At 41.8% G+C, this 121,896-nt stretch overlaps 3 protein-coding genes and 1 long non-coding RNA gene across 12 annotated transcripts; 3 read left to right on the top strand and 1 right to left on the bottom strand.

Annotated features, from left to right (window-relative positions):
* Window positions 1-1,353: 1,353 nt before the first annotated feature.
* NAXD (NAD(P)HX dehydratase) lies at window positions 1,354-52,518 on the top strand. Of its 3 annotated transcripts, none has more exons than XM_068927350.1 (12): window positions 1,354-1,483; window positions 3,108-3,673; window positions 4,687-5,058; window positions 8,492-8,642; window positions 9,947-9,992; window positions 11,594-11,682; window positions 24,687-24,795; window positions 38,462-38,512; window positions 38,593-38,697; window positions 39,068-39,188; window positions 48,038-48,158; window positions 52,107-52,518. In XM_068927350.1, exons 2-12 carry the CDS (start codon window positions 3,127-3,129, stop codon window positions 52,255-52,257), a joined length of 1,863 nt encoding a protein of 620 aa, XP_068783451.1. In that variant the 5' UTR covers window positions 1,354-1,483; window positions 3,108-3,126; the 3' UTR covers window positions 52,258-52,518. The 3 variants fall into 3 exon arrangements, with proteins under 3 accessions (XP_068783451.1, XP_068783458.1, XP_068783443.1); XM_068927357.1 differs by lacking the exon at window positions 1,354-1,483 and adding an exon at window positions 1,514-1,653; XM_068927342.1 differs by lacking the exon at window positions 1,354-1,483 and adding an exon at window positions 1,887-2,477.
* A 3,298-nt stretch (window positions 52,519-55,816) lies between these two features.
* CARS2 (cysteinyl-tRNA synthetase 2, mitochondrial) lies at window positions 55,817-99,472 on the bottom strand. 7 transcript variants are annotated; one of them, XM_068927406.1, is made up of 15 exons: window positions 99,361-99,472; window positions 98,945-98,995; window positions 93,570-93,687; window positions 90,756-90,827; window positions 89,956-90,061; window positions 89,139-89,222; window positions 85,471-85,600; window positions 82,300-82,433; window positions 76,074-76,141; window positions 73,076-73,142; window positions 68,000-68,138; window positions 65,852-65,975; window positions 63,673-63,771; window positions 59,423-59,683; window positions 55,817-55,983 (listed from the first exon to the last, which is right to left on the bottom strand). In XM_068927406.1, the coding sequence occupies exons 3-15, from the start codon at window positions 93,651-93,653 to the stop codon at window positions 55,909-55,911; spliced, it is 1,443 nt and encodes a 480-aa protein (XP_068783507.1). In that variant the 5' UTR covers window positions 93,654-93,687; window positions 98,945-98,995; window positions 99,361-99,472; the 3' UTR covers window positions 55,817-55,908. The 7 variants fall into 7 exon arrangements, with proteins under 7 accessions (XP_068783507.1, XP_068783479.1, XP_009664693.2 ...); XM_068927378.1 differs by lacking the exon at window positions 99,361-99,472 and adding an exon at window positions 99,096-99,273; XM_009666398.2 differs by lacking the exons at window positions 98,945-98,995; window positions 99,361-99,472 and adding an exon at window positions 95,619-95,770.
* Window positions 99,473-99,597: 125 nt separating this feature from the next.
* LOC138064513 (uncharacterized) lies at window positions 99,598-102,960 on the top strand. The gene is made up of 2 exons (XR_011137778.1): window positions 99,598-99,719; window positions 100,173-102,960. It is a non-coding gene; the product is annotated as an uncharacterized lncRNA (long non-coding RNA).
* Window positions 102,961-110,621: 7,661 nt separating this feature from the next.
* ING1 (inhibitor of growth family member 1) lies at window positions 110,622-118,152 on the top strand. The gene is made up of 2 exons (XM_009666385.2): window positions 110,622-111,520; window positions 116,518-118,152. Exons 1-2 carry the CDS (start codon window positions 111,379-111,381, stop codon window positions 117,219-117,221), a joined length of 846 nt encoding a protein of 281 aa, XP_009664680.1. The 5' UTR covers window positions 110,622-111,378; the 3' UTR covers window positions 117,222-118,152.
* Window positions 118,153-121,896: the final 3,744 nt, after the last annotated feature.

The following is a 121,896-nucleotide window of genomic DNA, read 5'->3' as shown; positions in this document are numbered from 1 at the left end:
GATGTGATCAAAAAAAAAAAATTTGCATTATTCTTTTCTCCCTCTCTTCCAGACAGTAAATCAGTGCTAGGGTTACAGGAAATCCATACTGTCTTCAGCCTTCCAGGTGGAATCAAAAAATGACTGTAAGAAACGCAGCGTTCAACAACCCGATAACTCATTTTCCTGGGCTAAAACTCCTGTACAAGTGAAATGTGATTAGCAGTTGAATCTAGCCTTTGGGCTGCTGCACAGTCAGGTCCAAAAGCCTTACTTGTACTGCATGAATACAAGGCAAATTTCATTGACCTGGTATTGCCTTTAAAATCATACCAGATTACCAGGACCTATAAAAACGAGCTTTTCAAGAAGTGAGTTAATGCTTGACAGTAAACTCGCCAGGCTTCCAAGTTTCTGCTCGCTACCTGGGTTACTGATCAACCTGGATTATTAAAAGCACAGGTTGTCTGTCTTCAAGTTTGCAGACAGCATGGCTTTTTAAGGTGATGCCTCCAAAGCTGAAGGGCACAAATCAGTACTGCTTGGGTCCAGGTGAATCTGGCAGGTCTGTTTGGCAGTTTTTCATTGAATATAGGACGCTAAAGGAAAATGTTGTCTTTCTTCACCCCATCAAAATATCAATTGATGAAAACATTGAAATTTTGCTTCTATAATTAGATCAGCAGTTTTCAAGAGCTGAGATTAATAGTACTGTTGCTTGAATGATCCATGAGTCTAGGGCGGAAATGAAAACAGTTTTGAGCCTTAATGTTACAGATTTCTCATGCATCCAATCTCATTAGTCTTTCTGGGATAGCCTGGCATTTCGATTTATCGTGCCGATTAAACAGGTACTGTAGGAGCAGGGGTGAGCATTAGCTGGTATTTCCACCACCACACATTTCTGGTGTGTCTGAGAGTAAGAAGGAAACAGTGGGAGCATACTGCTCTGAAAATGACGTATCTGAGATGTCAAGAGCAGCTCAGAAGCGAATCACACTCATAAACCAGAGGTTTGCTCAAAAAAGCCGGGTGGCGTGAGGGATGTGGAGAGCATTTAAACGTGCCGGGGGGGGGGGGGGAGAGACAATAAATAAATAAAAAAACCAGCTAATTCCTACGTGTTTTTAATAGGCCTCAATTAAAGGAGCTGGAAAGGCTTCTTCAACGCGTCCTGGCTCCCAGCCCCCCCCCCCCCAAAAGAGGCCGCCGGTGCCACAGAATCGGTGGCCGCGCCGGGCGCCGCGGCGACCGTTAGTTACCTCAGCGCGGCCCGCGCGCCGCCATTGGCCGCCGCGAGGCAGGTGGGGGGGGGGAGGCCGCGCGGCGCCGCGGGGAGGCGCGGAGCCGGCGGGCGGCCCTGGCGCGCCCGCGCAGGCCTCTGCCCTGCCCTGCTCTGCCCCGCCGCCGAGCCGAGCCGAGCCGGAAGCCGCGCCGATGCGGTGTGTGCGCCGCCTGGCTGCGCGCTGGGCGGGCGGTGGCCCGAGCCCCGCGCTGTGGCTAGGTAAGCGGCGAGGGCGGTACGGCGGCGGCGGCAGTAGTGGCGGGGTCTGGTCCGGTCCGGCCCGGCGCCTCCTGCCGGGAGCATGTGGGGACGGGGCGCTGTCACCGCCGGCGCCCTGGGGGCGCTGGCCGCGGCCGCAGCCTTGGCCTTCTGGCTGCGGGGTGATGCAGGTATAACCCCCTCGGCCGCCGGACTGCGGAGTGGGTGGGTGGGTGTGGGGGCGGCGGATGCGGGGAGCAGCGGGCAGGGCTGGGCCGGACCCGGCGGAGAAACGTGCGCCGCTTGGCCCGGCGCTGAGGGCTCCCCTCCGCGGGGGCTGCGGAAAGCGCAGGAACAAAAGCGCGGGTGGGTGTCTCGGCGGAAGGCAAGGCCGCTGTGGGGGGCGGGGGGGGAAGGGGCAGCGCCAGGGGCGGGGGCCGGGCCTCGGCCGGGCGGAGGAGAGGGGGTGGTCGTCGGCGTGGGGCCGCTGCTGGCGGGCGGGTGGGTCTGTGCCGCCCGCGCGGCGCAGTTTCGGTTTGAGCCGGGTGTTGTACAGCACAGGCACACACGCACAGCAAGGAGCCGGGCCAGCAGGCTGCGTCGCAGAGCAGTGCCGGCCCCCCGGGCCGCGCTGCCACCCCCCTCGCTCTCACCTGCCTGCCCCGGGGGAGGGGGGGGCATACACACCAAACAAACCGCCAGCAACTTCGCAAGGGCCGGGGGCTGCCTAATAAACCGGGGAAGGGGGTGGGGGGAGCGGGGGTTCTCCACTCGCCCGAGGGAAACCGCAGCGCGGGGCTTTTGTTGCGGCCTGCCGCTGCTCGCCCTCCTCCCCCCCACCCACCACGCCGCGCGTGTGCGTGTCTGTCTGTCTGTGTGCGTGCGTGCGTGCGGGAGCCTGGCTGCCTGCCCCGGGTTGAGTGACACGGCGGCCCTGGGGAGAGGAGGGAGGAGAAGGGGGAAGGGGGGTGCGCTGGATGGTTTTGCCCGGGCGAGCGGCGCGGCGGTGTGCGAGGTAGGGCCGTGCGCCGCGGAGCCCCCGCCGGGGCTGCAGTGTGTGTTTGGGGGGGGGGGGGGAATCGCGCTCCACTGCGGCGGGCAGGCAGGCAGGCAGGCAGAGGCAGGGAGGCGCAGTGTGATGAGCCAGGGCCTCCAAGTCCAGCCGGCGCTGCCGTCCTGCCGCTCCCGGAGGAGCCCGGGGCGGGGGAGCGGCCGCGCACGGATGGCTGCCTGAGCGGGGTGGAAGGGGCCGCCGCTCCCTCTTTATTTATTTGTCTTTATTATTATTTTTCCGAAGCGTGGGGGGGAGGGAAGGTTTGGGTTTTTTTTTCCTCTCTCTCTTTTTTTTTTGTTTTGTGCGCAGGTGACCGCATTGCAAAGCGGCGCCTGGAAAGTTTTGTTTGTTGGCGTGCGAGCGGCGGCGGCCCGGGCTGGGATGCGGGGCCCGGGGCCCGTTTGCCCTGCGCTCGCCGCTGCACCGCGGCTGCTGCGGCCGGGGCTGGTGTAGGCGCCCCCTGGGAGAGCCGAGTGCGGGCATTAAACCCCCCCCCTCCCTCCCTCCCTCCCTGCCGCTCCCCCGCCGCCCTCCCTCCTTCCCGCTCCGTCCCTCCCTCCCCTCCCTCTCCCCGGTGCGCGGCCATTGCAGTGACCCCGGCCGGCCAAGGATGATCACGAACACGCGGGGCTTCCTGTGGTCGGACCTGGAGACGCGGGCGCTGCTGGAGATCTGGGGCGAGGCGGACGTGCAGTCGGCGCTGGACGGCAACTTTCGCAACAGCCATGTGTACCGGGACGTGGCCTGCCGCCTGGCCGAGCTGGGCTTCGAGCGCACCCCGGAGCAATGCCGCATCCGCATCAAGGGCCTCAAGCGCCAGTACTACCAGGCCCGGGACGGGCTGAAGAAAAACGGGCACGCCCGCAAGATCTGCAAGTACTACGACGAGATGGACCGGATCCTCAGCTGCCGCGGGGGGCCCGACGGCGCCCCCGAGCCGCTGGCGGCGCCCGCCGACGGCGCGCCGCCCGCCGGGCCGCCCACGCCGGGCACGCCGCACAACAGCCGCGAGGCCGACACCGAGCTGGACGAGGACGCCGAGCTCGAGTCCCCCCGCGACAACTTCACCGAGGACTCCGGCGAGTGCTCCTCCTATGCCGACCACCCCATCAAGGTGGAGTGCCCCCCCTTCGCCATCCCGGTGCCGCCAGCCGACGGTGAGTAGCTCCCGCCCCTCTCCCCCCGCCCCCCCCCCCCCGCGCACCTTGCGCGGCCCCGGCTTCGCTCCCTCTGCGCGCGGGGGAGGCAGACGGGGGGGACGCGGCTGGGGCTGGAGGCTAGCGGCAGTTTTCACTGGTGTCCGTCAGTGGGAAACCAATTGCAAGCTGGCGCAGAGATAGCGTCAGGTAGCGCCCTTGCAGAAAATCAGCGCCCTTCTGGCCGAAGGATTTTTTCCGTCCCCTTTAGATTACGTGCCGTATTGCTAATCGGTATGATGCTCGTGATAATACCTTAAAAATCTGCTGCTTGATGGGGATGGACCGGAAAGCTAGCGGATAGCTTTTATGCAATTAATTGCTCGAGTTGTTTCAAAAACAGTGTTTCTAACTTTAGCAGGCTTGCAGACACTAGTCCCTTGTTGGTCTTCACCCTCAGTCCCATATGCATTGTGGAGATGGAGGAGCGCTGTTATTTGTTTGTTTTAAATCTAGATTAATGCTATGTTTTCAATCCAAATATGAACCTGTCTTCAGAAGTTGACATCACTGAGGAATCAGCCAATTGGTTGACGCTTAACCACCTTCTTTTTACGCATGAACCCCATCAAAGAGTTGTTTACACTAATGTTCTTTTGAAATGCAAATCCAGAATGCCAGCAGACTGAAACTCAATTTAGATTAATGTAATTACCTGCAATACACAAACGAGGCTATGCTATTTAATAGCCTTCACTTAAACCTTTTTAGAAGATCAAAAGGACTCCTATTGTTGAAGTTTAGTACTGCAGCAATTAAAAGACGCCTCTGTGTGGTTTTTGTGTTACCCTTGTAACTTTGTTGAAGCTTGTGCCTGTACTTTGGCACTTGAAGTGAAAACATCTGAAATAATTGCCCTTCCCATTGAAGAAAAATAACTTTGCGACACGTTAGGTCCAAATCTCACGGGGAGATTTTTTTGCGGCTTTCTTCTTAGCGCTTTAAAATAATAATTCTATCTCCTCTTGTTTTAGGCTTTAAAGAAATCAGTGCTCCAACTATTACCCCGCCTCTCAATCAGCCCAAAAGATCAAAAAAACGCCATGCAAATTTAACATTGGATAAAATGATGGAAAAATTCCTGCAGCAGAGTGTGGATACAGAAGAGAAGTTTTACAGATATGAAGAGCAGAGGCTCAAAATTGAGGACAAGCGTCGTGAAGCTGAGCATGCTAGAGAGCTCCAGATGTTACAAATGTTGGGACAGATGTTGGCAGGAATTTCTTCTACAGTATCACAAAGGTCACAATCTATGCCAGCGAGTCCACCTCAGAGAGCAAACCATCGTTCATATGGGGATAACTTTAATTATAATGCTATGACAGCAGCACTTTCTCCACCGATAGGTATTTCCTTCTATAGCCTAAATAAAAGCTAATTTTTTTAAGTTTTATGTGAAAGTTCTGGTAGTAAGTAGCTTTTAAAATAAAAGGTAGTTGGAATTATTTAATATTGTGGTGAAGGTGTCTGTCTGATGTAAAATGAAATTAAAATGTCATTCGTACCATTGTACTGATTATTTAATATAGCTATGTTAGTTATAGCAAATTTTAATGAGCGAAATAACACTTCTGAAAGTACCCTATAAACATTGGGGATTTCTCTGCACATTCACGTCTCTGTAAACGGAAGTTAGGAGAAGTTTTATATATAAAAGGCAAGTAGAGCATATGCTGGAAATGTGACCTGGAGACATTAGTTATTTTGTAGCAGAAATTCTGCTGCTGTTGAAGTTTACAGGCCTAACTCAGTATGTGAAGTTAAGGATGTGCATGTGTTTTTTCAGGGTTGGGAAAAGAGTGGAATTTTGCCTACACTGAAGTAAGTCACATGTTAAAAAAACCAGCTTCTTTAAAATAAATTTATTTACGTGAATGTTCTGAATCTTATCTTTTAATTGTACATCATATTACTTTAGTAGGCATAGTGTAAGAGGAAAATATTTGGATATATTTTTATTTTGTACTAGTTCACTTATAAATTCTTTGGGGGTCTGAATTTCTTCTGGAGGGGAAAAAAAAAAAAACAAAACCAAAGCAAGAACTCTGGAATTGGTATTTATGCACAGACTTTTTCTTCTGTACGTTATGTGTGGGCCTGAAGCTGATAATCAGGTATTAGCAGTCCTTAACAGAATTCTTGCTGAAGATTTGTGGTTCTGTGTTATTTATCTTTATCTGTTTATATGTGAAGGTAGGCTGAAGGGGCAAGAGCAGAACAGGGGTACTCTATCAGTGCTGAAACGAGAGTCCACTCAGGGTTTAATGGTTGTAGCCTGCCGTGTTGAAATGAGACAAGTCATCTTCTGTTTTAATTCTGAATTTCATATTGCATTAAAAAAAAGGGGAAGAAAACTAGTATGAGTCAAAAAGAAAGAAGAAAAAATCCTACGATGCTGAATAATAATCCTACACGTCAGACCCTAAAGGGTATTCTCTGATTACTGAACAGATCTCAGAACGTTCTCAGTTCTACATTAAGTATTCCTGAATTTCCCTTTAAAGTGAAGAGTAGACTGAATTTTTAGGCCTGTAAGGGTTTAGGTTAACTGACTGACTTGTGCATCTTCTTATTTGGATAGCTACTCTGTAGTATTCTTTGATGTCAAAAGACTTCAATAGATAAATGACGGCATTTACGTGCAGGGTCTATACTTTAGTTACTGTTTTCACTTTTAAATTAAAGGAAAACTGAAGTGCTTTAGAAAATCCGTTAGGAAATTATTTGAGGTTCCAGACTGAGATGATGGTACCTTACCATTACTTCTAAAATGTTTCGTGCTAAAAGTTGAAAGAGCTTTATTATCTGTAAGAGCTTGAAAATAAGGTATTGATTGTTTCTCGTGCTATAATTTGTTATACAGATGCACAGTTATGATATTACGCTGTGCAAAATGCATTAGATATATATTTAACTGTAGTAAGAAAAACTCAGGTTCTAATCTTCTGACTGGTGAAGGATGAACAAATAGAGTTGTTAGTTAAGTGTAAAAAGTGACACTTCAGGCAATGCGTCTTCTGTTAAGGAATTAGGATATCAGTTGTTGATAGCTAAATCTGCCTCAGTGTTTCTGTAAGTAAGTGGGGGTCTATTTAGAATTCTGTTTTGTATAATTCTTGGTTTTCTTTCCTTTTCTTTTTTTTTTTTTAATATGATCAGTTTAATATTTACAAATGAACAAAAATCAGCAACAAAGAAACAGAGGTCTTTTCTTAGCAGCGGTTGCACTTCAAGGGTTGCAAAGTGTATCAGATGTATATTTTTTTGTATGGTTGAAAACCAGTGAATGTGTGAAGTATGATTTAAGGAAAATAATCTGCCCTATTTCCAGAGCAGATGAGTGTTTTGTTCTGCTCTGGATCACTGCAATGCTATTTTGGCCATATTCCAAAACATTTTTTTTAATCTCAATAGGAACAGAATGCCTGTATTATAGAAGGATTTTTAAAAGCAAAAGATCAGCGAGGAGTATACACTAAGGCATTTTATTACTGAAGATTAGCGTGTCCGATTCAGGTTTAGATTTTGTCGAGAATGGAGAAAAAGATGCTTTCTGCTAAGAGTGCACAGATGAGGAGTTTTCTTGTTGATTACCTCTTTTTTTTTTTTTTTCATTATTACATCCAGATTGTTTTGCATTGTTTTTTCTCTTCTTTTTTCCTTTCTAGATTTGAGGGGAGGGGTCTACTAAGTCTTACACAACTGAAAAGGGATATTGTGGGGTTTATTTTTTGCATAAATCTGTATTAATATTCAGCAGTTCATAGAAAGATTTTTAGAAAATCTGTATGAAGAAGAAAAGAAAGCATAACTGCAGTTTCGGAGTTGAATATTAACATTCAGACAAACCACTTTTCTGAACAGAATCATACAATTAATAAGTTTGTTGAAGTACAAGGATAAGAATTTATTCTTTTAGTACACTTACTGCAATTTCTAATTAATGCTTCATTGGTGTAAGGTACTGCTCTTCAAATTTGTCCCGTTCTTAGGTAAACCGCTTGTTTAAATCTCTGTAGTTGTAGCTGTTGAAATACTTTCTTCTAGATTTTCATAGTCTTTGGAAACAGTAATTTGAATGTATAGCCCTCTGAATCTGCAGTTGTTTTAATATATAGCTTGAAATGTAACTTCACATCAGAGATCTGTAGTTGAATTATAGCTAAAATTATGTTTGTGTGATTTCTGTGATGTTTGCATCTAGTGCATGTGATTGTAGTTTTACAGAAAGACTTTCATTATGCTTTGTAACCATCTGCCAAAATAAAAAGCAGTGAGATAGGCCCTGACTCTACTAAGCTGTGGAAGTCTTGAAAGGGAAGTGAAAATAAGGTAGGGTATAAGCTTAAAATGCGCTTTCAGTTGTTCTGTGCTCGCTCCCTGTCTGGATGCATTTAGTCCTTGCTGAGCGTACCTATTTCAGCTGAGCTTAATTATGGAAGTGATTTCAAACTGAACTCAGAAGGTATTTCCAGTTACAAAATGTCCGTGTAACTGTTCTGGGCTGTTTCTTTCTTTCTGTACCTGAGCCCTACATTAGGACCATGAGCAGTCAATGGGAATGTTTTCTGTAACAGAGCCCAAATTCATTTTTAAAAATGATCACCTTCCCTAGTAATTCAGTGTTTTAAAGGCCTTTAAGTGATAAAGTATCTGTTTTTAGAAGTATATCCGTTCATGTACCGAGTGATTTTTATTAATGTTTGAGTGCTTGAAAGAAATGCTGATGTTAGTTTAAGAAAGAACATATTTTAATGCAACACTTTTTTCTTTTTTCAGTTATAGAGAGATCTTTTTCACTGCACAAAACACACTCTCTAAAGGATATGGAGAATATTTTTCAACTGGTGCGCAATGTTATCCCTCCTCTAACAGGAAAAAGGCATAAAGGTCAAGATGGACGTATAGGAATTGTTGGAGGATGTCAAGAGTAAGTTAAACAGAAATCTGAGTGTTGTTGACGAGAGAGCTTGAATATGTCATTACTACTTGTAGAAGCCATTAAAGTTCACCCTACCTTTAAAATAATGGATGTTTTCCAGAGAGCTTAACTAGCGCATTGTCATGATCATGCATGCTTGTAAAAGAGTACGTCCGCCCCAAGGTAGCGATGCAAAATTTTGTTAGTGAATTTAGTTGAAACACAGAATGTCGGTGTTCGTGTCTCTGTCTACCTTCTCTGTCTTTTCCGACCACCTCAACTTTCAGTATTAGTGTCCTTTTCCATAGCATAGTGAGGTTATAGAAGAAGTAAGTGAACAGAGAGGGTGGCACATCTGCTATAGGGTAATTGCAATATTTTGGTATTGCGAGAGCTGGGTCTCTTAAGCCAGGGAAGCAGTATTTTCTTACTGAGTGCTTTTTATGTTGATGAATTGTGGTGTTTATTAGCGTATGAAAAAATCTTGCTTTATTTTCTGGAGTAATAGAAATATCTTGTTTTAGAAAAAAAGAAATACACTGTAAATCAGTTTAAATGCAGTGCTGACACAGAAATAAAACAGCCTGGATTCTGTTTCTTGGCCACGTTCAGTAGTCTGAACAATATTGTGAATAAGCCACTAAATCTTCCTGTTTTTTTATTTCCCTTTTCAAAATAAGAGGTGGCATCTTTTTCCTGTAAAAGAGATCTGCCATTAATAAACATTCTACAAGGAGCAAAAATGTGCGATATTATAGCTGGACCATCCTGGGTTGATTAGCCATTAATTAGTTTTCCTTCTGGTCTAATGGGCCTGGGCTCTTATTTCTTGGCAGAAGTAGGTACCTCCAGAGGTGATTCTGCCCGTTTCTCCCTCTTCAGTCTTTATAAAGAGAACTTAGGGGAACTGGAATCAGTTTAGGCACTTTAGTTAAGTACCTAAAACCAGATGGGATTGTTCCAGGTCATGGATCGCAGACTTGGCTTGCAAACGGTGCTCAACCTATTGTTTTGTTTTGTTTTGTTTGTTTCCAAACTTCTAAGTTGGTTGTCTGAGAAGACATGGCATGATCTTTATAAATATTTCTATCAAGGGATCAGGTGGCTAAGTTGAGATCCTGGCTCCTTTGAAATCAAGCCAAGGTTTGCGATTGGTTTCAGTGTAGCAGTATTTTATCTGACTTTTAAAGCAAACAAAGGAAAAAGCCTTTTTTAATCTGCTCTTTAATTTCACACTTCATTATGGCAGACTGACTTCCAAATTAGCTAACCTTATGACTCTGTTTCCTAACCTAAATTGTATTTCATTCTAGGTACACAGGAGCACCGTATTTTGCTGCAATTACAGCTCTCAAAGTGGTACGTGTTCTGTTTTCTGTAAATACTTTACTAAGGTAAAGTTAGAGATACGATTATGTCAAAAAATGGAAAATTTCGGAGGGAAAGCTGTCTAATCAGAGGCTTGGATGAGAAATTTCAAAACTTGATGAAATATTTTCTCCAAAAGTAAACAATACAATAATTTTAGATTAATGTTTAAAGTTACGTTTTCAGGGCTGCAGTCAGTTTTTCAGAATAGTTTTTCTGCACCTGGTAAGTACATCAAATGAATTAATTTCCTTCCAAACTTACAGTTTTAGGCTAGTAAAATTCTTACGTGCCATAAATTTAAAAATTGTTTGTTGACTTCAACATAATTATTTAATAACATACTTTGTTTACATTATAATTTTTAGCAGAAGTATTTTCCGAGGGTTTTTTTCCCCCAGAAGTGTAAACTTCCTTATCTTAGTGATACGTTCAGTGGCTAAAAATACAGTTAGTGCATGCTACAACCCCATCTTTAATAGCAGAACTAAATACAGTTATGATTATTCAAATGTAAATGAGTCTTACTACAGGCACTCTCTATGTGTATCAGTACTTTTTGTTCATTAGGTATGTTTCCCATTTTGAAGGTTTGTTTCAATCGGTAGGTAACCAATCCAGGTACCTCCTTCCCTCCTTCCCTTCTCCCCTGATTTCTTCTTTTTTCCCCTCAAGAAATTTTGCACCTCCAGATGAAGTCCCTCGGGGATTTAAAACTGGAAGAAGATAATTTAATAATCTTATAAGATACTAAGACCACTCCATTTTTTATTCACTATACGCAAATATAATAGTGCACTAGGTACACCCCGCCCTGAAGTTGCTTGGTCTTTGCCCATTGCATCTTCACATAAAGAGTTACAGGGTCAAATCTCTGAATTGTGTAGTAATTTGAAATGCTAAATGTATAGTAATAAAGCAGAGGAGACACTTTCCTTAACCTTGGGAAATTTCAGCATGTAATACAGATACAAGATCAGCCTTTCTAATCTCTGCTTATATAATTTTGTGTGTATTTGTGATTTTCGGGGTTGGTAAGGAACTCTTTTAGCTAAACTCCTCAGCTCTAATGTTTATTTAACTGAAGGGGGGTTGGTTAAATTGTGCCAGCCTTCATCTGGTACCGATTTGACCCAAAGAGTAAAACTGGTGGGACTGGGAAAATCGTCACAGATTGTCATATCTGTGTTTTACAAATATATTACGGTATTATTTTTGCTCTCTAATGTAGCTTGTGTCTTTTTCAGCTGTGTTCTTTTGTCTTTTTTCTTTGTGTGATACTTTTCGTCTTTGCTCATCTGTGAGAAATATTTCTCTAGCGAGTAAATGGCTCAAGATCTGCATCTTAAGTCATCCTATCAGTAAAAAAAGAAAAAAAAGAGGAGGTTTATGTTGAAAGTTAGATAGAGAAAATGCTTTTAATTTTCCCCAAACCATTGTATGGCAGGCTAAGCCAAAATGGAAAAAGCAATTAAATTTACTTTAAGTACTAGCAAATAGGAATTCAGCTGTTCAGTGAATAAACTTTGGAATTATTTATGTCATTATTAAGTATAAGTTTCTTAATTCTGTTTGCAAATTTTCTTTTTTAGGGTGCAGATTTATCCCACGTGTTTTGTACCAAAGACGCAGCAACTGTAATTAAGTCATATAGTCCAGAGCTGATTGTTCATCCAGTTCTGTAAGTGACTTGTCTTTTGTTTAAATGAGCAAGTCAGGATTGCTAGTTTGAACATTTCAGTCTGACAATTCATTAGTTTGCGTTATTTCTTTTCCTAAGTTACAAGATGGGTGAGATGGAAATTACAGAAATGACTGTTTTTTTCCTTTCATTAAAAACCGTTAGAGATTTTTATATAGAACAGCCAGTTGCGAGGGTTTTTTTCATTATTACCAAAGCACATTTTTTTAAAAAAAGCAAAGATCCTGCTTTCCACTACTTGCTGACATATTTTTTGTGATTGTAATGCATTTAAATGAGAAGAGTAGCACAATCCAGAACTAAGGTTCACTGCAAGTCAGCATTTTAGGATCTGCATTTGAAAAGCCAAGTAGACTATGTCCCAGTTCTCTCAAGTCTTTAATTCTAGTAATAACAGTAGTGTATCCTCTTCCCCTCGCTGTTGTGTATGTAGTCATCTATGTGGAGTTACCAGGGGAGATACTCATTCTCATTTTTCTTCGTAAGTGTGTATAAGAGTTGCATTGGATACACAGCTATCGCTGGGAATAAATGCATGTTCTTACCTAAAATATAAGGTTTGTTAAAAAGAAGATGAAAATTTTAATAAGCCGCAATCCTAACTGGGAAAATCTACGCATGCTTAACTGATTTTGTTGTTCTGAAATGTGTCACTGATGGTGAACTTCTACAGGATAAATTGTTTCAGCTAGGTGTTACAGTGCTTTAGAATGAGCTCTGTAAGTGAGAACTGAGATGTGACCCTTAGGCAAATGTCCCTGAGCTAAGCTTGCACCCATGCATATTATGGTCTTTTGGTGTATATATAGCAAAACCATGATTAGGCTAGAAAAAACATAATTTAAAAGCATATGTCTCAGATATTTCTGTCAGGAAAGATTTATGACAGCAGAAGTATTTTGGTGTCTGAGAAGAAGAATATGATCTCCCTTATGGGGATGCCTATGGTTGAAGGCCGTAAGTTTACTACTTTCTAAGGGTGGTTTTCATTCCTGTGTGTGCAGAGAGAGGTGCTTAGAAATAAGTCAGTTGAAAAGACTGATGTCAAGGGTTTTTTTTTTTTTCCCCCCCCCCCCCTAAAGAAAGGAAAAAATTACAGCTTTGTGAATTTTAGGGGAAAATGATGTTTAAAAGCTGGGGTGTGCTGGGGTTTTTACAAGTCCAACTGCATTAACTTCTAAAATCCAAAAGGCAGTTCCCTAGCTGGTGTTGCAGATTTAGGAGCCGTTCTACTTGACACCATGCGATAACAAATGAGATGAAGACTCTTAATGGCAGTATTAACTTGTTACTTAGGTTGTGGCGAGTGACACAGGATACTGCATATAGCTGAGTTTTGTGGGAAGGGTTGACCTTGCCCTGGGTGAAGTATGTTCTATATATGCAGGGTTCTTGATATCTGTGGTAATGGAAAAGATTAGTAGGAGAACCAGAAGAAGCATAATCTGAAAAGGAGGCAATAGTGTGTAAAGAGTAAAATTTCTGTGCATAGGCAACTGGATTGTTTCTACTAAATGAGGGTATTCTTTTCCATGAAGTTTCTTAGTCAGTGTCTTCTGTGTAATTCAGATTTCAATGACAATTTTGACCCTTCTATTTGCAAAGGACTTTTGAGTTCAGGCTTCACCTCCGTCTTTAAATTCTTGCAGACGGACAAAGTACGTTGAAATATAGAAATCTGCATTCATGGCCATATAGCTTTAGATCTGAAACGTGATGATAATGTCTCATACTTTTATTACAGCTCTGATTAATTTCACCCAGACAACTGGCTAATTGCATGAATGAATGGTTCTGTACATGTTGTTTGTATGACATTCAAAATGAAAAAATGCAAATAATCTGAATATTCAGGTTTAGCTTGTTAAACTTTCTCATATTTTCATCTCTTCTTTTTTGCTTCGATTGAGGAGAAGAGATAAGTGGTCTTATCTAGTTAGAAAGGAAGAAATCTTGACCGATTGTGTCAAGCCCAGGTTTTATTCAAATATACATAAACAGCCTATTTTTTTGTAAGATCCTCTCTACCCCACTGTCACATTTTTCTTGTAAGATCCTCTGTACCCTAGAGTCACATTTTTCATATGATCTTTTATATGTTAAGGAGAAGTGTGAGTTTTGCTAGTGTTGCTAGCCATTCTTGACTCAGAGCCTGGTCTCTCAAACAGTCTTTGTAATCTCCAGGCCACACTTCATGCATGGAAGAAGCTCCTGGTAGAAACCACTGAGCTACATCATTGTTTTCTTTTGTGTCCCTCCTTAGAACTTAGCTTTGTTCTAATTTCTTTGTGACCTTTCTGAGTAACTAGGTAGCTGTTGTACCATTCTCTGCTTATGCTAATCATAATTATGGCCTTGTGTGTATTTCACAATTCACTATTGGAACAACTTGGCGTTTTGCCAGGATTCAACTGCCATTTTGTACAGCCAGGAATCTGACATTTTATCTTCTTTCCTACAACTTGGCTGCAGCTACCTTTCAGTACTGCTTTCACCTCAAGGGGGATCACCTTAAGGAAAGAACTTTTTTTTTTTTTTCTTTTTCCTGCTGCCCCCTAGGTGCTGGGGCTCTTCTGGCTCATTAGAGCTGCTTTAGCCTGCTTGTAACAGCATGACTAGAGGTATGCGAGTGCTAGAAGTTGGACTGTTGAGTCTCAGGTCCTTGGCAAACTTCTGTCACTTCAAGGATGTGAAGCATGTTATGTGGGAAGGATTGCTTAGGATTGCAGAAGGACGGTTATGAAAACAGGCCTCCATCTTGTGAAGTTACAAGTACTGAGCGGAATTCCATGTGTCCCAAGCTGCAATTAATTTTTAGTGCAACATCCTGTACTAGAGACACCCATAACACAAGGTCCTCTAATTTTTATCTTGTAACTTCATTATCAGTTCCTGTGAGTAAAGGTAGGAGAGCCACAACAGCAAATTGCAGACTGGGATCTGGAAAGATGGAGCTTTTACATCTGACTCTGTGTGTTCTCACCACCTGTGTTGAGTAATGATAGCTTTATCTCTAGGGACCGTAGATAGTCAGTATTATCAATAGTAGATTTCCTTTTTATCCAGGGAGTCTGTCAAATATATAATTGCACCTTCAGAGATGACTTGGTATTAATAAAAGTAATAATTAGAAGTTAACTAGCTATTAACTAACTTATTTAATATTTGTGCTGGCTAAGGGTTTCTTGTGAATAGCTTAAAAGTACATAGCGCCAGAAGTTGAGGTCTTTTGAATAGTGGAGTATATGGAGTCTTGCTCATAGCTGTCTTGCTTTTGTCACCACCGCCCCCATTTTGTGCTACGTTTTTCTGTTTTCTCTGTAAACATGCTCTTACTGTAAACTCTACACAAATACAGACAAGATAAACCTATTAAAATACAGGAGCTAAATTTTATTGCAGGCATTGTGTGCATTTCTGCTATAGATTTGCACACACTTTTTTCCATTAGTGTTTCACTTTCTAGAAAACAGTTTTCAGGAGTATTTTTATATTCCCCATACCTATGCGCTGGCTCAGGTCAGGCTGAATACGTGTCTTGGATTGGCTTATCCTGTCTTGAGGGGCCATTGATCACAGAATTAAATGAGCTATCTGAACCCAGTTCACCATATTTTAAATGAAGAGAGAATAATCTTCTGTTAAGTCCCCTCTTACAAAGACTTTTTCATAATCTTACTATGTTTGCCTTTCTCTGTAGGCATAGAAAGATGGAGATGCTACTGAGTATCCCACTACAGCTTGACTGGCAGATAATTTATTTGTAATGTCAACAGTTTATAGATTCCTTGATTTCTAGAATTTATCACAGAAGCAGACTGAGATGTCAGATCATGAATTTCCTGTGGCCTGGAAGTCCTGTAATTTGTCCATTGTGTCTCAAAAAAATTATCCTTGAACTAGGTAAAGAGTTAGAAGTAATAGCTTTCTCCCAGCTGGTCATATTAATGGGTCTGTATAGAGTAGGGAAGATTGCCGGTATTACTGAAAGTATTTTTGTTAATCCCAAAGTTTAACTATTACTTTGGGTTTAAGCAAAGATTAGTTCTTTTCACTCTTGTAGGGTCAAGATTGATCCTAAAAATGATTAAGGAGAAAGCTTGCATCAGGCTGGCCTGTATGTTGAAGCTAGTTACCGTTAATGAAGAAGCATAGCTTAGATCAGGGTTGCTGAAACATAAAATTATTTGAACACTTCTAACCAGTGCACGGTCCCAGGAACAATTTCATGCTTTTGACCCTTTCTAATTTGATACGTGGAGAGGAGATTCAAAAACATGAGTCCGTTGAGGGAGGACGCTCATACCTTTCAGTTGTGTTAGCTAAGCTAAGTTTAGTAGCTAACGGTAGCTATTAAGCACTTCTTCTGCACAGCCTGAAATTAACTTCTTTCTTTTCGATCAGCTGTGGGAAATTCTCACTGGTGCAAGAATTCTTGTTGCCAAGGCAAATCAAGGAGTAAAGCTCAAGTTGCTCTGATCACGAAAAAGATGCCTCCCCAGTGACTTGGTTGCTGGGTCCTTATTATATCTGCGGTGAAGAAGCAAGTCAAAATTTTATGATCTTTCTCCTAAACCTAATTTAGTCAGCAGCCTAGTTCAGAATCACACAGAAGGTTTTTTCCTAAGTACTTAGGGAGAGATAAAGGTCAGTTTGTATGTGTTGACTCAGAGGAGTATACTTAAACTGTTTCTGTTCATGTTATTCAGTGCCTTGGACAACACTCGTTCATGGACCCTGTTTTCTGGATCTAGCTTTCTTGGAAAGAGCTGCTGCTTCTTTGTGTTATGCTGCTGAGTGAATCAAAGAACAGCGGTATATTCACCTTATATCATAGCTCCTTTCTTCCTGTTGTTACAGGGATCGTTATCCCAGATGATACTAACAGATGTGGTTTTATCACCTCCTCAAAATGGGAGTTGTAGCAAAACCTTTTTGGCCTCACTGCGGAGAATGACTCTGTTGTTGCTGCTTTCTGGTAGGTCAGAAAGAGAAGTATAAGGGTGTAGGAGCATTGCACTCCTGTTAGGTCCTGGCCAAATTCGTCCTTCTGAACACTTTCCCAACTGCTGTGATTTCACATTAGCATTAGACTTCTATGATATTTAATCTTTGAGCAAAGGGAAGGCATATCTGATACTTGATGTTTGCCTTTTTTTGTTTTTAATTTTTCCTGAAGCTTTTAGGGTCTCATTCCTTTTTTTCCAGCTGACAGCCAGCAAAACAGATATTTAGACTGAGCCTTATCCTGGGTTCTCATGTGTCCACAGCTGATTTGAAGTACTATAGCCTTTTGGGTACTGATTCAATTTTCATCTGTTCCTTAAGAGTCAACTGTAACCTAGAGAGTGATACCAATGTAATAAAAAAAAAAAAAGTTCATCACTTTATTTATCAGATTTAACATTAAAAAATAATGTTCTGTAATAGTTTTTCAGGGACATTTTAAGTCATTTACTTATATCCGTACTTCATTCTGAGTCACGTTGTCATTTCAGCTTTATTTTATTACTTTTAAAATCATAGTTTTTGTTTGATAACAGTTCATTTGGAAGGACGTTTGACAGATTCTAGTTATCAAGTCAGTTCATAGAACACGTTAATAGATCAGACGCTCTGCCATGAACTCTCTGAAATATGAAAACAGCTGAATCAAGACATTTGGTTATCACTGTTCTTTTGTGGGGGGGGGATTGTCAAAATACACATTGGTGATGTGGTTGAAATCAAAATATACTGTAAATGCTTTGAAGAATTGGATATGGCTATATGGCTGTTGGATATGGCTTTGAAGAATAGGCTATAAAATGGTTTTGTTGATGCTTCTGGCATCTTTACGAGGTTGGATGGAGTTGTTCTTGCGTGCTGTTGCTGTGTCTGAGAAATCTCAGGAAACAGATTTAAGCGACAGCTTCTTCTCCTTTGGGGCTCTTTCTCACAGGCAACCTGAGGCTCTGCATAAGAGAGGTGGTTGCATTTTTGTATAATGCTTTTGAGCTGACTATTGAGGAAACTGTTGTTAGCTCTGATGCCTGTAGCGTGTTAGCAATATCCCTGCCCAAGGCCTAGTGAAACAGAAGAACTGATACCTGAATGAGTGGCTTTGGTGTCCAAGTAGCAGCCATGAAATGCGTTTCAGGTTTTGTTGTCGTTATTATAGCTGCCTAATATGTTTTTTTTTCCAAACTCATACCTGGATAGGTCATCTGTATTTTTGCCACCTTGAAGTTAGAACATCGTGCAGGTAAAGACTGTGTTATCTGCCTATTAAGAACAGTCTCTTGCTATGAACTTGCAACACCAGTGCTTTTAGGCCTGTACTTCCTGGCTGTTGGGTTGCTGCTCTTGCTGCTGTGTTAATCTTCAGATGAAGACTGAGAGAGTCACTTTTTATGCCTAAATTAACTTTATTAGGGTCAGTGGCTGTGAAAGAACGCTTAATTTTAATATTAATAAATCCTTTCCTCTTTAGGGTCTTTCCTTTTCTTTCATTTTTCTCCACAGCATTTAGTCAGGTTACAGCAATAACTGTTGTCATACCCAGCATTTGCAGATTAAACTCCGTAAAAAGGATTGGTCAACAGCCTGGTACATGAAATGCCCATTTTGCCTTCTATACTCTTTTTGATATTTTTAGTATTCTAATCTTAATTCACCAAGTGTTTCTTTTAGGTCACTAATAGCATCCAACCAAATGCATGCCAGTATGGTCACTGAGATTTGATCTGTCTGATTGACATGCTCGGTAGGAGGCCCATCGGTTAATAATAGAATCCAGGAAATTTTTGGGATAAGTCATTATTTCTAGTTCTGTTCATGGGGCTGAAAGTTGCTGCTTTCTGAAGACTTGGGCTTCTGGAAATTTGGAGTTAATTTACAAGGATGATGATTTACATATTTGACAAATATAGCTACTCTCTCTCTCTATTTTTTATATATATGCATATATATTATTATAATACATCTATTAATTTAATGTTCAAACATTTTTTGCACTATTTAGTTTTGCCTTTAATTCGTTTGACCTAACCTGTCCAAAATAATTTCTCTCCCTATCTTATTTATTCAGTTTCCAATAGTGACCTCACCCAAGGTTTACCGCAATAGTTAATAATTAGCTTTCTGAGATAACTTCTTAAATTCTAGAACTACACCTTATGTGCTGTCATTTGCTCTTTTGATGTGCTATATGCAGGATCTAAATGTCAGCAGGTCTAACATTTGATTCACATTAATATAATTACCTGCAGTGCTTGGACAAACAAAACCAAAGCTCTTTCATCCTCAGATCAGAGGCTTTTTCCCATCTTTGAAGATAAGGCTCTAGGCTGACTTTTGAAACTGGCCCCTTAAAATGGCTTTGTCTGAGCTTACGTAACAAACCTGTACAGTGATACATTTTAATGCATTTGGAGTTGCCTCAGTCGCTCCTAGCGTGCACTGATAATGAGCAGAATTGGAAAAAACATATCGTCTAGTTAGGAGCATGCTAGTTGATCAGGTGAGAGCAGTCTTGTTTGTGTTGCCTGTTTCCTCCTATAGCAGGAGGTCCCACTGATGGGCGTTTTGTGAAGTCCAAACTGAATCTCTCAGCTGAGCTGGTTACAACTCAGCCTAAAACAAACATGAAGAGCTGCCATCCTGCTGCCTCTTGTCTTTGATGTCATCCGTGGTTGGTTATCTCTCGTTTCTACAGCTCTTAGTTATTCCCATGCTGATTTTACTCCACGGTCTCTTGTTTCCATGCAAAATTTCACAGAGCTCTCTGTGATAAGGTAAAGCTATTGCTTTAATGGCTCTTGATCATTTGGTGAAAGCCAGTCTTTGAATGAAACGCAACATGCAGCAAAATTGTCTTTGTTTGGGGGAAGCTGGAGCGAGGAGTTACGTTTCAGGCCTTGTCAAGTGTCCTCCAGCTCTGGATGGCCTAGAGTAGTTGACTTTCATGCTAATGGCAACTACGTGTTATAGACTAATCTGTAAGATGTGGATGCTCTTAGAGCAATGGTCATCATCTTGTTTCAGACTTTTTGTTGTCTTTGGAAAGCTTATTACGTCAAGCTTTCATTAAGATGAAATTCTACAAAACTGTGTTTTATATCACTTTTTATTGTATGATAGTGAAATACAGAAGAGTCTTGAAGAACAGGAAGCTTGGCATAATTTTTTTTATTTTCTTTATTAGCTCTTCAAATTTTATTAGCTATTTATTTATTAGCTATTTATTAGCTAAAGGGCTGTGAGGCTGTGAGGTTGTGCATTAAGATAAGAGGCAGCAACGATACTGTGCAATACTGAATCCAGCCGTTACTACCATAAGCACTGTAACTAAACCAATGCTGTTTTTTATCTAAAAATAATTGGGGTGGCAAACTAGGAGGTGTTTTTTTTCAGTGTGAACTGGTTTTTGTTTGACACAAGCTTGGTAAAGCCACCAATAATTCACACAGAAAATTTGTTATGACCATTTCAGAGAGTAGGTGCTGTACAGTTTGCAAGAAGGCTATCTCTTTTTACACTTTGTCCTGAAAATTACTTTTTAAACTGAATTCGGAGGCAGAGAAAAGAGCAGAAAGATAAACATGTAAGATTCTAAACACGACACCTGATACATAGGGGGTTCAAGGAAGACAAATGATAAAGCCGTTGTGTCTGACTTCCCAAGAAATTACAGTTTTCTCAGAACCTGCTGAGCAAAGCTTTGTACCTCTCCTCTGCTTCTCATTAATAGTCAAGGAAGGTAGATGAACGTTTGTGGGTCCTTTGTGATAACGTGCCCCACTGACACTCTCTGTATGCTTGCTTATTTAGTTAAATCTGCTTTGACTAATGGCTGATGTGTGAAGCTCATTGTTTTACGAGAGGGCATCTTTCTGATATTTGATATTAGCTTTAGCCTTTTCCTTATCCATGAGACTTCACAGGAATGAGATGGGTTATGCAAACTCCTTCAGATTTCTTTAGTAATGATTCTGCTATCTTGCAGTTGTTATTTACCTGTTTTTTCTGTGGTCGTTCTTTTCCATGTGCAGATCTTTACTGGTTGCCTTCCAGACAAGCAAACTCTGAGGGAGCTTTTGTGTTGTGGACGATGTTGGTTGGTTGCTTGACTGAGCAACAGTGAGCAGTCATAATCTAGATTTTCTGTGAAATGGTATCTGATAACATTTTACATAACTTCCAGTTAATCACTAAAAGTTAAGCAGATCTTTGCAGATCTGTTCATTCCCTGCAAATCTGCAACTGTGGTCTGTCACCAGAATCTTTTATTGTACACATTTGCACAATGGTATTGTAGTTCATTCTCCATGTTTACAAAGCATTACTGCTTGGGTTCGGCTTCCCGAATTATTCCCATTGTACATGTTCATGGTGTGGAGTCTGTATTTTTACATTATGGGAAAGCCAGGCTGTTTCCCAGTCTCCCACTGCACCCCTTTTCAAAATAAATTACTCTGCTTTGGGAAATTTCTGACTTGTATTTAATCAGTTTCTTCATCAGGAAAGAAAACGGTGTTTCCTTAAATAATTTTGCCTCTTTTCAGAAGTGCGAATGTTTTTTTCTCTTGGCCTTGCAAAAGGATTTGTGACTCCTCTTTGTGTTAATATTAGCTTTACTCTTCAGAGTAGGGATATTGCGTTGATGATTTCCATTTTGGAAAAAAAGGCAAGTTGCTTATCTCATGGCTCTGCATCTGTAAAGATAATAATAATTCTTGTTTATTTGATCCCTTTCCATCACGACCTGAAGACTACATCCCTCTTGAGTAATGAGGTGTCGTCTTCCTCTCTCACACCTTTATGGACACTTCCTTAAAAATTATAGCGATCATTTCAATTCCGTGCATGTGTTTACCAGTAGAAGGAATATTAAAATGTAGCGGTATGGAATCAGTTTAGTAATCAGGCAGAGAAGTTGGCATGAAGGGACAAAGAAAGTTACAACGTTATTTGGTAAGTAGTGCATATACAGGGAACAGCTGAGGGACCTGACTTACATTCTGTGCTGCTGTCTCTAAAAGATTTTGGTTTCTTTGTTTTTAAATGGTTTTTGGTTTCTTTTTGTTTTTAAACAAAAAATGGGAATATATATTGGATATGTCTGTACTAATAAACTAAACAATGCTACAGAGCGTTTATTCCCAGATACCAGGACATGATTATCTCTACTGTTAAATTGTTCAAATGGTCCTTGGCAAGGTTTTTGGCCTATCCTAACTAGACTCTCCCAAACAACTCCTTCCACTGCTGAGGAATTTATCATGGTCCAGGGACAGTTCCTGGGAGGCAGCTTGAGTGTTATCCTGCTCGGAAGCCTTACGGTACGGAGAGAAGTTGACTGTGGTGCCAGAAAACTTCTCTGGGTATATTTAAATTGTCTTTATAGATGTAACTATTAAGAGCTAGAGAAGTTCCTGCCTGTTGCTAAGTTTCATGGTCAGCAACCTTCAAGGTGATAACCCTTTGTTACTTTCTTGAAGGTTATATATTGGTCATTTTTACTTTATCAGCTTAAAAATTTTACTCTTTGATGTCTTTGTATAAGACCATAAGATGACATGGTGACTTGTGCCATAAATGATATGACACCCCTTCCACATTCAGAAAAGCTGTAGAGATAGGGTAATTTATAAGGTATCCTTATCTTCATAATCACAGTTGTTCTGAACATCAGGTAGCTTAAAGTAAAGTTGGTATGATGCTTCTCTGAGGTAGTATTTTTTCTGCTTTCCTTATAAAAGATCAAAATTCGTCAGTTGTTCTTCAGCATGTTTTTGTAGCTGATTTTGCAACGTAATAGTCATTATCATGATTTTAAATCTCTTGGCCCTTCATATGCCTTGGGTTGCCTCTTGATGTGAAAGCGCAAAGGAGTTATATGAAACGTAATGTTTGTAAAATGCTTTGAAGGTGAAAAGCTCTACAGTAGGTTTTTATTATTACCGGAGGCAAAGTGAGCAGGAGTGACTTGATGTTGGACCAGTCATTTCCCAAGAGATGGCTTTGTTTTGAAGAGCGTATATGATTGATTGGGCTGGAGACAAAATTACCTTATCTGAAGTATGAATATAAATAAATTAATAAACTTTCTATTGTGAAATTATTTTCATGAGCTATTTGAAAAACAGGAGAGAAAATTACGGTACTAGCTTGGCTCTGTTCTTAGCTTATGTTTAAAGTAACGCTAACTTATTTAATCTGTTTGGCTTCTACTATCCAAAAGTCAAATGTCCTTGTCACATACGGTAGAATGTTGCTGTAGATTTGGCTTTTCTGTTCTACAGCTAAAATCAGTTTCAGTATTCAATATATGAATAAAAAAGTCATCTGCATTCAGAAATGGTGACATTTTATTAGAATTTTGTTCACAGGCAGTTTTTCAAATGCTCAACCTATTACATGTAAAAGAATTTGCTTTTTTTTAATAGTGCTTTAAATATTTCTTGAAATACTGACTGGAAATAAAAGTATCTAAATCATGAACAGGCAATAGGTGGTTGTGGAGAAAAAAGAAATGAGCTATATGGAAATTCCCATGTTATTACTGCTTCCTCACGGCTTAAAAGGAGAAGGAGGGAGCTGTGCTGTTCAGTTAGAAATTGAACTTCAGCTCACTAAGCCGGGGAGCTGCTTCAGGGCCGTTGCTTCATCACATGGCTGGCTGTCTCCCGTGCCCTTGCGGTGGGTCATCACTTCCACCCTGCAGTGCTGTTTTGACAGAGCCATTCGGCGGTGTCAGCACACGGCGCCTTTGGGGAGCTGGCACTGCTGCAGCCGGGGATTTCTGAAGCGGCTGTTGTTGGTGGAGGGGCTGCTGGGCCGCTGCCGGGGCGAGCGCCGCATCCCCGTGCGGCCTTGAGCAGGCTGCCTCTCCTGGTGCAGCTGCAAAAGCTTTTTGGCTCCTGCCTTGCACTTGCAGAAATCGTTGTGGAATTTGCTGATTCTGCCAGAGCCAAGCTCAGCACTTGTTCCCAAGTGCTGTGTCCCATCATTACAGCTGTTATGAAAAACACGCGGAGGCTTTTATCCGTAATAACAAAGCTTTCCTGAAGTGTTGCAAGCTCAAAAGATTCCAAGCAATACTATCATACAGTACGTCTTTACTTAGCAGATAGGGAGCTGCTTTTTCCTCATAGGCTTTAGTTAAAATATTCATCTATTATCATCCAGTTATGTTGGAGACTGGGAGGAGGGCTAAACTTTCCCTCCCTACTGGCAGTAAGGTTTTATTAACATTCAGGTGCAGCACTTTACAAATATTCTGACTTATTTACACAACAAAACTGATTAGAATAAAATAAACTGTTCTGATCAATTGCTGAATTGGGTATTGCGGCAGTCACGTTTGGCCGTGGATCTTCTCGTCATTTTTTTTCGATGTAGGCAAAGCCTAAATGCTACAGAAACCTTAAGCATTGCAACCAGATAATATTTTTACTGAACAGCTTGATTCTTCTGTTGCCTTTTGGGGAATGAGGACAATTTGGCTGTAATTCAGTTGGAACAAATGCTTATGAAGCAACTGACAAAAAAGCATATGAGTAGATTTGTCATTTCACCATGTCGAGTAATAAATAGTTGCGTCATTTCCAGCAAGCTGCAGTATATGCCTGAGAGGTGGTGGATCTCTTTCAAGAAAAACTGTAATCTGTACAAAGAAACTTAGAGAAGTGTGACAGATTGTAACAATTGTTGGTTTCATGTTTGCTTATTTATTTAATAACAGCCATAGTTGATGCCTGTAATTATTTCCTCACTGTTATATGGTATCTGGTAAAGAATAAACTAAGGGTAATGTTGCAGCTTAAGTATTTGGACAACCATTTCGTATTTCCTGGGCTACACATTTTTGGTAATTTGGAAGATAAAATTGCTTGGCACTGAAAATGTATCTCTTTCTATCTTGCACCTGAAACTTAGATTTTTGGGAATATTAAAATGAAGCTGTTTTGAACTTTTTTTTTTTCCCCAATTCTGTTTAGTGATAGTCCCAATGCTGTCCATGAGGTGGAAAAATGGTTACCACGACTGCACTCAGTTGTCATAGGACCTGGCTTAGGTAGAGATGATACTCTACTTGAGAATGCTAAGGTAAAGTATATAGTGATATTTTATTCTATGTCTTTATTTTGAATGTTATCAAACAATTTCACATCATTTATGTGATGTTTTTGAATTTCATTTATAAACAACAGATTTATTAAAATTATTGCAGTATTTCTCCACGATTGAAAGGAGTCTCTGTAATAAAATATTTTCTATAATTGATTGGCAACTGCTTCCCAAAGAAACATCTATCATTTTTTTTTTAATTATAAGTGATTAGCATTTATTGCAGAAAATATACTTTAAAGGGAACATTTTAAACTGGGATTCTATTGACTGAAAATTATGGCTTTTAATCGTGGTCTTCACTATTAAAATTCAGAATAAGGCTTAAAGTTCTGGCATCCAAACGGTTGTTTTGATTTGCTTCTATTCTGATTGTGGAAGTTGCTAATTAAGAAATAGACGTTGGCATCTCTAGATAAAAGAGCTCTGTGTTTTCTTGGGTGATGGGCGCCTGTTATATAAAAACATCAATATGAATTTGAGTTCCTAATTTTAGGAAGCCTATTTGACAGCTTCAGTCAGGAGGGGTACCAAAGAAGAAAGACTATGTCCCCTTGCAAGAGTAAATAATGCTCTTGATTAGAAAATGTTACAGATTTCTACTCTGGATAAAGAGGTAATCCTATTTTCTGTCAAGCCTAAGTGGAGAGCTGAAAACAGGAGCTTAGGTAGCTCTCTACTCTCAATAATATGCACTTATAAAGTCTTCTGGGTGATGTCTTGTATTACTACCAACATATCTTTGTACACTCAAAGTAAATGTTTCAGTCTAATGTCAGATTTTATTCAATTTGGTACATTTTTGTTTCTGGTTTTTTTTTTTTTTTCCCCTGACATGAATTTTTGAAGTAATCAGTGATGTAGTAACAAATGGAATTAATAGAGTTTACAGAAATGTTGACAGTCACATAATGAAATTACAAAGCAGAGGAAGCAAGAGACCACGTTATCCAAGAAGTTTAGAATACTTTAGGAGCTATGGAGGGTGTTTTGGCTAGGCTTTTGTTAGAGAAAGTTGCTACTGGAGTACTTCAGTGCTCCTTTAATGCTCCTTCTGCTTTCAAAAAATTTTTATTTTATGATATAGAGGTGCAAAACTGATAAAAGAGAGTGAATTCATAAAATGATCTATCTGCATACTTATTTATACTACAGAAATACCTAGAAGATTCCTTGATTTCTGCCCCCCCCCCCAATTACTAAAAACAATTTTGCTGTCTTAATGAGTTATAAAAATACTTTTACTTCAGCCTGGCTGTCCTATGTGAGCTTTCTTGAAATTAAAGAAATAAACCCACTCAGTGAAGACAAGGCATTTGGAAGTCACTTAATGCTAAAACTTAAGGCCAAGCTTATATGAGCTGCAGGTCCGACACTGTTAATTTCATGTTATATTAAAGTGTTTGGCTTTCATTGTTATCCTTATTTACATGTTTGTTAGTTACCCAGTTTTTTTTTTTTTTTTAATTCAACAACTATAATCCTTTAAAAAAAATTCAAGCAGTGAAGACTATATCTAGCAAAGTAAAAGCCCTACTGTGCTAACAAGGATACAGGAGTACATCAGAAAAGGAATTGCATGCTTTTAATCACTTGTTCTTGGTTATTCTAGGTGAAACTTCATCTTTCTCAGATTTCTTTTCGGCTTTGTCTTTCTCACTTTGGATTTGTTTAAATTCTGCATTCATCCAAAAGCTTTAATAAGTGTATGTGGTTGAGGACGAGCGAACTCTGGTTGCCTGCCTGAGGACCACTGCATATCCCTCTTGCTTTGGTGCTGATTTTTAAACGTTTTATCACTTCATCTTCAAGAAAAGAAGCAAGTGATGATAACATTGCTATTTTAAATTTGTATAGGAGGATGACTTGGTATATATATATATACTTTTCTTTCTTCCCTTTTAGGCTAGCCTCAGCATGCTGTCATATGAATACAGGGCTGAGATGTAGATTGATGTCTGCTTTCTGGTCAGGGTTTTGTATCATACTGGCAGAGATGATGGGAGAGGGCTGCCCCTTTTCCCCCTTCTGCCCAATTAAAGTGCTGAAGTTTAGGGCCTTGTCATATCTCTGATCCTGTTCTTATTTTGATCTTGTCGTTATTCTGCCAGCACATTGCTGAAGAATGTGCTTTTCCAAACAGTCCTGTGTTTGGGCTGCTTCTCTCTTCTGACTATTGCGAAATTAAGATGCTAATGAAGTAACCTGCAATTCCTGGTATATAGCCTGTGGACAGCGTTTTATTGTGGAATAGCCCAAGTGCTAACTGACCAAGTGGTACATCTTTCTCACTCAAGACCACAGAACGTTTTGCTTTCTCGGTGTCTTTATGGTATCATCTGCCTCCTTCATGCTTAATGGCTGCAGTGTGTGTGCTGTGTCATTTCAGGTCCTTTCAACAGTCTGATGAAAAAGAAGCACTTTGTGATCAGTTTTCTTTGATTTTTCCCTGAGAGTGTAGTGATACTCTTTGGATACATATTTCCTGGCTTCCTGTGAATGTTCATTTTGGGCTGTAATTCCAACAAGTCCCGTTAAAAGAAGCCACTCTAAAAGCTATATCCTCCTGTCTTGTGCCGCTTGTGTGCGGTACGCTCCATGCAAAAACCATTACATACTGTTTCTCCCTCACCTGGGTGAGGTCACATGTTCTGCCAGAGCGTCGCAGCTATGGGTTGCAGGACAAGGAGATGCATATCTACTGAAGAATGCTTTTGTCAGGTCCTAATAGCAGTGCAGCTGGATCCTATGCAACTCTAGCCTTCACTTTAGTTAGACTCTCCAGTTCTGGAGCAAACAAGCAGTTCAAAATTATTCTCACGAAACAAAAAGGAACGAAAAATATTTCTGCTCTGCTTCTGGGCTCTGGCCTGTACATACCAAAGTCTCTCTGCTCCTCATTCTGCTGCAGTCTTCCAAATGTGGTCACGAAATCTGGTGTGGGGCTTGGCTAGCATAACCAGTTTCCTCGTAGGCAGCACCAGGCCATCTGATTTTTACTTTGGGTGTCTGTGATTGATTATACCCCCAAGATTAAAGCCACATTAGCTCTGTTCACCTCGGAGTTCGTATCCAGCTAGTGGTGGTTTAGCCTCTGCCAAGAGCTGCCACATTGAAGCAAGACTGAGGTCCTCAGGACTGTCTGTCAGTACTTGGAGGCAGCATGTTTCTGAAGCTATTATCCCCTTTTCACTGCTCTGCCCTCCCCCCTTTTTTTTTAAACAGCAGCAATACTAGGTCCCTACTATATTTTCCTACCACAGGTTTCTTCATTCAGCCATTCTAGGGATATCTGCACTTCTAGTCTTATTCTGATCTGATTTTTTCCTGTAACCTGAGACTTTGAACTAGAAGAATTCTCACCTGTACTGTCAAGAGCCATTCCTCAGTTTTATGAGAGAGCCAAATTCCTGTCCTGCCAGATGATGGATGAATGTGGCTCCTGAAAGGACTTTGGAAAGGAGTGTTATACTACTTGCATAGCCCTCTGGAAGACGGGCAAAATGCTGCCTAATACTCTGGGATGTTCAGCATTCTTCCTGCTGTGGCCTTTCCCTTCCATTAGGTAGTTAGAGGCTTACCTACCTCCTGTGTTGGCTTCCACCCTCTTGCTGGAGACCTTCCTCTGCTCCTTCTAGCATGTAGGCTGTGAGGGGAGTTCCTGTAAAATTTTCTGCTCCTGAATTTAGTGGATCTTTATTGGGTACATTACTGGCTTGGTGAGCAGATGGACTGATACAGAATTTATGGTGGAACAATAGCATTATCATTGGGATCAGATAGGGAAAATCATTCGTCCTTATGAAAAGCCTTATCCTTGACTGAAGCAAGACGTTGACTTTGGAATCTTCTTTGCATGCCACTGGGTCATTGCCTCTCTCTTTCTGAAGTGCTAGTGCTGAGGCCTAAACTCTGCCACTCCAGTCTTGCTGTGTTTCATCTTACAGGAGATGGCTGTCAATGCTAGGTGGCTGTCTTCAGCAGAGCATGCTTGCGTCCCTCCAATATAGAGAGGTAATGATTAATAGCAAGAAGGGCTCTTTGCAGCTCAGGTTACACAGTAAAATTGACTATTTTCTCAAACTGCACACTTGTTCCTCTTGCTCAATTATTAGTCTTGTTTTAGCTCCAAGAAAATGTCTTGAATACCAGCCTGGGCTCTTCTTTTGACTGAGGCCCTGCTTAGCTACTATTTCTGCTCATTGCCATTAGTAGAAAAAATTTGTTTCTTTTCCTACTCCTCCAAATTCTACTCTCCTGGAGCTCCTGAGGCAGTCATTCAAACTATATTTTCTCCATAAAGATCCCAGCTGGGACACAAATTTCAGAAATCTTATCCTCCACCCTTCTTGAATCACTAAGTAGTTGACGTCGTTGTGGTAGGCTTGCGTGGAAATTTCTTGCCTGCAGTTATCTCAGGCAAAGGTTGGGAGATGTTTGTGCAGTTGCCATGGATCACCTCCATACAGCGTGCCTAGGGACAGTTTATTAGAATTTTTTTTTTTTTCTTTCAGGTGGATTCTCAGTTCCTCCTCGACTGAGGTTGGGGTATCAGCCTTTCTGTGTTTGGTTTTTGGTTGGTTGGGATATTTTTCCCCCCTTCAGACCTCTTGCATTCAGAATAGAGGCAACACTTTACAGGTTTTAAAAAAAACCTGTAAGAACAGGAGCAGATGCATCAGTGTACTATCTGCAACAGTTTGTACGACCTCAAAGGACTACAAAATGCAGAGGTGCCTCTTGCCATCAGAGCATATTCTGTTAAAATTAAATCTGCCTCTTTGGGTTTTGAGAAGCGATTTCTTCTTGACATCTGAGTGGCCACGCTTGGTTGCATTTGTACCAAACGTAAGATGTCTGAGAAGCTTCCTATGGTAATGACGCAGTTGATAGATTAATCTTACTACTGTTTTTGATACCTACGACCAGTAATATGGATATGAACAACAGAGTGTGTTACTGTTTGGAATCACTCGCACGTAAATATTCATTTGGACTCAAGACAGCATAAAAGTTATTTACCAGAAACTCAATTTTTTTGAGATTTGTAGGTCACGTGTGCATTTGCTTTCTGTCCTGTTTTGCCCCCTCTAAGGAGTTTCCTGGACATTCCTGTTACGGCTATTCTGCAGTTCATAGGGAGCTGAAATAGCACCAAGGACACTCCACTTTTCTGTTCTCAGTCTTCCAACTATGAGGAGGATGGATCTTGTGATGCTGTGAAGGCAAAACCAGGGGGCATGTTTGTGCATCCGTTGTGAGAATGCCTATGTAGCGTGCCTTAGCCTTCTCCGTCTATGCCCTCTCCCCCAAGATTAGTGCATATACCACAAGTAGTATCTAAGGAAAAAATACTCTCCCCAGCCAAGCCTCATTGCCTTCACACTGCCTGACAAGACTCTAGTTGTGGATGTCTTCACAGTTGCTGCAGTACGGTATAGTTCTTTGTGATGGTGGTACTGGAGCGGATAAAGTTTGGGAACTCCAGCTATGGGCAGAGAGGTCCAGTTGCTAAGCTAAGAATTATTGCTACGTGCTAAGAACTATTAGTATTCTGTGATTTTTCTCGCAAGCATCTTGATTAGAAAAATAGTGTTTGAAAATATGCTAACAGGACCTTAAATACAAGTTTATGCAGCTTGCAAGCAGAATTTATTTTTTATTATAGGTAATGGGTCTTGATGAAAATCATTCATGATGAAGCTGGGTGTTTATATGCTATCTGAGGGCAGGCTTATGTTGTTATTTCACTTTATTTTGATACTTGAAGGCATTTGTAAGCTAAATGCTGGAACTGGATACCTTTTCAAATCTCTCTGAGCACCATTCAGCTAGAAATCATAAAAAGAAATTGGTGGGGATAAATTATGGAGTTAATCCAAAATTTATGTTTATTTCAATTTAAGACAAAATGCATACAGCTTATCGTGAGTATCTTAAGCCAAATTTAGCATTAACATAGTCAACTATAAGCTGGAAAGTCTGTAAGTTTGCTCTGTGACCGCGGATGTTCAGTGGATGAGACATCATGAGAAAATTTAGTGCATTCATTTATTCTGGTTTAGGGTTCTTGCTTTGGATTGTAGTAAACAGGACTGTTGCTTACACTGGATTTGGATGGGTTTAGGAATGGAAGTGTATAAAGATAGCTTCCCAATTGGGGTACATTTGTACATGAATTTGGGAGGAATAACTAAAAGGAGTGTTCTTTTTATACATAAACAGGACAGTATTTCAGAGGCTTCTGCTATGCTCTTGTGTTTCTTTTTGTGTTCAGGCATTACTCTGGATTTTGCCACTTCCTCTCTAAGAATTTAGCATATGATTGCGGCAGATATTAAGAAACTGTTGGCTGCTGTTTTTCTGCAAGTTTGTCAGCAAATTATCCGCTTTGAATTCAAAGCGAGAATCTAGAGAATCTACGAGTGGATCACGCTTCTCTTTTTTAATGTAGAACAGAACTGTTTTGATTAACTGTAGTACAGTATTTTCAGCTTCATTAGTTGTAACAACAGCTTCTAACACTTCCCAAAGCACTTGATGAGCTTGGGGATGTAGAGAGGGACTCTTCAGAGACCCTTCTTGCCTGGCTTAGATGAAATATTTTCATGTACACCTGAAACTTGTTTCTATAAAACAGGGTCTAGTAGTATGTGGTGCTAAAGTTAAAAGGGAAAAGGTCCGGTTAAACTGAATATGGTGTAAACCATGAAGTAGAGAAGCCATTTGTTTCAAAGAAAGGATATTCTGCTGTTATATGATTTTCATTCAAATAATGCGAGTGGCAATCAGTAGTTAATCATTTCTTATGTAAGATTTGAGAGGTCAGTAGAGTGATTAATGAGCTAGTGATAGTTATGCTTAGAGGAATATATACAGTAAAATTGAGGCAATTTTAGGCTAGTTAAAGGTGATTTATATAAATCTTATCCACAAAGTGAGATTTTGACTGACATTGCTGAGTTTTGAAAGAATGCTGAGTTGTCGGATCAGTTTGTGGGAACTAATGAAGGCAAAAGCAGTACCTTTCAGAGCTGGCTGTATTTTTCCACCATTAGGGAATTTTAATAGTTATGAAAAAGATGGTTCAAATTTGAAGAATCTGAAACAATGGAGCTGCATTTTTAACGTGCTGAAAAAATTCTGTATCAAATATATTCTATTTAGGGAATATATCCCTGTTCCCACCCCCACCACCCGACTGTAGCCTTGAGCAAAGCCTAGACTCAGAATATTTGTCTACCTCTAGCTGTGCAAGATTACAGATTTCTGCTTGCCAAGCGCATCTTTCGAGCATCCCCAGCACAGAGCCGCATCCTGACCTACATGCAGCTGAGTCCGTGCTAACTCTGCATTTATCTGGGCTTGAAAGGAGGAAGGCAGAAGTGCTTCCTAGAGTTTTTAGTGCCTATTTGTAGGAATTGGTTTGAGGTGTGCTGGAGCGGAACTTGTTTGTTCCTCCCGGGCACCTTGGCAGAGGGGGGCTGCAGAAACATTTCCAGCTGCAGCACTTAGCAGGGAAATTTCTGGCTATTCCTTCTCTTTGTATCTCTCTGTTCTAGACAAAACTATGGATTCAGGATTGCTGGATGAGAGCAGGAACCATGTAGGAAACGCCAGCAATTATAGATTGCTATTCAGCAGCAGTTTCTGACCCTTGGAGGGCAGTAGCAGCTTCCAGGAGGGGGTTCGCTGTGAAGGGAGCTGCCTTTTTAAGCATTTAAAGTTGCGTGAGGCATAACTAGTGCCAGGTTACGCATATTTGGATGCCTGTACCGATCCAGAAGCGAGTGACTATTGCTGCCATTAGTCTGGCTTCTCTAGGTTAGGGCAGCCCAGGACCATGGACCGTGTTGTGAAATCAATAGCAGATGCTGAAGCAGTGAATCTAAACTACAGTATCAGTTACCGTAATATAACCAATATTCCAGAAAGAGTATTTGAGCTTTTAGAGGATAGGCCTCTCAGTCTCTTCAGGTCTATGGGCAGTACTTCTTTGACTGTATGTGAACAAAGAGACGATGTTTTACTGGCAAGGCGCATAGTGCCCAGGTGCCAAGGAGGTCTGGCAGTCCACCTGTTTGGAAAAGCAAGGATACTACTGTCTCCTAGAAATATGATTATCAATAAGCTCTGTGTGTTCAAACTGCTGTTTAAAGGGCCTTTACCTCCTTAACAGTCCTCCTAAGATATTTTATCTTAACTTTAGAACGTTTAGCAGAAGATTGAGCTACATACCTGGCATTTGCAGATTGTGGTAGAGTGTGCTTTTGAGGGACTAGAAGCAAGGTTATACTGTGTACTAAAGCAATTGGATGTCGCTGTGGTCAATGCTATCCATTATTATGGCATGCTTAATCTTGAACGTCCTTGAGCATACAGGTAAGGAATTTTGACAAGAGTAGGCCCAAGACATGACTGATTTTAAGGGACCTGTTCATTGCTGGCGTCAGTAAAGGAAGCCTTGTCCACAGAATCCTTACTTTGCAGGCTAGAAGTATGACTGTGTTGCGTCATTGGTGGAAATGAATTACTATTGTGGGACAGGTGTTGCTTTATATTCTGCTCTTGTGGTTCTCTGTTTATTTCATTAAAATTCTATCTTTTATTAAAAGCACTGGCTATAACTTCTTGATTCTGCCTTTTGTAAATACTAAATGCCAAGGTTATTGCTAGCAAAACCAGTTCATCGTTCAAGCCACAAGCTGGGATCCAGCTAACAATATATTACAAGTCATTGCAGGCATCCTGCTGCCAATCCACGTGTAATTAAAAAAGCTAAAAAGTACATTCAAGTTAGTTTTGGGAAAAACTGCACATAATTGTGTCTGTCTGTTCTGAGGTACCCTCGAGGACCAAGCTGTATACTGTTAAACATAAGCAGAGTAAATAAGGTATGTGTGCTATTTCCAGTTCGTGGAACTGGGTGGAGAAGTCCAGGCTGACTGAAGAGTTTCAATTATGCACGAGTCTGTGGGTGCTCACCATGGGTGCACTATCCAATTTCTGCTCCTTGTGGCCTTAGGGTGACCACTCTATGAACACTTCATTGCTGATTAGATATCCTTTGATTGTACCTGACATAACAATATCGTATGCAGTTCCGTAACAATTTGTTCCTCTCTCAAACTCTCCCACTCCTATTTCTTGTTTCTTGCAGCCACTGTCTTGCATCAGGTCATCTCTACCCATTCCCTTTTTCTGAACTACTTGTGAAATGCTGCGAGAGTCCTGGGTGTCTGTGTTTAGAGCAGCACAGGTGAATGTTGTGTCTCATAGCAAGGCCACGGCCTCTCAATTGCAGAAATTGTGTCGTGCTTTTCTTCACTACTGTGCCATCTTTCAGCACTAACTTGTGCACTCATTCCTTCAGGCCTTTTCCTCCTGAGTTCCTTTTTAACTTGAATGATTCTGATTTCATGTGTGTGGGGGTTTTGTTTTGGTTTTTGTTTCTTTTTCAACAAAAAAGAATTTTGTTTTGGCCAATCTATTTTATAATTCCCATGTGAAAGCTGGGACAGCGAACAGAGGTTTCCACTAAAAATAATGCATTAAGTTTCAAGAAATAGCTTCCATGATAAATAATTAAAACCCAGAAATTCTTTACCCTTTCCACTGTAAATTTTCCCAGTTACAATGATGATGATGGCTGTCTTTACCCAGATATAGCTCTAGTTTCTGTTGTGACACAACTTCTTTCTTAGGTCTTCCTGAGTAGATTCCTTGCATTCGATTTCTGGATGCCCAGTCACAAAGCAAAGAATTTTCAGGGAATTCTGTGTTTCGTGAGTAGCTGAGATATAGATTCAGGTTAATTTTATCCCTTCTGGTTCGCTCCCTTCAGTCACTCCAACAGAAAGTGCAGTTGCCAAAACATTATTTTGGACATTTCTAAATGTTGGGTATTTGATGCCCCTAACAATCACGATTGTTCTGAACCAAGCTGAACTTCAGCTGTTGCAGTATGATATATTCTGGGCAGAGGAAGATAGTATATTGGAATATCTGGGAGCTAGAAGCATTCAAAATGTTCATATTCAGAATACTGTTTGAAGGGAAGGAGCTGTGTCTTGGTTTTGTCATTGACAGTGTTTGTACATGTTGCTGTTTGGTTTGGGGGATTAGTGTTTGGAAACCTACTTAACTTTGGATTTCAAGCATTTTCTTAGTAAAGTTTTTAAGTGTATTTAATTGTTCTCTTCTAAATTCTTTCCCATATAAGTAGTTTTTGCATGAGGTAGAATTGAACGGATGGTTTCTGCTCATAGGTAGAATCCTATCAGAAATTGTTAAGCAGGTTTTGGTGTGAAAGTAGAGTTAGTCTCTACTGTACTAATTATACAGTTAACAATGAAGGGTCTTCTGTAGAATGACTACAAGTTTTAAAACAGGGAAGTATGGAGATACAGATTCAGCTGAAATTTAATTTTTGCGCTTTCTAGAAACAAAATACTCTGCATAGAGGATGAATCCATTATTGCTGTAAACATATCCTACTATTCAAATATTTCTTTTCCTGTAATTCTTGAGGTAACAATGAGTTTAAAAGTGGAATTCATCTCACCTAAGTCTAGGTCTGTAAAAATTAAGCTATAAATTGTCTCAGATCCTCTCTGATTACTGAAGAGAGACAGGTATGTCCATTGGTGACTCATCCCATCTTAAATGAGGTGTCTAACCCAGATGAGATGAATTGCTCTCCAATAGTGAGACACTTGACCTTTTAAATGGCAGCAGGTGAGATGAATCCTGTCCGCAATCAATAGGAAACAGAGGTTCTTTTCCAATGAATGTTGTGTTGTGCAAAAGGATGGTTGTCTTATGGGGATTCTCTTATCCCTATTATTGCTTCATTATGATTACCAGATCCCCCCCCCTCCCCCCCTCTCCCCCCCGCACACGCATGCACGCGCGCACACTCCTCTGCTCTCCTCTCTCAGGTTCCTTGTCTGTCTCCAAGCAACTTCTATCCTGGCCTAAGGAAGGAGGAGGACAGGAAAATAATTGCTTTTATTGGCTCAAAAAGGAGCTTTCTAAATAAGACAAAGGACTTTGTATCCCCTGATTATTTGTTTTTAAGAGGAAAGAAAAGCAAAGATCAGTTCAGTAGGTTAGATTAGAAGTTGGTACCTCAGAGACTCACTGCACAATAGAAGTTGCTTGGCCAGTAGGTTTTACTTAGCAAGATGAAATTTCTCTTCAGAGCAGAGGTCAAATGTATCTCCCAGAATTGCGGAGGACGTGTTAGGAAGAGGGGCCTCAAAGCATTATTAGGAAGAAATGCCTTATTTCTCTAGAGTGTAGCAGTGATCCAGCCTTCCAGAGGCTATTTACTTTTATGGGTACTTTTATGCTCTGCGTGCTTCTGCTTTATTTATGTATATTTTTTGCACATATATTTTGGGGGGGGGGGGGGGGATCATGGATCTTCAGAATGTATTGATTTAGCCTGCTGCTAAATACACACACACACACACACACACACACACACAACTGAAAAAAATTAATTCATTGGATTGATCATAATGAAGTTAAGAGAATAGTTTGAAAGACTGAGAACTTTTGAGATATGTTGTTTGCCATCAGCCTTCATTATGGAATATGAAGGGGAAATCTTTTTCATTTTTAAAAAGTGAACTATCAGGAAAGATGACAGAATAAACTGAGGATTCATACTAATGAGAAGCAGGGTGGTAATCATTTTAAGTATACTGAAGGAGTCTGAAGATGCTAATGTATGAAAATACTCTGTCTAATTAAAACTGGTTATAAAATCTAGTTGCAGTAAATGTTATTTGTGTCTTCAAAAATTGTGGGGGATGATCTGAATGCCTTCTTACATAATATCTTGCTAACCTCTGGCGCTCAAAGCCATATGATATCTTATCTGAAGAGCTTAGTAGAATTCAAAGTAATTGGACTTTTGGATGGATAACATTCATTTATACAGGGAAAAGATACATAAACTTGGGTGCTAGACCCACAGCCTTGTTTTATAATTACCAAGTAAGTCAAATTAAGCATAATAGTTAGTGAACGTAATACAGTAGAGGCAAATCAGTACTGTTTCTTTGAAGGGAAACTAAGCTATGTGGATCTGTGCAGTTAAACATTAATGAATAAAGAAATGACTGTCTCATAGATTTCTTAAAATCTTTGAAAGGAAGGCTACTTAGTTTTCAACATTCCCAAACTAATTCTAGGTATATTTTAAGATTCCATCCTTGTACCGTTGTTAAATATACTTATTCATAAATCTGAATAATTTAGTAGTGGCTAAATGGTGTGAGTTGTGTAAAACTTGCTATTGGTTCAGAGTTATTTAAATTGCTGAATATAGAAGAAGACTTGTGGTGCTCCCTTGGAATCCCAAGAACGGGAGGCACCTGGCCGTCTGTGAAACGTAGCCCAAGCTGAAACCAGTGCAAGTGTGTGTATGTAACAGAAAGGTTTGTATTCCTTAGTGGCTTCTAATTTAGCTGCAGCTGTGTATTGAAAAAAGACCTCTGCCTGTTGCAGTGGGTAGTGTTTCAGTGTCACACTTAAAACATGCAGTCCGAGCCCAAGCAAACAAAAATAGCGTTGAATTGAAGCACGCTGTTAATTTCTGGTCATCCTTTTAAAAATAGAAGGAAAGGATTTCTGCTGAAATAGAAAAAATTAGACTCATATAGGAAGGAGTTATTGAGGTTACGTGTATTCAGTAGTGAATAATTTACAGGAGGCAAGGTGGGCAGTTGTTTGTCTTGTCCACAGCACAAGAACGGAGGTACGTTCAGTATTCTGAAAATTAATTAAAAACCATACGATAGCTAATCTGAAGAGCTTAATAGCATTCAAGAATAATTTGATTTTTGACTGGATACCATACCCTGTTATCATATACAGGAAAAAAAGATAACTCTCCAGCTTCAAAGACATAAATTAGTAGTGACCAACACTCAGAAAGCTTGAATGTCAGTTGTTGCTCGTTTAAGAACTTTGAATATCAGTTGTTGCTGCTGTTCAATTAGGAAAGAAAACAAAGGCAGACAGTCTGCTGCTAGATGCTGCTTGCTGAAAACAAACTTTACGACAGTCTGTTTTATGGATCTTTTTGGTTTTGTTTTGTAAGTGCAAAACCTCCAGCATGAAATGACATGTCTTATGTACTCCTTGTCTCAGGTTGTTTGTACATGAAGCCAAATATCACAACGGGGCTGTCATCAGGAAAGCAACTACAATTAGTACTATTGTTATTAGTTGATTGCTATCATGATGATATTTATTTGGATTTTTCTTTTTTTATTGGAGATGCATGTTTACTATAGATTACTTGCACTGGCATCTCATGACTTCCACAGCAAGGAGAGCCAGTTAAGATTGTTTTCTTGATGTGTATCAACACCAAGGTGTCAGGTGTGGAAACACTATCGCCCTTGAGCCAGGAAGAATACTATGCAACTGTAGAATTACCGGTTGATATGGAAATATCTTCTGCTACTCTCGGTGTAGAACAGATTTTTTTACCTTGCTTTGAAACAACAACTTACGTGACCAGATTTATTGTACAGTACCTTTTTGATAGGAAGAAAATGCTAAATTTCTTCTGAATCTTCTGAGAGTTAATTAGCAAGCATCTTAAAGTTATCTGCGTTTCTTGCAGGGTATTATAGAAAAATCAAAGATCAAAGGAATTCCAATCATTGTTGATGCTGTAAGTACTTTTTTGATTCATTCAGTGGTTTGACATTTAAGAATTTATTTAGTAAATGTTCTTCTTACGGGTTTTTGCAGGATGGACTGTGGCTGATTTCCCAGCAGCCTTCTCTTATTCAAGGATACCAGAGAGCTATTCTTACTCCAAACTATATGGAGTTTAGTAGACTATATGAAGCCATGGTGAGCTATTTTCCTTTTTGATATTTAGGTACCTGCAAGCTTAGTCTTTGTTGTATTGCCTTATAACACCTCATTAGCAGGTTAAACATTATGTACTGTTTCTTATATCTGAGAGAAGCACTGTATGGGTTTTCATTCCATGAGATAATTGCTACACAAAGTACATTCTTAAGTTGAACTCTTTTATAAAGAAGGTGCTTTCTTAAGCATTTTTGGCACTTCAGAATGGGTATAAAATAAAAATTCCAGGACAAACTGATGGAAATGGTTTTTTTTTTGTTTGTTTTTCTCACACACTGAAGTAGCATGTGTTGGATTATTTTGTTCTAGTAGTAAAATATGTACCGTGTGTGGAATTCTTGTGTTGTAGCTTAGAGACCCTGTAGACAGTAGTGACCATCATGGATGTGTGTTAAGACTCAGCCAAGCCATGGGGAATTTGACAATTGTTCAAAAGGGAGAACGAGATCTTATTTCAGATGGAGAGAAAGGTAAGTGAAGCCTTCACTTTCAGCAATGTGATTTTTGTTTGTTTGTCGGTTTGTCTGCAGTTATTGTTCAATGGCTGGACTATAACTGTACTGCATAGCAATTGGTTGACTGTATTCTCCTGAAGATTGAAGGGAAGGGAAGGCTATCTTGGCAGATCACCTTTAGATGTTTTGTTTAAGGTGACATTTTAAAAGCCTATGAAGCGTAACTTAATAATTTATTTGATGAAAAATTCTGCTTATTTTATTTCTCATTTAAATGGCTGTAACATATTTTTACATTATGCAGGTACTGAGGGCTTTTTTTTTTTGTGAACTGTTTTAAATACTTAGCTGAGATGGTCTGTGTAAGTGTAGACGTTATCGCTAAATTTATGCATTGTTGTTTCACCATATATTGGTGCATCTGAAAAATGAAGATGTCTTCAGGTTCGTGGACTGCTCAGTTCCTTGATATTGTCCGTCACAGTTGGGTTGTAGATTAGCACGTATGTTTACGTCTTTGTACATTAGCCCTGGTAATTTTTTTTTTTAATTTAACTATAGATTACCATTAAAACTTAAAACAGTTCCTTATAAATATGGTTAAAGTGTACTTAATAAAACTAGCCATCTGTCCGATGCCAAGATCACTTACTCTGATCAGTATAATATTAATTCATGAGTGCCCTCATCCCATTTTGACTATGTGGTCTTGTTTCAAAGCAGCGGCTCTGCCTTTAATTACTTGAAACACTAATATCTGACAAACGTTAATGCCACTTCAAAATTGTTTTGTATATACAGTCAATTTTTCATTATTTGGAGCCACGGGAGACTTCTATATAAAAGAGAAAAATACATGTAATGTGATGACTGGAGAGCCAGAGTGTGCAGAGTGTGACTGGTGTGCAGAGCCACCTTCCACGTGCCCCCTCAGTAGTACAGATAGTATAGGAGACACTGAAGCCAGCTGAGGTCGGTCAGTCATATAGTGTACCTAAGCTGTCTTGCATAGTTTGCTGTCATATCTGCACCCAGAGCAGACTTGATTTGTACCCTTGGACAATCAGTCCATGCTTTTAAGGGAGAATACACTTTGTCAGAGGCTAAAACATCCTGGCTCCAGTTTATGCCATCTAAAGAGCTTTAGAACACTGTAGCATGTCTGGTGTTTGTATTTTTATGTTCCCTGTGTTCTCTATATACCGGATTGTTGCTTTTTTAATGAAAGTCAGGAAAACTGAGGGAGCGCTTTAGACCGGGCACCTAATTTAGCATATCTCTGCTCTCCTTTTCAGAGTTGTTGTTCTTGAGATAAACGTACCTCCAGCACTTGCTGGAGAGAGTAGACCCTCTTCTTCATTGTCTCTTCTCGTGCAGGACTCGAAAAACAGGGAGTAAACCCAACTCTTTCAGTTTCAATATTGAAACTGAAAGCTCAGGTGTGGCACAAGTTTGGCACAATGTTTTATGTGTGCTTTTTGGGCTTTTCATTTTTTTTTCTTCCAACTTTTTCTCTGCCTCTGTTGCATTCTGATTTTGTCCTCACTTAGTTAAGTAGCTATTTGATTTGAAATATAAACAATTTTGTACCTTTAGGCAGTTGCGTGATGTCCAGCTCTTGGTTGCTTTCTTGTCTCTTATGTTGGTCCTGTCATTGGTATTTTTCCTGCCCTGGATTACAGATATTACAGGCAGCATTCCTGAGCCATAAGAAGGCAGCTGTCAGGCTTAATACAAGTTATAATGTCTGTTACAAATAATGTTTTTAGGCTTTGTGGTGCTTATAAGAAAGTTCCTAACAAATTTGTAGAGATTAAAGACTTCAGCCTCCTTTTGAAAAGGCTGTTCTTTGGGTCCCATCAGCAGAGTCTGAGAGTTACTATTGGTCAATTTTTGGCATGCTCCTCAAATGCAAAATTATGTCGAGAAAGGAGATTCTGCTGTCTGCTTTGTGCTGCAACATAGAGCGTGTTTTCATGTCACTGACCTTGAATTCTCTCCCAGGTTTTTCACTCTTAACTTCTGCTTCTTTTCATCTGTCTGTTCTTTTGATCTGATGTCATTTTTTTTTTTTCAGCTGAGACAACATACATGATGATTCCAGTATGAGGGAAACCCAGATCATTGGATCAGGCCAATGTCCTCTGAGCACAATCACATAATTATGAAATGATCTGTGTACTCCTGTTGCCTTTTATTTTTCATGTCATCATCCGTCTGTAGTGCTTAAGCCTTACCTTCTTTCAGACATTTCCTGCTTGAGCTCATGTGCTTATCACACTAATACTGCAGTTTCTAGATATCACTTTTACACTTTCTCCTTGAGGAATATAATTTGTGCATAATTTCTGAAAAATTAAGTCTGAATGCGCGACAGAAAAAGCAGAAATTGCAAGTTTGACTATGTAGCTTTAGTGTTGTGTGTTTGGCTGTTGTGGAAGGGAGGCTTTCTGAGGATGCAGAATTTTGCAGCATGAAAAGCTGTGACTTGGTTCGTTTTTAGTTTATAATGATTGTAGTGGTGATTTTCAGAATACGAATATTCACATGACTGTAGGGAATTCAGTAGAATTAGTTTAAGACCAAGAAGGTTATAAAGTGATTTGATAGTGGGCTAAAAGTGCAGGTTTTGGTGGAGGATTCCTGTCAGTAGGTAGCTCTGTAATCTAAGCAAACTGGCACAACGAATTCTGATTGCATACGAAAGCTTCAAAAATTCAGATTAAAAGTAAGGCAGATCCTGTTAACGGTCAAAGAAATTAGCTATGAGAATAACATACCTAGAACTTCAATAGATTCTTAAACCGTAAACTCTGCAGATGCTTGTGAGGTTTGTTTTTATAGAAGATCAGATTAGATGATCAAAATCATTCCTTATGGCTCTAAAGTCAGTATATAATCACCTATGTGGCCTTTGTGAAATCAGTAACAATCCTCTACTACAAAGGAGGCCTTTCTAAAATTTGTCTCAGTTTCAGATATGACCTGCCAACTGCCCTGTAATCAGCAAGATTTAAAATTTTTATATACCGTTTTTCTCTTTCCTTTTGCAATTTCACATTATAGCTTGGTCTACAGTTGTTGATTCCCTGCTCTACAAAGATGAGCTTCACCGTGTTCTTGGTAGGTGATATCAGTGCCATCACTGACCAGGGTAGAAATGAGTACTCAACCTGTAGGTAAAAGGTAAGTCAGCTTTTATTCACTATGGCACAGCTCTCCAAGGTTTTCTTTTTATTGTTCTTTGGAGAACTGGTCAATAATAAAGTGTGGTTATACCAATCTTAGTGCCTAACATGTTTAAAACTTGGTTAGGTCCTTGAAGTAGGATGTTTTGGTGTGTCTTTAGTTTATTTTTTATTATTTTAAAATGAATTTTTCTATATTTTCACTGGCACCTGTGTTTGTCCTCTCCTCTCCCCTCCAAAAGGCAGTCTTTATGAGTAACCAGCCAGCAGCTGCCTGTAACTACTTTTACCTGGAGCCAGTAGCCAAACATAGTTTCTCTTCTGTTGCCCAGCTGCAGCTATGGTCAAGAGAAGCAAAGAAGCGTGTGAGAGGGAGTGTCTGCTACTGAATATGGGGTAAAAAGCTAGCCATTTCCATAAATCCCCAAGCAGTGCTTATAATTTCAGCCTTTCATTCCCTATACAAGTGGAGAGGAAGCTATTCAGTGCTTGCCAGTCCCACTCTCACTTAGATAAAAGCTGTTATGGTGTCCAGCTGCCCAGCAGATTCTGCCTTTGTTTTAACTTGGAGGCAGTACCTTCGGCTGCGCTTCTACTGCAGACTGAGCAAAACAGGGAGGCTGCGCTTCCCGTCCACAGTGCTATCTATGTTCTCCGTTGCATGCACAGCCCAGCCTTTTGTCTCCCTGACGTTATTCTGCCCCACTTGTCATCTGCTGGCTCTTGCACGTATCCAAGAAAAGTAAAATAAGACTTGAATTTTTTTTTTTTCCTTTCGTTTAAGTTGCCTAGTGTCTCACACTCAAGGACCTATCTAAGTTTTAAAAGTGTGATTAGGGAGTACAACAGTATAAACACCCTTTATATGAAAGCCAGCTTACGTTTTCCACGTGAGTTGAGTGATTTCTCCAGCCCTTATCGTTAATATTGGCTTTGTTGTCCTTTTTCACTCAGGTTCATGTTTCTGGGAGTCCGCAGTCTCCAGCTATGTACTTTTGTGAACTAACTTGCAAAAGGAAAAAGATAAATTTCTACTAGTATGAGTAGCTGCCAGGTCAGAGATGGTTTATCAGTAAAAGATGATAAACCAGAGATGGTTTATCAGAGCTTTTAGTTAAGCTCTGGTAATGGTCTAAACCTGAATCTGGCATTTGATGAAGCAAAATGGTACTTGATAGCTATGTTGTTTTGCATAGAAGTGGTAACCTTAAGCCTTTTAATTAAAATGGGATTATTTGTTGTGCTGAGGGATAGCCGATGTTAGCTAACTAATCTAGTTGGATCATAGCAGAAGTCAGAATGTTGTACCTTTCGTGCGTGGATCCTTGAGCACTTTAAGAGATGGATAAATGTAATTACTCCCGCTTTGTGGATGGAGGGAAACAAGTACAGAGAGCCTGTTTAGGACATCCAGGATTTCGGTATAAAACCATAATCTGCGGGCTGTCTTTTGGTCTGCAGCCTCAATAAATGTGGTATTTCACTTAGGATTGTCAGCCTTCTTTATTGTCAGCAGTATTAAGTGTTTAGTCTTACCTAGCTTTCCCGTATTTCACATTTTATGATCTAAATAAAAACATCAAAATTAATCTCTGTTTTGTTCACTATTATGAACGTTGTAAATCAAGAACATGTGGACATATGTTACTTTTTGCGGTAAAAGGGCATTTGGTTTTCTGGCAGTAATATGTGTTTAGAAGCTCGCTTTGTAAGTAAGACTGCCTTGCGTATAGCCTTATCTGAATTAACGTTTCCTTGTTAACTCACAGTACTTGATCTCAGCAAGACTACTAAATTATTATTTTTTTTAATTTAAGGAGAGACCAGCTATTTTCAGTTACATAAAAGGCTTTTTTTTTTTTTAATTAAATGCACAATAGCCATGTGTCATTCTTTTGGGTTTTGATCTGCCAGCACAGTTTGGATTGAGAGCTCCTTTATTTTAAAACTTGTTGGCAGTGGTAGCTAAGCATGATGTCACAGTTTGAATGCTTCCCCAAATGCGAATGTTTATCTTATCTCCAAGGCATGCTGAAAAAGGAGTGATGATATCATATTTTATGGCCTGAAATATATGAGGCTTAGAGCTACTAAATGACTTGTCCATAATTCCCCAAGAAGTCTGGGGCAGAGTTTGGAATTGTTTAGTATATTATAACCTAAAACTCTTTTGAGTTTTTGCTTTCCAGGATTCTGTCACTATGATAACCTTCATTTTTTTGTTTCTGTTTCACTCGTATTTCAGTGCAAATTGTTTTAATGGACTTAGGTAAGCAAGAAGCGCGGGTGACTCTATATGGCTGGGATGTATTTGTTGCATACAGCTCTGGCAGCATTTGTGTGCGTCTGCAAAACCCATGCAGTTTAATGATTAAGCTTACATTGGAAACGATTGCACAGGGCTGTGGTTGTTCTGACTGTAGCAGATCTCCCTTGCTGTATTTAATTAGTCATTTCGTGAGTGATAACGTTTTTATTTGAGCTAGCCGTTTCTTGTTGTGGTTCATATGTGCTTCGTGCATAACTGCTAGGGATTTGTTTTTGTTTGTTTGTTTTCAGAAAGTTGTATGGCATTTTAAAAGTCTAACTAATAAATGTACTTAGCTATTTTTTCCAACTCATCACCTTGTGAAATAATGACGCCAGATTTGGTTGCCAAGACGTATAAAAACAAAAAACAAAACAGCCCCCTCCCCTGCTCAACCAATTTGACTGGCATTGGTTGTGTTTCTGGCCAGTTGAACTATAGATGAACTTCTCCTTTTTTTTGGCTGGGATTGATGTCAGACTAATTGACCTAAAGTGGCCCCAATTGCTCTCTTTCAATTTGGACACATCATGGCCATCTCAGTCTGGGCAGTTTCCTTGTTGTTCAAGATTCAGTCCCCTGGATCTCCTCAGCTCTTCTAGAATTTGAAGAGTCAAGTTTTCTAGGCCTTTTGATTCAAGGGTTCGTCATTAGTTTAATGTGGTGTTACCTCACTGAGCAATGGACTGAGAAATACTTAATCCTCGTGTAAATATGTCATTCTCCTTCCCAGGAAAACGAAATGTCTGTCTTTTCTGCATCATCATCAACTATTCAGTCATGCCCATCTAATAACAGTCTTGAAAAGTTGCCATGGGTTGTCGCTGCTCAGTGCAGCATAGGAGGAGGTCAGTCCCATGGTCTCTGAAGACCTGCTTGATCCAGCCAGTGGGTCGCAGACATCTAGTAGGGGATGCTGGGTTGGTGTGTGGGGGGAAGACAGCAGTTTCGTTTTATTGTTCTGGGAAAACGTTGGGAAAAGCATCATGAAGTCTTTGTCCTCTGCGAATTTGGCAGCGTGCCGGATTGCCTTGGGGGGTTGTATGCAGTTCCTCCTTTTATTTTAAAAGCTCTTAACAGTGGCTATTGTTCACAAAAGTTTTTCCGCTGCTTTTCACACTGCCTGTTGTAATGTTCATCATCCTTTTTATTTTGAGATGTTCTTTGAGGAACTGAGCCTCTGTGCAGAATTCTCCAAGCGTTATACCTCTCGCCTTCATTCAAGTGAATTTCCTGTAATTCTGCTTCTTTGAAGCTATTGCGTGGATTTGTTTTCCAGCATCTCTGTGCACAGTAAAAGGGTCTGCTTTTGTTGCTGCCTGTGAGTTAGTCTGCACATATTTGAGACTTTTTAAAAACAAAAAAAACCCACACAGACACACATACACAAACAAAAGGCCACTTTTTTGTAGCAGGGTTTTATAATTGGCCTAGTTTGAGGAGCTCTTGCTTTCCTATACAGTTCAAAACTGACTGGAAGGTTGTGGGGCTACAGAATAGTGGCAGATGGTGACATACAGCTAATAAGCAGGGGCTTGTGCTCAGCTGTCAATCAGAAGGCCCCAAAGCTTTTGAACAGAGGATTTCCATCCTGCCTCCTGCCAGGAGTTCAAGACCTCAAAGTGAAAATCCTGAGAGATACCATCTTCAAAGTAGCAGAATTAGAGGTGATTTCTCCAATGCACTGTATTTAAAAAAGAAAAAAAAAAGAGAAAAAAAAAAAGAAAAGAAAAAAGACGTACCTTTTTCAAATAGCTAACTCGGAAAAGCATTGCACTTGTGAAGTTTGACATTAACTACTATTCACTGAGAAACGCATCCAGAATCTTAATTCGGGGTTGGGGGTGGGGAGCGGAGAAGACTGATTGGGAAAATTAACTGCTGGGAACACTGCAGTGGTATCTGCTGTGTTCATAGTGACTAATGAATCTTTGCCCTCTCAGTGGCAGCAAAAACGCACAACTGCCTGGCCTGATGAGCCCAGCAATTACTGCTGGAAGAACTGGTAGGAGACAGAAATGAAGTACAATTCTTTGCTGCACTCAGTAACAAAAAGCAGAAATGAACTATGCAAATCAGCTGGAAAAGGTTTGATTGTGATAAGTAGTATTTTACATCTTGCTTTTTAAGCAGGTTTACCTGCATGTCCTTCATTTTTCTTGCATATTTTTCCATTATCTGAAAGTCATGGTTCCTTTTGAATAAAAAAATAAGACTAATATTCCCTCTGTGCCACCTGGGCTGCACTAGTCATACATCTTGGAGAAACCCCACCTAAGGAACTTCAAAAAACTGAAGTAGGAGCTGTTGTCCCAAGGCACTGCTCTCCTATTTGAAAGGATTGTTTGTGTACTCCTGGACCTGAGACCCTAGCAGCTGAGATGCTAAGGATCACGACTTGGCCGCCATTTACACTACCAGATCTTCCTTTTTGCTAGGAGAGGAAAGTTAAGTTCCTCAAGCTTTTCTTCAAAGTCAGTAAGAAGGAAAGCTAAGGATAGATTCATACTCACAAGACAGTTTGGAGAAGGGTAATAGAATTGATGCTATTTTCTTTTTGTGTGCTTTAGGTATCCTTATGACTTCCTCCTTGGGCTTGTTGCTAGTGGAGGACGAGGGAATTAAATTTAGTGAAACCGTTTCCATGTCCTTCATAGTTTAGGCTCCACAAAGAGGTCAGTTTCACCAAGAACCTTTGGATATTCAAAGTAGAAATGCAACATCTGATATTCTGGTCTAGCCTATCCACAGTGATACTGCTGACAGAAACATACATGCAAACTCACGACATTGTTGATATGCAAAAAACAAAACAAAAAAAAAAAAGACGTCTAATTTTACATATTGCTTTTACAAAGCCTAAGGAAAGGCTACTTTCAGTGAACTTTTTCTGATGCGCGTGGCAGGTTTGGGGTTTCTTAGTTGTATTTTTCTGCATTTGCTCTTTGTAAAACACCTGTCTTATGTTTGTAAACTCTGAAGGTCAGAGACTCCGGAGAGCTGTATTTGTACAATGGCTTAGTAGAGGTATCTGGTCTAGTTTGAGGCTGATGCTTACTCTATGGCAGTATCAATAGTTTACGTAAACATGACTCACTAAATTGATTAGTGACTGAGTCTTCTGTGCAGACAGAGTAAAGTGGAAAAAATAAGGTATATACATTGTGAGAAGTTATTCATAAAGGATTGAAAAGTGATTGGAAAAGCATTTTTTAAATGCTAATGTATTTTTGTTTTTTAAGGACAGTATGTTTCAGCCCATGCTGCTTTCTATGGGTTTCTTCAGACATCAGCCCTTGCAGCTGTGGTGGTGTCATTGTAAACAAAGGAAAAATGAACATGACTGGTTTTGGTTTGTTTGTTCGTAGTGCTTGTATGCAGTCACGAAGGAAGCAGCCGGAGATGTGGTGGACAGGGGGACCTCCTTTCTGGTTCTCTTGGAGTCTTAGCACACTGGGCGTTTCTTGCTGGAGCAGAAAAAACAAATGGGTATGAATATTAATTAATACCTTCTTAATTTTTGTCAATCTGTGTTTCCCTATGTCAACTGTTGTAGATCTGTATAGAAATTTCCAAATGAAATGGGAGTAATTAGAACTAAGGTAAACATGTACTACTTAAAGTGTATGTTCTGGAGCACTCATTATAATAGTTCCAGTTTTAATAAGACAAATTTTTCAGTAATCTAACATCTTCCAAGTTTGAGACAGAAGACGAATATGAATGTGGCTCAGTTCCAAGGACACTTTTGTATGGGATCTATATTTTCAAAATAATTGAATCTAGGCACAAAGTATGAGAACTAAGTGAGTGGCAGTCACTGGTAGTAATATATCTGTATTACAAAAATGTGTCACTTAGTTTTGTTTCTGTAATTTGGTGAATTATCTTGCATTATAGCTAAGGAGTCCAGTAAGTCATATAAGCTGAGACTTGCAAATAAAATATCATTTCAAAGAGGGCGACTACTTAAAGGGACAAGCAGCGTTCCAGTTTGCTCATATGTAAAGCAGACTTGCACTGTTGGCTCTCTTGTTAAATTATGTCAATCCCTATCAGACTAGTTGGTCCGTATAGTCCTGTAACTTTTCTGTGAAAGTAGCTGCTTTAAAGAAAATCAGAAAAGAACCCTGGCACGAGCAGTCAGGGAGTAACAACAGTCTCTGTTCCCAGTAAGTAATGAGCTGTAGATGTTCTCCTTACTCTAAATACTCCTGTTTAAAAAAAGAACAACTCTTGCTTCACTCTTGCTGTCAATAATTTATTATGTCTGTCAATCCAGAAGTAGTTCACCAAGTAAAAAGATGTTTCCGTATAACTTTTAAATATGTTAGCTCTTAGTTTGATTGTACGTTCCTCTAGTTTTTTAGTATATGATATCACAGATTATGTGAGAAGTCAATTTGGAGTGTTTTGTTTCTTGGCTGAAAACATTTGTTTTGATATTACCATTTTATTATTTGTTTCTTCCCAAGGCTTTCTTTTCGTTATTTGCTCATATGGCAGTGTCTCTCTTTTTCTAGGTATCTTTTCGTTTCTTTGTGAATCCTTTCAATCTCAGGCATATTTGTTTTGAAAGAAGATATCCAGGGCTGAACCCAGTATTCAAGCTAAGGCATATGGCTGACTTACTGTTTTTGTTGCGGCTCTTGTTTTTAGAGCTTCTATCCAATTCTTTGTGCGTCTGAGTTTTGTCTTGTTGGTTTGCCACTGAGTGTGGCTGTCTGCAGCAATCATCAGATCCTTGCTCCCATTTTCATCTTTCTCTAGTTAGTTTGTTAAATTCCGAATGTAATGATCATCTCCTTGTTCTCAGAATATAAACTAAGAATTATGTAATGTTTTATATTAATTTATATTCTATATTTGTTCCCTTTCTCCTTTTAATTCAGTTCTGTCGTAGGCTTTCCAATTAATTTTTTCTATATTCCTGAACATTTGACACTTTCTTTCAGATTTTCTTTCTTTTCTGTTCTAAGTTTGCATTTTGCTCACCATAATTTGTCTGCTTTTTCTGGTGGTGGTTCTTTTCGTTTAACGGTATGATTTATTGCTGCCATTACAGGAATGAAGAGGTGTGTTGTAATCTTTCAGATGCCAAATGCAGATGCATGCATGCATCCATGGGAGTTACCTGATCTGTGCTTGTGTTACTGTTAAGAGCACAGTATTGCGTCCCCCAGTAGGAATGAGGGACCATTTGAACCAGACTTAAATATGCTCAGAAGTTTGACGTACCCAGAACGAAAAATGAAACCAGGCTTGTTTGCGTGTCTGAAGTTGCAGCTGCTGCTAAAGGAGTAACTGTGACTTCATTTTTGCATGTAGTACAACAGACTGGATCTTTGGAGAGTGAAACGTAGCTCGTGTTTTCCAAGATGTCTTGGTGCTGCTCTCCTGGTTTGGGCTCCTGTAGCTTTTTCAGACAGTCCCCTCAGAACTCCTTTACTTTGTAGGTAAAGTGGGAGAATCTAATTGGCATCAGCACTACGTTGTGCCTACTGTGGTGGTGTTGTGGTGACCCTTCTCAAAAACCTGTGATGCTTTTCTTATCTTGCGCGCTCCAGGAAAGGAGGAGCTGTTTGACTTGGGTGACTCAGGGCCTCAGCTGCTAGATTGCACTATAGGCAGTCCGGCTAGTCCTCCCACGCTTGTGACTGGCTGGGTTGTTTCAAAATGGATTTGTATGGAGGAAGATCTTTAAATAGGTTTAAGATTGCTTTGGCCTTCAAGGGTCCTAATGGTATAGGATATAGGATTCACTTTAGTAAATAGGCAGAATGCTAAGTGATGGAACATGGTATGTAATCAACTGGTTACGTGGTAGCCTCAGAAATAGGTGCCAAACCTTAAGCTGTCTTTAGCCCAAAAATCTATGCACAGTTCTTGTTTCAGAGCAGTATTTGGGCATGCAGGATTGTGAGATGGCTTAAATGTTCATTCCTGCACCTTGATGAGTGTATGAAGTTGATGTTTTCGGGGAAAAGAAGCTGCCGTAGTAACACCTAAGCTTAAACCCACATTTTGTTTTGCCTATGCTTTAGTGATCTTTCACAAAACTGTTACTTTGCATAGAGATCAGTAGATCTTCGGTGACTTGTGGCTAGCTGTAACCCAGCCTGGACTGAGCTCTGTGCAGTTTGTCAGCAGCGAAAACCCAGGGCTAAACGCTTAATTATTCTGCAGTTGTTTGACTCTGCTCTGGTGTCATAAGGGCAGCAGAAACGGCTTCCCCCAGCCTGGGCTGTGAGAAGGTGCCTCAGGGGAGGCAGCTCAGCACCACCGTCACTGGTAGCGCTTAAATATGTTGTAGTGGGGCATCAGGAGAATGTGCCTTAATTTCTGCTGTCGTCTGCACCCCTTTGAAGATGATCTCACAAAATACAACGACCCTCAAAGGCAGTCACTGGGGTATTTATGCATCATCTTGTTGACTGTGTAAGGGACCAACTTTGTGGTCCCTGAGCCCACCGCTGTCTGAGACCAGGCCCCCTCCGTTGCCTGTGCTGACAGGAAATTAAGAAGTTAAAGCAGAAGGCAACAGAGAAAGAAAAGTATATTTCTTGTAGGCCACCTGAAATGGGGGGGACAGAGTTGCCTGAGCCACCCCATTTTTAAGCACTCTTACACCAGTGCAGCTGCCTAAGGGATTCAGGCCCATCCCAAAGAAGCGCCTAGGCTCTTCTTGGGGAAGAAGGATGTGTGCCGGACCTCAGAGCACCATGGAAGAGACTCATTTTTGTGGGAGGCAAAAGAGGGCTTGAAGCTACATGTTGGCCATGCTCTCCTGCCCCAGAGCAGTGACTATTGCACTGCCTGTTGAGCAGCAACTGCCGGTTGTCCCCGTTCTCCCCCGGCCGTATAAAACTAAACCAAGTTACTCAACGAGAGGGAAGGAAAGGGAGTTAAAAGATTGCTAGGTGAGACTTTAGTATCCCTCTGACAGAAAGGAAGAGGTTTTATATAGGTAAAACTAGACGTGGAACACCTGTTTAACCTGTTTATCCATTTTTAACAAGTGTATTTTTCTTTTGCATCCTTCAGCCGTGGTATTGTTTCTCATCCAGTCATGTGCTGTGCCGTGGGAAGGGAAATATTTGTTAGAAAAATTCAGCCAAAGATGCTTTGCAATACAAGAATCTTACTTAAAAGACCTTCCATAAAATGCTGACAAACACTTATGGGTCCACAGGTTATGTCCACTATGGCAGCAAAAGTAGAGGGACTGGAGAATCCCAGAAGTGTAGTAGCCAACTTTGTGCATGCAAGTGAAGTCAGTGCTGAATTATAGGCCACCATACCGTGTATTTCAGTTGACCTGAGGTCACCTGCAGCTCTCCTATTACTATTGTATTTCTAGCCTTAGGAATTGCACAAGACTGCTTTAGAAAAAAAAAAGTTCAGATTTTGTTTATAATTATTTTTTTTTCCTTTTAGTCAAAATCCGTTTCTAGTGGCTGCATTTGGAGCTTGCTCTCTTACAAGGCAATGTAACAACCAAGCCTTTCAAAAATTTGGACGTTCAATGACTGCCTCTGATATGGTTTCAGAAGTTGGAACAGCTTTTAACAAACTTTTTGAAACCTGAAGCCAAAGCAGCAGACAGGAAGAAAAGGAAGAACAATGACTGCAAGAATAATTACATTTACAGTAGAATTTACATAAGTAATGCACCCTTTTCAAGTGCTGTAGCAGCATTGGTATGCTAGGTAGATTTTTTTTTTTTTTAAGAATAGAAAAATATGATTAATGTAGATATTTTTTAAGAGTTTGGAATACAAAAATGTTTTGGCTGAAATAAGCTGTAGTTGCAGATCTGTTATAATATAATAAAACTAAACTGAAAGTATTCCTCTGTTCTTTTTCATAGTAATTGAGCAATAACTGAAGTGTGAACTGCAAAAAAAAATGCACTTGATATTTAGATGAAAGTAAAACTTCCACCAGCTCAATTGAATTTCTTGGCTCGCACCAAGGTTGTCATGATTTCATTTATACTGTACATCTAGAATTAGCTATTGCACTTAATTTTTTGCCATGCTAATAGATTCACTTACAAACAAAGAAACAAAAAAAACCAAGCCTCTTCAGAAAGGGAATGCATGAGAGTCGCTTTAGATTTTGAATGTAATTAGCTGCTTTTGTCCAGTCCCACAGGCAGCATTCATGTGGACAATACGCTCCTCCTGCAATATGGCTTGTTTTTTTGAAAAAAAAATTATCCCACTGCAGAATAAGGGCATACTATAGGTACATTAGCATTAAACAATTATTGCTCTTAACTTTATATTTCTTCAGCTGCTCTCAACTCACTATAACTGAATATGATAAAATTTGTGAAATTATCATTTAGAGATGTTGGTACTAGGTGTGGTGAGAAACTTAGTGATACCTAACGGAACTGGTCAACTTCTCAGTGATAATGGAAGAGTGAAGTGCTGTTATAATGCATATTACCTGCTGAACTAGAGCTCTGAGAACATCGGTGTACATGTGCATATGTGGCTATTTGTCAACCAGCAGCACATTAACTGAACAAACAAAAAGCAGACAGCTGCACATATTTGCACAATCTTAAGTGTACGTAGTCAGTCATTTACTGCAAGTTGAAGGTAGGAATACGAAAACAGTGGTAGGGGCTTGAGCTCTGAGTTGCAGCAACTGGGTTTAGAGGCTTTTTGCTCTTACCGTTATCAACACCAAGACAGCACTTTTAGTGTCATGGCTGTGTCTGGCTGGTTGGCAGAGCTGATGACTGTTGGATACAAAAAGGAAGTTGGGTGGGGTTTTGCACAATATTATTTCTTAAATTTTTGGAAATTCAGTCTAAGGTTATAGGGCTTGAACCAGTATTGAGTGAGAGGCACATCCATTCAAAGTACATTTACAGAAATTTCTGTAAAAGTCTGGAAGTGGGTAGTACAACCACTTAAACCTACAGTCTAGCTCTGAGTGTACGTCCTCTAAACTGGAGTACAGGAACAAGCATATGAAGTGTCTAGTTATTACAGCAGATATTAGATAGTCATTTCAACCATTGTTCCAGTGATCTAATTCCACATTAGACGCTAGTGTCATGCATACTAGTCAGATTGCATTTTCCCACTGTGCAATAGCTTCCCACAAAAAAAAAATCTGAAATCAGAAAGGCTGCTCTGACTATTTCCCTCCTGCCCTTATAATTAATACTTCTGGATGCACTGTGACTACTACCTCACCCCAATGCATTTTTGTTTTTCTTTTTAAACTAGTTGCCTATTTTTAAAATAGGTTTTTAAATATTTGCTCATTTTGATCTATGAGGGTTCACCGACTTTTTAGATTAGAGCAACTGTCTACTTATAAGAGCTGGATTTTTCAGTGTTTAATTTAAGCAGTTTTGTAAACTGTCTACATCCTTGGGGAAAATACGCTACTATTGTTTCTCCCATTTAAACTATTTGAGAAGCCTGAGTCCTTCTAAATAAAATCATAAAGTTAAAACAGCTACTGACTTTCCTTAAAAAAAAAAAAATTAGCATTTTTGTATTTGGAACATTAATGATATTGTTTCAAAACTGCATTTGTAGGCAAAGCTAAATCAAGTCACTGAGATCAGTACAGATTTCAATCTACCATGTTGGTTTTAAAGCTACACAAAAGTTGTAACTTTGTTTATTCGCCAATGTATACAAATTGTTACAATTTCATTTTAAAATATTCTGGAAATGTAGCAGTTTCTTTCCATAGGAAATAAAAAAATATAGCAAATAAACAAACTGTGGTGTATACTTTGTTTGGTGTGTTCCAATTATATTTATTTCCCACAGAAACTGACCCAACTTCTGGAAAGAAAATGTTTGCCATTCATTCTAGTTTACTACTGGTGTAAGCAATACAGCCAGTAACAAATTTAAAATAGGAACAGTATCAAATAAGCATCGACCTAGGTGGTCATAATGAATGAAGAGTTCCCCTGCCTTCTTTTGGAGTAGTGGTAACCACAAAGGTACCAAAAACACAACTACAGATTTTATTCTCTACTTAGTAGTATAAAACTTTTGTCCTTCTGAACTGATTACTTGTGGCAACTCTATTTTCACCGCCTCTGTTCTTATTTTCCCCATCGTTTCGCAAATTGATTTGAGCATTAAAGTATTTGCAGCAGTAGACAGATAGAGTATATAGCACACACAAACTCAGGCAATAGCATATAGCTCTTCTAACATAGAAGGCAGGATTCTCGGCATCTCCCTGCACCCACCCCATCTTTTAAAGGAAACAGAACAAAAAAGTCTTCTGTGGTGTTCTTTGGTGTGACTTACTTAAGGCATGCTTTTGCCTGTATGGATTTTAACATTCAATGTAAAACAGCCATTTTATTTTCAATACTGAGGCTTAACACTCATCCAAACTGGTGACCTTCCCTTGTCTTTGATCCTTTGTGTAGTCTTGGACGCTTCTGCTACAGTTGATTTCATTCACCTCTATGAAATACATGCACGTTACTTACCTGAGAGAGGAATTAATTAATAACCAAACAGGTAATATACTAAACATACTAATTACTACTGTCCGATTCTGATGGATAGATCCTGAGCCTGCTGTGCTTGTAGCATTAGCGAAATCTCACTGTATTTTGTGCAAAAGCAAACTGAAAATATTGTAAACTAAATATGTACATTAGCTAAAATGTACATTAAGTCTTACAGGTAAGCAGTTAGCATCTTAATATCATTAAAGATTTCACAGAGGCAAACCAGCAACACTGCACTGTGGAAATACTTCAAGGCTAGAAGTGTCACCTCCTTCTATGCCTGAGAAAATGTAATTGTTTAAATTAGTGAGCCTCAAAATAAGCGTTCGCACCTGCAGAGACAGGTATAAAGTTTCCGCCTCTGTTTTTTAGGTCTGTTTTGCTGAGCTGGCACTGAATGTGCAAATACGGACCATGTAGCAATCAGGGTTGAGGCATTTCCTGCACTGGAATATACTGAGGCATGTTTTAGACAACACTGCTGCTGCTGAGCTGCGGCGTATTTTGGATGCTTGCGGAGCCTCCACCTCATACAGACCAATTGAGAGTCAAAATAACAGCTAAGTTCCTACATTTACTGAGTAGTAGCATGGGCATTTTCGTTCAGATTATGTTACATCTTTGTTAGCCATTCTGTCCTGAAGATTTTATTTGGAAATTCTTAACATTTACAACTGTTCCAAAAGCAATTGCAATTAAAAAAAAATGTCCAGTGGTGAAGGATCAGCTTTTTTTCTGATTCTTCTGCTCTACTTGTCCTCCTTCCACAATTTCCCAGGTTGAAACAGCAGTTCTGTCCTGTAAGAATAAGTAAGTGAGTGAGTGAGTCAATCCTAGCAGTTAAGATTATGCAGGTACTTGTATCTGGCTAAATCCTGTTCAGTATACCCTGCAACATACTAGATAGATCTAAATGTGTCTGGATCATTTTTGTCTTTAAATATATTTTGTCTTTAAAACAAATGTTTAACATGCTAAAATTTTAAATGAGCTCTGACTTATGAAAGTGACTGGAAGAGAATGCAGGATTGTATTTATATTAAAGTGAAAACTTTTGATACATAAATTTAATTACTCCATTTCTCTTAACAGTACAGATTATCTTACATAAACTTGCATTTAATGCACAGTTATAACCTGAAGGAGATGGTGTCCTCTCTTTGAAGCTCATTTTTAACTGAATTAATTTAGAAGCATTCTCTAGGTTGCCACTCACCTTGGAGTAGCCAACCCTTTCCCACCAGCCCAAATCCATCAGGCTTTCTATGGAAACGAGGCTCATTTGAGCTCTGCTCATTTGCTCTTCTGTTGGTCTTCCTCCTGTCCATTAACTGTGGAACGTGCTGCTGGCTGACTTCAGCCACATTCGATAGAGGGATATCAAGTTAACAGATGCCTTAGAGCATGCATATCATGGCGTACATAAAAGTTTCATGAAAATCAGTGGCTGGGTAGAAAAAGAGCAATTCAAATTACTTCCTCAACTGCTTACTAGGCAAATAGGACCCAGCTGTTAGCCACTGTGCTGCCATCACATTTTTGGCAGTAGCCAACCCAGACCAGTCACCCAGCCTAGACAAACAGGTGGAGGACACAGGAGGCCAGAGGAAGGTTGGGAAGCTTTAGGACAGAGCAAGGAATTGAAGTACTGTCAGGAGAGGAGGCAGAGGATGAGATGCAAAGGAGCAGCACCTTAGGAAACTTGACTTCGCTCTAGCGTTCTTAATTTTGAGAGCGTGGCAAAAAGAGGAACTTCACGTGCTGTGCCTGTCAGGCCTTTTTCTCCAACAATGTCTTTCCAAAAGTGCTGCATCTTTTCAACAGAGTTGTTGGCCCTTGCTTCAGAAATAGGACATAAACATAGCAGAACCAAGGCCATACAATGAAAGGACAGGGTTAAGGCTGTCAGTATTAATTGCTGCAGTGATAACAAACAGAAATCCTGTAAAATATTTTACTGATTTTACTTTACGAAGAACGCATGCTGCCACATCTTGTATGACCACACTACAGCAATGCAACACCAGCCTTCTGCTTGAATCCAAGAGTGAGATACAGGATTTAAATGCCCACAAGTTAGGTGCTGCCACATTGAGCCTCCAGATGGGAGCTCCAAGTACTGAAATAGAGGGTGTTGGATCCCTGCTACAGCACACAGGAAAAATTAGGGAAGGCCAAAAATCCCTCTGTGCACTTAGCGGGGAGCTTCCTACAGCCAGCCAAAGGATGGAGTCAAACCCTAGTCCCTTATTAGGAACCTCGGCTTCTACATCTGCTCCTACACCGAGCTGTTTTTCACCCTTTCTCCAAGAGCAGTGCTGATAATACTACCCCTTGCTTCTCACATGTGGTAGCATCATTAGCGATAAACTACCGCAGCACGTGCCAGCTACGTGACCAGAGGCACTACTTCTGGGACTGCTTAAGAGAAACTGTAGAAACAATCACAGCAGATAATAAAGTGATTAGTCCTGACAGCAGGGACCAGAACCTGAGTTTCCTGCTCCCTGCATGCCTTAACTGCAGAGCAAGGGCACAGTGAGAGTGACCGCTCCGCAGGCTCTGCTTTCTGTGGGGCCGCGTTTCTTCAAGCGTGTGCTCTGGGAACATGTGCAAGGACATTCAGAGCTGCATCACTCATTCTCCAGAACTCTTCCAGGATCTGTAAAAATCAAGATCTGGGCAACCTTCACAGCAGATCTTTAGATACTTTCACTTGTTAGGTGGCAGCAGCAAAGAAAGCAGTTCAGCTTTGGACCTACACTGTGCATGTGTGTGCATGCATCCATGATGTCTGGTCTTCAGGCACAAACTATCTTGGGACAAGCAGGAGACAGATTATGTTGAGCTCCAGGCTATTAAATCAAAACCGAAATAAACTGAAGGGGCTGAATCCTGGCTAAGGCCAATTTCTAGTAGGTTATTAAATGGCTGTAAATCCTTTCAAAAACAAAACGAAGCAAAGAAATTCTCAGGAGAGCAGGGGACTGCAGCTGTTTTGCCAAATACATCAAAAGGGATATTCTTTTTCTCCGAGACTTTGTTTCAGTGCAGTTCTGTTTGGATTTGGAAACTTTCTTGACAGATAAGCAGAGCTGAGGATTTAGCTATGTACAAACATGTTAAGGAAGCAGATGTTCCAATTTCCCAGTCTTTCTTTGCTTTCACAGCTGTAGCTCACCACCAGCATGCTTTGGTCCTTAACCCATTTTGTATCAGCACACTCACCTTTATGTGAAATCATGAGACAGCTGACCACATTTCATGCTTGCTTTTAATAGGTGTGTTAAGAAACGACAGCTCTCACATTCAGCAATTAAAGGAGATGTATGCTGTCATGCCTTGGTATAACTGTACTTTTTATAATCCCATTGGTAAAATGATGCAAGGCAACTATGCACAGCTCAAGTCAAGAGCAAGGGAAAAATGAACAGCGTGAACTGGAGAGAGGGATAAGGATGCTTGGCAGAACGCAGAGGATTATTCTGAGCATAAGGAGCAACACTGAATCAACAAAAACTGAGGTGAGAAGGGCAGTGAAGCAAGAGGAATTGGAAGAAGCAGTACCCATTAAAGAAGGTAACATAGCATCTTGAAACCAGGAGGAGACAGTAAACCAATGAAGGGATTTCTCTCGAGTGGGAGACATGGTTGGGGCAATGAAAGAGGAAAACAACAGTGGCATTAGTAAGAGACTAAAAGTAGAAAGCAGAGTAGGACTCATACAGGAATCAAGCAAAGTAATTATGGATTAGAAGCAGTTAGGAATGAATTTGTCAAAGAAAGGAGAGGCTTTCTTGTGAGAACACTGCTTTCTGGAGGGGGAACATGGGGAAGAGGTGACGTTTTCATAACACATCTCAGTTTACTTTTCAGTTCCACTGCAATCTTTTTAAAACTGCATACATTACTCCTGGCCTTTCTTCTGGATTAAACCCAGGCTACTTAAGGATTTCTGAACATGATGGGATTTTCAGTGGCTACATAATACTCCCTTCGTAATTGGAAAAGTAGGTATAGCTTTGCACAGAGACATGTAGTTGAGGGGTAACAGAAGAGAGGGCTAGCAGTACGATCAGGCAAGAGCTTAATTACTGCCTCCTGTTATTGCAGTCATACAGGGAGCAGGACATAATACTGAAAGCTGCTGACAAAGAGCATGAAGGGCAAAATTAAATCCTGTCTTAACAAGAAAAAAATTACTAACAGTCACACAAAGACAGTAACTGTCTTGTACCTTTATATGGATTCCAAAGGCAGCAAGGTCTCGACGTAGATTGTCACAAGCCTCCAGGAGGGGTTTTCTCTCCTGCATTAATTGCTGTCTCTTTTCCTTCTGTTCTTGTTCTGGTCCTTTTGATCCCATGGCACCTTCCATTTGTGTAGTTTCTGTTGCTTCAGGCAGAGCAAGAGCGTAATTACGCACCTTCATACGGAAGTTTACAAGCTCATCAATCACATTAGAGAGCATAGCTGAATTTCTTCCTTCCAGAGTAACCTATAAATCAAACACATTGTTTTAAAACCATTTGAAAATGATTTAAAAATCAATCACAACTCAGTAGTGCATACTAAGGCCTTCTCACTTCTCTTGGTTGTGCATCTTTGACTATACTGATATAATTAAAACATCCACAATCCCTACTAATGCTGGACAAAAGTTACAGTACAGTGTGATTGTATGCACATTCGAAGCAGTTCAGGATACTCTTATAGTAAAGGGTACTCATACCAATACAAAATGCTGCATAATTCAACTGTGGAACTCATTGCCACAGGAAACCTCCTGGATGCCAGAAGCATGTATAAATTTAAAAAGGGATTAGACAAATTAATGGAAGAAAGGCCTGGCAACAGCTGTCAGACAAGAATGAAAATGCAGGCTCCAGCTCAGACAGCCCCTGGGCTGTACATTTCTCAAGAGCTAGAGAGCACACCAGCCTCTTAATTCTGTTTTTGAACTCCAGTTCCTCCTCAAGAAATGCAAAGAAGGAAAACTATTAAGTACTTTCACTTTAAATCCCTAGGCTAATCTTTCTCCTTGCACCTTGAAGCCCTGTGGAAAACCACCCCAATTTATAGAACTTTATCTGACTCTCCTGAAGCTTCAGCCATCCAGCAAAACTGGACCAACTAAGAAACAGTCACTGTGCAAAATGCTTATCTGTCAGTTGGCCGTCTCCTCTTTTGAGCAGCCTCAGAGTTCTCTACGCTATCGCGTCTTGACAGAGTCTAGACTGTAAACACTGTGGGAAGCAAATTGCCTCTCTATTCTTAAGCTCCCATGCTGATGGCTGTTAGGATGAGAAGCTCAGGTGCTACCAGAGGAGAAACACTTGTCATTGGCTCTGAAACAGGGAGGTTCACGGGCTCGCTCTCAATAGGAAAAACATTCCTGCTTCTCGTTAGAGGCAAAAACCTAAACACGGAGGAAAAGGACAAACTTACAACAATCAAGAAAACGCGGTCACAGCATTTTATCACTAAAACACAAGAGAGGGAGCAGACAATGCAGGAGTGCAACGTAAAGCACACCAGTGCCACAGGGTGAAGTAGCTGACAGTGACACTTGACCGGGGGCAGAAGAGCAGCTGAGTAATCACAGCCAGGGGGGACTGGGTTGAGTCACAGAGCAGCAGGATGGAATTGAAAGGGAGTAGTTTCAGAGGTCACTGACTGAAGCAAACAAATAAAAAGAGGAGGTGGCGAGGGGGACTATGTAAGGGCTAGAGTTTGGGATGCTCAATGGTCTGAACAATCATAAAAGGCTGCAAACATACTAAAGTAGTTTATGAGACTGAGGAAGGTAATGAATGCAAATGCCTGAAACGTTCCACTGTAACCTGGGACAGGGGGAAAGAGCATGCTAAATTCTTCGATGCAGAAGGTAGACCAAAGACGCATGGCGAGAGGGAATAAGCAGCACGCCTCTACAGACACCACAGCCACAGTTCAAACCAGGCACCTCCTCATGACACAAGGGCAAGAAGCTCCAAAAGGAAGGACAGTGTTAGAACATGAACCGATCTGATTTCTGTGTAAAACATCTTATCGACTCTCAGGCCCAATCAGTAATTTCTTCTTCTGTAGTACCAACCAATCCAGAGGGCTCATAACATGTTTGATATGGAAATTTGGTCCTTGCCTATCCCAAAGAGAATCAGTTGTTTGCTCTCTATTGCACCTGGAATACCTGCCTTTTCAGCAGAGCTAAAATCCTTACTTTCGCTCACCAGCTCTGAACAGGCATGATGGTTTTCGCTCATCAGCTAGACTCCCCAGTAACTAGCAAGACTGCTTAAGAGATAGCTATTCATCCAGCCCTATGTCCCGTTAGTGATGTCTTTTAGAAATTTACGATGGATTCGTCTTACCTACCTGTGGTTGTCTAGGCTTCCTCTCTAGCCAATGGAGAAAGACAGAAGGCTAATCTTACTTTATGCAATCATCAGACTGAGATGAACTGTCCTTTGGAGGTACCCGTCTCTCTCCACTGACTACTGCAGAAGCACAGACAGCTACATTAGACTATAAGGCTAATTAGCTGAGATGACGCCCATCCTAAAAGCAGGCTAGATCACAGGCTATATCCACATACCCAACTAGAGAGGGCCCAAATACTGTGTCCCAGTAGCCCTATGTTAAATCATTAGCGTAGCAGTGGCCAGGTGAGCTAGCACTCTTCCAGACAACCTGTGTGCCTGGCAGTTCATGGATCCGGACAGTTCAGGAATCACCCATGATAAGCTGCATGCAAGTGGCCACCTTGTTTTGGTGGTAGCAAAGGTGTTAGCTGCCAGGCTCTGAGCTGAGCTGTTCTACCTGGTATAAAGGTCAGAGAACAGCCCTTGGTTCATTTTATTTGCTGGTCTGTGGTAGCCCACAGACCTTCTAAACTTTTCTGCTGTCTCAAGTAGGAAATTAACTTTGTTTTTCTTTTTTTTTAATGAGTGGAAAAAAAGCAGAGCGACAGAAGAATCTGACACATTCTTCCTCCTTTCCTAAGTCTGCCTCACACCTGCGTTTTCTGCTGACCCTGATGCCCTGGAAAAAACTAGCACAGCACATAAAAAAGAAAAAAGCATTACGGCACTTACTTCAGTAATGTACAGACAGCACAGAACTCGGAGGAATGACTTCTACATCCAATTTATGCACAAATAGAAGTGTTTAGTATATCACAGAAAACTGAACAGGACAAATGCATGGGTTGTGAGGAGTAACAAACAGCCAAATCACATGCAATGGATGTTTTGAAAGAAATCTTTTAAAAATCCACAAACAGAGGCAAATACATGCATTTATTACTATACAGTGCCTGATTCTCAAAGGATGAATAAATTGTTACTTATATTTTCTTATTCTCTTCCCCCTCCCCATCCCCCCAAGAAATTCTAGTGGAACAGTTTTTTCTAAAGTAAGTTTTCAACCTCCATTCAATTCCAGAGTCATGAACCTACAGGAGACAAGCACAGAACAGCTCGCTAGTCTTCAACACCTTTCATCACTTAAACTGCTTCTCTTCCATATATTGTTAGGACATTGCCTTTGTCTTTATCGTTCAGTCCATACAGTACTTTGCTGTAGACATCTCTCTCATTTTGTCCTACCTTTTCAAGGACTAAAGAATATGGTATGTTTTTCCAGCGGGGGCAACGCTGGAAACAAAAGCCCAGCCTCTTCCCCGCAGCCTGGCCCCCTGTGACCCCCCTCTCCCACAGCCCAGGCCACGTGCCTTCAGGTCTCATCTCCCCTCCCCTTTTGGAGGCTCTCAGCCACCACCATCCCTTCAACCGTTGCCACGTCTTCAACTGCCTGCCCAGCACCATGCTTTAATTCCCTCCCACAACGCCTACGACCCTCCACAGCCCTTCCCACTACCTTCACGCTCCAAGTCGTGCCAAGACTTTTTGCCCCAGGCCCATGGCGCCAAAGCCCAGAACAGCATGCAGCACTCCCTGTGCTACCTTTTACTCCCCTCACCCTGCGTTGGCTCAAAAGAGAGCAGCCCCTTTCCTGGCACCCTGCCTTTCTGCAGAGGAGCCGAACCCTAGCTCTGGCTGTGCAGCTCACGACTGCAAATATTAATGTGCTTATCAAAGTCAGCCTGGAACAACCATGTGAAAAAGAGGAGGAACGAGGGGGGAAAAAAAAAAACAACAGATATATAGTAGTATCAACGTAAAAGGCCTCCACCACTAACTTTTTTTTTTGCTTCATTCCTCAAACTTTCATTTCCACAACGTGATTGCTGCAGCAAGTCGCAGAGGACTATCTAAACTAAATGGGCCCACGTTTTGCTTCGTCCTGTTCTACCTGCTCAAATGCTCTCCTAAGACACCACAGCAGAAACTGCAGGTGATGCAGAAAGATTTACTAAAATCATAAATAACTCTCTTATATCTAACACTTTCAGAAAGTGTTCTATAAAACATAATGCTGGTGCTGTGACTACACCATAGCATACATAGAAGAGATGTTTCGTACCTGTTTTTCTCCAAGGGACATTCCAAGGGCATTAAAAAAGCCCTCTACGTACGAAATCATGCTTCCATACACAACAGAGCTTCTAGGAGATCCAGCTTCCTGTTTAAAAAACATTCAAAAAGAGATTGTCCAGTTAAAAAATACTGCAGAACTCAGCAGCTATCTACAGGCTAGTCCACAAGTGAAAACTACTACCAATTACACAGATCTCCTCCTACCAGTAAAACCTGCCCAGGTGGGAATTTTTACACAGACATAAAAGCACCTTTCAGTGATTCCCCTCACAACACTCGGCAAAAAGACTGAAGCAAAAGGGGGAGAGGAAGAGCTTATTACCAGCATGCACAGCGAGGAGAAGAGATGCGTGAAACTACAATGCATTACATGTCCACAGTAAATTAGACCTAAAAATAGCACTCCTGTGTATGAAAGGGCTGTGTGTATAGAAACAAAATAAAGGAACAAAATCACAGCTTTAAGGACATCTGTATAATAAATGATAAAACAAACAAACAAATAAAAAAAAACAATCAACCAAAAAAAAAAAAACTTTTCAGTGTCTTATTTATTTAAACAATGCAAGGATTGCATTGATATAGCTTATGCTGTTTGGCCATGTCCTGGCAGCACCAGCCATCACCAGCAGCAGATGAACAGCATTTTTATAGACCACACATGCTTATTTCTTTCCTCCATATTTACTCCCCCAAAAAAGAAGAATCAAGATCAAATAACAGACTCTGGGAAGAGATTTAAGGGACCAATGCCAGGGTGGGGGCGGAGGGGAATAATGACACACAACCAAACTAGGAGCCGGTACTGGATTTTATCTTATATCTCCATTAGGGCCTGGGATGAGCCACAGACACTAACATTTGCAAAGGACCTGAACTGCAAGTAACTGAAGTGAACTATTGAGGAAAAGAAACAGGAACGTACAAATTAAGAAAAGAATTATGGGAAGATTAAAGAGAGGAATGTGTTGTGTTTACATGAATTTACTCAAACAGTTCTTAAACAGAAAAAGTACAAGTACATTCAGTAAGAAGTAAAACTCAGAAAGCTGGACCGCGCACAAAAAAGCTCCATCACAGCCAGGAGAGATCCAACTCTGAGTCAACTGCTCTTCAAATACTACATCCAAATCTAAATCGAAAGACTGACCGAGTGAATTCAAAGAAAATAAGTAAAAACAATTACCAAAATGAGGATATGTTTATTTAAGTGGTGATGCTATTACAGTTCCCTACTGCAAACTGGTCAGAGAATCATTTTTTAGAGAAAAGGGAAAGTTGCTCGTTAGGCTTCAGATAGAATTTAAAACTAGTGCCAAAACGTGGCCAGTAGGAGGCAGGATTTTTAAGCCAATGGGCAAATACTATCTTAAAATCAGTTATTACTATATACTCAGTTTCTTTCTTTTGACACAGAAGTGGTAGACATCCTAAAACCAGCAATTAAGGAGCACAGCAACAAGGCTATTACCCTGAGCTCAAAAAGGCTCAATTTTGGCTCAATTTACCCTGAGCCAAAAAGGCAAAAGCAGAATTAGAAGTTCTTTAAACTGTGTTCATTGCTCAGATCGTGTCCTGACCAGGTGATTCTTTTGTGTCAGCATCAAGGGATCTTAACAGAGCCTCAATTTACCAAAAGTTATCTGAAGATGGGGACTCATTCAGGCATGCTGAGGCCACAGTTATAATCTGCCAATAGCAGAAGTCACTCACTCCTCAAAGCTGAATTCATCACCATGACTATTCCACACACCTGCAACTGCCATCAACTACCAACCCCCTTCCCCCTCCCCAAACAGCCATCCATTTCCCTAATTAAGTTGATTTCTATACATGAATATTAAGCATGGAAGTGCAGTAAGAACATAAAATCAGCATTAAAATTAGCAGCATGTTGCAATGGCTTCAGGCCTTTCAAAAACCTTAAGTATGAATAATATACGGCAGCAGGAAAGAAACATACTTTGAACACCACGAAGCATAAGACAATAGTAGTATACTATTCCTGTGACACAGTCAGGACAAATGGGTACCATTAAGGTCAACAATTTATGGAGCTTTGTTTCTGCCAGTTTCCTATGTGAACAGTAAACTAATCTGTCTGCATTTAACAGTAGGACAGTGGACAGCTGTCATTTTCTGATCTCTGTATCCTAATGGGTTACCTTAGTAACAGCCTTAAGCTGTCTGTTGCCATGGTGAATGAGGTCCATAATTGCCGCAACAGCCCTGGAGGTGTCAAAGTCATCTGCAAATGCAGCCTTCACATTTACTTTTGTGCTGGCTAGCCTTCAAGAAGAAAAGGTAACGTTTAAGATAAGACAAACAAGATGCCAGCAGTATGCTGAATTCATCAACTATTCAGCCAGAGGGAGTCATCTAAAGGACACTGTCATTTCATTCTTAGCTGTTCCATGATGAGAGATGCTACACTGATCAGAAGAGAATACATTTTTCAGTTGCAAGGAGAGAAACTCAGGCCTGTCAAAATCTGCAGTGGCACATCCGTTCAATAAATACATCATTAATCACAGAAACCAACAATGGGAGAGTAATGTTTGCCTTAATCGTTTTAACTAAGCACGTTAACAATTTTACTAAGTTCTTTTTTCCAGCAGCCCATTTTCACACTAACGGTGTGTTTGTCTTCCAAAGCTGCCTTACACAGGCTGCTTTAATGCTTGCTAGGAGAGCTGAATCGGGGTCAGCTAGAAGTCTCGCTGCAGCACTGCATGACCTATTGGAAGAATCCAGCTCAGAAGTATGCCCTGCTTTCTCATTTCCTAGCCTAGCCGAATTCCAGCATTGTGACTTCACCCTGCTTGGCTGAGATAGAAAGCTCTGGTGGAAACATTTGTGTAAGACAGCCAAAAGCCAGTGGCAACTTGGATTCGTTGTCACGGAACGAATATTACCACTGCAGTTGCTTTGAAAAGTGGAAAGTGGAAGGGAAAGTGGAAGGAATAAATGGCAAACTGCAAACAATTGCTGGCGGCTAGATGAACTGAGTGTTTATAGCCACTGACTCGAGGATGCTGCTTCACAATAGAGCCCACAGACCACAGTTAGCTGGGGAACCTCAAACTATCCTAGGACCTCTGGGGCTCTCCTTAACCCTGTTTTGCCTCTTTTCTTGTTTTTGCCCCGAATGACAGCGTCATCTCAGATACAGATGGCTGCTATCCTAATCCTTCCCAACCCAAGCTCTCCTCTGTGAGTTTCCCCTTCTATCTTGAATATCTATCACTTTCCAAATTAAGAGATCTGTTTCACCTTAGCTGTTTTTACATTTAGTAATACAAAAGCTTTGCTCTCCCATAAGTCCTCCGCTGACAATCTGTTTCAGCCTCCTCATCTACCCTATATCCTGTAACATTTGTGTGCCCTTCCTCTCCCCAGCAAGTTGCCTGCAGCCTCCTGCTGAAAACTTGCTCTTGCCAAATATCCTAACCAGTTAACTCACCTGCCCTCCCTTGTAACATGTCCCACTGCCCCTTACAAGCCGTCGTCGGTGCAGCTGCAAGCTCTTTGCTGAAAGACATGCATGCACCACAACGAAGCTCTCTCTCACTTCTACAGCACAGATCATTCCCCCTCTAACAGTGTACCACAGAGCTGCTTGTATGTCACTTCAGAGCATTCAACCCCTCTGCTACCTTAATTCCAGAGCACTATGCTCACCTTCTCAGCTTTGCACCCAATACAATCCACATCTCTCTATTTTGGAAAACATCTGATTTGTGTAAAGGACTCCAAAAAGGACTCTCCTTGTCATTGCAAGGGTCCAGTCAACTATAATTTCATCTTTCCCTACAGCACCTCTGTCTTGACCAGTTTCTTAGCAACCTCCTCTGACCTCTGCTCCATGCCAGAATGCCAGCCAGACTGATTACACTTTAACATGCTTGACAGATACTACTTTCCAGTTGTTCTCTTTCCTTTTCAGTTACTCATATACAGTTCTATGTATGTCATGAGTCACTTTACAAAATCTGTCATAGCTTTTCCCTTTACATCAGTCAAGAGGTACAAAGATGCTTAAGTTATGGCTGGCACGCTAGATAAGCAACATGTAATTTAAGGATACTATGAACAAACTGTAACTGACTAAGGAAAAGCAGCTGGTTAGAAAAAGTAAAGAAAGCAACCGTTGGTGCTGGGTGGCAGGGAACACGGCTTCTCAGTCCCTCTTCTTGCTCTGCTTCTTAAACAGTACGCAGTTCACTATGAACTTCAGCCCTCTGAGCCAGTCAGCAATTTGCAAATTACTGCTCATGTAATCACAGCCTTTAAGATATAAGAAATGCACTTACCTTTCCCACAGTACGTCTTCCCTAACAGGGTCACATACCAGCTGTCCTTTTATATAAGCATTTGCATCTTTAATAAAAGAGGAGATTGTCTGAAGAAGGTGCTTTGCATCATTCATGGTCTCGTCACTAAATTCTACTGCTAAGAAAATAAAAACTGTATTCAGGCATTACAACACAGAGCACCGTGAGTGACACAGACGGACTCTATCTGTCGTACATGGGAACAATATTCTAAGAAATAACCATTCCAGGATATGGTTCTTTGAGAAAAGTTTGCTGTGATAAATAATAAAGTTACTTGCATATTCAACTAAGAACTCCAGGTGAATGGAATGAATATAAAAGACAATCATTAAATATGACCAAGTATAACCTACTGAAAAGCAATTAGATTGATTCAAAGACTGTTTGGAAGCTTACTGAAGCCACAGGTGGGTGATTTAAAAGTTTTTTTCAGTATTGCATCTTTCTGCCTAGTTATTACTCCAAAGTACAAGTACTTGGATTGGACATATTTCTAATCATCCCCTCAGATTTAAGCATGGAAGATACACCTTTGATCTTCCCCTTAATTTCATTCCTATTCTAATTTAGGTACACATGACCTGTCTTTGGAGACTTCCAAAGACACCTAACCCTTGACACTGACTCTGTAAGGAACACAGGCATTCGTTGTTAAAGGACTGCTTCTGCAGCATCTAAAATGCAGATGCACCTAAATTTCGCAGCTAAGATACTGCACTTGGTATACCATACGTTCACAATATCATGGCTCAACTGCCATATTAACTTTCTAAGGCAACTTCTAAAGAAAATACAAATTGCGTAAACTTGTAAGTGTGTACCTGGAATAGGACTCATCACACAACTTACAAAGCTACCTCTCAGCCCAGCTGATCTGGGCTCTCTTTATAGTCAGTGGAAAGAAAGAGAAAATTGTATACGTGAAACGATTCACCTTATCCTAAGTAGAGCGCTAGATTACATTGAGATATGCTATACCCTAACCCTAGGGTGCTTCTTCCCCACCAACTATAAAGACTACACTAGCCTCCCTCTGCTAACATCAATATGCATCCATACCTATATTATGGACGCTGCTACCGTATTCAAAGAGATTCTAGCTTTATTACTCAATTAAGCTTGGGGAACTACCAATATTTACTTCTGCTGATTCAGTATTAAGCAGGGTTCCTCTCATTTTGCCTATGCCCTTAAAAGTGCAAGTTCTGGACTAGTCCACCGGCACTTTTCCTGAGAGCTGTCTTCACAAATAGGAAATTGCGCATTACTTTACCAATAGAAAAGTTCCCTATAAAGGACCATCAAGAGAGCATAACTCAGACCTCACACAAAACAGCTCACCTGACTTTGGTAGAAGTTGGGTTCACCAAGGACAGGTCCAAGTTTAAATGTATTCCTTCTTACAACATCACATTGGAGTAAACACAGCCAGTGTAATGCCACTTCACTATTTTATGTCTGATCGCTGCACTAACATACATCCAAAGTACAGATCACACTGTATTCCTAATCTCATCAGCACTCAGCATGACCTATAGTTTCCATAGCCATCTCAGTTCTGGCCCTGCACACATAGCTGACTGTTTTGCACAATTACCCAACACTATACAGTCACATAGCCTTTAGAGAAGACTGAGCGAGCGGACAGAATTTAGGGAGCAGCAGCAGCCAGATGTGAGACGTGATCTCAGTTCCATCAGCAAATTCCAAAGCCTATTTAAATAGACTTTCCATAGGATTTACCCCAGCATAACTAAGGCACAAATCTGACACTGTATTTGTCAGATTTTCCACTGTGTGCCATTAAAAATCTGCATTACTGTCTCAATAACATCTGTTTTAAAATTAAGCCTTACTAAACTTTTAAAAAGACTGATGTACTGACTTTTAAAAATAAGATATTGAAAGAGATCATTTATATCCACTACGATTACTAAACTGATCACTCCGGTTAGTTACAGGAACTCCAAGAGGAATACCTGATGAAAGTTTTTTCTGATGAAGCCCACTTTGGTTAAAGCCATTCTTCTTCTCTGATTTATGGCATTCTTCTAAACTACCATTTACAGTTACTGCAAATGCACAGTTCAGCACAAATAAGCCTAGTTCTAGAAATTCTCATTGCACCCCCTAATCTTTCCCTCTTTTACTGCCGAATGCATCAATGTTACATGATCAAATCTCAAAATAACAGAACATTTATTAGGACCTACTAGCAATTAAAGACCAGAACAAACAAAATGTTATAGTTCATTTAAAATCACAAATTCACTGAACCTATTTCCAGAGATGAGCAGTGTTTTCAGGACAGAAACCCAATGTCTACAGCAGGTTTACAGCACCTCCAGGTAACAGCAAAAGCCAAGCCACCTCTGATGGCATGCAAGAAGAAAAGCAGCGGCCCGTAACTGGGTCCCATAGAGCTTCGGAGACAGCATCTATCACTTTAAACTGCACCCAGCAGCAGCACTCCAGGCACTGGCAGCAGTGTATGCTAATGGTGGGGTACCATCCTCTCGTTGCTGCCTGATACACTTAGGAAACACCTTTTCCCAACAGCCTCAAGTGCACCAAACTGTGATGATCTAGGTCAAGAGGGGGATGGCTACACATATCAGCTGCAGTGGAAGCAAAAGGCCCGGAGCACCATCGCTGCTCCCAGCACTCAGATTAGTCCAGACCAATTCTTCCCCACCAAACTGGGTCCAATGACACTGAGCTCCAGCCTCTGTGCCCAGAGCTCTAGGAAGGCAGGGAGTAACCAAGCTTGTCAAAGAAGCACACACATAAAAGCCCATTCATCACTGGATAACACAGCAGGCCCTCTTCCTCCTTCCCTCTGGCTGTTTTTCACATGCTCTGAGCAGACAGAGAAGGCGACTGAGTGAAGCGATCCCCCTGCAAGGACACACCGTGAAAGACAGGAGAGCAGAGCTTTTCTCTCCTTTGGCTTGCTCCTCAGAGGATGAGTGAGATCAATCCATTCTGAGAAAGAGGTGCATCAGCAAAATCTCATGATCAGCAGTAACGTTACTTGCACAGCCAACAGATTTTATAATCAGATGCTTTGTCTGTGATCCAAGTTATCACATAACTAGGAACAAACAGAAGGTGCTCAGGTATTCAGTTCAAATAAACGTACTCAGGAAGCAGAAAGCGAGACAAAGAGGAACGCACTTAAACTTCATCTTTCAACCAAACTAAACGGATAGCATGAACACACACTGACACATCGCATAGTAAATACCTGACTCAAGAGAGGGGACTGACTTCAGCTGTTTATCTGACAATAGCCTTGTTTTTGGCACTGCATCCTGCCTCATAATGTGGCAAGCACAGCAGGCCTTCAAGCAATTTGAATCTGCTCTGTGGCTCACTGGTAGCATATTCTGATATAACACCAGTTTCCTTTTATCAAAGCCACCTGTATTTGCACAAGTAGCGCTCTGTTCTGCTTCAAGAAGCGCGGGAAGATATCTAACCTGTAAGTAAAGCAAAAAATTGTCATGTCCGTCTTAAATTGGCTCAAATGTGGCTAGTTCACAAGCAGCAGTAAAGGGTGTGCAGGCAGCTCGCGGTTGCAGAGCTGTCAATACCATTCCTTGCCCCAGGGGCAGTCTTAGAAATTTCTAGCCGTTCAGCTTTTGTTTACAGAACAAACATATATGATAGTGTTGTAGGTCTTATCCTTTTTTCTTCTTTTTGTTTTAAAAACTCATTTGCTCAAGACTCCCAAGTGCCTCCAGCTGCAGTCAGAGAGCCATTTACGTGTTCACAATTTATTTTGTCCTCTGACAGAGGCCCTGAGGAAACAGTCAGGCATACCACCATCCTTGCTGCCTCACCCCATAGCAGCAGCACTCTCCGCTACCTGCCTCCCCTCTCCGACCCCAAATGCGGACTTATTTGGCAGCAAGTCTCCCTCCAAAATTTGCCCTTCCCTTTGGATGGTGGAGGTTGGCAACCAAGAATCAGCAGTCTCTTGCTGTCTCATTCTTTGAAATATTTCAGAAATACACAGCATTCCTAACGCCTTCATCTGCCTTCTAAGAGTGAGGATCCACCAGGAAGATCACACAGGTAGTTCCTGCAAGCAGCTCGAGGTATTAACAAGCAAGTTCTCCCAGTCTGAGAACTGCACATCCACAAAGATTCACAGCATGTCACATACCGACAGATATTGGCAAAGTGACAGAACCGTGACCACAGCACTTCTCCCAGTCTTGCTGCTAGAGGTGCTTTATTTGAGGTGTCTAGAGGCCTGCTTAAATAACACAGCAGGTGTTTCAGCGTGCTCCAGCATCTCATTACAATACTAAGAGCGTCAACAAACCAGATGATCCGACAACAGTTACGAAACTGCCATCCTCTTCTGGCAAGTACCAATAGCTGATAAAAATGCTATCTGTATAAAAATATCTTTTGGTTAAAAGTAGCATTTGCATGTTGGAAGCAGTCCAGCGTAGACAGAGAAGCTAACCAAATTCCCCCACACCTCTGCCTGCCAGTAGTTTTTGCCAACTTAAGATGATCATTAGTTTATCAAGTGTTCATGTAAGCGAACTTCACTGTGCCACAGAACTCCTTGAACGCTGAGTAACTCCACGGGGCAAATCATACAACAGCAGGGAAATAAAAAATTATTAGGAAGCCCTTGTCATACCCTACAGGAATATAAGGTGAAGCTCTACCGAGATCTCTCTCCACGTACAGTTGATCATGACTGAAATGTAACTGACTACAACAGATGCAAATCAGAGATGGAGGTAATTCATTAATTGAAAGTGTAATTAATTGAGAGCTGCAATTAACTGAAATTCAGGAAGGTATTTAGACACATGCTTAAGTACTGTCCTCAGTAAAGACACCTTCCTAAATGACAGCCTGAGAGCCACCCTACAGAGCACAGTGAATCTTTCCACTTACAAAATGGAAACTTTAAGGCATTGCAAGGAAGAAACCCACTTCACTGCACCCCTGGACCCTCAGCACTTGGCAAGTGTGTGTGAAAAGGCATGCGTATCTTAACAAAGAACTCTCTTTTTTTCTTACCTGAGCTGTATCTGCTGCGCAAACAAAACATCCTGAATTCATCGGATGAAAATTTCTGAAGAAAATCCTAAACTCCATCAACAAAAAGATAACTTTAGCATTATACCTAATAACAACTTTTTATTGAGTTGTTCTCCCCTCTTTCATTAGTTCCATGGACTATTTCAGATCAACTAACTTTAACTATAAATATCCCATATTTGTAGTTTGAGATAGGCTTAAAGCTTTAAAGTCTAAACTGAATAAAAGCTAATTCCATATAAACATTTATATATAAATATACACACATACAAGATACAAATAATGTCAATCACAAATGCAAGATGCAGGAAAATACTTTGCAATTATGATCAAGCGTACCCTGAATAAGACTATTGGTAAAAATAAACCTAAATTACTGGACTAAGATTGGGATACAGTCTTGCAGGGAAGGGCAACTCCCAAGTTTTGCAAATTTTATGGAAAAAAAAAAAGTATTAAACTTCTTCCAAGAAAGTAAGAGTATCATTTTTTGTGTAGGACTAGAAAATGAAGGAACGCATGGAGTGAATGGAAAAAACCTTTTTTCCTATATTGCTTGAATTTACCTACGTAAGTTACGAAAGCTTAGTAATTTCATCTTAATATTCAGCTAGCTTTAAAAAACATTTTACTATTGCTACAAATAATTTCATTTACTTGAAGTAGTTAAAAGCTTGGGAGGCACATTTTAAAACATCCAATCACTTGACAACTCCACTTTCAGCAAGAAGGCTGGACAACGCAAATTAAGTGTGACCACTTCATTCCTTGTTTTTTTTTAAATAGTAAATTGGTAATAGTAATAGCTACAAACTTACTATCATCAATTCTCTGATTTTAAAAAGTTCCACTGAAATAGAAAGGCATAAGGAAAAGTCAGTACCAGAAAGAAAAATATGGAAACTATCATGAACTTAAGGATGCACATCTCAAAATTTAGCTTCAGCTACAAAATTTAAATCGCCTGAACACTGAATGAAGGTAGTAAAACGTATGGCAGTGTGCAATGTCCCAAATGAAAACAGAAATAACTGAGGCAATCAAGACAAGCTAAATCAAGAAACAGACTGCGAAAGTAAACAGACTTTTCCATAAACTCTGTGTAAGTGAATGTACTCAATGTGCCTGGAGGCTTTATGTTAGCATACAGAGGGTGAACAATATGAATAAAGTAAGGAAATAAATTCTATTGAGGCAAACTTTGAATTTGGGAAGGGATAATCCAAACTGGAAAATCACTTTTGTACTTTGGGAAGAACAGAGAAAGTAAGTCTCTTAACTCTTTCAAAGTAGGATGCTTGGCTGTGCATTATACCCACACACTTGATTTTGGGGGTCAGATTTAATAGCTATTTAAAAAAACCAGAGAGGGAAAATAGGGGGCAGGAAAATAGCACTGCTGGATTAAGAGCATCCAGCATGGCTGCAGGAAAGAAAAACTATGCCTCACTGACTACTTGGAATGCATTCAGCGCTTTGCTGCCACAGGGGACAAAAGAAAGGCCCTAGGTACCATCTAGGCCTTGAATTTTTCAGAGCACATGTAAAAAGTTCCACATGGGGCTTAACGTTCAAGATGCAGAAAGACTATACAGGAAGAAATGTGGTTCACTGGACTGAAAATTACTTACAGGAAAGGATTAATCCTTGTTAACCGTGTCTAAACACAGAAATTAAAAGAAGAGACCCACAAGGGAAGAGTTCTGGTCCTGAAATTTTTTGTTAAGCATATCACTACTTGCTACAAAGAAATTTTTGTTTTCCTCGCACACACTGTTTTTCTCAATACAAAGAAATCCCACTAGAAAAATGGAGTGGAATGTTTCAACTTTTTTTTTTTTTTTAATTGCACGTGTTGCATTAATGGTCATTTCTCTACTCTGTCTACAACATCTGCTCAGACTCAGGAAATTTCTGTCAAAATTGTGAGTGACAGGTAATTTTCCCAGGGGAGACAAGGCTTAACTGTACACAGACAACATCAGCAGAATTAAGAACAAAGCGGCTCAAACAGAACTCTGTTTTTAAAAGATGTCAATTAGTCTTCCAAGAGGGCAAAGGGGAACATATGTGCTCCAACAGCCTCTTAAGCTGTGCCTACAGGAAGAAAATTACCCACTTCTAACAATAGGTGTCAGCCATCAGCGGAGCCGAGTTAGTGTTAACTACAGCTGAATCAGGAATATGATGACAGAGAAACTCTGCTCTGTGCTACTTCAAAAACTTTGCTTCAACCTCTTCATGAGCCTTTAGGGGAAAAAAAAAGGAAATACCAGAAGTCCCTGCTTCAGTGAACTTAGAAACCTGTTTCTGGTAAAAGCTTCCTTCTCTTTGACATAGTAAACAGGACACATCCATGCCACCTGTTGACACTAAAAGACAATGCTCGGCATGCATCAGCAAGAAGGTGACAGTAAAGAATAAAGGAAAATACAAGAGACTAGTACAATGGGGCACTTGCAGGATACCTGGTAAGTACCAGACAAAATGCTGAGACTATGTCCCATCTAGCCTAAAGCAGGACAAGGAAAAACATCTACTCTTTTGTAAGCAGTCACAAAAGTACGTAAGAACATTAAGAGCATACAGAAGAGAACCCATTTATGTAATAAATGCATTATGTAATAAATACACCTGACATCAGGCACAAACGCTTCTTCTGCAAACTCTTCTCAGCTCAGTTAGAACTGAGAACTACAGGCAGTTCACGAAGACTCTCAGTTTTTACGAACAGAACCAAACTACATCCTTTTCTTCTCAACTCCAAAGTTACAAACAACGTCTGAGTCAGAGCAAGTTTCCTATATTCAAATGCAGACTAACAAGTACGTCAGCACCAGAAAAACACTCTTACTCTACTTATGCAGTTCTTTCACTGCAGTGTAAGCATATGCTCAACTGTTTTCACAAAAGAAGGCTATGATTAACATTTATCTATTAAAAACGTACATTTCTTCAATCCACAATAATAGATTACCTTAATTGTTATGTAGTTTTTTAATGATTTGGACATTTTTTCTTGACTTCCTTTAACATGCAAATGCCCTAGAACAAAAAAAAAAAAAAAAGGATAAATTAGCGTGCTTCTGAATTGGTAGTGAATGAGAAAGAACTCTGCACCGAGACACTGGAGGCAGCACATCCTGAGACAGATGTGTGCCAACCATATCAATGCAACATGTAATATTTTTCCACAACTTTGCCGACAATCCTACACACCTCTCCATCCTCAACTGTGGCTGGGTGCATTTTAAAACATAAGAAAACATTATTCAAAAGAAATATGAAAAAATAGACATTAATAAGGAAAAAACAAATAATATCCCTGTTCAGAAGCAGTGATAAAATAAACTACAAGCAAGCAAACACTTTTCAGTCTTCACAGATCTTACCTGTCTCTCTTGACTTTCCAGAAACGTTTTAACGCCTTTAAACATCTTCCAGTGACTCACAGAACAATATTCTTGCAAACCAAACAATTCTCTGTATTTTTTTAAAGGTGATCTACTTGTTGGCAGTTGTTACACTATTTTTTTTATTCCAAAGATTTGTTCTGTATTGTTTCCAAACACCGCATGTAAAATGAACGCTCTGTGCATTCCTTATTCTAAAACTTGATCTACCAAAAATTAAGAAATGGTAGGTTACCAGAATGGATTAGACAGGATAAGGAAGAACCGAGGTTTTCTGAAGCTCTATTTTAAAAGACACTGTAAAGTAAGTCGAAGTTTTTGAAATAAAACTGACAGGTTTTTCAAGTAGCTTCTCAGAAGGGATCTTCCAAAAAAGAATGCTGTATTTCTTCTTAATATTCATGCTGAAAAATCTGGCAGGAGCTTTAAGTCACGTGAGTCAGTGAGGAGAACTAAGAGTAAGAGTACCATATTCGGGAAATAAAGTCATATATGCTATCTGGGAGCTTCTTCACTCAAAGTGGAGCTAGTAATAGCAGTGGGGAGTGTCCAAGCAACAAAAGGCAGCCTTCCAGACCTCCTCCCTCCTACGCCACGTCCGCCTGCACAACTCCAGTCATCTAAACTGTGCCATGCTGAACACACACGGCCATTAGTCACAGCATTCACCGTCTGATATCTCTAGAGCACTGTAATGGAGAGACTGGAGAGCTGGGCGGAGAGGAACCTCCTGAAGTTCCACAAAGGCAAGTGCAAGGTCCTGCACCTGGGGAGGAATAACCCCATGCAGCAGGACAGGCTGCGGGTTGACCTGCTGGAAAGCAGCTCTGCCGAGAAGGACCTGGGAGTCCTGGTGGACAACAAGTTAAACATGAGCCAGCAGTGTGCCCTTGGGGCCAAGGCCAATGGTATCCTGGGGTGCATGAGGCAGAGTGTTGCCAGCAGGTCGAGGGAGGTGATCCTGCCCCTCTACTCAGCCCTGGGGAGGCCCCACCTGGAGTACTGTGCCCAGTTCTGGGCTCCCCAGGACAAGAGAGACATGGCACTACTGGAGAGAGTCCAGCGGAGGGCTACCAAGATGATGAGAGGGCTGGAGCATCTCTCCTCTGAAGAAAGACTGCAAGAGCTGGGCCTGTTCAGCCTGGAGAAGAGAAGATTGAGAGGGGATCTCATCAACGTGTACAAGTATCTGAAGGGGGAGTGTCAAGAGGATGAGGCCAGCCTCTTCTCCGTGGTGCCAAGTGACAGGACAAGAGGCAACGGGCACAAACTGAAACACAGGAAGTTCCATCTGAACAGGACGATAAGCTTTAGTGTGAGGGTTCAGACAGAGCACTGGCACAGGTTGCCCAGAGAGTAGTGGAGTCTCCTTCCCTGGAGATATTCCAAACCCGCCTGGATGCGATTCTGTGCAGTGTGCTCTAGAAGACCCTGCTTGAGCAGGGGAACTGGATTAGATGATCTCCAGAGGTCCCTTCCAACCTCATTCATTCTGTGATTCTGTACTAGCTGTTGCACTGTCCCTTCCCACGTCTGCCTCGCCCTAGGCAGCAACGACTATGCCTGCATGGCACAATTAGTTATACGCGATCTCTGCTCGCAACACAGCACCTTCACACAGGCATTGCTCTGAACAGGGTCTGTTCAGGTCCTGCGTCAGAACTGGTTCCTTTCCTGCTATCTTGGTAGGGTGACCAGGTAGACAGAAAGCACAGAATCACAGGAAGAGTTTAGCTGGAGTTTTAGGTCATCCGACCAAACCCTCTGCTCCTAGCAGGGCTAACTTCACAGCTCAATTATGCTGAAGAATCACCAAGTTCTGCTTGAAGAAAGGAATTCATTTTTGGTCTGTTCACTGCTGCGATGCTGTTTAAAGAAGAAGAGTTAGCGAGGAGATAAGATATTTGGAGAAGCCTACCCCTCGCCTTCGTCTGCTATGGGCTGAACTAATTACCTACCAAAGGCCACTCATTGACCAGCACTTGGGAGGCTGAGACAAGGAAGGGGGAGGGAGGGACGTGGCTAGGATGCCTAATTTTGACTAGTTTATTTTTAATGTAATCTCTGAACGTTGCTAGAGCTTTCAGCAGCTGCATACTCAACGTTTATGGCGCTGCAGTACAGGAAAAAGGAAGTAACCACCTCTATCACGTTTGGGAGAGTCTGCAGAGCTCAGCTTTAGGACTGAATGTTTTGTCAGAGCAACACCAGAGGTGAGCACCCGGAGCTGAGACATGCCTGTGCCCTGTCGGTCCTAGCCACACCACCACTGCTGATAGGAAGCACCAATTACTCACAGAACAGGAGCGATGCTGAACACACAGCCAGTAAGAGTACTCAGCACCATTTCAGAAATGCACTTTAAAGCCTTAATTGGCTTCTTCTATTAAAAGAGTAACCCTGTAAGTTACCAAGCACCCACAACTAAACATAATTTTCAGGTATTCAGCTAATTGCAGAATCCAGCACTTAAACATACTCAGATGATCTGAGTGTGAACTTTTCTTACTGTTAAGTACCATATCAGCACCCTGTATGCATTCAGACTTTGCAATCCAGCAATATCTGATGCCTATCTGATGTTTCAGAGTGCTCCAAAGGGCCAACATCCAACGTGCAATTATGGTTTTGTTTTCACAGACAGTGGCAGAGGTTTAACTTAACTTCTTTAGCAGCCCAGTCAGCTGTCTGAATTTTGTTACTCTCTGCACAGCATTTCTTCACAGCTTTGTCTGGAAATCTCTAGCTTCCATGAGCAGGTGAAACTCCCATCCTCCTCTTCTGGATACAAAAGCAACATGCTCAGCCCTGGTGAACAGTACGTGAAAAGTATCTGGTTTCACTTGTCAGCTCTTTCTGACAATGACTTGAATCAGCAGGAACTCTCCATGAGAAAGCTACCATCAGTCCTATGCTTGACCATCTGAAAATTTAAGTTTACACAATACACTGTATCAAGGGTAGGAGAGAATCAGAGATCTGCAGATCCAAAACCAGCTACAGCAGAAGTCTACCATCAAAATAAAATCCCATTTTCACCATGCTTGTCCTGACTGTTAACAGATGAGGCCATTTTCACTACTGTGTGGCTGAACATAGGGTTCTGCATAAGAACACTCAGACTGTCAGAGATATTGGGTATTTGCAGCTCTTACGACTTGAGTGAAACCCACACAAACTTCTTTGGTGAAGGGGAATAGCCTGGTTACGAATTTTTTTCTTTTGCAAACGTGCCTCAATATTGATTAACTTAACTTTAGGCAGTCAAATTTAAAACAATTTGACCACGTTTTGCTAAAAAGGTTATCGGTAACGTCTGAATTTGAAGTATTCCTCTCTCGAAGGGTTTCATTGCTTGCAATGAATGGTTTCATTGAAGAATTACAAAATACAAGGATTTTCATAACTTTGGCTTGGCGCTCTTCCCAGAGTACAAGTAGTCTAAAAATAAAGTCCTTATAAAAAGATTTATCCCCAGTGCAGGGATTTTCTTCCCCTAATGGGGATCGCTCCTCCAATTCTGAGCCTGCTAAAATTCCAAAGTCTGTTACCAGAATAAATTGTTTTCAAAGCTGAATCATTTGCCCTGAATAATTCACATTATTGTCCTCCAGCAAAATTTCCTGACTTAAGGAATGTAACCCATCAGCTTCTAGAGAACCCTCAGCATTTAAGTTCCTCTTGAGATCAAGTTCCTTCTGGTTTGAGAAAAAACACTCATGAGTCCTCTTTATTTATTTATTTTCAAATAACATTTCACCTCTAGTTTTGATTCCAAATCTTTAAAACTGAGACGCAGTGGATACTGCCAGCCAGAGCCCACCATTAAAAAAACAGTGAATCTCAGTGGGGAGTGCACAGAATTCCCCAGCACTTCAGGAGTAAAGCACACCCTGGAGGATGCATCAGCCTCTGGACAATCTCTATTGATTTATAACAGGCTCTACACTGGGAAATGGAACTAGGATTCAGCATTCATTTCATACACTGCAAATACATTTTAAAAATAAAGCCCGAGCAATTCCTGTAGCGGACCACAGGCTTAATTCTGCAGCTGTTACTCAGATAAGTAGCTCAATGAGCCCACTAAAATATTTGGGGCAATATTTTGTTCAGCAAGAAGAGAGACTGCAGAACTGAATCAGAATTTATCAACTTTGTTTCCTTAGCGATCATCCAGAACAACGACTGCAATAAGAAGTACAAATTTCAAGGTTCCCATCGACAGTACCATAGCTAGTACACAATGATGTAGTGCAAAGCATGATATGGCGCAAAGTTCATTGAAGCACTATTGTGCAAGGTAGCAAGGACAGGTTTACATAATCCCAAGCAATATTGTAACGGTGAAGACTGAATGAGTCAAAGACTCTTCAGGATAGTCCAGTCAGGCATAGTCAGAGGAGTTGCTGACGGGGGGAGAGAGGAGGTGTGTGACATCTACAGCCTATATTATCGCAAAGACACTCACCCCTCACCTCTGTATGAAAGAAGAGGCACTGAAGCTCTACTGTACAGTACCTTGCCTGCTGTGCCTTTTATTTTTATTTTTATTTTTATTTTTCTCCCAGGTCTTGGCTTCTCTCTATCAAGCCACAAACAGGTAGCTGAGTTCCTTTCTTTCCATGGCATTTACCTGCTGGAGGAGTACACTTTCAGTTGATGTAGATCATCACAGGCTCATTGGAATGTATACTTCTACCTGCTCTAACTGTCTCACTCTGCAGGAAATAGGCAAGATACATGCTAGCCATGCTTTTGATAGCAGAATGGACAGTCCAGTTATAACCTCACTGTCTCGCACACTCTTCTGCTCCAGGCGAGTTTCAAAGGAAGTTTCATTGTGCATCTACACCATGCAATTCTTGGGCACTACTTAACGTTTACCCAAGCAATTTTGATTTTATGCATTCTCTGACACTAACTTTTCAGACTCCTCTGCAGCTTGGCTAGTGAAGAAGCTTGTCAGAGCACTAGTGTGGTTAAGGGACCCTCAGCTGAGATGTTTTTCTGGAGGATCACAGCTTTGTGAACTTTGTTGGTTCAGCAGTTTGCACACCTTAGCATTCTCCCGATTCTTATTTTCCAAGAACACAAATGTCTTTTCTTATCGTGATTAAAAGCCTTTCACTGCAATTACAAACATAGACCATTTTACTCGGCATTCTACAAAAAACTTTTAAGCCCACCAGCAGCTGGTACTGAGAGGTGATGGAGTACAATAGCAGTTTATTCTAGTTTTGATGTTTTAAAAATATTACAGTAAACTACCTGTCCCTTCCACTCACTCGCCTTCAGATTTTGTACTTCCAAGACAATAAGAACTTCTGCTTTTAGGAGGATGACATAAGCACACATAGAAAAGATCAATTATTTTTACCCTCTTCCTGCAAGACTATTACAGCCGAAATAAAATTAAAAAGAAACACTACCATACAAAAAGTACCCTCAAATTTGAGGAAACGCAAATGTAAGGGCAAATGAGATTCTACATGAAGAATCCTCATTTCCATGTCTTTAGTTAGGATTAAACATTACACACGGGGAACGCACACAGCACTGTCAGAGATTTCCCCAATGCTCTATTAATACTAGGCATCCATTCTACTGTTTCAGGATTCACTCTCGTTTACCTTTCTTCACTTACATAGTGAGAACAGGAACTCGGTCATTGTAGTAGAGTATCTGCTTGTAATGTTTCCTCCACATTTCACAGCATACAAATGCCAAACCTAAAAAACACCCCTTGATTTTGTGCACGGCTCTCAGGTGACTAATATTTTTACTTACCAGAATGCAAAAAATAATTTCCCCATTGCTCACATTGATGATACACCTCACACTGTGCAATTTCATTTTCATGATGAGGAAATGCTAGATCTATTCCACCAGTATGGATGTCCAGATGCTTTCCAAACACTGCACTGTAACAATATTTTCCTGATCAGTAGTAGAACACTACAAAAGTTTTTTCTAAGAGAAAGGTGTAAAAGAGTAAGATGAAACAACATAAATATAAATACATCGTTTAATTGTTATAGTATCAGAACAAGACTTTAAACAGGTCTCATCACCAAAATGGCAGCAAAGCTTCCATGTAAGGCCACAGCTGCCTGCAATTAATCAATTTTCTTTACTAGGAACAATTATTTTTCTAACTTAGATACAAGAACTGCAAGCAGAACATTTCCTTTCTTGTTTAGTTACTGAATTAATATCAGACAGTGACCTTCATCTGAAAATCAAGCAACTCCAAAGTGAGATACGTTTCTTTAAACTTGGTATCGTTACTCTCTATCTTGTTCCACTTCTGTAAGAATTCAGACAATACCCTACACAGTCACGATAGAAAATGCTTAGTCCTATACTGCTACAATATCAAAATGAAGTGTCTAATTTTGGGCTTATGCTAATGAGACTGAAGAATCAAGTCCACTGAAGTCACAACAGCGTAAAGCCACAAACGAAAGGAGAAACCAGACTTCCACACGTAGCTGAATTTCCACGAGTGACCCGTTGAAAATACAAACCTCTGATTCGGTAGCAGTCTGGGTTATACATGTGCACAGGTCAGCGACAAGGAAATATGAGCCCCTTGCCTGTGATCTCCCAAGCCGACTCCCATCATCCTCATAGCACTGCTGCATCTGTGCAGGTTAGCCGAGTACTTACTTTCAACCACCAGTATTTATAGAGAGGCCTGGGCTACACAAGGCGGTCATGTGACAACATGACACAGACCTAGAGGCTCCCTGGTTAAAGCACAGGAGTCAAGTACTATCCGCTACTCCTGCGGGTCCCTGTTACATCACTTGGGACAAGTTAATAACTTGGTTTTGCTCTTCTGTTAAATAAAGACAATATTTACATTCTCACAGGCAAGCAAATCTATATGAATGCCCAGTAGCTGCAGACTCTCAAGTTAGAAAAGAAAGAAAAAGTGTATATATATATATACATATACATACATACATATATAATATATATATATAAAATGTCGTCTATGCAAGTAGAAGATAAAACATGAGACACACACACGCACACAGACACACATCATCTTTCCAAGTGTCATATCAACATGTTGCTCCTCTTTTTCTGGTAGCTGGTTAGATATTAGTACTTTTGTTGCTTTTTGGGGCAAAACGCCCTCTGACATCCAGGCTTGTGACTGATCTGCAGAACTAGTCAAGGCAGAGGAAGGGAAGAAACAGAGAAAGACATCACTGGTGAACTGGCTGATGGCCGTTTCCCAAGTTCATGCCCATCTGCTTATTTCCATCTGCTCCAAAAACAGATTAAGCATAGCTCTTCACAGGAGCAACCCCTACTCTTGCCTTCCCTGCCATCTACAGAGGAACACTGCCATTTGCAGATTCCTCCAAAAAGGCAAATAAGGGCTGAGGAGAGGGGAAAAGGGAACTGCAAAATGCTCAGGAACAGGAGGAACGACCCTTCTCACTGCAAGTGAAGCTTCAGCAAGAGATCAGATGTAAGTCATCTCAGATGGTTCCCTTCATCAGGATTGTAATAGAGACCAATTCTCTTCTCATTCTTCCTTTTCCCACATACTTTAAAGAAACTCTAAAATTAATTCACTGAAATGACTAAGTGCTTTGAGATCTTTGGCAAAACAGATGGGTAAGTAGTTATTGTTTAAAATGGGTATCTGACAGCTGACTGTGACAGTAAAACATTTTAGGTGACTTACAAAAAAATAAGTTCTCCATTTTTCACAGTCAAATATTACCGCACTTATGCTCTGCATGGGTCAGCTGCTATTTGCATGACAGAAGCCGCCTCCTCCAGCCACAGGAAATAAGTTTTTTCAGAAATACAGGCTATAAATAGCATCACATCAGCAGATGGGCGACTTTATAGCGGGTTGGCATTTCTTACCTACAGTACATTTCTGTCACAGGTTGCACTTCAAACAGCACGTTTTCGTACACTTCAGTTGCTTTAACAACTCCTTCACAGTGCTGAAACTACTTACTGACATAAAATCTTCTTTACCAATGCTTTTCACAATCAGGAACTAATGACTAACAACCCCAGGTGCCCCAGGACAGCATATGAAAGAGAAACCTAAAGCAATAGTTCCATCTACTCTCAGTCTGGGCTCAGCTCTCAAGTTAAAAAGGGTAAGACCTCAGTAATTTGTTATTAACTTCCAAAAAAGATCCAAGGCTATTGCAAACTAAGTATCACTACCAATCTTCCAGGACAGAAGAGGACTCTCTTTTTCCAAAAAATACACGAATGAATAGGGCTACTGCAGAGGACAAAGTACTATCATCCTGCAGAGAAAAGAAAATAAAACTCCAAATTTGGAGCAAATGAATTTAAACCAACTATGAGCAAAGTGCTATTCTGCACAATTCACGTTATGCCCACAGAATATACGGCCACAGAGAAATCAGAACATCTAATGCTATGGTTGAATTTTGAAGAAAGATGAATAACATTTTGATCATTAGCCTGCATATCCACAAATGCCGTTATGGTAAGGACAGCCAAATCTCATATATTGACTGGAGTTGGGATGGAAGCCCATACCCTATCCTCTTAATATAGCACTACATGCTTGATTAGGTGTGTTGGATGCTGCACAAAGTGGAAGAGAGGTAGATGAAAGAGGTACCATAGCTTCCATTAGAACTTTGATTACTCAGTTCAAGTCAAAAGACTTGCTAATTCACTGCGTGATCCTGCATGGCAAACCTTAAGCGCCCACGTCTCTCGTAAAAGAGAGAAATTACTAAAACGTAACAAGACAGCTGCTCTGTTAAGGTGGAGCTGAGTTGGTTTGGGCCACACCAGACACCCAACACTGCAGAAAGTACTCAGATTAAAACGAGTGCTTTTTACCGACCAGGTAAAATAGTTTCAGTACCATTGCTACCACTGTATTGTGACTGAAAACAAAAATCAGCACTGGATTTAAAATCCAAGACATCTGACCTTGCTATTGTGGAGCACTCAATGTGCCATCCAGGTCTTCCTCTTCCCCAGGGAGAAGCCCAAGATAGCTCTTGAGGTTTGGCAGCCTTCCACAGGGCAAAATCTTTATCGTGTCGTTTATCAGTATCGACTGTCAAGAGTAAGTGATTTGTTAATGGAATATGTCTCAGAAAGAACAAACAATGAAAGCAAAAGGAAATGCACATGTAGGGAACTACTCAGATTTTACTCTCATTTGCCCAGCTTCTTTTTCCTGTATCTTTCCTTCCTTTCCCCTTACACAGGGCTTTCAGTGTGTCAATCAAATCTTTGGAGAACAACATGTATATATATACACTTTGAATGAGACTGCTGCAGGCTAAAAAAAGAAAAGGGGGTTCAAAATTCTTTAATATATCTTATCCTTACAGCCCTTTTGGCCTTATCTGGTTTTACATCTTTTAGTTACTTATCAGACAGATTCCTACAACAAATAGGTTGCTCTGCAGTGAGAGAAGTAAAAAACTTTTTTCCTCTGGGCCACAAATGATTTCTCATTCACGTTCTACAAAATCAAAACCAAGAATATCAGAACTAATCCTGGGCAGCAGCGACATTCCAGTATCATTTTCACCAACGTCTAATCTAAAGACAAAAGTCTCCTCCCTAGCTATGTTTGCTGCTTCCTTCACTATACAGCCACGGATGACACTAGCCATTTTTGCCATGCTACTGCAGAAAGGTGGGTCATGTTCAACAGTTAGTCCCTGTTGACTCCTAACTCCCATTCAGACAAACACTACTCCTAGCACAAGCTACAGAATTGGGTTCTAGAGTCTCCATTTTTTGTTGATAAATACATGGTCTTGTAGTTGACAAAACGATTTATCTATTTGGTTTGACGGGATCCAGCTTAGCAAACAACTCACATTGCTCTAAGCTCCCTGTTCTTAATTATTTAACATTGCTCATCTGTTTAATCAGCAGTGATGTTAGACTTGCTTCTACTTGTTCCAGATCACAAATGAAAATACTTCGTATTACTGGGTCTAAACTAGTCCCTGCAGGATTCCAGTATCAACACATTCTAATAATGATTGTCCACTGAGTTATTTTTGGAGATCTGTTAGATGGTCATTCTTACTGACCCATTCAGCTTGTACTTTATTGATATATAGAATCAATTTCTATTCAGAATGTCACGCAATACTAAAATGAAGCACATTACAAGAATCTATTACACCTGCTTCATCAGTCAAACTTGATAAAACTAGGATTATATTCCTCTCCCTTTACGTCTTATGAACTGAATCCTTAGCTTGGTTTTTTCATTATTTTGCCAGGCTCTGACTGGCCACTATCTGATGACTCCATCCCATCCTTGCCTTTTTTGAGTATTGATACGAAAAAGCACTATTCCCATCTTCTGGGTTATAGACTAAATAACAGTCAGAAAATCTTTACAAGAAACAGTAAATTTAGTAATAAGCGACTTGAGGGAAACAGGGTAAAACAGTTTCAGTCACAGAATCACAGAATGGATGAGGTTGGAAGGGACCTCTGGAGATCACCTAGTCCAACCTCCCTGCTCAAAGCAGGGTCACCTATAGAAGGCTGCTTAAGGCCTTGTCCAGTTGGGTTTTGAATATCTCCAAGGACAGAAACTCCACAACCTCTCTGGGCAACCTCTTCCAGTGTTTGACCACCCTCATAGTAAAATGGGGTTTTTTTTCTACGTTTAAATGGAATTCTCTGTATTTCAATTTATTGCCTTTTGTCCTGTCACTGGGCACCACTGAGAAGAGTTTGACTCAGTCTTCTAAGATCCCTCCAGCTTTCTTTTCTCAAGGCTAAACAATTCCACTTTCCTCAGCCTTTCCTTGTACGACAGATGCCCCAAGCCCTTCATCATTTTTGTGGCCCTTCACTGGGCACACTCCAGTATGTCCATGTGTCTCTTGTACTGGAAAGCCCAGACCTGAACCCAGCACTCCAGATGTGTCTCACCGGGGCTGAATATAGAGGAAGGATCACCTCCCTCAACCTGCTGACAACGCTCTTCCTAATACAGCCCCAGGAGGCAGCTGGCCTTCTTTGCCACGAGGGCACATTGCTGGGTCATGATCAATTTGGGGTCCTCCAGGAAGCCCCCGGTCCTTCTCTGCAAAGCTGTTTGCCAGTTGGTCGGCCCCCACCACGTACTGGTGCATGGGGTTATTCATCTCAAGCTTTGTTATGGCAACAGCATTTTTCCATTGTTAAATAAGAGTGCTAGTCTCCTTTACCCAAAGGAGAAACTGTGAGGCAGCCTGCAGAGCGAACAGAGCTCTGAAACACAGTCCTGGTTTCAGGGAACAGCAAGAGGCAATTGCCTTCACATCCTCTGCTCTCCTGGATGATTCTGCTTTTGATACTATACCCTGTAGCTGCCACTCTTTGCTTGGGTACTGTCTAGGATGTTCAGGAATGGAAACATTCTGGATTCACAGAGAAAGAAGAGACTGACCTATAATCTACCTATTTTTAATTTCTGGATGGAGAGAAAGGGTGAACGAACACAAGCCCTGTTTTGATGTTCTGCTTCCAACAACAACAGGCATTAAAAAGAAAAAAAAAGCCCTGAAAAGCCCCAGACATTGGCAAAAAACAACACGTTCCAGTAGTTATTCCATAAGACTGAAGTTCCAAATGCAGTTCTTAACAAGAGTTAAGAGCAAACAAAAAAGGCGTAATGCCTTAAAAAAAACCTTCTGTGCTTACATAACAAAACACGTCACAATAAATCATAGTGCATCTCTAGCTATACTCAGTCGGGGACCACTATGCTACTGTATGCCTAGGGCTCATCAAGAGGATAATTATAGCCTATCAATAACTTTCTCTAAAGAACTGTCAACGAAATACATTTCCTCTGTGAATTCTAATGCTGAAACAACTCCAGAGCAGAGCTGTGAGAATTTTTTGGCTGCAATTCCTGGGCATCAGCCTCCCAAACTTGTTCAGTAATTCCACACAGATTTTTCAATGAAGAAATGCTGAACTTCAGCACGTAAAGGATGGCGACCTGCATCAAGCTTTCCTACATGAAGAGCTAATCACACCCAACTTATGGAAACTGCAGAGAGTCTCAGCAATCCTGCTGAGCTGCTGGACAACTACAGCCAGGGCTATAAGCCTGCTTTACCACAGTCTATCAAGTAACCTCCCATCCCTCACACAGTCTGCTCAGCAGTAGTTTGGTAATGAAAGCAGTAACTTCATCCAGTTGGTATACATCAGAAGGGTGTAACTGCCCAAACAATGGTACAATAGATGGCGTTTTCTGCATTTACTCTTGACTGCCTCATCACTGGCTAGTGCGAAGGCTCAGAAGATAACCTCACTATTAAATTTGTATGTATCACTCACAGGTATTTAAATAAAATTGATTAAGACCTGTAACTGTTCTCAGGTACCTGACCAAAGGTATAGAAAAAAAATCAAATACGAAAAGAGACAGAGATTTCTCTTACACTGGCAGCAGTGAGAGCTTCAGAAAAAATTATTAGAACAATGTGGTCTTAATTAACCAAAAAGCTGGCTACGTACAACCAGTCAGAAAATTTTTTCAGATTGTTCTGTGAAGCTTTATGCATAGATGAGTCAAGAGTTCAACAAAGCATTAATGCAAACCAGTGACACGAACTTACCTACTTCATCTTCTGTGTCAGGATAAATAGTAGTTAACACTCCGTATCTTTTCCCCCAAGACTTAACATCAAAATAAACATTGCCTAACAGAAAAGAGATGTTTAGTTTTATATCAAAAATTCAATATACTGATATGATGAAGAGATAACATTTCCCTGAAAGCAAATCAAAATAAAATGCCCTTGAACTTCCATTTGAAATTTTGATTTAGAAATTCAGAAATACTGCACAAGTAGCAGCACATGTTTCCATGTTATTTGCTCTCCAGTAACTTCATTGCATTTGCTCATTTTGCACATGAAGATTACTTTTTTTTCCTCCCCTGGAGATCTCACGGGGTTCTTTCCTGTCCATGCACAATCAGCAAACCCCTCCACAACTGAAGAGAAATCTATTACTATTCCAATTATAACGCAATTGAATCCTTCTGCAACCACCAGCTCTGCTGAAAAGCTTCCACGCATTGTGCTTTGCAGCCTCGCGCTACATAGCGCAGAGCAGATGGCCATTCCCTGTTTAGAGTTAACAGGTTTCTCCAGGTCTCTTGTAGCACCCAGGCCAGGATCTCCCTATAGTAGTTTGCTGTTCAATTACAGTAAACAATTACATTAGTGATGAGTTACATTTAACTCAGAAACTGAGCAACAGTCGTTCTGTGTAGTCATATCATTGCAGATAAGTTGCTCACGCCCTGTCTGTTAACAAACAGAAGGAAACCTGGTACAGGGCACCTCATCTGATCCCAAAACAGGATTACTACGAGCACTGATTTCCTGTCCACGTGCTAACATGGAGATGCCTTGATACAAGTCTTACCTTCTGAGGTTGTATAAGCTTGTCCACTAGCAATTATTCTTTTTATAAAGGAAACTATCTGAGGGATGTTTTCAGTCACTCTCATATATACCGTAGGAGGAAGGACCTTAAACAAAGAAACCGTAACAGCTTATTAGCCTGTGTGTCAAATATACTGCTGGCAAGTCACTTCAATTTAAGAAGCATAAAATCTTTAAAGAATGTTCAGCTCAGTTTTACCTTTCCAAAAAAATACTGCAAATCGAAAGAGCCATAGACAGCATTTAAGATATAGGTAATAAAAAAAAAAAAATAATTTGAAGAGCTCAAAAAAAAGAAAGAAAAAGAAAAGAAAAAAAAAAGTATTCACTAATTTTCTCCAGTGGCTTACTCTCCACTTCTGACAGTACTCTGGACCAGAAAGAAAGTCATCTGAAGTCCATAAAAATATTTTGTGTCTGACATGCTCAAGATCAGGTTGTTTCTTTATATTAGTAAATATGTGTAATTAGGGAACCACAGCTCAGTTGCCTAAGGCAAAGAAGTCGTATTCCTCAATAAATGTAACACACAAATTAGTCTTCCACGACAGTCAGGGTCTGATTTTTTTCCTCTCCCCTTACTCAAAAGGGGCATAATAGAAAGCCATTTTTCCCCCCAAAAGAGAGAAAAAAGTAAGTCCATATTCAATATCTTAACAATACTTCACCACACAAGCCATTAATCAACTTATTTCTTAAGATAAAACTGTCACAGTCAGATTCCTTATGAAAACAAATGCTTTAAAATATTCTTAAATTTAGAAGTTCAAGTATCTGTACCTTCAAGGCAGCCATATCTTGTTTAAAGTCTTCTTCATAAATACGAGCAAGAGCTACCGGCGATACACTCATCTGAAAAAGGAGAAGCAGATTAGTAAATCATAAATCAAAGTAATATAAAATACTGCAATCTTTTATCACTCAGTTAATAGCTAATTAGAAGACTTACAGAGTCCCCAAAGTAGAGAGTCAGAAAGGCTTATTAATCTAACATTCTTTAAGTTATTTATAACTGAAAAGTGGTATTTCATTTACACTTTTGAGTTACCAAAATATTTTAGTACCAATCTTTTACAAGAAAGCAACTAAGGACAACATTAACAAGCTCCTTCCCTCCCCCATCATGTTTCTCTTGAGAGGGTCTTCCACTAGTGACAAGTTCACAGGATGTGAAATTCACTCAACTTACTGTCAGGGGATACTGATGCAACCTGCATGTCAGAAAGACAGATCATAGACTTGCAGGATCAGGCAGGATATTAATTTTCAGTGATTAAAAAAAATAAGATGTTTCAGCTAGTCGCTGTTACTCATATATATCAACACAATCAGAGAAAATTAACTGAAAGTCAGTTTCATATTTTGCCAAGCACACTAGTTCTCAAACACCTTTTCCACATTTCTCATTCGTGAGTTGACTGACAGGAACAGACATCTTCACAGAAGTAAAGAATAAGTGCAGTCCACAAGGAAAGAGGCAATTTGTACATGACAAGATACTTGTCCCAAATATTCAGAATAGGTCAGGGCTTGAAAGATATGTGGTAACAAAACCTGCCCTAGCAAGCAGAAGCATGATATCAAAGCACTTCAAATTCAAAATTTTTCAGCTTCTCTGAGGAAAATGTACTGGGCAGGAGCTAACCCAGTGACGTTCTCTCCAGCTTGCAGATAACTGAATCATTACAAACATAAATTCAGTTTCATTGCTATTATTCACTGCAGGAGCATAATTAAGGGGTCTGGTTTTCAGCCTGCAGGTGCTCACCATGATTTGAACAAGCTACTGGATAAGCGAACCAAAGTTCTGGTGAACTCATCCTGCAACGAGGACGATGCTCAGCAATGAAAAACAAAGGCATACCTCTGTCTACACACCAGGGTGTTCTTCCTGACACCAGCACTGGGCTTCATCTCATTAATACCCAGCTAAGCTGCTGCTTTGATCAACAGAAAGGCACCTATAGAAGACAAGGAAATTCCTCCCATCTTTGTACAGATGCCCAAAACATAAGATTCATCTCCTTTTCAGAGGACTACAGAGGGAATGTAGCATGATCATCATAGACAAGATGCCTCACTTTCAGATTCTTTCCAGATGAATCTCAAGAGGATGGGGAACAAAGGGTGTTGGGCATGTTGATCTGACACTGTAATGCTTCAGGTATTGCAGGCCCAGCAACAAAAAAAAAAAAAAAAAAAAAAAAAATCAAAGCACGCAGGCAGAGGTCTTGGCTATCCAAACAGAATGCACAGAGCAAAGCAGGCACCAACCAACGACACAAAGATTTCTTCAGAAAACAAAAGAATGGGGTAAATGAACATAAATTCTTTAAAAATATTATGTCATTTCTTCCCATCAAGCATAATAGCCAATGTCCATCATGTTCTGACAATAAAAAATTTAAAATGCGTACACACTGATTTAAAAGCAGCATTTTTTAGAGTACTGGCCTCCTGCCTTAAAAAAAGGCTGGAAGTAAATGGAAAAAAGAGGAAAAAAAAAAAGGGATTTCTACATGAGAGCAGTAAGCTAACGTTCTTTAGAATGTAGTGCCCTACGTTAAACTGCAGTAGTAACTGTTTATTTAAAAATTAAATATAAAAAAAAAGACACCTGTTAAATTCTCTGGCTTCAAGAAACTAGCTTAAAGCTTGCAACTGTAATTAGATCCAGCACATTCACTGATGATTCAGAAGACATGAGTTACAAATTAAAAAAAAAAAAAAAGTCATTAAAAAAATTTAAAGCCAAAATCTTTAGTATTTTAGGGTTCAAAAAAGAAAAAGAAATGGAATAATCATTCACCAAGCTCAGGTGGCAAAAGAAAAAAAAAAAAAAAGGTCAGATTAAAATCCAGTTGAGAGCTACTGACAACCATAAAACTTCTAATAAGGCCAACAACCCTGAGAATTCAGTGAAAGGTCTGGTTGAGTTAATGCTTTTTTAGCCCTACTATTTTTGTATTAATCCAACCCTAAAAGGCCCCAGTCTCGTCAAGACTTACCCATACACTCTGCGTCAACTTTCAAATAGGCCATGAACTCAAACAGGATTAAGCAAACTTTTTAAGATTCTGACGTGACAGCTAGATGGCACTCAGCACCTTTCAGGAGTTGCCCTCATGTTCATGAGATGGTAGAACTCTGGATATCATGTTTCATACTGTCAGCACTGCTTTAATGACTGATGCTGAAAGAACATGAGCAATGACACACAACTTTTCTTCAGAGAACAGCCTGAAATCTACTGGCTGATTATGTTTTGCTTTTGGGATAAGACAATCTTCGACTCTGCTGAAGGTTTACAGTGGCTGTTTGTTTCCCTTCCTGATACAGTGCAAGGTCATAAGGAAATCTGCCCCGAGTACTGTAATACGGCCCATGCTGCCTCTCAACGGACAAGTCTCAGCACTGTTTCCTCCACACAGCTGTCTATGCCAAACCCTCTAAAACCAAAGATGACTAGAACTTTCAAAATGTATTATATACTAGTTAAAACAAAACAGAAATCAAAGCCTAGGTCCTTTCCCATAGGTAAGTAGGCACAGAAAACACTGAAAGTTTGGGTGAGAGATTCTAACAAATACATACCTCATTGGCTCTTTTAATTATTTTGTCATCTATGTCGGTAATCCCCATCACCATGATTACTTCAGTTCCAAAAAACCTAGTCATTATTCTTCGAATTATATCAAACCTAACATAGGAACTGGAAGAGAAAAAAACATAGGCTTTTACACATGCATCATGCATTAGTGAGAATAAGTTTATATAAAAATAACCACCACCACTAACACCCAGAGAAACATGCTAGATCAGCCAATACTTGGAACAACAAGGACTTGAGTAGACAAAATGCTTTTCGAAAACTAGTTACAACCTGCACAAAAGTCAAGTAAATTTCAATTGAACTGGTCTACCCTCTTCTGGCATTAGTGACACATTACATCAAATTTTCTGAATTTTCTTTTGTTGCACCTCTGTAGCAAAACTTCAAAGTGAGTTTGAAGCTACGCGTTAACTAGAAGACTTTCTTAAAGTAAAGAATATGAAACAAGCACACATATGAACAGATTTTATATTCTTCAAAATAAAAACCCCCAGTCCTTTTAAATTCTAATAGGTTTTCAAATGCCACAGTGCAGAAGAATACAGAGAAATAAAATAATATAATAAGGTTTAAATTAACTTTGCTTAGAGTCAAATAACAACTGCAGCTATTAGTTACAAACAAACCATTTCATTAATACATCACAGATGTTTTCCAATACCAGAGAACAGCTACTTCTGGGGGATATTTTGTTTTACTTAACACTTCAAAAAAAATGTCAAAATTATTCAGGAACTTCATGATAAAACACAATTGTTAATGCTGTCAGATTATTCTATATACAAGCTGTACAGGCCTGTAGCAGCCTTCTGCTGCTCAAAGACTTTCCACTTAGAATTCTAAAAACGTGCTTTGACTAAGTAAAAATCAATTACTATGTGAAATATTAAAAAGTGACTAGAGGCTCTCGGCCCACGCTGCAGGACACTGATAATCTTCAGCCTCAACTGACTTGGAAGAGAATTGAGTGTACTGTTTCTGCAGGATGGAGTCCAAAAGCAAATTCACAGATGTACAGTTTTCCCTTTCACCTAAATGAACTGCAATAACTGTGCCTGCCAAAGCAAGCAAGTGTAAACAAACATCATGAATGGATCTGCATCCGCTCCCTTAGCTGCAGGGACAAGGTGGCACGAGGGTTCAGATTTAAATATGTGTATAACTTGATAGAGAAAAAAAAAAAACCAACTTTTTCTGTTTGCACTGTGTTCATACTAAAAGAGGCTACTTGAAAGATAGCACATGCTGCCAAGTAGGCAGTTATTAATGAATATCTATTGTGAGTGATGCTCACCTAATGTTGTGGCAGGATTCTATGAGAATGTTAAATTGCTCTTTGGACCCCTTTCAAAGGAACAATACCAGCATCAAAAGCTTAAAATTAGATTTAACAGCTCTGTAGTTTCAGTTCCCAGAACACAGTGCAAAATTTGTACCGTTTCCTCTCCTGTGATCTTCTAACTTAATTTTTGGAAGAAACGCTGCAACGAGACAGATCTGACATCTCAGAAAGCAGGTTCCTTACTACTTCACTACTGAACAGATTGAAAAGAATAAAAAACAGATAGTCGAAACAAAGGGGGTAGCACACTAGGTACAATGCATAGAATGAAACTTTTTCTTGGGCTTGCGATTATTCTGATGGCAGAACAGTGAGCTAGGAACCTGGATCTTAACCAGGCTGCAGCCCACACCAGCAAAATCAAGGCCAGTCTCAGCATTTTTTTCTTTATACAGACTAAAACTTGCATGTTTCATCAAAGCACACAGAGCACCTGTTTTGAATCCTGGAAGCAGAAGCATGCCAGAGAAAGTTGTTTTATAGAAATAAGGAATCAGGGAAGGGACAATAATTCAGTTCTTAAATTCTTACTGAGGATCTCAAACTCATCTCCGTTATTCATTTCTGCATCATTATCTTTTGCATTTGCTGCGCTTGTCATGATTCAAATGTAAAAAGGAGAGGAAAGAGGGAACTCTAGTGATAGAATGGTACGTTGTTCTTAAAACAAACAAACAAACAAACTTACAAGGGCGATACTGTAGCAACTATGGCCACAGCAATCACTGCATTTGGTTTCATACTCTTTCCCAATGCATCTCCTGGTCTGTAGACCCCCATGAGGAGCATTCATTTCAGCTGCACGTACTAAAGTAGTGCTCCTGCAGCTCTACAGTTAGACCCAGCTACAGGGGAAAGCAAAACAAAAAAAAGAAAACAAACAAACAAAAAAAAAAATCAAAAGCACTCCACTGCCCTGAACAAATTAGGCCTGAACAGAGCAACTGAGCAACAGGATGTCAACACTGATATATGCAAGATCATACATACTGGAAAGGAACAGTTAACTCTCCATACCCTGGAGGATTTAACTGCTCAGACAAAGAAAGAGGAATATCTTTATTGCAGGCATCTCACTATAGAACAGCAGTAAAGGAAAAAACATGTGAAGGCACTAAAGCAGCAGCAGGGAGATGATAATATACCTACTTGTCTGCATGACACACTGCCTTGAATGCAGTGCTCAGTCCTAACTATTCTTTCTCAAAGCAATACACGGAGAGGTCAAAAACAGGTGCCACAGGCATACGGCCAGCTTCCAGATCAGGAAAGACTAAAATTGTCAGTTCAGACATAGGATAAAAAGCCATGGATATAAGGACTGGCAGAACGAGGTCTTTTAATCACAAGAATCTGAACATAGGAAAGCAAGGAGAACCATCAACAGAAAACATATTCAAGAGACGCAAAAAAAAGCAAGACCAAAAGGTAGAATTCTCAGACTTAAAACGGTCATACTCTAGATCCACTGTACCACTCAGTACCTGTTCTGGCAAACACAAAAAAGGATAGAGCACATAAAGGTCGTATAAGCTATTGCCCTCCACAGCCTTAAGTGTTGCCCATACCTCCTTTTCTCCAGTAAAAAGCTTGATTAGTGAGACTTTATGTTAAGAGAGCATAATGCACACATACAGAGAGCAAAGATACTGAAAGAAGAAAGAAAAACATTAAGAAAAAAATTGCTGTAATATCAAGATTTAGTGTAATTCATTGTGCCAAAACTATGTAAAATATCAAAACAGAAGAAAGTTACTGAAGAGTGGATTCTACTGGACCAAAACAACAGAGTCATCCTTAATAAGCACTTTAGAACAGCAGTAAACAGAAGCACTGTATTCAGCTTTCTGGAAAGAGTAGTACTGTGCATCCTGTTCTCCCTACTGCCATTTTGCTCTTCCTGGTATTAAATATTTCCTTTTACATAAAGGTAGTCTCACGTAGCATCTTCCTCCTCTTTTGCTCTCAAGCTCGAAACCACAAGACTGGTAAATGTGAAAAAGTTTTAGAGCACTGATTCGCTGTCTCCTGTTGGTGGAAGTGCTTCTGCAATTCCCTTCTCTCTTAACGCTATGAGGTAAAAGAGAAGACAGAGCCTATTGTGCTAGGAGAATCTAAACTGAATAACAAAGAAATGTATTGATATGTTTTTATATAATTGCTCTCAAGCTATGATTTTAAACTGCAGTTATTTCAAGAGGAACAGTAATACTCGACTGCACTACAGTAATTCTAGATGTATATATTCTAGGGTTTTAAATGCTCTAGGTAACCCTGCTTGAACAGAGGCGTTGGACTGGATGATCTCCAGCGGTCCCTTCCAACTTCAACCGTTCTGTGATTCTCTGAAACACACAAATAGCTAAGAAATTTCTTTTCTCTCTCTCTTTTTTTCTTTTTAATTAAAGTTCCCCTTAGGTATAAAGTACAAGTGAAATAATTCAATATGTCATTTTCTCGATTCTTAGATCACTAGTATAAAGCTAGGATAGTATTCTGGTAAGACTGGACAAAAACAAGGGGGATAAAGACAATAATCCATGCACACAATGCTACAGCAGCATTTAAGGACAGGTTGCCAATAGTATTTTTATACAACTGGCATTTTTAAACTTCCTTCCTAAAAAATTAAGTAGTAGTTATTCTTATGTAATACCTCTGCCATAGCTAAACCCTGAGGAAAATGCAATACAAGTTGCAGAATGAAGCTGATACAACAGCAAAGGTTATGAAATGCCCTACAATAAAAATGAGTTATTTATATATACAGCCTTTGACATTCATATAGTTAGCAGTTATCCGAAAAATCCCTACTCTTCCAAGCAGTCCAGTGAATCTTGTTCTTTTAAGAATTATGAGATATGAGCTCAAGAGCAGCTGAGCTGCTGCAAATCCCATTATCTTCACAGGAAGCTGCACGCACTCTGCACACCTTCAGATCTGGTAAGTTTAAAACAACTGGCAGCAACCTTGTCTGATGCAGCTGAAGTATTCTTGTAAAATTACTTAGAATGAAGCAGGTTTGTTATTGTAATTATCTTAATGACTTACTGAGAAAATGCTGGTCATCTTTACACAGCAAGAGTTATCGAGCTGTTACTATGTGAAAAGCTTTTAAGTTATGCGGGCTTTCAGAGACTTAAGAACGCCTGATTTTCAGTCCTAACCTTAAGAACATCTTTTTAATAGTCAAACAACCCCAGATCGCTTTTCTTTGGTGCTGACACAGCATCCAAACTAAATTCAGGGGAAAAATGTTTTTACATTTTGAGGCTATACACATTGCAATGAAACGTTCTGCTTCACAATCCCGACTGTTCCGCTGTTTGCTGAGAAATTAAACAAAAATAAGCCAACTATACAGTTCAGCCTCCAGCTATTCACAAAAATATGACTTTAAAGAATTAACACAATCCAGGTTAGAAGCCAAGTTACTGCATAAGACTATGTCACATCACGTTAAGATGACCTGAAGTAATTTGTATAATTTGGGGGGGGGGGGGAAAGCTTTCTTAATACTTTTCTCCAAATTATTTTGCTTTTTTTCTGGGAGAAGCTGCACTATGTCTCCTGAGGCCAAGAAAAACACACACACACACACACACAAGATTTTGCCCTTGGCAGAGAGCAATACATCACGCCCCGGTGCCCGTGCTGCGGCTCCCACAGGGCTATGCCAGCAGGGCACAAACGCTCTCCCCAAGCCCCGCTGCCAACGACCGAGGCCGGCAAACTTACAGGACACGGCAAGGCCCCGGCGAGCGGCTTCACTGCACCGCCCGCCCCCTCCGTGCCGCCGCTGAGCGGCTCTCACGGCGGCACTTCTCGGTGCCCTGCGAGAGCAACCGGCTCTCTCCCGCCGGCGGCTCGTCCCACGCGTCCGCCTGTCCGGCCCGGGATCACCCTCGAAGGACAGGCCGCAGCAGGGACACGCGTGGCGGCCGCTCGGGGGCAGCGCAGGGCAGACAGCCCTCCTCCTCCTCCTCCCCGCGGTTCGCGACGCCGGTAACTCACCAAGCGTGCCCGAGGTGCGCGTGGTCGTACACGGTCGGCCCGCAGCTGTACCTGCCGAGACAGGGACACCCTGAGCCGCGCCGCAGGGGACACCCGCCGCCGCCGCCGCCCGCCCCGCCACCCGCGCGGGCAGCCCCCGACCAGGCGCTACCAGGTCGCCACTCCCTCCTCGCCCAGCACCAGCGGCTCCTTCCGCCGGCTCCGGCTGTTGTACGCCACGACGCCGCTGTGCCTCCCGACCGGCGGCAGCCATTCCCGCCGCCGCGCCGCGCAGCGCCACCTCCGCGCCGGCAGCGGCGGCTCCGCGGACAGCGCGCCCCCGCGGCCCGCCGCCCCCCAGCGCGGCCACCGCCGAGCGGCCGCAGCGCGCAGCATGGCCTCGCCGCCGCCACCGCCCCCCGGCCCGGCCCAGGCACCGGCCAGCAGGCGGGGAGCTGCCGGCACCGCCTCTCGGCGGGGAGGGGGCGAGGCGGAGCGCGCGCGCAGCCCTTGGCGGCTGTTGCCGCGACACCCGCGCCGCCTGTGCCGGGAAACAGCAGGCGAGCGGGGTAGCTACAGCCGGAGCGGCAGGAAGAGGAGGGGCGTGGGGCGGTCCGCGTCCTCCGCCGGGGGAGGTTGGGAGACCGGCGGGCCGGGCCGGGCCGGGCCGGGCGGTGCCGCCGCGGTAAGTGCGGCCGCTGCGCTGCGTCTCCTCAGCCTGGGGTCGCGGCGCGGGTTCCCGGTTCCCTGCGTGGGCTGCTGGGCTTGGCGGCCCCGCCGAAACTCGGCCGCATGCGTGAGTTTAACCGCATCAGCGCGCGGTTTCTTCTTTAGAGGAGTTTTTGGTGAGGCTGTTCTTTTTAGGAAGTTGTTATTTCCTTAATTCGCTGTGTATTTCCATCCAGTCAAACTGAGATGGATCTGCTTTACTGTGCCGGGCATGTCACAGGAATGGTAGCCAGTCCTGGCTGTGCCTTTCCTAGATCGAATTTAATAAATTTGAGTCTCAAAAACCAGTTTTGTCTCCCCTTATTTCTAGGTGCCTGTGCAAAAGCCATATCCAGCTTACATGTTTTAAAAAATGGCTTGAGATACTGTTACCCTATTTTACAGCTATACTCAATGACTTATGCTGTCATCAGCTGATTTTCAAGATCCAGTTCCTTTCCAGTGTTATGGCAAGGAAAGAATGTGGGGTTTTTGATAATGCTTCTATCATCTGATTGCGGGGTGTTTTTTTTTTTTCCAGAGCATGCAGAGGAAACAAGGTGGTGGTTTAACTGGCTAGAGCACCTAGAATCACTTTGGAAATTATGAACTGCAACTACAGTGAATAGAAGTATAATGGAAGGGACACAAGGGTTGCCAAAAGTCTGTTTAAACTCATATCTTGTTTGCGAGAGTAGCTATGAGCAGGTACCTAGGAAACAGAACACTACAAGCATATATTAAACTTTCCCTGTCACTCTCAGCTTCTGACTAGGGGACTTCCTGAGTTGGATGTGTTTTTACAGTTTAGTAACCCTCAGTGGGTTGCTCTCCCATTAATTTTCTCCAGCCTCCATGAACACCCATCAACTTTTACCACCTGTGACATCCTCTGGCAAGGAGTACCACAGGTCTACTGCCATCTTCAGGAAACATCCTCTTGGCATGTTTTGAACCTGAGGCTTATTAGCTTCGTTTGCAGCTTCTTGCATTAGAAGAGAGTGAACAGTCAGTTCCAATACCTGCTCTCTGGGCTGCTCTCGGGTGTATTTTGCTATATGGACCTCTAAGCAGACTGTTCAGAGCGGAGCCTTTTTAAATTTCTTGAGCACTGCATTTCTTGCCTGCTAAAGCATCTGGCTAGCCTCAATGGGGACGATAATAAGGAATGATCACCACCTTCCTTATCTGGATATTGCAGAAAATAGGTTTGGCTGTGGTGAACTGCCTCGTAGAAGTCCTGAAATTGTTTCCTCTTCAATCTGCAAAGGACAGGTTTGGTAAATTTTTCTCAAATTTAACATCATTTGAATCATTGCACTTACATAATAATAGAAATCTCGGTCTTTATCAAAACAGGCTATCTACATCTTTGTTTTAGAGAGCATCAGTTATAAAGCCTTGCCAGTGGCAAATGTTTTCTTTTATTCTTAATATATAGTCATTTTCCACATTATTTTTCCTCTAGCAATCTTAACTTTTTTTATCAACCCCCCCCCCCATTTATGCGCTTGCTGTTTTGAGAGTAGCTAGGATGAAATTGAAGATAATATCCAATAACCTTTGTAAATGTTTGCTTTATATGTTTCACAGGCAGCTTCACTAGCCAATTATTTCAGTTTCCATAGTGAGCTGTTTTTGATGTCTTTACCGTTCAACACATCCTGTTAAGGTTTGTCATTAACTCTGTTGTCGTCTTTATTCTGTACAGTGCCAATCACTTTGAAGGAGTTCAAATCAATACAAAATAACAATGGATGTTTTTTAGCTTTATTTCCAGATTTAGCTATCGTGGAAGAAAGTGCCAACTGATCAGAGGAATGCGTAAGTTTTTTTTTTTTTTCCTCGATGGTTTCAGAAAGCTTAGTCTCTTGTGGTATCCAGACAAGCTTTAATTTAGCATTTAGTCTAGAAACCTCTATATCCTGCAATAAAACACTATTTTCTAAGTGTAGGAAAGGCTACAGTTACTATTAAATACTTTAAATAAGCAATTAACATCCTTCACACTTCAGATTTGTTTTAATGCATTAAGCAGTAGGATAAATTCAGTGGAACAGTCAAACGTATTCTACAAGCACTAAAAATTGAAAAAGTACTAAATTCATTTTCAAATGAAAAGCAATAATAATCCTGATGGATTGGAACCATTAATTATGCATCTTAAAAATACTGGTAGGTATTCTCAGGAACAGTCGGGCTATGGCTATATTTGGAGTAGGAGAAGGTGCCTTTAGAGCTTCCCAGCAGCTAGAGCCAGGGTATGCCTGATCAGTACCAGGGCTGGGCCTGTTGTGCTCCCATTACTTCTGTATTGCCTGCTGAGTAGATAGTAGGGGATGCAGTATGCAGAGAGGTACATCTCTGAATCAGAATCCCATTGAGATGGATATGTTTCGGGTAAACTGTTGATTTGAGGGGACACATTTCTACGTATAACTGTCAGGTCACATTTTCATGTTTTCCTTAGGAGCCATCAAGGCTTCCTTTTTTTTTTTTTTTCCTTAAATAAAAGTGGAAACCCTTAAGGTAAGCACATGACTCCAGAAGTCCTTAGAATCGGTTTATGTTATTGTCTGTCCCTTTATCTGGATAAGCCTGAAGGCAGTATGTCTTCCAGGCAATATTTTGATAGAAAGGAAAATCTGGTAGAATAATTCCACATATAATTTTCTGAGGGATATACTTGCAGAACAGTGCCTTTGGAGGAGCAGCTTTTTCTGTAATATATAGTAAGTCCCAGGGCCTTGAGAAGAGAGCCATTTCTTCATGCATTGGTTGCTGCATAAGAATGGAAGCTACCAGTATGTGCAAAGCAGCTATTTTCCCCCAAACGTGTCTATCTGTGTGACTAGCAAAAAGGAATGAAGTGAGGAGACACTGAACAATACGGAATGTGGTCCACTGTGCTCTAGAAGTGCATTTCCAAGCTGGTATCAAACAAGTCCTTAATTGCAAAAGACAAAATCTTTCCCAGCTTGTGGATACTCTGTGTTCGGCAGAGGAAGGGAAGTTAATGAAATGCCTACGACCCATAAAGCATGGAGCACAGGTCTGGTAGGGTGAGTAGCAGACTAAGGACATGATGGCAAAGCAACAGGACTGAAGAGGTATGGCTCTGTATGTTTTCCACTAGTAAGTCTGCAACACTTGTGTTGGATCTTTGGGTGTTCTGCTTCATCATGTATTTTCCAATTTCCAGTCCCAGGTTTTCAGACCAGGAGTACGATTTGTTCCCAACATCTGTAAGTATTATCACTGGGCAAATCCCAGAGCATATTTTGTAGCATACAGGAAAAAAAAGCAAATAAAAATTAAGCTAAAATTTCCTTTCTTTCTTCTCTGTTCATTATTTGGGGACATATTTTTGTAAGGTCTGACAGTTTTCCCCTAAGTGTTCGGTGGGTTGCACTCATCTTCTTAAAAATGAAAAGATGCTGTCTCAGAATTGCTGACATAAGAGAAAAGCAGTATCTGTTGTGTTACCAAGATCGTGGTTCTAGTATTCCTGGCCCTTGTAGTTAGATTCTAGTTCAGGAACCTAGCAAGGAAACTGACCTTGAGGATGTAAGTGGAAAAAGGGCTTGGAAGACAAACTACAAACCAAAAGTAAAGATGAGCTAAATCCATACCACTGAGCTGAATTTCTCTCTTAACAGTCTGTAATAGCCTGTAATTACAGGTGTGTTTTGAATTATCTTTTATATTCTTTCTGCCTTTTAAAACCCAGGTGTTTTATCAATTTGTCTAGGAATCTCATTTAATTTTTAAAAGGAGAATAAAACTCGTCTCTGTGCTTATTACAAATGTTTGACTCAGAAATCTGTTTTTAGCTCTGTTGTAAATTGTGTTTGGCCGTTCCCCAAAACATTCAAGAAGTAAAAAGCATGTTTTACAAAACAGAAATCAACTTGAGGGACCTATTTAAAAAGACTAATTCTGCAGAAATTAAACAAAACTGCAAAAGAAATTTTAGGGTTGATGTACAGAAAGAACAGTGAAAAAAATAAACTTTCCTGGTCTTATCAACAGCCTAACAGGCTGGACACTGACTTTTTTCCTTTCCATTATTAGAAGATACATTCTTTATTTGATGGTTTTCTCCTAATTGTTCAGTCGAGCGCACTTACCGTCTTAAAAATTAAAAGACGCTGTCTTAGAATTGCTGACAAAGGAGAAAAGCAATATCTGTTGCGTTACCAAGATCATGTTACTAGTATCTGTGGCCCTCGTAGTTCAGAAACCTGTGGTTCTATTATGGTGCAGATAACCTACGCATCAACTGCTCTAACAAATGCTACCAGATTTGCATCAGAAGTATTTGGCTTCTGCGCTACAGTTCATGGAACCAATCCTGAAAGCTTTTATGAATTTGGTCAGAGGTCAGATTCATCTTATTACCAGTTTTCTGAGGAGAAGGCAGTCTTGGCATTCTGTGTTGTCAGTTGTTTCCAACTGGTGAGATGCACCTTTTTTGAACTCAGTTTGGGAGTGTGGAGCCCAAAGAATAAGCTCCCCTCAATGTGTGCCGAGTCAACATTGGGACAATTCAGATATACTTCTGCCTCGCACTCCAAGGACCGCAGGGCACCATTACTACTTCTAGTCAAAATTATTAACTCACCTTCTACACATAGCTGCGTTAAGTGCAGCAGGTGCCAGGAAGAGACAGCGGCAGCCAGAAAGCATCAAGCAAGGGATGAGATGTGGAGCTACACCCAGGGAAATACAGAGCATTGCCCATTTCCTTAAGTAAGGCTTCATTTAAAAAAAAAAAAAAAACCTTAAAATGACAGGCCTACATGAGGTAAGTGTTTGAGTCTCATAGGTGATGTTCTTGAGCCTTTACTGGTAACCAATGGAGCAACTCTAGACGTCTAGATTTGTTTTCCAGATGTTGGGATCCATTAATCCCACATCATTTCCTGATGTGGACAGGTAGGTATTTCTGGCCCAAATGTCCATAAATGTTATGCACTATCCAGTGCATGGACAACGCATATTGCAAAAAAGTTTGAACTATGACTTTTGTCTGCTGGTCTTGATGCTTGCAAACGTCAGCTCTGCTTACCTTCTGTGTTAAGCTTTTGCAGTTTTGCTTTAAAACTTTCAGCCATAAGGGAAATGAATACACTTGTAAAATCCCATTATCATCTCCCAGGTAAGACTGATAAAAACCAAACAGACAAACAAACAAGCAAAAGATAAACATATGGAACTGGAGAAGAGAGGGATTATGCTACTAAATGGTCCAGAAACAGCAATTCATTAAAAGGGCTAACTCAAATCTGCGTTGTCTGTACTGATAAAATATATTGACTATTGATCAGAAGACACTATCTTTTCTAATAAACAAAGCTACAGCTGTAGTAATTACAGTGTATTTCAGGCAGCAATATTCAGTTAAGGCAGAAAAGAGAAAAAATGGCAGCTAGGATTCCTTATACAATCTATCCTCACATATTCAGTATCTGCATTTGTGGAACATACATCGGGGTTTTGGACCTTCTGCTCATATTAAGAGTTATCAACTTTATGCTGATGAGCTGGAATAACCATAATTACTGGAACATTACAATGCAACTATAAGAATAGTAGTTGTTACAGAGCTGGGACTGTTCAGCCTGGAGAAGAGAAAGCTGAGGGAGGAATCTCATCAGCGTGTATATAAATGTCTGCTGGGAGGGTGTCAAGAGGATGGGGCCAGACTCTTCTCAGTGGTGCCTAGCGACAAGACAAGAGGCAATGGGCACAAACTGAAACACAGGAAATTCTACTTGAGCACAAGAAAACACACATCCACTGTGAGGAACGTTGAATAGGTTGCCCAGAGAAGTTACGGAGTCTCCATCCTTGGAGATATTCAAAACCTGAACAGATATGGTCCTGGGCAACCTCCTCTAGCTAACCCTGTTTGAGGAGGAGTGGTTGGACCAGACAGTCTCCAACCTCAACTATTTTGTGATTCGGTTGATGCAGCAGCAGGTTCCCTTGATTCTCAATGCTGTGAGTCTTTAGTCACAGCAGCAGTCTTAACAGCTGCAGGAAAGTCTTGAAAATACGTCACACAGAGCTCTGGGTTTCTAAATGGAGAGATTTCTTATAAGGAGGTTTGGTGGTTTGGAGCAGAAACCCAGAGGAGGAGAGTTAGATACCTTACACTCTAGTGAAGTATAGAAAATAACAAGAAAATGAAGTCCACCAGTCTCTTCCTTCTCTGACACAAGTATCATTCCCTATGTTTCTACTTGTGACTGCTCCACCAAAGGAAGGAATGTGGATCTAATAAGAAAGAACTAAAACTCCATTCAAGATCTTCCATCTCTCACCTACTGCAGTTCAGAGGAAAGAGGAGGCTAAAATAACAAAGGAGAATGCAGAAAACGAGGAAAAGAAGCAGAGGTGGGAAGCTTTCAGCTCCACATGTTCCAAAACTTTCCTACCTGAAGATGAACATATATACCTGTTTTCTCCCCTTCTTAAAAAGATGACTGACATGCTGCTGAGCCCAGGATGTGATGCAGAGAATAAATATTTCTGGGTACAGGTATATTTAACTGGCACAATACAGAGCACTAAGAATCATATTTGGGAACTGTGAAAAGGGATCTTCAAAGCATATACCAAATACATTTTCAGATGACCCCATTCCCATCCTTTCTGCAAGATTCTGCAAGGCAATTCTTCATTGTAGGATTGGAGCAGGATTCTTCATTCTTCATTGTAGGATCATAACCGTCTTATGATGGTTTCTTCTGTCAGTCTTCTGGCCAACATGTGAGAGGATAAGAGAGCCAAATCTAGTAGTAGTCTGCGCTTCTAAGAGGCAGATGATAGGAAGTTCTCTATTCTCATTGCATCCAAGCCTATTAATACTTTTGAGTAAATTACTCAAGCCTAGCATGCCGCAGCTACACTTGAAAATTGTACCTTCCTAAATTTTGTTGTCTAGAAAAAGGGACTGAAGTTCTTTTTTAGTAAATTAGCAGGTCCTTTTATGAAATGATTTATTATTTGTATGTATAATCACTAGTTTGTGTCTAAAATGATGGTTAACTTCTTTGCAAGAACGACTTTCTTTTTGGACTCATTTAAATTCTTTTTAGCTGTCCTGCCTCTACCAAGTCATAATTACTGGCTTTGATTCTGACATTAGCCAGGGGACTGTTAACTACCTGTAATTGCTGACAGTGGCTCAGCTTCTTCAAGGCAAGAGTGAAACAGGCTGTAACTACCAAGCTGTTGCCAACAATTTAGGTATTCCCAGGCTAGTGCTACCATTATGCAACTCCCTCTCAATCGGAGTACACAGGTCCAGAAACACTGGCTTGGAGCATTACCTAGCTGCTGCAGTTCGCATAAGAATTTACATACCTCAGATCTCAGCTTTTCAAGGCTTACATCAGGAAGTAGAGCAACTCACACGAACAGAAAATGAGAGGAAGAAAAGAACTGAGTATCTACAAATGTCTTCAGAAGATGAGCAATTGCCTTGTGAAATCTGTCCAAAGAAATGGGATAGGGTCGGATGAAAAGCAAGTCTGTGCTATGGAGGAACTGCTCCACCCGGAGTACTGGGGCGCTTAACTCCCACCGGAGGCACTGGGAAATTGCTGCCTGCGCTCTTTTGAAAATTCCACTCTTGGTCTTCAGAGACTAAATTGATGACAGCAGCAGGAATATTTAAATAGTTAGATGTTAAGGTCCTTAGTCAGAGTCTGTCACTTCCTCTGTTCTGCACAGCGGCAAGCAGAACATTAGCGCTTAACAAACAACAACTGTCCCAGCAAGTCTGAGCGTTTAGAAACCATGAATCAGTCTCCCCTAAATTAGGGGATTGCCGATGACATCTTAACAGTAATAGAGGTAGAAGGGGGTTGCTGCTTTGCCTCTCTTGAGTCAGGTTATGTTTTCCAGCCTTTGTCTGCAACCGCCGGCTCGTTTCTAAAACGAAATCCGAGATTCTCGCATTACCAGGTGATGGCAGGCTCCGGAAAGAAAGGAAATTTAGGGAAGGAAATCTCAGGTAAACACCAGTACGTTTCCCTAACGAGACCTGAGATAACGTCGGCAGGCGCTGGCAGCGCTGCGTTAGTAAGTTGGGGTTTTTTTGTTTAAGAAAAAAAGGCCAATATTCAGGCTCCCCGCTGACACGCGGGGGGCTTCAAGCAGCCGTTGGTCCCGCCGCGCGCCCCGCCCCGCCCCGCCCCGCCCTCGCCGCCGCGGGGCTCCGGGCGGGGAGGGGGAGGGGGAGGAGGGCGAGGGCAGCCGCGGCAAACTTGCCGCCGTTCCTCCTTCACCGCCTTCAGCTCCCTACCGGATTTCGTGAGAGGGCAAACGAGGGACACCGGAGCCCGGCAGCCTTCACCAGCTCCTCCGGGGAGGGGGAGGCGAGAGGCGGCCCCCGGAGGAGCGGCGAGGCGGGGCGGGCGGCGGGCGGGCACCTCAGGGGTGAGCGGCGAGGGGCGGTGTCTCTGCTTGCGAGCGATACTGTTGTCTTGACAACTGGGCTTTCCGATAAAAACGCTGTTTGGACAACAGTAATGCCTTCGCTTCCCGGTGGCACGCACCGAAAAGGAAGGGGAAAACCACCCCCTTAAAAGAAAAAAGAAACCGCACACCACTTTATTTGAAAAGGACGGAGTTAAAATAAAGCCCCAGCTCTGGCGAAAGGCGCCTCCCCGGGGCTGTCGCGAGGTTGGGTCAAACGGCGCCGCAGCCGGTCCGAGTAAGCGCCGGGTCTCTGGCGCCGCTGGAGAAACGGGCTTTGCAGCCACTTGGAGCCATGGCTTCTTCTGCACCGAGCCTGCTTGGCGGAGGGAGGAGGGGAGGGAGGCGGGAAGGGACCGCCATGGCGGGGAGAGGAGGGTGGTTTTGCTGGGCGTGTACCGCAGCCCCCCCCCCCCCCCGTGCGCCCCTGCGAGGTGCTCGGCGTGGCCGCCGGAGCTGCCGCGGGGCTCCCCGGCTGGCGGCCGCGGTCGTTATGTGGGAGCGTCTTAGTCTCGGAGGGAGGGAAGGAGAAAAGAGGGAGAGCGCGTGTGGGTGTGCGTTATCCCTCTAGGAGGGTTTAGCTTTCGAGAAAATTTTGGTGTGTGGCGTGCACGCAACCTTCCCCGTTTAAGGGGTTGTTTTTTAGGGGACGACGCGAGGAGGACCTGCAGGACCGCCCCCGTGGACAGGGGAGCTTAGTAGCGACTGGCCTCTATCAGCCAGCTGTTCATAATTAACAGGCACAGCAGCAGCAATGTGCAACGAACTTTAGAAAACAAAGACAGATTCTCTCCAGGCGAGCTGCAGCCCAAGTTAAAGGTGACCTGCAACAGAGAAACGATCGTCTCTGCGCTCTCATTTGCTACTGTTCTTCGCGGTCTGTGCAAAAACTGAAATATGCTTTATACGCTTTGTCTTTTGGCTTTATTTTCTCTCTCTCTCTCGAAGACAGGACACCCAGAGCAGTGGTAGGTTTATGGCATTCCAGATTGCAGGGAAGTCAAATTGTAATTTATAACGGAAGGCACAATTGCGTGATTGGTCTTCAGTTTGAAATTCCGAGGGAGGACTGTCCCCCCTCCTTTTTTTCTAGTTTAAAAGCCAGTGTTAACGGACATGGTGGAAGAGGGAATCCGCTGATTTCTTAAAAACGCACCATTCTCGTGCTTTTTTACGTAAGGGCTTCCCCACAGTCTCCGAGTCAACCTGTAGACAAGAACTCAAGCAACATACCGGTAAACAAGGCTCCCCTTTTCTAAGACGACCCCAGAGACTTTCAGACCTTTTTCTGCCTTAAAGAAGTGAAGGGTCAAAGCGGGGGGGGGGGGGTGGGGATGCACTCCACCTCACGCCGTGCCAGCTTTCGAGGCAGGAGATCTCCATAATTGAACCCCAGGCACCCTCCCGCGATCGCCACTTGTTCCCCCTCTCCTCGGGGCAATTCCCCTCACACGCGCGGGCTTTCCCCTCCCGCTAACCCTTGCCTCGCCGTGCCCTTCTGCAACCCCGAGCGCTGCGAAACGAGAAGCCGCAGGAAACCCGCCCGCTCGTCCGCGGACGCAGCCAGGGCGCATGCGCCGCCCCCCGTGGCTCCTGGGAAGCGTAGTTTAACTCCCTTCCCCCGCTCGTCCGCGGACGCAGCCAGGGCGCATGCGCCGCCCCCCGTGGCTCCTGGGAAGCGTAGTTTAACTCCCTTCCCCAACGTTAGGCTCCATTTTCTCCTGGCGCTGATTCGAGCGCGCCTGCGCCTGCGCCGCCTCCTCCTCCTCCTCCTCCCTCCTCCTCCTCCGGCACGTTAGAGTCTCTTCTGCTGGGGCCGGTATCCCAGGCAGCATTGTCACCGCTGCGCCCTCCCTCCCGCGCGGCTGGGATTGGCCGAGAGAGCAGCGGGGCGGGACAGGAGGGCGGAGGCGATTGGCTGGGGCGGCTGTCGCCCGCCGCGGGCATGATGGATGCAGCTGGCTGCTGGCTGTGCCGGGGAGGCGGGGGCAGCGCTTCCCCTCCGCCCCCGGCGCGGCTCCGGGAGAGCCCTGCCTGCAGAGCGGGGTGGCGTTGCATGGCTTCCCGTGTCCCCTCCTCGCCCCCTCCGAGGAAAGCACGCAGCGCCGCTCCTTTCTGGGAGAAAGCCCGGCCTCTCCCTCTACCGGCGTGCAAAAAAAGCGAGAGACTCCGCAAAGTTCGTGCCCTAGTGCCAAAGCACCAAACTTCACCCGCTGGCTCCCCGGCGGGCCAGGCGCCGCCCGGCGGCTCGCCCTCGGCCTCCGGCCGGCCCCTCTCCCCGCCGCACAACTTGCCCGGCGCCTCGCTTTGACGGGATGGCGGCGCGGCCGCCCCCGCGCCCCCCGCGGCGTTGGACGTTTCCTCGCTGCACCTACGAGCCGCCCATCCCCTGGCTGCTCTTGCAGTCCCCGCCGCCTTCCCTCCCCAAACGTGAGTAAGGGGAGGAGGGATAATGCATATGCACACAAGGGCTCGCTCCGCCGCTGTTCCGGGAGGGGGAGGGGGAGGGTGTGTGTGTGTGTGTGTGTGTGCGCGGTGAGTGTGTGTGTGTGTGTGTGTGTGTGTATACACAGCGCTGGGAGGGGTGCGCATGCGCCGTGCGTGGCGGGGCTGAATGTTTCCCAAGTGTTTGAAACTGGTATTTGGGTTTTCCACGTTGGATCAAGTGCGGCGTATAGGAGCGAGGCGGCTGCGTTAATATCACCGGGGAGCAGCGGCGGCGGCGGCGGTGAGGAGAGCTGGGGAGGAGGGAGCGGAGGAAAAGCGGAGCAGAGCGGAGCGGAGCGGCGCTGGCGCATGCAGAGGGGCTGCCGCTGCCTCTGACAGACACTTTGCAGAGCACATTTTGTTTCCAGATTGTTTCGGAGGAGCTGGTTTAAGCCCCCCTCCTTTCTCCTCCTCCTCTTCCCCCCCTCTCTCTCACACACACACACAAATCCCTCTGATTGTTCCTACCACCTCCTTCGTGAATTACCCACAACGACAGCCATTCAATCAGCTGCTGCTGGCTGTAGGGGACTAGCGGAGGGTGTGTGTGTGTGTGTGTGTGTGTGTCTCTCTCTCTCTCTCTCCCTCTGTTTCACACAAGAGGAGTCAGATGTAGCTTCTCTCGGTTTTTTGGGGGAGCTACAGAGAGAGGAGGGCAGGGAGTGAGCCGTGCATCGGGGTTGCCGTGTCTGGAGGGAGCAGCACTTGCTCTCACACGGGCAGGGAGACCGAGGTGTAGGGAAGGATATATATATTTTTTTCTTTGCCGGATGAAAATGTTGAGTCCTGCAAACGGAGACCAGCTTCACCTAGTGAACTATGTGGAGGATTATCTGGACTCCATCGAGTCTATGCCCTTCGATCTGCAGCGAAATGTCTCCTTGATGAGGGAAATTGACGCCAAATATCAAGGTAAGTGCTTTCGGTGCGTGTGTGTATGTGTGTGTGTGGTATGGGGCTCCGGGGGGAGGGTGTCTTTCCCTTTCTTTTCTTCAGAGCTGAACCTCGGCTCCGTTTGCCCCCCTGCACCCCACAGGGATGGTAGTTTTATTTTTGGGAGGTGAGAGGAGGGAGAAAGCCGGGAGAAGGGATCCGAGCGGAGAGAGGGGCTGATCCGCAGCGTTAGCCCTTGTCATGGGGCGGAACAAAAGGTCTCCAGCTTCTCTTATTAAGCAAGGACTCTGCTTTTCTGTGTAAATTGCTGGCCGAGAAGGCGGGGGCAGGGAAGTGGGGTGTGCAGTGCACAAAGGGGGGCTGTTCCTAGCGGTGGGGCTGAGATGGAAGGGTTTGGGGGTACAGGAGAAAGTGCTGGGTGGGCAGAGAGGGAGAGATTACAGCACAACATTTAGGAATGTACAGTATTCATTATGGCTGTAGTAGGGGAGAGAGGCAGCTAGTGCGGGAGGGAGGGAGGAGAGGGGGGTTAGATGAGAGTGGGGGGCAGGGTACGCTTTCTTCGTTCCCTCTTCCTTCAGCGGGTTTCGTTTCACCCTGTAAAACAGCCCTGCTCTGGGGGGGGGCCGCCGGGACTGGTGTATGTGTGTGTGTATGTATGTATATATGTGTGGTGTGTGTGGAGGGGGTGGGGGGAGAGATGATACGGTTCGGTTTACGGATGTGCTGAATGGTGAAGTGCCCCTTCCCCGCCGTGTGCTGCCGGCGCTCGCACTCAGGGCACGCTGTCCCCTCGCCCCACGGGCGGAGGGGAAGGGGAAGGGGAGGTTAGTTCGTGCGGGGTTCAGAGCAGCTTTGTCACTTGCTTGCTTGTGTCCGCTTGGGAAGGGGGGGGAGGGGAGGGCTTTATTCGGTGCTGCTGGCAGCGGTGACATTCGGGGTGCCGGCCCGAGAGGACCCCTTTACTGAAGCGTGTGCACCCGCCCCTCGCCCCCATGCGTGTAGCTTCAGGGGCGGCGGGGAGCGAGCCCTGCGGTGCCCGTAGCTGCTCCTCGGGCAGCCCGCCGGGGAGCCTCACGGCCCCTGGGGGAAACGGCGAGGGGGGGGAAAACTTCCCCGCGCAGCTCACGCCGCCGCAGGGGGCACGGGGCTGCTCGGCAGAAGGCGCGGAGAAGGAGATTTAAGGGCAGGGCGGGCAGCTGGTTTCTTCCACGCTCCGGGCACGCGCCACCGCGGCCAACGGGCGCCGCCGCGCTTTTGCCGAAGAATCGGCTTGGTTGCGTCTTTTATAAACACCCCTATTAGCATACCGCGGTTCGCCCCGCCCCCCCGGCCCCTCTTGATAGGGGAGAATCCTCCTCACGGAGCGGCCAGAGCCCACCCCCTCTCACTGGTTGGTCCTCTCGCCGGACTAGTCCGCCTTCGGCTCCGCCGCCTCGTGACGTTTCGAGAAGCAACTTTTCTGTGGGGTTGATTTGAATATCTCGACCTGCCCCGGCCTCTCGGTCCCGATTGGCTGTGGCGGCGGCAGCGGGCAGGCCAACCTTGGGCTTTCGGAGCGTGACTGACGTGTTTGCAGGATGCGGGAGGCGCTTTTCCCGCCTTCTCCTGCTTCGGATTGGCGCGATGGCAGCGGGGGCGAGGCTCTCGCTAGCTCTGCCCATTCTGATTGGCCTCTTTTTATTATTATTATTACTCGTCTGGTGCTTTCTGGTCCTGATTGGCAACGCCGGGCCAGTCAGGGGCGGGCTCTCCCCATTGTCGACTCTCATTGGCGCAAGGTGATGGGTGGGCGGGCTGTAGTCCCTCTCCGCCCCGTCTCCACGGCGTCCTCCTGTCCCGCTCCTCCCCCGCTTCCTCTTGGCTTGTCTGTTACACTGAGAACCGAGGGTAGCGCCGCCGGTTTCCTGCCGGAGAACAATGGCTGAGACGTCACATCCGGGGTGTTGCCGCTGCGCTGGTTGCTAGGAGCAGGCGGGCCTCCCGGCGAGGCGGAATGAGGCCACTTCCTGGTTGGCCGTCGGGCGCGCGCAGGCTGCGCTGCGTTAGGACCGTTAGTACCCGCCGCGCGCTAATGGCGGCGTCTCGCGCCCTCCCTTCCCCGCGGTGCCTCTCGGGGCCGCCGGGCGGAGCCGCTGAAGCGGCACTTCGGCGGGTGGGCGTCGGGGCGGGGGTTTCTGGTGGCTTGTGGGTCCGGGCCTCGTTATGCCGGTGTCCCCTGCGCTGGTGGCAGCGGGCGGCCCCGCAGGCTGGCGCCGGCGGGTTGCGCCGCAGAGGGTTTGGTCGCTCCCCAGGCTGAAGAAGGCGCTTGTGCGCCGTCTCCCGCCCGCCGTTGCCCTGGCAGAGGAGGCCTCCGAGGGGAGGCGGTCCCTGCGCGCGGACCTCCCGCGATGGCTTCCGCCCCTCCTGCCCACAGAGGGGGCCTCCTGCCCCCGCCGTCCGGCCCCGGCCTGCCCCGTGCTGACCGCCTTCGCTGTGCTGCTGTGAGAGCTGAGGCGGGAGGAGTTCCTGGGGTGCGCCTCTGTGTGTGCTATGTAGCCGTTACGGCAGTCTCAGCCAGCCTTGGGGCTGCGGAACCGCTCTGGATTAAAGCTTTTACAAAATACAGCCCCCTTTCTCGTCATTTTTGTGGCGTTTGTGGTGTTGGGGAGCGTGCATTCACGGCTGGTTAACAGTTGCGTATCGCGTAAGTCGCACAAGACTGAGTTGCGTTTCAAAAAGCTGGAGGAAAACATTTTTTCTGAAATTTCTGCAAACATCCTAGTTGGGCGAGCAAGTTCTGCTGAGCATGCTGATGTAAGGAATGGTAGTGCCATCCTCCTGCAGTCTCTAGTAGACACAGCTGTCCAGGTATTTCTCTTACCTGGGATCTTGCTCAGATACCGTCCTTTCGACTCTATCAAAAGAGTCTGATGCCAAGCAACCCTTTCTGTTTGGGTACATTTGTGAAAAGGCACATCTTGCATGGTGTCTTACATGACTGAACATGTGTCTAAGGAAGCACTCAGTGCTTTGCAAAATTCAGCACTGTTGCAGTCGAATATTTCTCCTCCTGCATAATGCAGCAGCTCCAGGGGATGGGATACCACCGTAGTTTTGGTGTGTATATGTGACCCTAGAAGTTTTCTTAATGCCTGACTTAAGTCATTGTATACCAAAATAATTTTGGGGTATCTAGAGAGCAAGTACTCTTTATGAAAGATGCATATGCGTCCGATTCAAAGGGGCTGAATTTCTGATGACATTGGTTAAGTGACAGAACATAAAACGTTATGAATTTCAGCTGTTAAGAACTGATGCTGAATGCTTAATCTTATAATCTTCTCTTAGGTTTTTTCTTTTCTTTTTTGATAATTAACAAAAAAGGTATCAGTTTAAAATATTTTGTAGCACATTTTAAAATATTTATGATGTCCACATAGGTTATAATGCAGTACATATTTAACTGCTGTGAGAAGTATACGCTGTAGCTCCAGTAACTAAAGTAGAACTTGAATAAACTTTCCATGTCTTCACAAGAGATTTGGAATGTGTATGTTCTAAAAAAATCTACTTAGGTGAGACAAAACCTGAATCACAGGATTTTTATTACTATTAGTTGCATATACTAATAGCTATTAGCATATTCTGTTATTTAGAAAAATCCAGGAAAGTAAATGTTCGTACTTGTGAATTTCAGGGACAGTTTTGGTATCACGTTTGCACGTCTATGAGATTCTGATTTTTATTAGATGAACTGAGGTTCTTTTTATATCAACATATTTTGCTTATCTAAGGTAGGATGTTGTAAGCTTCAAGGAAAGAGAAAAATCAGAGAAGAACAAGGTGCAGATTATTTACAAAGGATAACATTCTCATCCCTGAGAATTTAATATATTTGTGCTGAGGTTAGTGTATCTTACTTGAGTTGATCTGAGTATCATAATGAAACTCAGAACCAGCTGCTTAAAAATAGATTTCTGGAGCTATTCTCGAAAATGTAAACCCTTTTGTGCAAAGTTCTTTCTTATAAACTGTTGAAATAATCCTTAAGGTACAGTTCAGGATCTAACACATTTTCAATGTCAGTATGAGCTTTTAGCTACTCCAGTGATTACATAGCATCTGAATGTTATTTTCTAACTTTTAAAGTATGTGTTTGTTTCCTCACAGTAAATGTTTAATAGAATTTTATTTTTCTGTGTTTAAAAATATTTAGCAGCAGATTTAGAGCAGAATCTGTTTAGCAGCAGATTTTACAGAATATTTTAGGAAGAAACCAGCTAGACAGTTTAAGAAATGTAATCCTAATTCTGCAGTCCTAAGGATTTGGGTGGCCTCACGTGTGCAGAAGAAGGTAACTCAGCTCCAGACAAAAGTTGCCATAATCCTTTTGCATCAGCTGTCAAGTATGATAGTGATTATTAAGTAACTCATCTAACTTCTACACTGGTTTGTGCTTGCTTTCTCTTTCTCTCCCTCCCACTCTCTCTTTCTCCCACTCTCAACCATTCACTAAAAGTGTTAATGTTATTATATAGAAAATGCCTAGGAAAGCAGCCAGTTAATTCCCCCTCTAATTTTGCAGTTAATATTGGAACTTTTGATGACATACTTTGTTCTTTGTAATTAGTGATAAATTTTAAAGGGAAGATTTTTCAACAGTCTGGGTGTTTACCTGTCAGTCTGCAGCTTCTCATTCTTTGTGACAAGCCTTTTCATAAACAGTGCTTCTCTTGCTTACCTACAAATATAGAGATGTTAAGAGTTTAAAATGAAGTTATATTTGGTAATTTTTTTTTTCTACAGCTAAACTGATAGCATTTGCATTCTGTTCCTGAGGGACCCATGAGAAGAAAAGTAATCCCCTAGAGTCGTGAGCCACTTGTCAGGATTCAGACTCAGGGAATCCGCCTTAGATCAGCTTTGTGCATTACAAAAAGGTGTTGCTGCATAAAGAAGAAAAAATACAGGAAGGCTTTGCTTTGCCATTCTCTCTGTCCAAAATATTTATAGTTTTTATTTCTTCTTTGCAGAGATCCTAAAGGACCTGGATGATTATTATGAGAAATTTAAACGGGAGACAGATGCCGTGCAGAAGAGAAGGATGTTGCACTGCATACAGAGAGCGTTAATTCGGAGTCAGGAGCTGGGAGACGAAAAGATCCAAATTGTCAGTCAGATGGTGGAGCTTGTGGAGAACAGAACCAGGCAAGTGGACAGTCATGTGGAACTGTTTGAGACTTGTCAAGAGACTAATGATACCACTGGAAACAGCGGGAAAGCCAGCCAAGATAAATCAAAGAACGAGACAATCGCTCAGGCTGAAAAGCCCAACAATAAGAGATCAAGGCGGCAAAGAAATAATGAAAATCGAGAAAACGCTTCAAATAATCATGATCATGATGACATCACGTCAGGAACTCCGAAGGAGAAGAAAGCAAAAACATCCAAGAAGAAGAAACGATCCAAGGCTAAAGCGGAGAGGGAAGCTTCTCCCCCGGATCTTCCTATTGATCCTAATGAGCCAACATACTGCTTATGCAACCAAGTCTCCTATGGAGAAATGATAGGATGTGATAATGATGAGTGCCCCATTGAGTGGTTTCACTTTTCGTGTGTGGGACTCAATCACAAACCGAAGGGCAAATGGTACTGCCCCAAATGTAGAGGAGAAAATGAGAAAACTATGGACAAGGCATTGGAGAAGTCTAAAAAAGAGAGGGCCTACAACAGGTAGTTTGTAGACTTTTCATAGTGAAGAAAAATAAAACCACCAAACCAGTGTATTTATTGTCAGTGTCACCTTTGTTGAGGTGAAAGGATTGTAAAATGTATATTTTTAAAGGAGGTTTAAAACTGAACCATTCCTGTTATAGGGACGGCAATAAGAGCAATTTTGTTTTTCATTCGGTAAGCTGTAAAAAAGAATGTGGTCTGTGGACCAATGTATTCCAAAAGTAAAGTAATAAGAGTTTAAGTTCAATATTCAGGTGGGTCTTAAAAGACAAATTAATTTTTTTTTTTTTTTGGTGCTGGTAGCACTGAACCCATTAAAATTTTGATGACAAATATTTCTGAAATGTAATTTCTTTTTCTTTAGTGAAGAATTTTATTTACCTCTTGAGCAAAATTGTCAAATAGTTTAGCCATCTGGCTAGGTTTGAATAAAGCTACAGTACGTTACAAATGTAACTTCTTTCAGTGATAACCAGTGCAAGATCAAACAAAAGGAAGGCAAAATTTGGTTCCTGCTACAAAGTGTGTCAGTATAACAGTTCAATAGCGAATATTTAAATAGGCTTAGAAGATTATTTTTTAAAAAAAAAAGGTAAATGGTTAAATTTTACACAACACACATTTTATATGCTGGCCAAGTACCACGAGGGCCGTTTTAAGATGATTGAATATGTTTTATATTTAACCAGGAAGTGGTTTAGTAATGAAACTTAACATAAATCAAGCTTTATACTGTCACAGATAGTAGTGTAGCAATCCTTAATTTGTATAAGTTGTATAAATGTACATTTTTAAGTGGAGTTGCACATACTGTATTATACTTGGAAATGCAGCCAAATGCCATTGTGTAACCAATGTGCATTTCCTGCTGTATGTATGAAAATTGTACAGCTGTGATATCAAGAAATAAATGAAACAACTTTGACAGTTTGCTCCGTTAGCAATCCTGTTTAATGATCATTCATATAGTTAAACAAAAGCAAAGTCTCTTTAACCCTAGCAGCTCCAGCAAGCTGCTGCTAAGAAGCCTGAAACTGTTGTAGTGGTAACCAAATTATAGTTCTGATAATGGGTCTTTATGGACCGTAGGACCAGCAAGTGTATAAGAGAATCAAAGCAGCATTTAACTTTCCATGCAACTCTACTCTATTTGTGCTTGCAGTCACTCCCAGACCTGGCCATTTATCTAAAAATCAATAGTATGGAAGTGGCCTTGTTCAGTTGTTTTCATGCTTTTACGGTATGGTTATAAATTATTCCATGTTTTTTATCAGCAGAAAGTGCTTTTGCATTACAGTATTTTTAAAGTATTGTTGCCACCATTCCAGGGTAGGCATTTTTATTTGTCATGACCACCATATATAAAAATATTTTAGCTATAATAGAAGTGCTATCCTTTATACTGGTTATCCAGATCCTATTTCACATAACTTTATAGAGACACTTGGTTAGATTCTTTCCTTCACCTGCATAGCTGAAGGGATTGACATTCTGGCTGAGTGGATTTCGGCTCTTCAGTTTCTCTTGCAGAAGCCGCTGTATGGGCCTTAACTGTAAGTGAGGAGGGGATGGGACTCAGTAATAGCAAAAGGGCAGTGGCAGCAGAATACAAATAAGCTGTGAAATCCAAAGGATCAGAAAAGAGTCTTGCGAGAAAGAGGCTGGGATTGGGGTTTTTTTGGAACACAGTGTTCTCTTAGAATTCATAATTGCCTTGTTTTGCTTCTTAGACAATGAAAACTGAAGTGATGCTGCTTTTTTCCAGTGAATTCCAGCAGATCTTTCTGTTGGAAATGGGGGAGGCAAGGTTTTGGAGCCAGTTGAACACAAGCCAGTTGAAGGGGCTAGGTATGCTCTAAAGATGTACTGAAAAGGAGCCACAAGATGCACCAACTTGCATGGATAGCCCCTGTCAGACATATGCATGCACATGTATGTATGTATGTATACCACTCTATGTATATGTCAATACATAGTGACAAACAGAAATCATATGTCACCTCTAAATAGGCACACTAAGTGTGTGTGCATACAGATTTGTGTTTTCAGTCACTGCAAACTGTCAAATTGCACCGAGTCATCTTTGCCTGAGGTAAATGACCACTCAGAATCATGTCTCCTGCTCCTGAGGTGGTTTAGGGTTGATGAATGCTTTCTATGCTTTCTTACTTTTCTCTTCTCTTTCTCCCTTTCCCCTAATTCCTCTTTTTCTGTTCCTCCTACACACTTACCAGTCTTTCCTGCTCCTCTCTCCACTTACTGCTGTTAATCCCAAGGTTTGCGGTCTCTTCCACCTCAACCATCCCCTTGTCCTCCCGCCAGCCTAGGGTGAGAACACAGATACTTAGCAAGACAGTACTAGTGAAACCCCAGTGAAACCTTATACAGGAGGTTGTGCAGGCATGGTTTTTAACCATGCCTTTCTCATTAAATGTCTGCATTGGTTCTGTGTGACTTTCTAAATGTGGACAGCCAGAGGAAAAAAAGATGTGAAAGAATATGGTAAGAAAGCTCGGTTGAAGATGGATCAGTAGAGCAATGTTTACATTGTCCTTAAATGAATATACTTCCAGTTCTTGATGGCTTGCTGTGGCTTCCCATGTTTCAGTCTTTCACAAAAGGCAGATGCTGGTCTGCTAAAGGGCCTGAAATTACGTTCTGTTCCACGTTTTTGCATGATTTAGGTTATCTTCCCAACTTACCATATGTAGGCTGTGACTTTGTTTTGCTTCTCGCCTCTGTTGATTGGTTGGACCGGCACTGTACCATTTGACAGGTCTAGTTTCAGTTTGTGAGCGCAATTGCTCACTTTATTTAGATTCAAGGTACTGTGGTATTAAGTTCTTTGTTGGTGGAAGTAAGGCCATCTCATGTTATACTGACACACTGCCAAATGTTTTGCATTAGGAAAACTTTGTTCTGGCTTTGGTATACTGTTTAAAAAGCTGTCTGTACGATTGTTCTAATCCTCCTTTTCTGGCTATTTTGAGTGAACTTTATGGTCATGAGACACCTCGTTCTTTGAGCCAATTTTCTTTATTTCTGCTCTTGATAGATGCAGCTAATTTATAAGCTTCCTTGTATTGCCTGGCTTGGTGACCGCACTCTGACTTGTGGAGACCATCTTCAGTTTGGAAAGAACATCTGAGTCTCTTGGTGACCATTTACCACTGAGGCTGCCAGCGAAAGGCAGGGATGGATGCTCTTCCTTCTAGGAAATGAACAAGGCTTCTGACTTGTTTCCCACAGGCTAATGAGCAGCTATCACAGTGTGAAAATAATATGTAGAAAACAGCAGATGTTTGTTGTGGAGGAAGTCTCAGTAGGAATCAGAAACTTTTTAAACTTTTCATTGAAAATATTCAGGCAGCTGTTACCACTGCTGATCTGTGATAGACGTAACAGGAAAGTCTATATCGTGCTGCTGCACCCTTGACCTAATGATAAAACTCTTGTGATCAATGAAAAACACTGTTTCAACGCTTATGTCAAGGGAGCTGGCAGCAAGCTTTACACTTAGTGGTCCCCATCCTCAGACAGCAGAGTAGTTCTGCAGCAGAGTGGCTGGCAGTTGTAGCTGGTGTTGAAGATACAAGTCAGAAGGTAAAAGAAGGCAGTGAGCCCTTTATGTGTTATATAAAAATGTTCCTAGAGGGACAGATAGACAGAACCACCGTGAGACTGAAACAGCAGAGCAAAGCATCAGTTTCAACCATTATAACACCTGAAAGCATCCCAATTACACAGAACTACTGTCTCCATTAAGCAGCAGCAACCCTGCCTATGTGTATCATTAGGTTTAAGTAGGTTTCTTGCTAATTAAGTGCAGTTGCTGATTACCTGTGTCCGAATTTCATGGAGCATGCAGAAATACAATTGAATTGGACTGTTCCACTGGTTTTATTTTTTTGGAAGAATATTTTTAGGTAACCTTTAGAAATTGTAATAAAAGTATTGTAAACAGTATTTTGCAAAATATAATGCGAAAAAGTTCTTAGTAATAGAAATGCCTAAAAGCAAATCTGAATATTACTAGGATGCGTTCTGCTGCTTTAGTTAAAGTTATTAGTGTCCTCACAGCCGATTTGATCAGTGTACATAAAATAAACCCCTGCCATAGTCCAGAAAAGCTAATAATTTCTCTCTTTTGACTATCAAAAGTAGTACAAGCATTCTACGTAATATCAAAAAATACACACAGCTGCTTATTTTCCCAGATATTACTAAAGTCCATATCTAACAAGTATTAGGAATGACTCAGTAAGAAAGAGCACAGGATAGCAAAGTAAACAAAATATGTATTTGAAATGCTGAGAGATAGTATTAGTTTTTTTTTTTTTTTTTCATGAGTTCAGAATGGCTAGATTACTTTTCTCAGTAAAATATGTCTTGTTACTGGTAACCAAAAAAAAAAAGAGCTAACATACCTCTGCACCCCTGTTAGAACAGGAGAAACCACATTAATGATCAAGTTAAGAAAACAGGGCAGATGACTTTCCCCAGTCTCGGGCTTTTATTCATCAGTGCATGAAGCCTGATTATCAGGGTTAATTTGATCTCTCAATCCACGACCACGTTCACATTATAAACAGCTTTGCCAATGACAGTTGCCATCCCTCACCTCTGGCATGTGTTACAGGCCACTGCGCAGGACCTTACTGCTCCTGCAGCTCTGC

Source organism: Struthio camelus, chromosome 1 (genome assembly GCF_040807025.1).
Source record: "Struthio camelus isolate bStrCam1 chromosome 1, bStrCam1.hap1, whole genome shotgun sequence".
NCBI lineage: Eukaryota > Metazoa > Chordata > Aves > Struthioniformes > Struthionidae > Struthio > Struthio camelus.
Note: the sequence above shows the minus strand (reverse complement) of the source record. Positions and strands in the feature narration are given on the sequence as shown.

Excerpts from the sequence above, each read along its gene's own strand:
- NAXD (XM_068927342.1), top strand. The coding sequence starts at position 2,440 with ATGGTTTTGCCCGGGCGAGCGGCGCGGCGGTGTGCGAG. Across the intron at positions 3,674-4,686 it reads CCCGGTGCCGCCAGCCGACG|GCTTTAAAGAAATCAGTGCT; the intron begins GTGAGTAGCTCC and ends CTCTTGTTTTAG. Across the intron at positions 24,796-38,461 it reads CTCTACTTGAGAATGCTAAG|GGTATTATAGAAAAATCAAA; the intron begins GTAAAGTATATA and ends CGTTTCTTGCAG.
- CARS2 (XM_009666398.2), bottom strand. The coding sequence starts at position 95,719 with ATGCTCCTCATGGGGGTCTACAGACCAGGAGATGCATTGGGAAAGAGT. Across the intron at positions 90,828-93,569 it reads TAATTAAAAGAGCCAATGAG|ATGAGTGTATCGCCGGTAGC; the intron begins GTATGTATTTGT and ends CTCCTTTTTCAG. Across the intron at positions 85,601-89,138 it reads TGACACAGAAGATGAAGTAG|TCGATACTGATAAACGACAC; the intron begins GTAAGTTCGTGT and ends TACTCTTGACAG.
- ING1 (XM_009666385.2), top strand. The coding sequence starts at position 111,379 with ATGAAAATGTTGAGTCCTGCAAACGGAGACCAGCTTCACCTAGTGAAC. Across the intron at positions 111,521-116,517 it reads AATTGACGCCAAATATCAAG|AGATCCTAAAGGACCTGGAT; the intron begins GTAAGTGCTTTC and ends TCTTCTTTGCAG.